The sequence below is a fragment of the Prionailurus bengalensis genome, chromosome D1 (genome assembly GCF_016509475.1).
Source record: "Prionailurus bengalensis isolate Pbe53 chromosome D1, Fcat_Pben_1.1_paternal_pri, whole genome shotgun sequence".
In the NCBI taxonomy this organism is placed as follows: Eukaryota; Metazoa; Chordata; class Mammalia; order Carnivora; family Felidae; genus Prionailurus; species Prionailurus bengalensis.
Window position 1 is genome coordinate 30,472,801 of NC_057346.1, and position 135,432 is coordinate 30,608,232.

General features: G+C 45.7%; 2 protein-coding genes across 4 annotated transcripts in view; both read right to left on the minus strand.

The window, feature by feature from the left end:
* Nucleotides 1–3,440, minus strand: part of SPATA19 (spermatogenesis associated 19) — a 5,557-nt gene extending 2,117 nt beyond the window's left edge. Inside the window, exons 1-4 of one of the 2 annotated variants that reach the window (XM_043578850.1) lie at nt 3,270–3,440; nt 3,042–3,098; nt 2,487–2,579; nt 2,219–2,310 (exon numbers count right to left, since the gene is read on the minus strand). In XM_043578850.1, the coding sequence (XP_043434785.1) occupies nt 2,219–2,310; nt 2,487–2,579; nt 3,042–3,098; nt 3,270–3,347 (320 nt within the window). In that variant the 5' untranslated portion in view covers nt 3,348–3,440. The remainder of the gene's footprint in view (nt 1–2,218; nt 2,311–2,486; nt 2,580–3,041; nt 3,099–3,269) is intronic. The other variant, XM_043578849.1, reaches the window with a different exon arrangement.
* A 45,927-nt stretch (nt 3,441–49,367) lies between these two features.
* Nucleotides 49,368–99,794, minus strand: IGSF9B (immunoglobulin superfamily member 9B). Of its 2 annotated transcripts, none has more exons than XM_043579854.1 (20): nt 99,565–99,794; nt 88,525–88,722; nt 86,623–86,769; nt 81,009–81,160; nt 80,621–80,738; nt 79,148–79,289; nt 78,697–78,842; nt 75,855–75,997; nt 75,399–75,539; nt 75,198–75,314; nt 74,765–74,915; nt 73,570–73,681; nt 71,014–71,189; nt 69,705–69,931; nt 68,681–68,765; nt 66,318–66,479; nt 65,898–65,943; nt 63,675–65,324; nt 55,881–56,002; nt 49,368–53,280 (listed from the first exon to the last, which is right to left on the minus strand). In XM_043579854.1, the coding sequence occupies exons 1-20, from the start codon at nt 99,626–99,628 to the stop codon at nt 53,072–53,074; spliced, it is 4,308 nt and encodes a 1,435-aa protein (XP_043435789.1). In that variant the 5' UTR covers nt 99,629–99,794; the 3' UTR covers nt 49,368–53,071. The 2 variants fall into 2 exon arrangements, with proteins under 2 accessions (XP_043435789.1, XP_043435790.1); XM_043579855.1 differs by lacking the exon at nt 49,368–53,280 and adding an exon at nt 62,122–62,167 and having other exon boundaries at nt 55,896–56,002.
* Between the last annotated feature and the right edge of the window lie 35,638 nt (nt 99,795–135,432).

The following is a 135,432-nucleotide window of genomic DNA, read 5'->3' on the forward strand; positions in this document are numbered from 1 at the left end:
GTAGGGAAAGTTGAAGAAACAGAAAGTTTAAGTGCCTTTACTAGAGTTGCACAGCAGGTGAGTAACCTTGTAAGACATGGAATTCACTCATTCTGAATTCCTCTCCAACTTTCTTATCAGCTCTTTACGACCTACATTGTGCCATATTCACTATGGTTTAGAGATAATTGTAGAAAATTCTGTCACAAAGAAGCTGCAGACCCTTCATTGCTGCTGTTGTTTTATTTCACCATGCTGACTTGCCTTCCTCTCTGTGGTGCAATTCATATTCATGCCCCCCTCAACTCTATTCTTCCCCCACAAGTCCTTCACTCCAGCAAAACCAGTGTGTCCACTATATCCTCCATTTTTGCATCTATTAAAATTGCCTTGTTCTAGGTGCTCTGGGGCTTTCAATGTGAAGACTTGAAGTCTGGGAGAGATAAATGTGCTCATTTACCACTCACACAAGGTAGAGCTGGGTCAGTGTCCAAAGAGAGGCAAGAGAGGATAAAGGAATTCCATAGAAGGGAGAGATTACTCCCAGCCCAAGGCAGAAAGCAGGAAACCTCAGAGAAGGGGCCACAGCACTGGGCACTGGAGGCCAGATGGAATTGGCTAAGTTGCCAAGGCTTTCGTGATCTCTTGAAACACCCCTCATTCTTGCTCCTGTTTATCCTGTCCCTGCCCAGCTTATGGGTCAGTCCAAGCAAATGTCCTGCTAGAAACCTCTTCTGGCTACTCCAGGCAGCAATGCCTAGAGCTTGTGCAAGCTGGGTCTCCCATGCTATGCTCTTATAGATCCTTTTCATGGCTTTTCTGACATTTTCTCTAACATTCGCATACCTTATCCACCTAGCTCACTTTTATCCCTTGGAAACGGGGAACTCCATCTTATTTTCTCTCTCTTTAGAGGTCCTAGCAAACATCTGGTGGTCATCTACCAAATAAATGAGTATCCACTGATGCTTAATGAAGGGATATGTATTCCCTGACTACATATTTACTGAACCTAATAAAATAATACCAAAACTAGTGGATTGTAGGGGAACCAGTCACAGTTTATGGATTTAAAAAATCCACAGAAAGTCCAGAGTGGAAAAATTACACACGGATAATTGATTGTAGGTTGTCTCCAAAGCTTTAATCTAGTTATGCCATACAGCTAATGTTTAAAAAATATCTGAAGATGATGTTCATATTATCCAGACCAAGGAATTGCAACATTTACAATTCCATATAGTGCAGCTATGTCAGGCAGGGACAGTCTCCCACATGCACGGCAGTGATTGTATACAGTCCCCAACATTTATGATTTTAGAATATGTTTCCCATCCAAAAAGTTTTTCCCAAGGAGGTCTCAAATTCCATTATTTGCTACCCTTTCCTATTACATAATTACTGAGCATTTGAATACTGTTTTAAAATGCTAATGGCACTGTAAGGGGTAAACAGAGAAAACTGGATATTCCTCAGCAAAAATACATTTCTTGAGAAATATGTCCTCCTTAGTAGAAGTGAACAAAGCTGATGATGGAGGCAGGGGAAGGAAGAAAAGAGTACAGAAATGAGAGGGGAGCTGTTCCACAGTTTCCAGGAGTACCTGTTTAATCCCACATTTCTTTGGCTGGGAAAAGAGACCCTGAGTGAACCCTAGTCCTGAAGGAAATAGGGACGCTCATGCCAGAGAGAATGAGCTGGCTTCCAGGCCCATCTCCCTCCACCTCAGGTCTCAGCCCTTCAGAGCCAAGAGAGGCAGATGCAGGTGGTCTGTGCTCCAGCAGGCATAGCGGGAGGCTGGCAAAGCCACCATAATGTGAAGCACAGAATTCTAGCCTTGGGCACTGAGAAACCTCCTCTCACCTCAGCTGCAGATGAGGGCTCAGGCTTTTGCATTTTAAGAGCTTATTTTCTTTTTGCTCTTTAAAGTACAGCCACTTCTGAACAAATCAAGTGCAAAAGTAACAGAAGTCTAAAATTTATTCAGAAGCATTTAAGAAACGGTGAGCAAGCCCAGTTTTGCAACCCCTCAAGTCATGTTAAAACTTAGGAATGAGCTGGGCTTTCAAGATAGCAAAAATATTCCCTTAAGACCCCAAAGACTGAAAAATTTCTCAGCCAAAAAGTCAACATCTCTGGAGAAGAATAGCTGTGAATTTGTGTTGGCCAGGTATACTGAAGGTGGGGCCCTTGTGCCTCCCTCCCCACAACTCGGCTCAGGGCAAATGAGATGTTTTACCTCCATCTTATGAACTGGATTCTCGTTCTTTCCTCCAGGACCTCTTGACTCTGGTTTGCCAACAAATCAGACTTTGAGAGATGGTGCTTCACCTAGGAAACCCAGGTAGGGTGCATGTGACTACTGTCCAGCAAGGACTCCCTGGGAGGGGTGGAACCCAGCCTGGACAAGCTCCACCCACTTGCCCAAGACCCTTTTCAATTGGACATTGTGCATGTCCACCTATCTGCCCACTCCCCTAGGATGATTGCCTCAAACTCTCAATTACCACATCTCTGGTCACATGTACATCTTGGCCATGCGTGGGAGGGCAGTTGGTCGACATCTTCTCCTTTATGTCCTGGGAAGCCTCTTCTTCAGTCTGAAAGGTGAGTAATTTCCCCTGAAAGTGTTGCTCTGTATCTCTTCTTCCTTCTCCCTGTTTTCCCTACACATGCTGTGTGTCTTTTCGTACACACTCTATCTCTCAAAGTTCCATAGCAAGCTTATCTGTAGAATTCCAGGGGACTCATTAAATCCTTGGCCCTATCCCAAGATACTGCTGAGATGCCCAGTAGCTGGAGGTGACACATCTGAAACTTCTCATCCAGTATCCTTGAGAAGCAGGGTGGGGATAGTGATGATTCCAACACATCTCTGATGAAGACACAAGCCCCAGCATCTTCTAGGAAATTTGGTGAATTAGACACAGCTCTGGGTAAGGTGTTTGGCAATGAATTTGAGTTTCCCAGGTTTAGGAGGAAAGGAGTCCAGATTCCTGCACCCGCTGAGGCCAGCGCTCTAGAATTTGGGGTACCCTGAGTCATAGAGAAATCTTACTCACCTTTTTCAGCCAGTGCTGTACTACAGATACAGCCTCACTTTCTACAACTTCAACGTCCTGTAACAAATTGTTAAGTTAATGCCCTCAGAATACCTAGAGAACCAGCCCTCCTCCTCCATTCATATTCAAAGTTATGTTATACGATCTCTTTGGAAGTGCAGTAAGGGGCTCAGAAGGGAGGAGATGGATGAGAAACAATTCCAGGTAGCTATCCCAAGCTCCACCTACCGAACTGATTTTTGGTGGGAAGGGGAACCCTGCACCTTTCCGGGCAAGAATGTACACAATCCATGTTGTAATTATCATCTTTGGACTTATGCCAGGCCTCCTTCTTGGCTCCCTCCTTCCATTGAAACTGCTGAAGAACTCCTCTGGAACAAGGAGGTCATTGACGGGAGGTACTCACCTGATTGGCTGACCAATGATGATGTGACAATGGCCTCCTTTAATCTCCTGGGTCAAAGTGGAGATGGAAAAAAGAGGTCAGTAAGTATCTGCCTGAGTGATGGCTCAGAAATGGAGAGATGGGAGGATGGAAAGAAAAACAAGATATAACCAATATAAACCTGAAGAAGACACATGGGGGAAATTATCAAAATCATAGAGATTTGATTGGGGCAGGGGGATTATGTCTGGTCACCCTGTTTTGAGCAATGCTGAAGCATAAAGAGATTTTTATAAATCAAAAGAATAAATTTGTAACAAAATGATCTGAGCCCTCTAGATATTTATGCAAACAATACCACAGGTACTTCTTATTCTTACATGTAAGGAAAGAATCTGTCCACCCCAAAAAAATCAAAGATGGAAGAACAAAATTCTCAACAAGGATATTTTCTTGTTTTTTTTTTACTTTGTTTACACCAGTGATTCAAATCATAAAAAAATAACCCAAACGATAAGAGTGAAAGCGCCATTTCTTATTTAAAATGTATATATATATATATATATATATATATATATATATTTCCTGATGATTTCAAGTGGACTGCCTAGGGAAGGACAGTAAAATAGAAATGAAAAGGAGATTGTGCTATGACTTCAGAGTTGGGGCTGAAGTCTGAAGCCTGATAGAGGCTCAGGTGGCTGCTATTCCCATCTAGAACCTTCACCAAGAAATTGGAAGTTCAGTATACCCAAAGGATCCTGAGCAAATGTTCAGCTGCTCTCAAAAGTAATTGTAGCCTAACCCTGAGACTATTCTCAAGATCCTAAAAACCAGGGTTGTAATCCTGTCTTTACCATTAACTTGTTGTGTGATCTTGACTCAATCAAGATTGTCTCTCTGGTTAAATTTTTTTGTCTTCAAAATGAAAAGAACTGAATAAAGTCTGCAGTTTTCTTCTAGCTCTAATATTCTATAAAAGTTTTCATTCTTATTTTTTGAAGAATATAAAGAATATTTATTTCACTCTCCTCAATTCCCCTCATATAGCCACTGTGTCTCCTCCTTCTCCACAAATCATCTCAATTTTACATCTTCTCTATTAATCAGAATACTCTAGGCTATGTTGAGCTAACAGGCTAGTTCCGAAATTAGAAAGGTTTACTTCTCAGGGCACCTGGCTGGATCAGTCAGTTAAGTATCCAACTCTTCATTTCAGCTCAGGTCATGATCTCGCAGTTCATGAGTTCAAGCCCCATGTCGGGCTCTAATGCTGACAGTGCAGAGCCTGCTTGAGATTCTCTCTCTCTCCCTCTCTCTCTACCCCTCCCCTGCTCACACTCTCTCAATAAATAAATAAATAAGTAAATAAATAACTTTAAAGAGGTTTACTTCTTATACAGGGTGATGTAGGAAACTGTTGAATCACTATATTGTGCACCTGAAACTAATATCGCACTGTATGTTAACTGGAATTAAAATAAAAACTTTCACACACAAAAAAAAGTTTACTTCTCACTCTCAAAAACTTTAATAGAAGTTGAGCAACTCTTCTGGGTTCATGTGGTGATTTAGAGATCTGGGAAGAATTCCATCCTGTGGCTCCAAGGTCTCATCATGTACCCTTCAGTCGCAGAAACAAGGTGAGAGAACACATGGAGGAATAAAATCAGCTCTTCTGGTTCAGCCCAAAGGCTGAAAGCTTTCATCCATTCTTAAAGCTTTTTGGCCAGTACTACTCATATGACCCCAACCTAACTCCCAGGAAGACTGGAAATTGTAAAATAGAAGATGAAATTACTAGTGAAAGATCCTGTGGGGAATCTGTGAGGGCAATGCTCTCATTGGTAGAATCTCTGTTTCTGCCACTGTCCCCTAAAAGTTATGTTTCTACTCTGATTGATGTAATTTTTTAATATAAAAACATTAATGTGATTCAAAAGTTAAAACTACATGAAAAGATATACTCAGTGGGTTCCATCTCCTCTCCTATCTGTTTAACCTTGTTCTTACTTCAGAAGTAAGATTTTCATAAGTTTTTTAAGATATACATCCTGTGTTTATGTTTCCAAAATAAAACAGACACATAAATCTATTCTCACTTTTTTATTACTATGTTATAAAATGTGCACAGTAGAACATACAAATACATGCACAGTTCAGAAAAATTAGACACATACACACACACACACACACGTGCACCCTAAACAACTTCCAGTACCCCAGGAGGCTCAAGTAACACTCTCCCACAAAGTGACCAGGATTTTGACCTCTATCAGCACAGGTTAAGTTTTGCATAGTATTCCTTTGTATTAGCAGAACACAAATTATTTATCAGATTTGCTATTGATGGACATTGTGCTATATCTATTTTGATGCTTTTTTAGACTAATGCTGCTATGAACACTCTTATACCTATCTTTTGGTTGAAATAGGCACTAAATCTCTTGAGTATATACATACCAGAAAGTGGAATTGCTAGGTTATAGGCTTTACATATGTTTGGTATTAGTATATACCAAAGAGTATTGCAAAGTGGTTGTACCAACTTTTGTCCATAAGCAATATATGAAAGTAACATTTGCTTCATGTTCTTACCAATACTCAGTATGTCATTCTTTATTGAATATTTAATCCATATGAAAGAATATTTATAGTATACTTTATGTACAGTTTAAAGAATAACAATACAAGAATACACATTTAAGAAAGAGAACATTATTGTTACTCTTGAAATCCCTTGTGTAAGCCTCCCTGATTCTACCTTTTTCTTTTTCTTTTTTTTTTATTAAGTTTACTTAAGTTATTTTTATAGTTTAGCCAGATGAATGGAGATATATTGGTAACCAAGAATAGTTTAATTTGTAATTAATTAATTAATTAATTAATTAATGGTGGTAAACATCTGAGTTACATGGTAACTCTATTTTTGAGGAACTTTCAAAATGCTTTCTAAAAGGCAGCACCATTTTACATTTCCACCACAAATGTGTAAGAGTTCCAATTTCTCCGCATCCTTGCCAGCAGTGTTGTCTGTCATTCTAATTTTAGCCATTCTAGAAGTGTGGAGTGACATCCCATTGTGGTTTTGACTTGTATCTCCCTAATCATAAATGATGCTGAGCATCTTTTCATGTGCTTATTGGCCATTTGTATATTTTCTTTGGTGAAATATCTAATTAGATCCTTTCAACTTTATAATTGAATTATTTGGGGGTTTTTTGTTGAGTTTTAAGTTCTTTATATATTCTGTGTACAAGTGTATTCTCAGATAAATGATTAGCAAATATTTACTCCTATTCTGTGAGTTGTCTTTTCACTTTCTAGATGGTATCATTTGAAGAAAAAAAATGATGAATTAACATTCATCACACAAAATGGTGAATTGGACTTTCTGGTGAAGTGCAATTTACCTATTTTTACTTTTGTTGATTGTGCTTTTGGTGCCATTTCTAAAACATGCCTATTACCTTGTCATGAAGATTTATTCCTGTCTTTTTCTAAAATTTTAACAATTGTTGCTTTTACATTTGTGTCTATGATCCATTTTTAGTTAATTTTTGGATATGGTGTGAGGTAGGGAATCCAACCTCTTTTTACATTTCTGATTGAATTGTCGCAGCCCCATTTGTTGAAAGCAATTTATTTCTCTATTAAACTGTGTTAGCTCCCTTGTCAAAACTCAATTAGCCATAAATGTAAGAATTTATTTCTGGACTGTAAGTTCCTTTCCATTGATATATATACCTATCCTTGGGCAGGAAAGAGAGGTAAGGGGACAAGAAAGGTCTTTCTTACACAGACAGTTGCATCAGGATTTGGTGGCATCTGGGCATGGCAGACGTCCAGACTTGGCTCTTGCTCTCATTGGTAGTCATGCATTGCCCTCACAGATTCCCCACAGGATCTTTCACTAGAGATTCATTTAATCATCCATGCCTCTGCATTACCTGGCTGCTTCTGGCTCCCCACTCAGTCTCCTGGACTTTGGTTGTCCACCTCACTATTGAGTCCAGGTAGGCATTTTGGAGGAGTCCCATTTTACAATTTTATCTGATCCCCCAGGATTACCTGTATTGTCCTGTCATTGGTGGGTGTGTAGCTTGCTCCCAATGCAACCATTGCTCTCTCTCCTGCCCACTCAAACCAGACATGAAAGATAGTTGTCTCAAGTGGGTGTGACACTAAGCCTGATGTTCTCTAAACGTCCAAGGACATATGACAAGGACTTATTTTCTGGTGACTTTCCCTCTCAGCCCTCCACATAAATATCCCAGACCTTATCAACCTCAACCCTCAGTGGATATTTGCTGAGGTGAACTGAAGCATGGTTTGTGCAAAGTTTAACTCCACTACCTCTCTGCACAAGCAGGATCAGTTCCTAGGACCGGTTACTTTCTGACAAATCTGGTCTGCAGAGTTGACATATGTCATCCTTGCTGAGGTATAACACAGAGATGGCATACAGGAAGAAGACAGCAAAGGGAAAAAAAAAACATTTTCTAGAAAGTAGCAGCTTTTATCATCTTGATTTGCAATGGAAATTATTTTAGAGAGGCATATATTACCACCTTGTTACCCCACTCTCTTGATTACTGTAGCTCTGTAGTATGTTTTGACATTGAGAATTTTGATTCTCCAACTTTGTTCTTTTTGTAAGATTGTTTTAGCTACTGTGAGCTTCACAAATTTCCATTGGAATTTTAAGATCAGCTTGTCAATTTCTACAAAAATAATTTAAAAGGGAGGAGCTCGAGGGAAGATGGCGGCGTAGGAGGACGCTGGGCTCACCGCGCCTACTGCTGATCACTTAGATTCCACCTACACCTGCCTAAATAACCCAGAAAACAGCCAGAGGATTAGCAGAACGGAGATGCCAGAGCCAAGCGCAGACGAGAGGCCCACAGAAGAGGGGCCCCTCCTGAAGTGGATCACCTAAGGAGAAGCGAGCTAAGCCTGCCCCCCCTGCCGCCGTGCACCTTGCCTACCCATCCCAGCTAATACGCCAGATCCCCAGCATCACAAGCCTGGCAGGGTGCAAGTAGCCCAGATGGGCCACGCCACCCCACAGTGAATCCAGGCCCTAGGAGAGGGGAAGAGAAGGCACACACCAGTCTGACTGTGGCCCCAGCAGTGGGCTGGGGGCAGACATCAGGTCTGACTGCGGCCCCGCCCACCAACTCCAGTTATTCACCACAGCACAGGGGAAGTGCCCTGCAGGTCCTCACCACACCAGGGACTATCCAAAATGACCAAGCGGAAGAATTCCCCTCAGAAGAATCTCCAGGAAATAACAACAGCTAATGAGCTGATCAAAAAGGATTTAAATAATATAACAGAAAGTGAATTTAGAATAATAGTCATAAAATTAATCGCTGGGCTTGAAAACAGTATACAGGACAGCAGAGAATCTCTTGCTACAGAGATCAAGGGACTAAGGAACAGTCATGAGGAGCTGAAAAACGCTTTAAATGAAATGCAAAACAAAATGGAAACCACCATGGCTCAGATGGAAGAGGCAGAGGAGAGAATAGGTGAACTAGAAGATAAAGTTATGGAAAAAGAGGAAGCTGAGAAAAAGAGAGATAAAAAAAATCCAGGAGTATGAGGGGAAAATTAGAGAACTAAGTGATACACTAAGAAATAATATACGCATAATTGGTATCCCAGAGGAGGAAGAGAGAGGGAAAGGTGCTGAAGGGGTACTTGAAGAAATCATAGCTGAGAACTTCCCTGAACTGGGGAAGGAAAAAAGCATTGAAATCCAAGAGGCACAGAGAACTCCCTTCAGACGTAACTTGAATCGATCTTCTGCACGACATATCATAGTGAAACTGGCAAAATACAAAGATAAAGAGAAAATTCTGAAAGCAGCAAGGGGTAAACGTGCCCTCACATATAAAGGGAGACCTATAAGACTCGTGACTGATCTCTCTTTTGAAACTTGGCAGGCCAGAAAGAATTGGCAAGAGATTTTCAGGGTGCTAGACAGAAAAAATATGCAGCCAAGAATCCTTTATCCAGCAAGTCTGTCATTTAGAATAGAAGGAGAGATAAAGGTCTTCCCAAACAAACAAAAACTGAAGGAATTTGTCACCACTAAACCAGCCCTACAAGAGATCCTAAGGGGGACCCTGTGAGACAAAGTCCCAGAGACATCACTACAAGCATAAAACCTACAGACATCACAATGACTCTAAACCCGTATCTTTCTATAATAACACTGAATGTAAATGGATTAAATGTGCCAACTAAAAGACATAGGGTATCAGAATGGATAAAAAAAAAACAAGACCCATCTATTTGCTGTCTACAAGAGACTCATTTTAGACCTGAGGACACCTTTAGATTGAGAGTGAGGGGATGGAGAACTATTTATCATGTTACTGGAAGCCAAAAGAAAGCTGGAGTAGCCATACTTATATCAGACAAACTAGACTTTAAATTAAAGGCTGTAACAAGAGATGAAGAAGGACATTATATAATAGTTACAGGGTCTATCCATCAGGAAGAGCTAACAATTATAAATGTCTATGCGCCCAACACTGGAGCCCCCAAATATATAAAACAATTACTCATAAACATAAGCAACCTTATTGATAAGAATGTGGTAATTGCAGGGGACTTTAACACCCCACTTACAGAAATGGATAGATCATCTAGACACACGGTCAATAAAGAAACAAGGGCCCTGAATGAGACATTGGATCAGATGGACTTGATAGATATATTTAGAACTCTGCATCCCAAAGCAACAGAATATACTTTCTTCTCGAGTGCACATGGAACATTCTCCAAGATAGATCATATACTGGGTCACAAAACAGCCCCTCATGAGTATACAAGAATTGAGATCATACCATGCATCCTTTCAGACCACAATGCTATGAAGCTTGAAATCAACCACAGGAAAAAGTCTGGAAAACCTCCAAAAGCATGGAGGTTAAAGAACACCCTACTAGCGAATGAGTGGGTCAACCAGGCAATTAGAGAAGAAATTAAAAATATATGGAAACAAACGAAAATGAAAATACAACAATCCAAACGCTTTGGGATGCAGCGAAGGCAGTCCTGAGAGGAAAATACATTGCAATCCAGGCCTATCTCAAGAAACAAGAAAAATCCCAAATACAAAATCTAACAGCACACCTAAGGGAAATAGAAGCAGAACAGCAAAGGCAACCTAAACCCAGCAGAAGAAGAGAAATAATAAAGATCAGAGCAGAAATAAACAATATAGAATCTAAAAAAACTGTAGAGCAGATCAACGAAACCAAGAGTTGGTTTTTTGAAAAAATAAACAAAATTGACAAACCTCTAGCCAGGCTTCTCAAAAAGAAAAGGGAGATGACCCAAATAGATAAAATCATGAATGAAAATGGAATTATTACAACCAATCCCTCAGAGATACAAACAATTATCAGGGAATACTATGAAAAATTATATGCCAACAAATTGGACAACCTGGAAGAAATGGACAAATTCCTGAACACCCACACTCTTCCAAAACTCAATCAGGAGGAAATAGAAAGCTTGAACAGACACATAACCAGCGAAGAAAGTGAATCGGTTATCAAAAATCTCCCAACAAAAAAGAGTCCAGGACCAAATGGCTTCCCAGGGGAGTTCTACCAGACATTTAAAGCAGAGATAATACCTATCCTTCTCAAGCTATTCCAAGAAATAGAAAGGGAAGGAAAACTTCCAGACTCATTCTATGAAGCCAGTATTACTTTGATTCCTAAACCAGACAGAGACCCAGTAAAAAAAGAGAACTACAGGCCAATATCCCTGATGAATACGGATGCAAAAATTCTCAATAAGATACTAGCAAATCGAATTCAACAGCATATAAAAAGAATTATTCACCATGATCAAGTGGGATTCATTCCTGGGATGCAGGGCTGGTTCAACATTCGCAAATCAATCAACATGATACATCACATTAACAAAAAAAAAAAAAGGGAAGAACCATATGATCCTGTCAATCGATGCAGAAAAGGCCTTTGACAAAATTCAGCACCCTTTCTTAATAAAAACCCTTGAGAAAGTCGGGATAGAAGGAACATACTTAAAGATCATAAAAGCCATTTATGAAAAGCCCACAGCTAACATCATCCTCAATGGGGAAAAACTGAGAGCTTTTTCCCTGAGATCAGGAACACGACAGGGATGCCCACTCTCACCGCTGTTGTTTAACATAGTGCTGGAAGTTCTAGCATCAGCAATCAGACAACAAAAGGAAATCAAAGGCATCAAAATTGGCAAAGATGAAGTCAAGCTTTCGCTTTTTGCAGATGACATGATATTATACATGGAAAATCCGATAGACTCCACCAAAAGTCTGCTAGAACTGATACATGAATTCAGCAAAGTTGCAGGATACAAAATCAATGTACAGAAATCAGTTGCATTCTTATACACTAACAATGAAGCAACAGAAAGACAAATAAAGAAACTGATCCCATTCACAATTGCACCAAGAAGCATAAAATACCTAGGAATAAATCTAACCAAAGATGTAAAGGATCTGTATGCTGAAAACTATAGAAAGCTTATGAAGGTAATTGAAGAAGATTTCAAGAAATGGAAAGACATTCCCTGCTCATGGACTGGAAAAATAAATATTGTCAAAATGTCAATACTACCCAAAGCTATCTACACATTCAATGCAATCCCAATCAAAATTGCACCAGCATTCTTCTCGAAACTAGAACAAGCAATCCTAAAATTCATATGGAACCACAAAAGGCCCTGAATAGCCAAAGGAATTTTGAAGAAGAAGACCAAAGCAGGAGGCATCACAATCCCAGACTTTAGCCTCTACTACAAAGCTGTCATCATCAAGACAGCATGGTATTGGCACAAAAACAGACACACAGACCAATGGAATAGAATAGAAACCCCAGAACTAGACCCACAAACGTATGGCCAACTCATCTTTGACAAAGCAGGAAAGAACATCCAATGGAAAAAAGACAGCCTCTTTAACAAATGGTGCTGGGAGAACTGGACAGCAACATGCAGAAGGTTGAAACTAGACCACTTTCTCACACCATTCACAAAAATAAACTCAAAATGGATAAAGGACCTAAATGTGAGACAGGAAACCATCAAAACCTTAGAGGAGAAATCAGGAAAAGACCTCTCTGACCTCAGCCGTAGCAATCTCTTACTCGACACATCCCCAAAGGCAAGGGAATTAAAAGCAAAAGTGAATTACTGGGACCTTATGAAGATAAAAAGCTTCTGCACAGCAAAGGAAACAACCAACAAAACTAAAAGGCAACCAACGGAATGGGAAAAGATATTTGCAAATGACATATCGGACAAAGGGCTAGTAACTAAAATCTATAAAGAGCTCACCAAACTCCACACCCGAAAAACAAATAACCCAGTGAAGAAATGGGCAGAAAACATGAATAGACACTTCTCTAAAGAAGACATCCGGATGGCCAACAGGCACATGAAAAGATGTTCAGCGTCGCTCCTTATCAGGGAAATACAAATCAAAACCACACTCAGGTATCACCTCATGCCAGTCAGAGTGGCCAAAATGAACAAATCAGGAGACTATAGATGCTGGAGAGGATGTGGAGAAACGGGAACCCTCTTGCACTGTTGGTGGGAATGCAAATTGGTGCAGCCGCTCTGGAAAGCAGTGTGGAGGTTCCTCAGAAAATTAAAAATAGACCTACCCTATGACCCAGCAATAGCACTGCTAGGAATTTATCCAAGGGATACAGGAGTACTGATGCATAGGGCCACTTGTACGCCAATGTTCATAGCAGCACTCTCAACAATAGCCAAATTATGGAAAGAGCCTAAATGTCCATCAACTGATGAATGGATAAAGAAATTGTGGTTTATATACACAATGGAATACTACGTGGCAATGAGAAAAAATGAAATATGGCCTTTTGTAGCAACGTGGATGGAACTGGAGAGTGTGATGCTAAGTGAAATAAGCCATACAGAGAAAGACAGATACCATATGGTTTCACTCTTATGTGGATCCTGAGAAACTTAACAGGAACCCATGGGGGAGGGGAAGGAAAAAAAAAAAAAAGAGGTTAGAGTGGGAGAGAGCCAAAGCATAAGAGACTGTTAAAAACTGAGAACAAACTGAGGTTTGATGGGGGGTGGGAGTGAGGGGAGGGTGGGTGATGGGTATTGAGGAGGGCACCTTTTGGGATGAGCACTGGGTGTTGTATGGAAACCAATTTGTCAATAAATTTCATATATATTAAAAAAAAAGAAAAAATATTTTAAAAAAAAATTTTTTTAATAGAATAATAAATCTGTGTTGTTGCTTTAAAAAAAATAATTTAAAAGTCTGCGATAGGGATTGCACTGAATATGTTGATCTATTTGGAGAATATTGTCATCTTTACAACATTAAATCTGCTGTTCCATAAACATGGGGTGTTTTCCATTTATTTCCTCCTCTTTAAATGTTTGTTTATTTATTTTGAGAGAGAGTGCAAGAGGGGAGGGGTGGAAAGAGAGAATTCTAAGCAGGGTCTATGCTGTCAGTGCAGAGCCTAATGTGGGGCTCAATCTCATGAACCATGACATCATGAGCCTGAGCTGAAATCAAGAGTCAGACACTCAACCAACTGAGCCACCCGGAAGCCCTTATTTACATCTTCTTTAATTTCTTTCAACAAAGTTTTACAGGTTTTAATGTGCAAGTCTTGCACCTCATTTGTTAAGTTTATTCCTAAGGAGTTTATTCTTTTTGATGATATTGTAAATAAAATTATGTTCTTATTTGTATTTTTGGATTTCTCATTTATAGCATATAAAAATAAATTAGATTTTTTCAATATTAATGTGTATCCTGCAACTTTGGTGAATTCATTTATTATAATAGTTTTTGTGGTTTCCTCAGAATGTTCTATATATAAGATCATGTCTGCTGCTGTCAAAGTGAAGATCTTAATTGAAAAATAATGGAATCCTGAAAATTGGTATGGAGACATATGGAAAAATCCTAATAAGCCTGGAAACATTTGACTCTTAAATAGTTTTTACTCTTCTTTGCCAGTGGAAGCAGTCCTTCTGTCTCATCTGAAGAGATTGATCCTGCTTTGCTTGAGGTACTTGCCTTGAAAGACATTGCTGATTCTGCTCAGGACCCATCCTTATTACCCTGTTTCGCTCTTATATTTATAACTACACTCAAATCCCAGCCGTCTGCAACAGGTGAGGTACAAAGTATGACTGATGAGGAGTTGCACTACACTCCAAAAGAACAACATGATTTTTCCAATTTATGCAGACATAAATTTGGGGAACATGTTTGTGGATAAATATGAAGAATAGAAGATAATGGTGGAAGGAATATAAAGTTTGGTCTGGCCACATTTATCGATATGGGCCTGCTATTCAGAGATTCTGCATTTAATATTGGAGCTCAGGGAGTTAGAAAGGGCTCTAATGGTTTGCTTGACCGTTAGGATGAAACATGGATCAGAAGATGACCTACACAAAATGAATCTGAAATGCCAGAATTGCCTTGGTATATTATAGAGGAAGGCATCTAAAGGTTGTGGGAGATTGGAATGCTAGAGTGTATTGATCATGTAAGACATGCTCACCCACCCCTGGAGGGTCTGGAGAACACAACTTTTACTATGATTATGAGAAATAAATTTGTGAGAGGAGCCCCAACATCCTTGAATAGCTCTTGGGTCACTCTTCTCTGTGGGTCAGATATTAAAGTGGGAATTGCTACCACTTATTTGAAGAATCTAAATGCAATAGGGATATTTGGATCCCAGGTAGCAGGGGCCATGTGGCAATAATCATCAAAAGCAAGATGGCATGGTTAGTATAATGGACGGTGGAGTCAAAGCAGTAGTAAGAAGAGTCTGACTTCCAGAGACCTTTAGTGTTGGCTAGTTGCTCATGGTGTCCTTAGAAGTGAAACAGATGACTAGTGTACTAAATACTTGCCTGATATATATAAGTAGGAGAATTATAGGTCAAATGAACAGAAGTCTAACTTGAATCATAAAAACAATCCCCCTTTGACCAATTCTGAATTGAGCCAGTTACAGACTCAGAAATCCTTGAATGAAGGAGAGTCCAGATCCCCTTGAGGAAGGACCCTCCTACACTACCAAAAGCACATACTGTTAATCTTTCTTCCAGCCTTCTCAAAGGGACTTACAACCTTTTACTGGGTTGACCTACATACTCAGCAATGAGAGAATCACCACACTGCTTCCCTAACCTGTGGACTGAAGACTATTATGGTAGGAATGGTGAAGTGGAAGCCAGTAGAACTTCCTTTACCTGGGAAGAGTAAACCAAAAGCAATACCACATTCCTAAGAATACAGAGATTTGTGCCACCATTAAAGACCCAAAAGATGCAGGGATGGTGATTTCCACCAAATCTTGACACAACTTGCCTATTTGGTCTGTGCAGAAGACAGAAGGGTATTGGGGAATGGCAGTGGATTATTGTGAACTTAGCCACGTGGTGATTCCAACTACAGTTGCTGTTCCAGATGTGGTTTCATTACTTGAGCAAATTAAAACAATCCCTTTTACATGATATATGGTATATAGAAACTTACGTAGCTAATGCTTTTTTTCAATACCTGATAGTAAGAGCCACCAGAAGTAGTTCTGCCACTTGGGCCATATGATCCAGTAGATTCAATAGTGCCTGAAGTGTCAGTAGCAGATAGGGATGCTATTTGACACCTTTAGCAGACATCTATTGGTAAATCACAGTGGGAGCCATTAGGATTTGGAGCAAAGTTTTGCCATACTCTATGAATAACTACTCTGTTTTTGATAAATACAGCTTTTCATTTGCTACAGGACCCTAGTAGAGAATGAATGTTTAACCGTGGGCCACCAAGTTACCATGCAGCCTGAGCTGCCCTTCATGAACTGGGTGATGTCTGAACCATCAAGCCATAATGTTGTGTGAGCACAGTAGCACTCCATCATCAAATGGAAGTGGTATAGTTGAAATCAGGCACAAACTACTCCTGAAGGCAAAAAGAGTTATTTGAGGAGGTGGACCAAATATCCAAGTTCCCTCATCTGGCTACACTACTTTCTTTCTGCCAGCACATACCTATGGCCTCATGGGGAGCTCTTTATGATCAGCTGACAGAGAGGGAAAGACCCAGGTCTGATTTACAGATGATTATGCATAATCAGTCATCAAAACCTGAAAGTATACTGCTATAGCACTATGACCACTTTCTGGGATGTCCCTAAAGGACGGTAGTGAAAGGAAATCCTCCCAGAGGGCAGAACTTCAAGTAGTGCACCTGGTTGTTCATTTTGCTTGGAAGAAGTGGCCAGACTTGTGATTATATACTAATTCATGGGCTGTGGCCAAATGGTTTGTCTGGAGAGTCAGGGACTTAGAAGGAATATGATTGGAAAATTGGTAACAAAGAGGTATGGGGAAGAGGTATGTGGTTAGACCTCTCTGGATGGGAAAAAAAATGAAGATATTTATGTCCCAAATGAATGTTCACCAGAGGTGATCTCAGCAGAGGAGCATTTTATTACTAAGTGGATAAGATGAGCCATTCTGTCGATACTAGTCAGTCTCTTTCCCCAGATACCCTTGTCATCACCCAATGGTGGTAGGGACAGAGGCTATGCATGGGTTCAGCGACATGGACTTCCACTCACAAAGGCTGACCTGGCTACAGCCACAAATAACTAACTGCCTAATCTGCCAGCAGCAGAAACCAATATTGAGACCCAGATATGGTGCCATTCCCTCAGGTGATCAGCCAGCTAGCAGACAGCAGGTTGATTATACTGGCCTATGTCCATTATGTAAGAGACAATGTTTTGTTCTTACTGGCATAGATATTTACTCTGCATATGGATTTGCCTTCTCTGCACACAATGCTTCTGCCAAAACTACCATGCATGGACTTACAGAATGCCTTATCTACAATCATGGTATTCTATACAGCATTGCTTCTGATCAAGGGAACTTACAGCAAATTAGGTGAAGCAACAGGCCTATTTTCATTGTATTCACTCATCTTACTATGTTCCCTACCATCCTGTAGCAACTGGTTTGATAGAACAGTGGAATGGCCTTTTGAAGACTCATTTAGATTGCCAGATAGATGGCAATACCTTGTGGGCCTGACGCATTATTCTACAGGAAGTGGTACATGTTCTAAATCAGTGTCCAATGTATTGTGCTATTTCTCTCGTAACCAGGATTCATAGGTCCAGGAATCAAGGGATGGAATTGGCAGTGGCACTACTCACTGTTACTTCAAGTTATCCACTAGCAAAATAGTGCTTTCTATCCCCATAACCTTGTGCTCTATTGTTCCAAAGGAAGGAATGCTTCCACCAGAGGACACAACAATGATTCCAATGAACTGGTAGTTAGTATTGCCACCTGGCCACTTTGGGTTCCTCATGCCTTTGAATCAAGAAGCACAGAAGGTAGTTACTGTATTGGCTGGGATGATTGATCTTGATTTCCAAGAGGAAATTGGACCTTACAGCAAATTATGTGCAGCTGTAAGTGAAGGTAAGGAAGAGTATGTCTGGAATATAGGAGACCCACTAGGATATATCTTATTACTGTCATGGCCTATGGTTAAAGTCAATGGAAAACTAAAACGGCCTAATTCAGGCAGGATTACTAATGTCCCTGATCCTTTTATCAGTTTATCATTTTTTCTTTATATTATGCTTTTGTTTCATGTTTCAGGAAATATCCTTACCCCCAAATCATGAAGACATTCTCTTATGTTTTTTTCTAGAAATATTTATCATTTTAGAAGTTTTTATACTTAGATCTATGATCCATGTCAAATTAATTCTGTGTATTGGGTGATGAGTTATACATCCAGATTCATTTATATTTTCCCTTCCAATAATCATTAACCTGCTGAATAAGAGTGGTGTCTTCATTATAAACAGATGGCAGTGTACGTGTAGAGCTATTTCTAGGTTCTTTTTTTCTATTCTCCCTCCCTCCTTCTCCTCCTCCTTCTCCCCTTCTTCTTCTTCTTCATCATCATCACCAATAGCACTCTTCCTTAATTTTAATTTTATCATTGGTAGTGTAAGTCCTCCTGCTTTTTCATTATTATTCATGTTTATGTTGTCTTTCTAGGTCTTTTGCATTTCTATATATATTTAAAATCAAATTGTCAATTACCACAAAAAACTTCTGGAATTTTTATTAGTATTTTATTAAATCTATAGCTCAAAATGGAAAGAAATGACATTTTATCTAAAGTGAGATTTCCAGGGGTGCCTGGGTGGCTCAGTTGGCTAAGGGTATGACTTTGGCTCAGATCATGATCTCACAGTTCATGAGTTTGAGTCTTGCATCAGTCTCTGTGCTGACAGCTCAGAGTCTGGATCCAGCTTCAGATTCTGTGTCTCCCTCTCGCTCTCTGCCCCTCCCTCGCTCATGCTCTGTCTTTCTCTCTCAAGAATAAACATTTTAAAATTTTTAATAAAAATAAAGTGAGATTTCCATCCTTAAACATGCTATATTCTTCCATTTATTTAAGTCTTTAATTTTATCAACATGTTTTACAGTTTTCAGTATAGAGGATTTGCATATCTCTCATTAGATTTATCTCTAGATATTTGATATCTTAGTGCTACTTTTATTTGTATTTCTTTTTTCATTTCATTTCTATTTCAACTGGTTTTTGGTTGTAAAGAGAAATTTTTCTATTGTCCCTGTATCCAGTAAATTTGTAAAATTCGCTTATTAATAATAATTACATACAGATATTTTTGGATTTTCTGCATATGAAATCATGTTGTTTGTCATTGTTGCTGCGCTGTTGTTGTTTGCTTGCCCTTTTTCTCTAGCTAGTATCTTCAGTAAAATACTGAATAAAAATGGTAAAAACAATCTTTGCCTTGTTTCTAATCTTACAAAAAAAAGTGTTCACTATTTCATCATTAACGCTGGTGCTAGCCTTGGTAGATTCTCTTCACCCAGTTAAATATTTTTCCTCCTACTCCTAGTTTGCTGAGTTTTTGTCATGAAAGTGTGTTGAATTTTTACCAATTTGTTTTCCTGTTTGTTAAGATGATCATATGGGCTTTCTTTTATTCTATTATTATAGCGCATTCTATTGACTGATTTTTAAATGTTAATTTTTTTAACGTTTATTTATTATTGAGAGACCAAGAAAGACACAGCCTGAGCATGGGAGGGGCAGAGAGAGAGGGGGAGACACAGAATCTGAAGCAAGCTCCAGGCTCTGAGCTGTCAGCACAGAGCCCAATGCGGGGCTTGAACTCACAAACCCTGAGATCATGACCTGAGCCAAAGTCAGACACTTAACTGACTGAGCCACCCAGGCACCACGATTTTCAGATGTTAAAGCAATATTGAAATTCTATGACAAGTCCCACTTGTTCACGATATATATACATATATACACATACAACCTTATACACTATATACCTTAAATATAAATATATAGTTTTATTAGAACTTTTCCATCTATGATAATAACAGATATTGGCCTGTATTTTCTTTTTTGTATTCTTTGCCAGATATTGATATTAACGTTGAACTGAAATCATAAAATGGATTTAAAAGCATTCACTATTTCTATTCTCTAGAAGAATTCATTTGAGATTTATTTCTTCTGTATGTGTTTGGAGGAATTTATCTGTTATCCATCTATCTGGACCTGGAGTTTTCTTTTTGGATAGTTTTTAATTATAGAATTAACTTCTTTAATATATACAAGAATATTCAGATTTGTTTTACTGCTTGTGTAAATTCTAATGTTGTATTTCTCAAGGAATGTATCCATTTTATGTAAGTTGTCAGAATGATTGGCATAAAGATGTTCACAATATTCTTTTGTCATCTTCCTAATATTTGTAGAATTTGATGTGAATTCTTCTTTTTTATTTCTGATAATGTTAATATATGATTTTTGTCTTTTTATCTTTACTAGAGGTTTGTCTTTGCTTATCTTTGCTAGAGGTTTGGCAGTCTTATTAATCTTTTCAAATAACTATCCTTTGTCAATTTTCATGTGTGTATCTGTGTTAAATTTCAATAACACACTCCTTTATTACTTCATTTTTTCTGCATTCTTTAGGTTTAGCTAATGGCTATTGTTTCAGCTTCTAGAGATGGTGCCTTAGATCATTGATTTTCATTTTTTTTTCTTTTCTGATGTCTGCATTTAGAACTGAAAATTGCCCTCAGAACATTTCTTTAGTTGTGTCTCACAAGCATTTTTTATTAGTATCTAACTAAAATGTTTTCTGGTTTATATTATATGGTAATTTCTTATTTGAATTTTGGGTTACTTAGAATTGATCCTTAACTGAGAAACTTTCAGAAATATTATGATGACTAATTTATAATTTAATTCCACTCTAGCCAAAGCACTAGTCTGATTTCAGGCTTTTGATTAGTGTTCTGGCCCAGTATATAGTCTATTTTGGTAACTAATCCAAGAGCACTTAAAAAGAATATGTACACTACAGTTGTTGAGTGTAGAGGTCTACATTTGTCAATTAGTTCAAGTTAGTTGATTATTTGTTATATTTTCTAAATCTTTACTAATTTTTCCTTCCTTGTTCTATAAATCCATGAGAAAAATGTATTAAAATCTCCAACTATGATTTTGTTTGTCTATTGTTTCTTTTAGTTCCATCAGTTTTGACTTCATACATTTTGAAAGTATGCTATTAGACACAAATTTAACATTTATTTGTCTTCCTATTAAATTGTCCACTTTATTACCATTAAACCAGCCTTAATGACCAAAAATATTCTTACTTTATTTGGTGAAGGCAATGGAAACAAAAACAAACTTGAACTACTGGGACTTCATCAACATAAAAAGCTTCTGTCCAGCAAAAGAAACACTCAACAGAGCTAAAAGGCAGCCTACATAATGGGACAAGATATTTGCAAATGACATATCTGATAAAGGGTTAGTATTCAAAATCTATAAAAAAAAAACTTATCAAACTCAACACCCAATAAACAAAGAACCCAGTTATGAAATGGGCAGAAGACACGAATAGACAATTTTCCAAAGAAGACATCCAAATGGCTAACAGACACATGAAAAAGATGCTCAACATCATTCATCATTATGGAAATACAAATCAAAACCACAATGAGATATCACCTCACACCTGTCTGAATAGCCAAAATTAACAATACAAGAAACAACAGGTGTTGGTGAGGATGCAAAGAAATGGGAACCCTCTGGCACTGTTGATAGAAATGCAAACTGGTGCAGCCACTCTGAAGAATAGTATGGAGGCCCCTCAAAAAACTAAAAATAGAACTACCCTACAATCCAGCAATTGCACTATTAGTTATTTACCCAAAGGATACAAAAATACACCTTCAAAGAGGTGCATGCACTCCAAGGTTTGTAGCAGCATTATCAACAATAGCCAAACTATGGAGAAAGCCCAAATGTCCATTGACTGATGAATGGATAAAGAAGATGTGATACACACACACACACACACACACACACAGAGTGGAATATTCCTCAGCCATCAAAAAGAATGAAATCTTGCCATTTGCAATGATGGGTGGGAGTGGGAGAAGAGAAGAGAGGGAAACAAACCACAAGAGACTCTTAATGATAGAGAACAAATAGAGGTTTGATGGAGGGAGGTGGTGGGAGATGGGCCGCATGGGTAATGGGTATTAAGTAGGGCACTTGTGATGAGCACTGGGATTGTATGTAACTGATGAATCACTGAATTCTACTCCTGAAATCAATATTGCACTGTATATTAACTAAGTAAAATTTAAGAAAAAAATAATAAAATAAAATAAAATAAAATAGACTTTATCTACATCTGTGCTACTGGAACAACAAGGTCATTGGGGTCTTGTGGCATTATTTGATTAAATGGAGTCAGAATGATGCAGAAGATAGTAAAATTAAATTTTCAAAAGGAAAACCCCCAAATTTAAAAAGCCCTCATAAAAAATTTTAAGAGAAAGTCATTAGATTTAGGCCAATGAAAATTTCCAGGGGGAGAAAAAAGCAAAAGATTAATCTAGATAGTAAGCCAATAAAACTCATTCCTATTAGAAAAAAAATTGGCTTTGTCTGATTTAATAAGGCTTTAATAACCCTCTTTTTGTTAGTAATTCTATGATATATATTTTTAAATTTTATTGTTTCCTACCCACATTTCCATTTATTTATATAATATGCTCCTATAAATATCAATGATTGTGGTTTTTAAATCCAGTTTGACAATGTTTGCCTTACTAATTGTATTTCTTAGTCCATTTAAAGTCAATGTATTTACCAATATATTTTAGATAGCTTTAAGATTAATATATTTTTATTTGTATCATCTAGTTTTATTCTTTCTTTATTTTATTTTAAATCTTTTTTTTTTTTCTGAAATTTATTGACAAATTGGTTTCCATACAACACCCATTGCTCATCCCAAAAGGTGCCCTCTTCAATACCCATCACCCACCCTCCCCTCCCTCCCACCCCCCATCAACCCTCAGTTTGTTCTCAGTTTTTAACAGTCTCTTATGCTTTGGCTCTCTCCCATTCTAACCTCTTTTTTTTTTTTTTCCTTCCCCTCCCCCATGGGTTCCTGTTAAGTTTCTCAGGATCCACATAAGAGTGAGACCATATGGTATCTGTCTTTCTCTGTATGGCTTATTTCACTTAGCATCACACTCTCCAGTTCCATCCACGTTGCTACAAAAGGCCATATTTCATTTTTTCTCATTGCCATGTAATATTCCATTGTGTATATAAACCACAATTTCTTTATCCATTCATCAGTTGATGGACATTTAGGCTCTTTCCATAATTTGGCTATTGTTGAGAGTGCTGCTATGAACATTGGGGTACAAGTGGCCCTATGCATCAGTGCTCCTGTATCCCTTGGATAAATTCCTAGCAGTGCTATTGCTGGGTCATAGGGTAGGTCTATTTTTAATTTTCTGAGGAACCTCCACACTGCTTTCCAGAGCGCCTGCACCAATTTGCATTCCCACCAACAGTGCAAGAGGGTTCCCGTTTCTCCACATCCTCTCCAGCATCTATAGTCTCCTGATTTGTTCATTTTGGCCACTCTGACTGGCGTGAGGTGATACCTGAGTGTGGTTTTGATTTGTATTTCCCTGATCAGGAGCGACGCTGAACATCTTTTCATGTGCCTGTTGGCCATCCGGATGTCTTCTTTAGAGAAGTGTCTATTCATGTTTTCTGCCCATTTCTTCACTGGGTTATTTGTTTTTCGGGTGTGGAGTTTGGTGAGCTCTTTATAGATTTTGGATACTAGCCCTTTGTCCGATATGTCATTTGCGAATATCTTTTCCCATTCCGTTGGTTGCCTTTTAGTTTTGTTGGTTGTTTCCTTTGCTGTGCAGAAGCTTTTTATCTTCATAAGGTCCCAGGAATTCACTTTTGCTTTTAATTCCCTTGCCTTTGGGGATGTGTCGAGTATCAAATATTTTAAATTATTATATTGTTTACTGAGTTATAGTTTGGCTGTTCCTTTCAGCACTTTAAAGATATTCCATTGTCTATGTTGAAAAGGCTGTCACTAATCTTATTGTTGCTCCTTTAAAGATAATGGGGTTTTTTTTTTCTGAACCTTTTAAGATTTTTCTTTTTATCTTTGGTTTTTAGCAGATTAACTATGATGTGCCTGGTGTGTTTTCCTTATAATTCATTGAGCATCTTGAATCTGTGGAATATCTTCTACCAGTTTAGAAAATTTCTCTGACATTATCTCTTCCAATGTTGCTTCTGCCCATTCATTGTCTCTGCCCTGTTTGGGGCTCCAATTATATGTTCTGTTAGACCTTTTTGTTTGTGTTCCACATGTCTCTCTTGTTCCATTCCTTTCTTTTCCCCTTTCTTTTTTGATTCTGCACTTCAGCTTTGGATATTTATTATCCTGGCTTCTGGTTCCCTAGCTCTGTCTTCTGCCATGTCCAGTGTGCTCTTCAATATATTTTTCTGCTAGAAATGTAGTTGTGCTCTTTGAAGGTTGTAAGTTTAGCTCTTCAGGCTCCTTGCCCCGTATAGTTTCAAAATCTGGCAAATGCCTTGAGGAAAAGGAAGGTTGTGTATTTGAGGAGGCCCCAATCTCCTTAAAGATTATGGGGTATTTCCCTCTGCCTCTTGGTATTTTCCAAGTAAATGCCTACCTTCCCAGCCTCATGTGCACAGCCCCAAACTCAGAAAAATACCCTATGGCAAGAACTTATCATTTATTTGGGGCTCCTTGAGTTTCCAACCCGTCACACCAGCTCTGTGTGATCCCTAAAGCTTCCTGACTTCTGTTTCCCAGTATTGTCCATCTGAGGGGGCCAGGATTAAACATAGGACTGGTCTTAGAATTAATAAATGCCTCCAGAGTAGAAAACCACTGGCAGTGACCAGTTTTCCTCAGAAGGGCTCCATTCTCTCTGGAATCCAAATTATTTTATTCTTTATTGCTAACATGATCTCCAAAGTATTTTAAAATACACTTTTATAATGTGTCTGACTTTTTAAAGTTGGATTGCTATCATCTAATCCAGAAGTAGATTCAAAAATCTATTCTTATTTCCCCTTTTTTCTTACTTAAAAAGTGTACACACACGTGTGCACACATATTAACCTTAAAAATGCCTCCACCCACAAGACCCCTGCTCCTTGATATTCATGTTTTTGTACAGTTTCTTTGTCCTTTGAATATGGCTGGACTGTATGAACGCAATGCTAGTTTATAAAAGACATCACAGCCTCTGCTTTGGTCTTTCAGATTGCTTGATCTTGAGGAAGTCGGAGAACATCCAAGCAGTCCTGTAGAGAAGTATATATAAACAGTAACAGGCCTTCCACCAACAGCCAGTATCAACCTGCCAGCCATGTTGAAAGCAGATCTTCCTGCCCCAGAAAAGACTACATGAATGTAGTACCAGTTAACATTGTGGCTGCAACTCCATGACAGACCCTAAGCCAGAACCAACCAATTAAGCTTCTCCCAAATTTCTGACTCACATAAAAGCAGAGAATAGAACAGTAGTTACCAGGAGCTGGAGGAAGGGGAAAATGGGGAACTGTTGTTCCAATGGATGGAGTTTCAGTTATGTAGGATAGGATCTCCTGTACAACAAAAGGCCTATTGTCAATACTGTATTGTGCATTACAAATTGTGTTAATAGGGTATATCTCACGTTAAGTTTTTACCACAAAAACAAACAAGAAACAAAGGGACACAAGGAAGTTTTTGGAGGTGATGGACTTACAAGGCTATGCTTATGTCCAGACTCATCAACTGTACACATGAAGTATGAGCAGTTTTATGTATATATATATATATATATATATATATATCTCAATAAGGTTGTTTTAAAAAAAGAGCCAAGACGGGGTGCCTGGGTGGCTCAATTGGTTAAACATTTGACTTCGGCTCAGGTCATGACCTCATAGCTCGTGGGTCTGAGCCCTGCATCAGGCTCTGTGCTGACAGCTCAGAGCCTGAAGCCTGCCTCAGATTCTATGTCTCCCTCTCCCATTGTCGGCCCCTCCCCCATAAAATAAATAAACATTAAATTTTTTTTTAAAAAAGAGCCAAGACAATAAATATTTATTGTTGCTTCAAGCCACTAAGTTTAGGAATAATTTGTTATGAGGCAATAGATAAATTATATTATGTGTATGTATACACATTATTTGCACTTTTAAAAAATTTAATGATACATCCTAGAAATTATTCCATATGATTTCAAGATCTTCTTCATTTTTAACAGCTTACAGTGTTATATTGTGTAGTTTATTGAACCATCTCTTGTGAGTGTGCAAATCCCAATATTTTGCTATCAGAATACCAAAATTAATAACATTGTGCATGTTTGTGTTGTCAGAGGCGTAGCTTCATGGTAAATCCATAGAGAAGATTGCAGCTTCAATGTGTAATGTATTCTAGTTTTGTTAGATGTTACTGGATTTCACTCTATAGGGTTGCACCATTTTTACTCCCACTGGGAATATATGAGCGTGCCTATTTCCCCATGGTCTTACCAACAGTGTTTTATCAAGTTTTAGAACTTTTGCCAATCAGATAAATGAGAAACAGTATCCCTGTGTAGTTTAATTTTCCTTTCTGTAACTATGAGAAAAATAAAGCATCTATTCATTTGTCAAGAGCTATTAATATTTTTGTGAACTGTTCACATGCCTTACCCATTTACCTTTTGAATGTTTAATTCTTTTACTTGATTCTTGAGTTCTTTGTACATTACATATATTAGCTCTCTGTCTATGAGGGAAAATACTTCCTCCCAGTTTATCATTTTTCATTTTGGTCTTGCTTATGCACTTTTTATTTCATTTTTATTTTGATTTACATGATCTTTTAGCCATGTAAAAATTTTGTAATTTTATGTAGTCAAATTTATTAATTTTTAAGTGCATCTGGATTTTGAGTCATAGTAAAAAATAGTTTTTCTTACACTCCAAATTATGTAGGAATCTATCCATAGTTTTCCTAGCACTTGTGAGGATAATTTTTTCACATTTAGGCCTCCAATCTTTTAAGAGTTTATTATCAGTTTACCCTGTGTATCAGTTATAAATACATTACAAATAATAAATACATTATAATAAATACATTAAAAGTCAACCATAGAATGTCAGTGCATAAAACAATAAGTGTTTGTTCCTTATCTATCTGCAATCGGTTAGGTGTCAACTACATACCTCTCCTGACTCACCCAAATAGCTGGGGACGAGTTGATCTGCTCTGGCTTATAACATTGGCTGGATTCAACTAGAGCAATTAGAGCAATGGGGCAATTATGTCTCATAATCTCATAAAGGCTACCAAGGGCATGTTCTCATGGCAATGGCAGAAACACAATAGAGAAGCCCTAAAGCAGGATCATTCAAGTTTTTGTGCATTATCTGCTGATATCCATCTCATTGGCCAAAGCAAGATACCTGATCAGTTCCAGAGTTCAAGAAGGAAGGCACTAGAAAACTATATGGCAAAGGGTCTGAACACAAGAAGGGATAAAGAATGGAGGACATCTACTACATCCTGGAGTCTCCTAGATTCAGTTCATTCTAGACCTCCTCTTATCATATCGGGCTTCTTGAAAGTCTTTATGAGTCTTTCCATTTCCTCATCTCCCAGTTAACCTAATCCACCGCAATTTGGATTCTTCTTCCAATCTTTCCATTAGACCTGTTTCAACAAGGTTGTCAATAGACTGTAATTGCCAAATCAATGTGCATTTTTTGGTTCCTATCTTACATAACAGAATCTGTTAGTTGAGCATAAATCTAAGTCCTACATTTTGTAGGCAGATCATGTTAGTACCAGATATCTTCTGATTGCCCTCAAGATCCATTATTCACCCCTCTCCTCACTCCTCTCTTCTACTATATGGATTCCTGTATCCTGTGACTTCTAATTGGCTCCAGCCTGTGGAAATCCTTGTCAGGATATTGGAGGAAGAAAGGAAAATGAGATCATGGTATTTATTCCCTTGGTTCCATACCTGTGAGGACATCTGGAGGTTGCTGTCTCCCTTTTCATTGCTCTCTCAAGGTGGCCTGCTCCATACGACACCTTCTCTTCCCAATTATGGTGACCTCTCCTTCTCTTCTTGCCTTCAGGCATAGGATGGTGTCAGTCAGCCACTAATTGCCCCCTGTGCCTGAACTACCTCACTGTGGTCTTCCTACATCCCTCCCACACTTATAAAAATAACCGCTGTATAAGTAAACCTTCCTGTAATTATCTGTTTCTTGTTAGAACTCTAATTGATACAGTGTAGCATCATTCATTGCTTCCCTCTCCATCTCAGTATATGCTTTTACATTTAGGACTCAGAGGCCGCTCCTTCTACTCATCTAATCACATCCAATAATTAATATTGAGGCAAAGAGGGAGAAAATGGAGAGTCCCTGATCCTTACACTTTGAAATTTTAGGAATTGAGGCATCCTCATGGGAAACAAAAACTCCTAAAACAGAAAGAACTAGCACTCCATGTATGCAATATGTGGCTCTCTCTAGACTATGGACCACAGCACTCATGTTTGCCTCCTTCCTGCTTATTTGGCAAATGAGACATGGATGATTTCAATGGGAAGTTAATGTGATTTCACCCCATCTTGTGAAGACATATTATATTTTGACTCTATTGACTATTTCCTCCTTGAGACTCTCTACTCCCTGGTTCTCTTCCCCTTTATGATCTGTCATCTTAGGTCCACTTTTCTCTGCCTTCCCTTACAGGTTGATGTTTCCCAATATTCTATTCTTGGACCCCTGATCATCCCCTTTGCCACGTTCTCACAAACAATCTTGACCACTTTCAAGATTTAACATTAGACTCCATTTCTTCCTCTGCAAAATGTTGACTTAGGTACAAGTGTTGGGAAAATCCCAGGAGCAGGAGAGGAACTTGGTGGGCCCTGGAGTACTCTTGGTGTACAAAGATACCTGAGCCCCAGGGAGGGGAAGTGATAATAGCCCATGAGTCTGTTCCTGTTCTCTCAGTCCTGCAAGGAGCAGAGGAAGAGCTGAACAATTGAGCTGAGTCTTCTCTCTCCCCAAGCCCAGAAGAATAAGAGATGATCAGGGAGCTGAGTGGCTTCATTTGGTGTCTTGAAAGAGGGTTGAAAACTCCCTGCTGCTATGTTGCTGTCAAAAGGAGTCAAAAATTGGATTTGCAGATAGGCATGGTCTAGACACTATATCACCTATGAACCCATATAAGAAAAACACTTGAGGAAAGTCTTTACTGTCAAAAAAAATTTTTTTAAGTCAAAGACTTCAATGTAGAATAATGTAGTGAGTAATAAATACACACAAATTCCTATATATGTACATGTGTGCATTCCAAGATATCATTTTGGCTAAAAATGCACATATAGTCAAATGTGCATTGAAAATGAGCATCTGAGAATATATAATCTAAGAAATAAGGATTCTTAAAACAGAGGAGACCTATTGCAGGATAAAGTCTAATAATAGCTTAGAGTAAATGTATTAAACTCTCTTAGCAAAACCTAAGTATCAGGATGGGAAAATAGAAGTAAAAATATTTGGAGCTATCATTTCAGGTTGGGGAAAAGGAAAGTAGGGAAGCAAAAATGTTCTAAAGTCTCATCTTAAGCAGGAGTAGGAAGCAGCCAGATAATAATCTTGGGGGGGGGGGCGGGAAATTGGCATTTACCACCATTTAATAGTGGTGAAGGAAAGATAGACCCAGTTGAGTACTAGGGAAAGGAACATAATCATTAATAGAAAAAGATGTGATGCACACACACACACACACACACACTGGAATATTACTCAGCCATCAAAAAGAATGAAATCTTGCCATTTGCAATCATGTGGATGGAGCTAGAGTGCATTATGCTAAGTGAAATAAGTCAGGGGGTGCCTGGTGGCTCAGTCAGTTAAGCATCCAACTCTTGATTTCAGCTCAGGTCATGATCTCACGGTTGTGAAATCGAGCCCCATGTCAGTCTCTGCACTGAGCATGGAGCCTGTTTGGGATTCTCTCTCTCCCCCTCTTTCTGCCCCTCCCTCATGTTCTCTCTCTCTCAAAATAAATAAACATTTTTTAAAAATTTAAAGAAAATAAGTCAGCCAGCGAAAGACAAATATCATATTATTTCACTCATGTGTGGAATTTAAGAAACAAAACAGATGAACACATGGGAAGGAAAAAAGAGAGAGAGGGAAGCAAACCATAAGAGACACTTAACGATAGAGAACAAACTGAGGGTTGATGTATGGAGGTGGGTGGGGGATGGGCTAGATGATTGATGGGTATTAAGGAGGGCACTTGTTATGATGAGCACTGGGTGCTATATATAAGTGATGAATCACTAAATTCTACTCCTGAAACCAATATTACACTATATGTTAACTAACTAGAATTTAAATAAAAGCTTGAAAAAAATAATAAACTCCCAAATTTAATAAAAGGGCAAAATAACAATAAATAGCAACTGAAAAATACATAGCAAACAAGCAAAAATAAAGAAAAAGAAAAAGAAAACCCAGCAGACCACAAAATAAAATTAATAAAAAAATACAAAATAAGATAGAATCCTATAAAAAGTGTAACAGTTGTTATTCAATGTGAATGAAATGAATGTTCCTTGGAAAAACAGACACCATTAGATTGAGTTAAGTAACATAGTTATAGGGGTGCCTGGGTGGCTCATTCGATTGGATGTCAGACTCTTGACTTCAGCTCAGGTCACAATCTCATGATGTGTGGGTTCTAACATGCATCAGGCTCTGCACTGACAGCATGGAGCCTGCTTGGGATTCTCCCTTTCCCTCTCTGTCCCTCCCAGGCTTGCACAGGCACCTGCTTGTTCTCTCTCTTTCTCAAAAACAAATTTTAAAAAACATTAAAAGAAAATAAAAATATATATAAACAGGCTCTTTAGAAGAAAAGAAACAGCATAGTTTAAACAAAAACTAAGAAAAATTGGAGACTGTCAGTGTTGGTACAAAGGCTGACTAGATGACCTAGAAAGCTTCCTGCCTCAAAAAATCTAGAATGCTGGATGAAATAAAGAACGTATACTTCTGAAAGCAGAGCTGCGTTCATAAGAAAAAGTACTGGTAATTGCCAGTAGCCAAAAACTAAAGGGAATTGGAAACTAGAATCCTAAGCCTAAACTGATTCTATGGTTGACCTGAGTGGGGCTGGGTGGGATGGGGGTGATGTGGAGGGAAAGGCCCAATCCTGTAAGTAAAGAGCTGAGGTTTTAACACCTGGGGACAAGATCTGAGCCATAATTCTGCAGAAGGCAAAGTGTTGGTCCTGACATACCACATAGAGCCAGAACCCCTGCAGGACCACATCCTCAGTGAAAAGAACAATCAGAAAAATCCAGCCACCAACACCAGGAGACAGAGATACTTGTCTGTCTCAGTCTGTGGTTCACATTTATTTAAGCTTTCTCTCAAGTCTTCAATTAAATTTTACCATTTCATCTATAAAGGTTAGATTTATTCCTGTGTATATTATTTTGTTGTTGTCATCACTCTTATAAAAGTAACTTTAAAATTACATTTTCTGTTGCTAGTATAAAGAAACAGCTCTCATCTTAAATCCAGCAAACTATTTCTAATAGTTTGTCCATAGATGTGCACAGATTTTTTTATGTAGCTATTCATATTATTTGAAAACAATGAAAATACTGTTTTACTTTCTAATTTTTAAATCTCTTCTTTTTTACTTTTTTCAATTATAACTGGTTGGATTTCCAGTACAATATTTCATAATATAATGGATGTGTTATTTCTTTTCTTATTCTAGGCTTTAAAGGGATGCTTCTAATGTTTCACCATTGATAATAATACCTTCTACGGGTTTTTGGTAAACATTCTGTTCTCAAAATGCATGATCAATCACCAGCCCTAGCCTGGAGAAGACAGCCACTGGTGAGCCTCTCACCCATGCTGCTGTGCTTTTCACCAACACATCCTTCTCTCCTAGGTAAATGGAGGGAGAGTCCTCCAACCCTCACAGTCAGCTGGTGGGTTTCCTGGTTCTATACAGTGGTCCATAGTAGCATGCCTACTTCTCCAAACCTTTTGACCCCTTCTTCCACAGAGGTTCTGACATATGTATTTCACTTCATGGGGCCATCACATTCATCTAGTTTTCAAGATTATTCCATAAGCTACTAGAATCACTTTTCAGGGCTCTTGCAGGATTGTGAAGTCCTATGTCATAGGAGAGTGCTCCCATGCCAACAAATTCTCCTGCAAAGAGTTTTATGTTCTAGCTCACAGGATCTACTTGCAGGCACACTCTCCCAGCCCCTGCCCAGGGCACATTAGCCAGGTCCCAGTGAAATCCCTATCTTCTCAGCAGACGCAACAGTTGCCCAGTGGGGTCACATGGAGGTTTGACTCTCATTCTTTTTCTAATGGTAAGAAGGGAAGAATAAGGTACCTACTAAGGAAGTCAAGAATTTCTACTTGTAAGACATCTGCCTCGTTTGAGACATCTGCACATTCTTCAAGCAAGGAGGGGCTTCTATCTTCCAGCAAGAGGAAATAGCCATTTCTGTTTCAGAGGAAAGTGGAGGTTTAGGGTTTTCCATTGTATTCATCTATATATTCCCATTCTGGATCTCAGGGGCTCAAATCTGTGACTTTGGCACAGGAGACTCATCAAGCTGAAATTCAGCCTTCTCCAAAATTCTTCCTATCTCACAATTAAGTCCTGGGTCTTGTCTTCAGTTTTGTTTGCCCTTCTGTTGCAGGAGATGAAGTCTCTTTCTAGGTGCAAAGGAAGCACTTTGACTCATACTTTGCTTTAAACTGGTGATTGGTGGCCCTGATCCTGAATTTTCTCTCTTTAAGGCATCAATAGCATTCTGCAACAGCCACTCAATTTCACATTCTTATAAGTATTAGCTTCCCAGTATCTCTCAAATAGAAGATATTCTATGAACCAGTTTATCCTCTTCACCTGAACCCTGCCTCTGTTCAGCATAGGTGATATCTTAGCAATTTACACTGTTGGCACATGCCTGGGGTTGAGGAGGCTCTTAGCACTGTATCCAGCACCATGATGGGGTCCTATTGCCAGCAAGATGGTAAGTGACCCAACGCCAGAATGTCATCCTTAGATTCTCCAGGCAGCAGGTCTTAGAATGGGTTCCCTATGTTCAGAGTCTAAGGCAAGCAATTGGGTGTATGTGATATGTGATATAAATACTCTTAGGGAAACACACACACACACACACACACATAAGGGGTTAAGAAAAGCTAGACAGATTTGACAAAAGAGGAATGTAGTCTCAGCTGAATTCTAGTCTTGCACCGATCCATGGAGATCACCAAAGAGGTCCCCCCTCTTAAGGAAAGTGGGTGGTCTTTTGTATCCCTGTGTCAGTCACTATTAGTCATTGGCTGTGAGTCACCTCACAGGGAGGGGAATATAACCTCTTGGCAATAAGTCTTGTGTCAGTCAAGAGCACTTCTCCGGCAACAGGGAACTTGAGCCATTAGCTGCCACCACCAGTGAAGCTGGAGGATGGATACACCTGTCCAGTACAGAGGATCCAGGGAGAACATTATAGCACCCACTGTGCTCCTAAACCTTTAAACAATGTCCTGGGAAACTTCCACTTAGTGGTCAGCAAATTATCCCATGTTATCAGAACTTTCCCTCTGCCTCCTAGCCCTATTTTAGTCAATAGCCCACTTCAGCTTGGACTGCTGTCCCCACCGTTCCACTGAGGCTGCCCTTGTTAACACTATCAATTACATGTCTCTATGCTGCCCAAACCTGTAGTCACTTCTCTGTATTTACCTTACTGTTCTTCACTCAGTGGCTTTTAGTACATCTCTTACATACCTCTTCTATCACCCTACTTCCTAGGATTTAAACACCATCTGTCTGAGAATGATCGCCCAATCCAGATCTCTGGTCCTTGTCTCCCTCTGGAATTCCAGACTCATATATCCAGTTGCTTACTGACATGTCCAGTTGAATGTTTAATAATCATGAGATATTACACACTCTTGATTTCCCTCCTCTTCATATCTCCTCTTCCTCTGTCTTCTCATTCTCACTCAGGTAAAAAAAAAAAAAAAAAAAAGAGGAGTCATCCTCAACTCTTCTATTTCCCTCACCTTCCACATTAGATCTTTCAACAAGCCTGTCAGCCCACCCTACAAACATATCCCAAATTGGCCTTATTTCTTTCCATCTGTACTATGACTGCCATAATCTAAAACACCGTCTTCTCAACTTTGGACTACATGCGTGGACTTTTCCCTGCTTCTGCCCTTGCCCTTCTACAACCCACTCTCCACCAGCAGTGGAGGGATCTTTTTAAGGCACAAATCAGATCATGCCTTTTCCCAGCCTAAAACTCTCCAATGAGTTTCCATCACCAAAAGACAAAATCTAATTCTTTATTCGGGTTTGCAAAGCCATGGAATATCTCTCCAGCCTTATCTTCTGCCTCTCTGCCACTCTTTCCTGCACACTCACATCTCATTTCTCTTTGTTCCACAGATATACCAAACTCATTCCCGCCTTAGGGTCTTTGCATGAACTGCATCTTCTACCCACAATGCTCTTTTCTGGCTGGTCCCTTCTTATCACCAATGAGACAAGACTCAATTGTTACTTTGGAGAGGTCTTCCCTAACCACCCAGTCTAAAGCAGCCAATGAGTCATTCTCTTTGCATAATGCCCACTACAATTCAACGTTGATGGATTAAGTGATTGGCTGATTGGCTGACTCCCTACCCCAGAATGTAATTTGTGGCAAAGCAGAGACTCTATCTATTGGTTCCAGACCATTTCTCTCCTTTAAACCTAATCATTTGAGATGTGTGCCTTGCAAATCTACCACTACTTCCCTCTTGTTGTTGCTCACATCTCTCATCCTGAAGACCCTTCCATTCACTGAAACTTTCAGTACCTGCCCCAGTTTTCCTCTCCTCCCAACTTCCACCATCATTCTCAGTGATGACTTGTCCAGGTGAGCCATCTATTACCCTGACTTCTTGTCCCTTTGAGCTCCTCACCTTTAGTGAATTTTCTCTCACTCTACCTGAGCCATCCATCTACAGTGACACCATAGACCTGATCAGCACCAGAATTATTCCTCCTTTAAATTATGAATACAGTCTTACCAAGACCAGACCACAAGCTCCTATTCTTCAAGCACTGTGGCTCAACACTGCCCTCCCCCCCAAAAAACAAGTAGCAATCAAGACTCCAAACCATTGGACCCATCACTTAATATTTATCAATCCTGTTCTATCTTATTTACTTATTGACCTTGGATTCTATGATTTATTATAACTATTATCTTATAATCTCCCTCAACTATATTGTCCCTCTCCCTCCATATCATTCTTTCCTAGAAAATCCACAAGTCTGGATAAAACACAATATATTGTCATGAACCTCAAATTCATACACAAAATAGCCCAGAAATTCTTGGCATTTTTCAAGGAAGTTAACTTATTCTTCACATTTTTTCCACCACCACCACAACCCCTCTGATATTTCATCTGATAACCTGGTTTTTTCACTTCATAAGAAAACACAAGTCATCAAATGAGAGCTTTCTCTTCCATTCCTATCACATCCTGGCATCTTCTTCCTTCCCATCCCAAGGGATAACATATCCCACCTTTTCTCAAAAGGCCTGTTCATTCATGTGTAGTCTGGATCCCCTTTTACTGTTATTTAATCAAGAATCATGTTACTTTTGTTACCACCATTCTCTCTGGTATCATGAGTCTCTCCTCCACTGGCTCATTCCAGCAGCATAAAACACACTTTGACATCCCCTGACTTAAAAATGAAACTTTCCCTTGTGACATCATGCCCTCACTACCATCCCATTTTGCTGTTACCCTTTGCTATGAGGTGTAGTAACTCTGTCTTTGTTTCCTGTACTCTGATGCATTGACATTGGGGGCCTTGTCAAGCCTGAAAGGACTACTCCTTCCAGAGCTAGCCAATACCTAGAGATAATAGATAATTTACCCACAAGTGCAGTTTTCAAATACAAACCAACCAATCCAGTGTGTACACCTCAACCAGCTCCTTTATCGGGCTCTCACACTCTAAGCCATTATCCCCCTGCCCTAATGACCCCAGGGCCAGGGACCAGACAATTAGGAACAGTCCCTGTGCCCTGGAGCCTGCTGAAATTATTCAAACTAGCCAACCCTAAACCTGATTCCCCTGTTTTGCTCATTCCTTCCTGTGGAAACTACAGTAAAGATTCTTGCCTCAACTCCCCTCTCCTTCTGCCTCCTGACCAACTCTGGTGCATCCCTGTGGGGCCCCTAATAGCATGATAACGAACAGACTATCTTTTCAGTGACAATTGTCTGCTGATCTGTTGGCCTTACTATACCTCAGATTTTCTATTTTTTGAAACACTAGGCTTCTTGAAAGTATGGCTCATAGACTTGTCTCTCATGCTTATCCCCCATGCCTCAACTGTCCAGTCTGGTTTCTGCTCCCATCAGGACACTGAAGCTACTCTTACCAAGGTTACCTATGACCAGAAAATTCAATGCTGCCAAACAAAATAGGCATTTTCTGACCAGCCATTAATTCTTTCAATAAGTATTTACTGAATCTCTCTTTTGTGACAGGCGCTCGGACTCCAGCAGTAAACAGGTCAGATAGGACCCAATCCCCAAGGAGCTTACACATAAGAAAGGCAAACACACAATGAGCTAGTGTAACAGAGTGTTAAGGGGCACTTAACAGACAATACTCCTGCTGTCTTCAAATGGGCAACTAAGACCCCAAACTGAGGATAAAGGGGAGCAAAGTACCTTTCCTTCTCAAGGTAGTTGCAGTCATCAAGAGGATCAGTTACTTCACCACAACCTACGAAAAGGAAGTGGCAGCACCCCAACCCCCGAACCATGCCTCTGCACTGGTGAGATACAGGCATGGAGAGGGGGGAGAAGGGGAAGACTCAAGCCCAGAGTGACTGCCTAATGGAGAGCATCTGTAGATTCTAAGAGCTTATCTATCTCCTCCCTATGTGGGCAGAAAGGGTGTGCTTTCCAATTAAAGCCAAATGAAATAAGGGCTCTAAAATAACCTGTCATAGAGATTGGGATTGCCAGCAAGGAGAGAATGTCCTCTCACCTTGGAATGCCATCTGGATGAGCTGCAGAACCTTGTGGCTCAATCTGGTGTTGCTAAGGGAGTTCCCCAGGAGAGAATGACCAGTGTGTTTGAGACTAAGCGCCAACACAGAGAATGCACACGTCACACCCAGTGTTTCTTGAAGGAGGGAGGTTGACAAGAGTAGCTCCTTCAGCAAAGTCAACTGATTTTCCCAAATTCATCAGATACTCAATGGCAGAACCAAGACAGGATTTCTTCCAAGGGGCAGGGGGACCATGAGGGATGGGGAGTAAACCATTGTAAATGTGGACAGTTTATAGACTGGGACTGAGGACATAAAGGAAAAAGTTTCTCAAGAGCAGAGTGAGCTACAATCTGAGATTTCAGGGTCCTAGGGAAAGACCTTGCCCACCTGCCTTGACCGATGAAGAAACTAAAGCATCCTGAGATCCTTCCTTAACACCATGTTCACAGATAGAAGGGTGCAGGGCCCCTGTCTGTAGAGGTAAAGGATTCAATGGAAATCAAGGAAAGGACCCAAAAAGAGAACGCTGGGGATACAAAAGGAAACTTCCACAAGTTTACAAGTCTAACTTGGGTGGCGCCTGGGTGGCTCAGTCAGCTAAGCATCCAACTTCAGCTCAGGTCATGATCTCACGGTCTGTGAGTTCAAGCCCTGCATCAGGCTCTGTGCTGATATAATAATAATATTATTATTATAATAATTATTATTAATAAATTAATAATTTAAAATAAAATTAAAATTTTTTAATAAAAAAAACAAGTCTAACTTGGGCTTACCATGCACCATGCTGTCAGTATGAGGACAGAGGTTCCTTTACCACCCAGGAACAGCCTGGTTTCTTCCTAAAACTTAAACACAAAGGGTCTTGACCCAAGAAATCAGTAGTTTCTTCAGGTTTATGAAGCTTATAGTTTGCTTACCACATGGTCTTTCCCCACCTTTCTTTGTCACTGTAATTTAGCTGAATCTCCACTAACAAATGTATTGGTTTTGCTCAGTAGGGTTCCAGAGTCTCATCTGCCAGACTTGGGTCTATATAACCTCACAGGGAGAATACAGGTATCCGGGGACTGGGTCATGTCCATCTGAAAGGAGCTTAAGGGAAAAAGTATGGGACAAGGACTAATGTCTGAGGCCTCTTATTTTCTAAGCAATATCTTGCTGCCTTAAAGCCTTTGTGGAATGAGGAATGGTATGGAAGGGTGGGAGGAAATGAGGGAATAGGGGAGGAAGTGGCAGGGTTCGGGAGGTGGAAGGAGGGATGGAGGGGAAGGGGAAGAGAAAAAAAGGGACATTGATTGGTTGGCTCATTTGTTAGTCCTCACCCTCTCATTCCTGTCTCTGAAAGATAGAGAGAAACACCTATTTTACTTAAGCCATAAAGTTACCATGAGCACCAAATGTGAAAGACTTGTTTAAAGCATGGAGCACTGGGTCAACATGAAGTTAGGGCCAATTTTAAAAACATATTGAAGTCCCTAAAATAACAGAATATAACACAAAGAAGGGCCTCCTGACCTAAGCTATTTATTTTTTCCTCACTACTTAATTCTTTTTTAAACTGAGCTTTGCCACAGAGCCGACAAATGTAACAGAAATGTTTGTTTCAGCCTGCAAGCTCCTCCTGTCACATTCACAGGGCTAGGAGAGGATTAAGGGGACTGTTGTGATTTATAGACTAACCTGGAGAAATTGAGCAACTGGCCTTTGCCAGGGTGGGTTTGGGCAATGTTGCCACACTCATGTAAATAAGAGGCTGCAAAGTGACCATCTATTGCTTTTTTTTTAAGTTTCTTTATCTTTATTTATTTTGGGAGGGGAGAGGGGAGCGGCACAGAGAGCCCAATATGGGGCTCGAACTCACAAACCGTGAGATCATGATCTGAGCCAAAGTCAGACACTTAACCGACTAAGCCACCAAGGTGCCCCTCATCTATTGCTTTTGAAAATTAAGACCAGAGTCTGTAAGAAGTATCAAAAAGATTTTCATGATGGCCTGCTAAGAAAAAGGGAGGGCAGAGGAAACCAAATGGAAACTAGGTAGGAATGCAAAACTGTGACCAGTAACTGAGGCCAAAGCAAGTTACATAGATACTAGATTCTCTAGCATCACAGTCCCGTCCCATGACGCCCAGGGAATCTTATATGGAGACTTTTACACCATGGCAAATGTGTTTAAATTTGTAGATGGCCCTGTTTTTGTTTTTGCTTGGGTGGTGGGTTGTTTTCTTCACTTAGGACTCTGAGCATAAATAGGGATATCATGGTATTGCCTCCAACCTAAAGACCCAGTGAAATTAAAAATAAGCATCCTAAGAGTTATAGATGCTAAGAGTTGATAGATAACCAGAGAGTACTGCAGAGATAGAATACACGGAAGGATACCAAGAAACAGGAAAGATGGTGGGTCAATGCAGGGAAAGCATGCTGATTTAGGCAGTCAAATCCACCAAATCACCCCTAGGGATGATGAAATGAGATGTGGAAGCCTGCTAATCCTTTCAAATGAAAGGAAAGACATAATTCCGGTACAGAGGAGTCATGGCACCATCGACTCCTCTATGTGACATTTTGCCCAGGGCCAGCCTCCATCAGAGAGAGGGCTCAGTTAGACAAAGATGGAATGAAACGAACAAAAAAATGATCTTCACATAACTGAAAAGTCACATATTTTCTCCTAGTTTATACAGCTCTTGGGCATTGTAAAAACAAAATCTACCAAATTAAAGAACTTTATAGGTTATTAGACCCTGAGCTAGCTACCCCTTTTAGTTTTTGCTCAAATGTTATCTTTCCAGGAAGGCCTCTCAGGATGATCTATTTTAACTGCAACCAACAGCCTCCCTCTGCACTCCACCTGCCCCTTATCCTGCCCTTTTTTTTTCCAAACCACTTATCACCTTATTATATTCTACACAATATTCTTTAGTATGTTTTTAATTTTTTTGATGTTTATTTATTTTTGAGAGAGACAGGCAGAGTGTGAGCAGGAGAGGGGCAGAGAGAGAGGGAGACACAGAATCTGAAGCAGGCTCCAGGCTCTGAGCTGTCAGCACAGAGCCTGACGTGGGGCTTGAACTCACAAACTGTGATATTATGATCTGAGCTGAAGACACACGCTGAACTGACTGAGCCACCCAGATGCCCCTATTCTATGTAATATTCTTATTGCAATAATTGCTTATTCTCAGTCTCCCCACCACTAGAATAAAAGCCCTAGAAGAATAGAAACCTTATCTATTTTGCTCACTGACAGATTCCTATTGAATGGAACAGAGACTCACATGTAATATACCCTCAGTACATATTTGCTCAATGAATGAAGTCGGTCCTTAATCTCCAAGCCTCAAATCCTTCTAAAATCAGGTTGAGCCATGAGTTTAAAAATTTAGGATTAATTAGGGAGATCTAAAGCCAGAGGTGAGATTAGAAAAGATAAGAAAATACTTCCTAAGTATAAATAAAAATTAGAAAATAAACTTTTTTAGCAAATGTTTATTTATATCAAAATACAAAACATTTCTGAAGCAGAGTAATGTTACATGAGGAGCAATTAAATACTAAACTTCTTTTAATTACTTTAACTTGCAACACTCCCAGGATACCTTCACTGGCTACACATCTTGTCGTTCGATGTGCACTTTTTCCTCTTTTTGTTTGTTTGCTTATGTACGTGTTTGCTTGTTTCGATTTTAACTCACTATATGAACATGCAGTGTTACTGGCGATGAGTTGGTTTAGTATCCAGCAAGCCTGAAAATACCAGCGAGTGGAGCCTGGCATGGCAGCCTGAGCCAACACAGGCTGCAGACCTTCTCCCTAATCGAGTTTGGGGTGTCACTCGGTTTTTTAACTGGCAAGAGTCTAAGGCCAAAGGGTCCTTGGTAGCCAGGGTGGGCATTATTGCTTAGGGCCACAGAGTGGGCGTGGCTTAGGGGTCCTCTCAAGCAGGTCTTCCTTGTGGATTGGGAAGAAGGAGTAGGACAGCCAATCGGAGCCCACCTGGAGGGTGGCAGCTAGAACAGGCCCAGGTCTAGGAATGGAGGACAAGGAGGAGCCCCCTTCCCCAAGAAAGCAAACAAGAGCTAGAGAGAAGAAAAGCTCCTCCCCATCTTGGCAGTCTGTGATTTTGTAGTTAGAGGTACCTGCCCCTGGGATGGGCTTTTTATAGATGCTTAGTGTCTGGAGATTTTGAGGGAAAAGCACCTGGTTAAGAGTGTAGCTGTTTCCATACACCTCCATTCCCTGACAGAGAGGAAAGGGAAGGAGACAGGAAATAAGGGAGAGGACACACTCCCCCTTTCATTCATTACAACCAGCCCACTCCCAGAGCCAACCTGGGTCTCCCTTTCAGACCCCCAGTTAGTGCATTCACTTTGGCATTGTGCACCCATAAGCACTCCCACACACACAAACACACATGCGCACACACACACACACACACACACACACACACACACAAATGCCTGGTTTCCCCTCACAGTCTACTCAGGAAGCAGAACGGTGTCCCATCTTCATCATTATCCTCTGCTCCAAGGTGTCCCCTTGGCTCACAGGTCCCCAAGACCCAGCCCCAGGCTTGGCACACGCTGGCATTCCCAGGCTTTTGAGAAGAGGGTGAGAGAGCAGGAAGTTCACCAGAGACAGGATATACAGAGTGTAAATATGTTCATATAAGGCTTTGGTACAGCACCGATTTAATGTTCTTATAGTCTGATTTCTAAGTTGTCTCTTAGAAGAAAAAAAAAAAGCTTACTGAAAAAATAGTGTTTTTATTTACTTTTGAGTTACATACCTGAAGTTCAAAAAGTAAGCCTCTAGTTGCCATTCAATTTCACACTTAAAGGTGTTCTGTGTGCAGCTATACAATTTGTTGGTTTGTCTTTAATAATTAACCAAAGTCAGCCAACCAATACCATGAAGTCAGCTGCCCATGATAACTGACTTTAACCAGTCCATACATAAAGAAAAGAGAGGGAGAGAACACAAAAGCTACCCCCATGTCTCCCACCCCAAACCCCTAGGGAAAAAAAATAAAATAGAAGACAAAATACAGCAAGATTTAAGGAACCAGTGGGACGAAGGAGGTTCAGTCCAGCTGGCCTCTTCAAGAACAGCACCATAAAGCACCCTAGCGCAGTTATGTTGTAATACTTGACATTCAAGAAATGGAAACGAGGTTTGAATGGTCTTCACAAGAAGACCTGGCATGGGTGGGGAGTAACTCCCAAAGAAAGCTGAAGAAGGAAAAAAAAGAGTTTGAAATGAGAGCAAGAACTCCCATGACGAAACTGATAGTCACATCCAGATTCATCAGAAAATAACTATACAAGAGGCTACTGGGCTTCTGGAGGTATGGAGTTTCTAAGAGGTCTTGGGGGGGCTGCACTGGGACCCCTCCCCCTCCCACTGCCTAGCCACCCCACCCTCTGTGTGTCCACAGACCACTGGGTGAAACAGGGAAAAGAAACTCATACAAAATGGCCTCCAGGTGTGCGATGGAAGAAGTATATCCAGGATGACAGAATCTCTCCTGGTGGAAGAGAAAAAGTTGAAGGTGAAGGGAACCAAGCATCCCTGACAGGAAGCAGGATGGTTCCTTCAAGTCAATGGCTGTGGAAAAGGAGCAACTGGGGAAAGCACATGCCATCCATGCCCTCAGTCTCTGGCCCCACAGATGGTAGTGTGGAAATTAAATATGAATGAGACATTAAGACCTTTTGCGATTGATGCATACGACTTGGTAAATGGAGCTTTGAACTGCTATTCTTCCCTAAACCAATGATTTCATCTAAAGTTCCAGCAATCAAGATCATTCTATGAAGTGTCCCCTTCCAGTGCCTGGACACTGCACTGTGGTTTACTAAACAACAGCAGAGACCCCCACAGTCTGGCATTGTGGATAATCCCTTACCTTATGGACAGGAAGAGCACTGTGTAGTTCTCCTGTTCCCCCACCTCCCACTTTTCATATTGTACAAAGTGGAGCAGCATGGTCACCTACAGCAAAGAGGAGAAGAAGGGCCTAACAAAAAGCCAAAGAGCAACAGACAAATTCCTCTTCCCCAAGCTACTGGTTGATAATAAAGGGGGAAAGGATATGACCCACCCCAATCTGTGGGTGAGCAATTCTCAATGACTTGGTCTACTCCAAGCTCTTGTTCCATGTAGCAGAGGTAGCAGAAGAAAAACAACTCCACAGGTTCCGCCACCAGCTACCAAAAGGGAAAAGCCAAAATTCAATATCCCTTCCACCATATGGGAACCAAGGATCATGGCACAAGCATATGGAACAGCTCAAGTTCCCAGCAGGGGCTATGAGCTTCACAGGCTTAATCAGAGCACCCATCCCACCAACTTGTCCCATGAACTGAGAGGTTCAAAGACAGGAAATTTTTATTCCATATATAATCAGATCTCAACCCATTTTGCTCCATGTGCCTTTGTGAAAGGCTCGTTCTTCAGAGAAATTGGAGATCTACACTGGGCTATCTATCCTTTCCCCCTATAAGGTCTACCTACCTTTTCACCATCTTTCTGAGGGCTTATGGCCAGAATTGTGGAAAAGGTAGAGGTAAGCATTACATCCTCTCCTAAGCTCTAAAATTTCAAGGTAGGGTCTATGTCCCTTGTCGTCATTTTTCCTTCCATAAATGAAGAGTCCAACTGGAGGTTAAAGAATGAAATGGAAATGTGCAGGTGACTTTTGACCTTGTGTACTTTGATGCTGCTGAGGATTCTAAGGATCAAGACTTGAGTATAATGTGAGAAGAAGTAGAGTTTTAGAGTAACTGCAGATCTAGTGATGGTACTAACCCTCTGAAGGGCCTGGGATGTTAAAGTGACATATTCTGCTGGTTGCATGAGTACCAGAAATGGGACAGGATCTATGTAGAAAGAAAGGATGACTGATTTAAGAGCCAAAAAATAAATAAATAAATAAATAAAAAGAAAAAAAGAAAGAAAGAAAAAACCAACAATGCCAACAGTGGAAAGCACTCTGTGTGAAGGCTTGGGTAGGTTAGAAGGTGGAGGGTGTGAGTGGGAAAGGACAGAGAATGTGCTGCTTTGTCTCTTGCTCAACCTCCCTGAAAAATCTTACTAAGAAACATCCAGCTGTATCCTTGGCCTCCCTGGAAGACTGCAGAAAAAGTTAGTTAAGGGTGGACACATTACCAATTGGACTCGGTATTGGAGCACTTCCATTACCGCAGACAGAGCCCATTTTCCTTCAGTGTCCTTGGAACATGAGAAGTGTTTTGAACAAGTAATCTCAGGGACTCTATGACAGTGCCTGAGTGAATGGCAGAGCCCTATAAGGTCCACATTATAGGGCCAGGAGTCAGACTCAAACTCCATCCCAACCTACTCTTCCCACAATACCCCAAAAATGTAAGAGAGCCATTCCAGAGGCTGAGGCATCTGAGTCCCTCTAATGACAAAAGCTCTTAGATAACACGACACTTTGGTTGGGGAGGAGGGGTTAGTATTGCCTTTTTTTAGTTGATGAGCAGGATGAGAGCAGGGAGATTTCAGCCACAGTCTCTCCTGGCTGCCTGTACCATCTGGCCCTTTACCAGCTTCAAACACATAACTCTGAGCTCTTGGCAAGTCAGAAGAAAAAGCTAGCACCCAAGAGACAATTGTTGAGGCTGCAAGGTGCAGAGCCCTTGCAGCATATGTGAGGTCTTCAATTCTCAAAGAGGTATACTTCAGGCCACACAAAGTGTCCTGCTCCAATGCAAGTGAGCTCCCACTCTCCAAAATCTCCAATTGTGAGTGAAATTCTTCTAATATACTGTTCAGCTCTGTAAGTCCCAGGCCAGGTGGAGGAGGTTCCACCCAGCCCCATCCTCCCCATCATGCCCAGAGTTCTTCTCTCACACCTTATCCTCCCCTCAGTGTCACAGGATTGGACCATTCCATTTTCAATGACACCTTATTTTCCAATTAAAATAATAACTGAAAAAGCATATATGATGTATTTATACTAGATATCACATTCACACTAGTTCCAAGAATCTGCAGCAAGAATGACCAGGGTATTGTTCTCTACGACTGAGCCCATACAGTCAGTCTGGCAAAGCTCTCTCAAGATGCCTCCCTCTCACTGCCACATCTTCCAGGAGTGCTTGAATCAAGGTGCTACAACCAGAACAAGTACTGCTGTAAGCCTGCAGGTAATCACAACCTTCTCTTTTCTAAGGCTGCTGAGCCAGATTCCTTCAGAGGAACTGAGTACCAACCCCAGCAGTAAGAGGAGAGATTCACAGTCTTCAGCTCCCCATCTTCACTGCATTAAGCACCTGTGCCAAAGCGTTCAAGCCTCAGTGTCCTTTACCAGTGACAAGAGACACTGGGTCCTGATTCTTTGGGGCTATCAGATCCAACAGCTTCCTGACAACCTTCAGTTCACTTGTCCTTTCTGCAAGTGGATTATTTGTTTTGTTATTTTAAAAAATTTTCATATACACACATTTCCATCAGAAAGACCCAAGCTACTCTGAACAGTGTTTCAAAGGAAAAGAAGCATAGAGGAAGGATAGGGAAGGTGGGGGCATCAAGGCATGAGCTAGTATTCCAGACCACCTGGGGAAGGCGGTCCTGCTCAAAACATCTCTAAGCACAGGTACAAAAATAAAGCAAACTATGACTTCATATAGATATATAGATATATAGATAAGCTAGCTAGATAGACTTTATATAGGTTTTCTGTATATTTATATATGTGTGCCGAGGGCATGAGCCCCACTCCTCCTGCCCAGCTTGAGTCTCCTGTCCTACCACTTCCCACTCCCCAGATGCCCCACTTGCCTGAAGCCTCCCACACTCAACTATTACATCTGATCCTTGTACCCACCCTCCCCTTACATAAGTTTCCCTCTCCTTAAAATAGAACAAATTTTATGTACTTATATAATTTTATATACAATCTCCATAAAAAATACACTAAAGATGGTATATTACTAATTTCGCCCTCCTACCTAAACAGAAGTTGCCTATCAAAGAGTCAACCAAAAAGAGGGTCATCTAGGCCTGATACTACTCAGGCAAATTAGTGTGTCCTTACAAACCTATACATACACACACACATACCACACACCACACACATGTACCCCAAACCACCAACACATCCCACACCACACACACCACATACCATACCACACACACACACACACACACACACACACACACCACAAACACACCTAACAAAAACATCCATATTGCATCACAAACACACACCACACACCCACACACCACCAAAACACACCACACCCATTCACACCCACACACATACTGCACACACACTCTCACACCCACACATACACTTACTTCCTGAGCCCAGGAAAGGAACACAGACTAGATAGCTGGTTGGGGCTGGCGACCAAGGGGATGGTCTGGCAACTGCAGAGGGACAGGTGAGACAGCCCCATTTCTCTGACCCAGCCAGGACACTGTCTACTCATGACAGACCTCTCATTGTTCATAGTAGGCAATATAAATATTCATTGATAGAATGATTGACAATTGCCTTCGAAGGATTGTAGATAACCATGAGGGGGTTTACTCCCCTCCATCAGAAATGAATTTTTATAGGTGTCCTAGGACCAAAGGAAGCAAAAAGCCCCTAAGCCCTCATCACCCCTGAGGAGGGTCAACATTTGCCCCTTTCATCTACTACGTGAAAACCTCACACATCGCCCAAAAGCATGCTTTCAGTATTTCTAAGGCTGAAAATGTAACCACGCCTCCCAGCCCAAACTGTCTCCCCTCCCAGATTCCCTTCCCTACCCAACCACCTCCCCATCATAAACCATGCACAAGGTCAGGATCCCTGGAGCCATAAAGAAGTGGGGAAGGAAAGACCTAACTGGTATGTATATGGGATGGAGGTGGAAAGCTTGCCCTAGTTCCTAAAATGAATCCAGGAAATCCAGGAAGAGGTGGGAATGGCAGAGCACACTTCTTCAAGACCAAAAAGAACATTAGGCCCAGACAGCCATTCACGTCCCCATCTAGTGGAAAGGCAAACAGCCAAGGGACCAGGGATAGGAACTGAGAATTTGTACCACTCTAACTCCCCAATCTAGCTCTCCCAGCCAGTGCTCCAAAACTGGCAATTATTCTATCAGCCCTATACAGGAGCCCTAACTGCTATTACATACCCACCACAGAAGGGAATACCTACATGATTTCAACTGCTGGCTGTGGTCCGACCCAAGTATTTATTAATCAAGATACTCTGACTCTTCCTTCTATAAGGTGTGGTGCACTAATGATATGTGCACTAATGCTTATTTTTTCCTTATCCTACCCAGAAACCCTTGGGTTTAGGTCTGTCTTTGGATCAGACTTAATCTATTGGGAAGTATTTGATCAGCTTAAAATGAGGTTAGAAAACACTTCTACCCTCTCAGCACCCCCAAACACAGAACATCTGGTGGGGATGTTATATTTGTTCATGAAAGACTTATTTGAAAGTACAGATGGTGGGGGGAGCCAGAAATAAAGGATTGGACCAGTGTAGTTTCACAACTAGTCTGAGGGAGGGATGGCAATGGATACCCCTCCCTAACCAAACATCAAGGTGCTAAGAGGGCTGAAGTCCAACCTGAGCTTTGGTCCCTATTGACTTCTTCTAAAGAAGAGATTTTTAATTCTGCCTCTTGATCTGAAAGGAGGAAGACATCAAAGAGGACAAAGGAATAGCTGGTCTCACTTCAGGGTGAAACTCTCTCATCCTTCTATGGCAATCAGACTGGTGGCCTCACCTTGTCAAAGGAGGAGAAAGTGAGGAGGACAAAACCTCTAGGTATGAAGCCACTGGGTGGCTTCATGGTCTGAAGGCAGTCTCTGTGCCCCAAGAAGAAAAGATGACAAATGCAAAAGCAACCCTAATCCCTCCTCTCCACCACTAGCAACAATGTCTTATAAGCAATTTAAGATCATGGGAGAGAAGGAAAAGGCCACCTGCCACTGCTGCTTATGAACACAAACACATGAAGCTCATGAGAATGAGTCTTCCTCTTTCTCTACTGACACAGAGCTAGCAACATGATGGGGATCTCAAGACAAGTCTCCCAGCTTTGGGCCTGAGGAACCCCTGAAAACAAACAGATGAAGTTGAAATACATCACAGAGAATATGTCCATGTTTGGTTTGGGCACTTAGTGTTATAGGCTAATTCTAGAAGAAGTAAGGAAGTCCAGCTATGAAGAAGATCTTTTCCAAGATCCAGTCTGGGCCTATGCGCTAAGGTCCTACTCCACAGTCTTTTTTCAATGACTATAACAGTCTTCCACACCTATCCCACAAATGATCTTCAAAGCTACCACTCCCCAGCCTGCCCCATCCCAGGCAATTGCTCCTCTTTCTTTTCTTGGGATGACCCCCGACTTGTATACTGCACCCTTAGGAGTAACTAAGTTATCACATGCTCCATAGAGAAAGGTAAGATTTGATGTCCCCTGGCTCTGGCCTTACTGTCCTATCCCAGGATCCCCACCTTCTACTCCATGATCAACCTAGCTCTCTATTCCCCTTCCAGCCTTATAGACACTTGGCTAAAGAATTTGACCTCCTTTCTATGCTCCAACTCTCTAAATCCCCTTCCTGAAAACACCCCACCTGATCAATTCCCTCATTCAGTTTAGATCTAGACCCTCTCCCTAAAGCAATAAGCATAGCCCCATGGGGCTCCATGCCTATAGCCTGCTGGAGCCTGCCTCCTTTTTATTTTGGAGAAGGTAAGAAGGCAGAGCTGGCCTAGAATGGCTGGTGAAAATGTGCACTCTTCCCCAGGGGAGAAGTAGGGATGCACTCAGGGGAGCTGCCCCTCACTCCCACCCATCTCTACCCTTTGACTCTTTCCTGCTGCTCCCCAGAAATCCCTGTGATGGCGCCCAAAGCTCCTTTACATGCAAGCAAAGCAAGCCCAAGATTAACCATTAGCTTCTCTTTCCTTATGTTTCTATGTAGTAATAAAATGTACTTTATGTACAATTCTCCCCCCACCCCCCAGCCCACCCCAACCCCACAGAAGGCTTTTCTAACAAAACTGGAAGAAACAGCTCCAGCCACGCACACCTCAGCCCTGGATTTTAATCCTGGGAAGTGGCAAAGTCACCCTGACTTGGTGAAGTCTGTTTCTCCCTTGAAGCTACTGTTTTGTCAACTCAGCAAAAACTCAAATGAGCTAAAACAAAAACCAAACTCATCAGGAAATTCCACATCTGAACCCTACCCAGTGTCTTCTGCATAAAAAGGACACAGGGAAACAACTGGAATCAGTTTAATCCTAAATATTTTATATCCCAAATCAAAATAAAGACAGAGAGCACTGAAAAATATTAATAATTACTCACCCCAGTCTACCCCTGCTTGAGATGCCCCCTAGAGCATGATCATGGGACATAGGCCCCTCTTCTAAATGGGGCACAGACCTCACCAGCCCTGTGGGATGAAGCAGACTGCCTGTAGAGAAAGTGGAAACTCCCAAGGCCTCTCATACCCCCCATCTCTCAAGGAAAGTCACAAGGGAGATATGGCGGCAGGGCTCACCAGCATGTGCTGAGCTGGGCCACAAACAATGATACACACACAAGGCCCCACACAAGCCATGAAACCCACTCAGTGTGGTCAGCCAGCAATCAAGAAACAGGATTCACCTTCTCCTTATTGCTCATTTATTCCCCCTCAAACAATTGTAGTCTCAGATCCCCCTAAGTGCTTTCAGCCTCAGGCTCCTCTGAGAATCATTTAATCCTTTCCCTGGTCTGAGAATCACCTAACCCTGAAACAATCAGTTTCCAGTCAAGGTGTGGAATGAGTGGATAGGCAAAAGTCTGAGACACAAGAATAGGTTTTTATCTGAGTTTCTTCTTCTGCAAAGCTACCAGACCATAAAAGAGGAAGTCTGGAGGACATTTGATCACCCACAGAGTGGAGCACGTAAGTCCTAGGAAGCTCAAAAGTGCACATCGCCATTGTTCAAGTGCAGAGTACAAAGGACATTTGGTCCCAAGAAAAGGCTATACCCCCATCATGCACATGTCCACAACCACGCCCTCACACGCATGCGCACACACCCAGCCCGGAAGCATGTGCCTGTGACATCTTTACCCTCCATCAGAGGGACAAAGGGGACTGTATTCTGCCAATTTCCACCACAGCCCTTAAAGGAAGGACTGAAATCGCTCCCAGGGCTGCAGGGAGGCTGCTGGCCTTCAAGGACACTGTCACAAGAAGGAAGCCCTCTTAGGAGGAGAAATGAGTGTGAGGCTGTCAAAAGGTTAAGTTGGCTATGTGTCCTTTCCCTAGCCTTAGGGATGTCCCAGCATAGTTGCCACTCAGTGGCCAGCAAAAAAGCACAGCTCCAACCATTTGGTCTGATGCGCTGAGGTAAGGTGCACTGCCAGAGGAAGAAGAGAAGACAGGAGTCAGCACCTTTGTTAGCCCTGGATATGGCTCACTGGGGGTCCCTGGAGATGGCTCGCTTGGGAAAGCACAGCTGTAGTCTGAGGCACCTCAGCCCAGAGATAGGCTCTCAGTCTTGTAGGACACCCTAAAATGGCAAAGCCTTCCACCCCATCTTCTCCTCTTCTGTAAGCTCAGGACCTAGAATTCCAAGCGCAGGGCTCAGAAAGATTGGCCCAATTCACCCTGAAGTCCTTCAGCCCCGGCATCCCACATTCACATTTCATCCAGGATCCACCCTGGTTGGCAAACAACATGCCCAGAGAGGGTTCAAACTGACTTGGTATGAGACCCATGTCCATTCCCTGCACGCCCTAGGAGAGGTACTCAGTGAGTCACTTATCGGGCACAGTGGCAGAGGTAGTGCTGCCTCTGAAAAGCAGACAGTCACCCGACCTCTGCTTTTCTTTTTGCTGGAACTGCCACCTGGTGGTAAAGTGGTCTTGGATGCCAGGAGAAGTGCATTGGCCAGAAGGTCGAGGCTCCACCCCAAGGGTGCAAGGCCCAGTCCAGAGCAGCGGGGCAGTCAACAAGATGAGGGCCAGAAACTGCCCTCTCCCACCTCTGTCACCATGACTCACTGCCCTTAGAAAGGAACCATGGTTATGTGGCATGTAGCCAGACCCCAAAAGTGGAGTTGGTCCCCACTCTCTAGGCAAGAGAAAGGAAGCACCAGGGCTTGTGTGGCAGAGAAGAATCCATTCCCTAAGATGGAAGTTCCCAGCAGAGAGAAGCTCCCCAGCTCTCAGAGCCCCCCTTGCTGAGGTCATGTGGGCTAAACCAGTAGCAACTGCAGTGAGACCAGCAGAAGCCTCTAGAGCTTTGACCTGGCCAACATCCAAGCAGGTAACTGGGGAGAGGTAGATGTCCCCAAACCCACCAAGACAACAGCACCAAGAAGGAAATACTTCAAGGAACCTGACAGCCACCTTTATTCCCAGGTAGTCAGAACACAGGCTCCTGCATAAGAAGAAGGGAAAGAGCAGATGCACCCCTATCCATCTTCAGGACCTTCTGTCCTGCTCTTGGGCAGCACCATTATCTTACTGGAGATGCATCTTTAGTCACTGTAAGATGACTGCACAGAAGCTTCTGGGTGCTAATAGTTTGAACTAGGACAAGATTTTGGCAGAAAAAGAACCAGAACCCAGGCCCCTACCTATCACCCTTCTACCTTCATCCCTTTGCCTCAGCCAGTTCCACAGAAATAAAACTGAGGGAAGAGAGGGGATCCAGAGTTCCCCCAGAATCTGGAAATCTGAGGCACCCTAGCTTCATGTGATCCCATCCTGTTGGAGCTTGGGTCCACGGAATGCAGGAGGGCCCAGGGCAAAGAAGAGTCTGCAGGCAGCATGTGGAGAGATGGAAAGGAGACGCAGGCGGGCTCCCCACAAGTGGCAATTAATCAATCTGGGGAATTAGCTCCCACAAAAGGAAAGGAGGAATCCAATCAGTGCCTTTGGAGCAGCGCTCCAGAGGGTGCCGAGCCAGAGGCAGGATATAAATAGAGCTGCGGCAGCTTGGTGTTCAGAACAGATGGCTCCAGAGCGGGAAGTCCTTTGGCCACAGGGCTTCTGGCCCTGGCTGGACCAAAGGGGACTGACGAATCAGCTCAAGTTTGTGCATCAGGACCTGCTTCTTGGCCCCACTGCTAAGCAGCTTCTACTTCCGCAGCATGGGACAAACTGTGGAAGGAAGAAAGATGCCAGTCTGGCCCTTTGCTGGCTACCCTTTCTTCACCCAGGAACCAAGAAATAAAGGCTCGTGTTTAGTTCTGTGGTAACTCATTGCTGAACCCCCAAAGCAGGCAGCTAGAAAGCATTGGAAGACCCATTTCTGCTCTGGACAGGAGAAGGTAGAGTTCAGCTGAGAAGCCATGAATCCTGTTTCAGAAGGAAGAATACCCAGGACGGATATCAGATGCCCAGCTGGCTCTCAGCCAGTCCTACTCACAAACCCCAGCAGTCTGCTGCCCTCTACCTCCTTCCTTCACTGACCACAGAAATAAACAGCACTTTGCTTCAATGTACATATATATACATAGAGAAGCCCACAAACTACATACATATGCATTTGTATCTATATCTATATATATGTAGATTTGGAAGATGGGATGGAAGTCCAGCCCTCTTCAAGGATTTGAGAAACTGAAACACAAGCAGAGAGCAGTAAAAGCCATTGCTTTCCCCTTCTTCACTTCCAAAGATATTTGAAGAGGTGAGAAAAATCAAGCCAGGGAAGAGGGGAGAGGTGGGAAGGAGGCAGATCTCTCCCTGTCCCTGGTTCACTTTCTGATCTCTACCTACAGGTCTGCCCCTGGCCTTCTGTCCCGAAAGTGAGACTGGATGGCCAGGATTCAGAGGTTCCACTCTGGTCAGAGGCAGAATGAACAGAACAAAGGTCAGAGCAGCCCCAGAAACTGCCCGCCTGCTGACACACCCTCATCCTCCCTTGCCCCTCAGCCCAGCACTGCCACTCAGGGAACACTTAGAGTTGTGTTGTGTCACAGCAGGGTGGCATGGCCAGGGTCATCATGATCCACGCTGTTGAGAATCGCCGTCTGGTCTTCTGGAAGCTGGCGGTGGCACAGGTCTGAGAGGCGGGCAAAAGGGTCAGGCCGAGAGTGTCTCTTCTTCTTTCGGAGGCAGACGGCTTCATCGGGCCACAGAACCTGGGAGTCTGGAAGCTGCTGAGCCTGGGAGGCAGAACCGTCTAGAGAGAAGGGAACAGGTGCACCAAACAAATGGGAAGAAAATAAAGTGGGTGAAAAGGAAGATTGTCACGTCACACACTCACCTTTTTCATCTGCTGGGACATCTATCCTGGCTTTCTAGTATGACAGCGAGAATCGCTGAGTGTAGCAGGGCCTGGAGGCCACTACAGCAGAGATCCCCATGTTGGTTATATGGGTAACCAACCACATACACTTGCTCCCTGCTTGTACTGAGCTGAGAAAGTAGGATAGTAGGATAGGTCTAGTCAATTGGCATTTTTTAATCTTTTATTTAATATTTAGTATATTTGTTTAAATCTGTTATCTAGTAGTTACTAGAAATACTTTTATTTTTATTACAGTAATATCAGTATTTCTTTTTTAGTGCCACTTAGGTACCAAGCATCATTCTAGGTGTTGGGGATCAAGGTATCTAAGAATGGGTTGGGACTCATTTTTTCACCCCTCCCCTGCCCCCCCCACCCCAGAAATGGTGGACTTTGCCCAAGATTTCAATCCCTGCAATAGAACCAGGCCTGGCGCTTCCAAGACTTCTAGGGCCACTCCTGTGCCTCATGGGCCTTCTGCAGAAAGGGCAGTAAAGTGCTGGGTTTCTAGAAGATTATACTTAAATGTGGGGTGAGGAGGAAGAAACAAACATTACAGACTTAAAAAATACAGAAATGAAATTTTCAGATACTGATAGCAGCACAAAGAAAGCTGAAAACAGGGCCATGTGAGAGCCAATGACTGATGCACACTTCTACTCTTGGAAGGAGTCATGCCTGAGTCTTAAATGGAGCCTTCTGAAGCTCCGAGGGAGAAGTGTTACCAACAGAAGGAAGGGCAAATGTGAAACCCCTGGGTTAAGAGCCAATGTGCCACATTTCAAAGACAGAAGGCTATTGCAGATGAAGCAGAATGAACAGAGGACAGAGACAGGAAAGACAGAGAAGAGTATCGTAAGCAGTTTGAAATCTGCTCTGGTTGCAGCAGGAAATTTCTGGAAGGTTTTAATCAGGTGTGTGTTCATGTGTTCATGTGTGCATGTGTGTGTGCACACTGCCATGGCTGAAAGAGGATGCTATTACATTTTCTAAAGATCACTTCAGTTTCTGGGTGTAGAATATATTATAGAAGGAGCGAGGATGGAGCAGGATAACCAGTGAGGCAGTCACTGGAATAATCAGGGTGGGGATGAGAGTAACTCAGAATTTAGTTTTAGCAGTTAAGGTGGAGTTAGGATATACTGTAAAAGTTGGGCCCGCAGACCTTACCAAGTAGATTGCACAGGACACGTGAGAGCAAGAAAAGCAAGGCTGAAGGAGCCCGAGCAGTGAGGTAGGCAGCAGTGCCATTTGTGAGGTTGGGGGAGAAGTGAAGAGATGCAGATTTGGAAAGGATAATCAAAAACTTTATTTTGGACATTTCAAAGGCTTATAAAACATCTAAGCACATGTTCAACAGACAACTGGAAATATGAGACTTGTGCTTATGGAAGAGACTGGGGCTAAAAACATTTGGGAGCCATCAACATATTATGGGGCACAGGACACTGTAACAGAACAAGAGGGAAAAAAACTGATGTGGCTCTTTTTGTTAAAAAAAAAAAAATAGATATGTACGTAGGTGGGTACATGTGTCTTCAACTGCAATGAGCTTAAATAGGTTGAACATTCAGCTTTGGGCTCAATTTCTCACCCAAACCCTAAAAAAAAGCTTCTTCCTCTTCTCTGCCTCAGGACTCCCATCTATAAACTAATAGGATAATAGCACCACCCAAAGGCTAACTGAGAGACAAGTGCTCACTGTCTTCCAGAGAGTCCAGGGGCCTCTGCAGGACACTTTCCCAGTCTCCAAAGAAAGTTACTCTCCAGTGGTTATTAAAGATCTGCAAGGAAACTGTGCAGCTGTCTTTTTTTGACAGCCTATCATAAGATTCCTAAAACTATTGGTAAAAAGTACATGATAAATATTAAAGAGTTTTCTAAGTGTAAAAAAGGGCTGAATTATTTTTGCACAATCTTAGAAGCCATCTATCACTGGTGGATAAACAGACATATTTCAATGGAAATGTCCTTTATACGAGGTAAGGAGATTTCATTTTATCTCACTGAGAAAAGTTTGGTCATCCAGCAGAGGCTGGGCCCATGCCACAATGTCCCTTAAGCACTGAGTAGGACCCCATAATTCCTATGTCCAACTAAAAGGTCTGAAATAATAGAGAAGAAATATATAAGGAGATAGGGATATTTCCAAAAGGCATATTACAAAAAAGAAAAGAAAATATGCTATTTATGGTATTTATGCTAAAAAAAAAATATGCTATTTAGGTCATGATCTATAGTTCATGAGTTTGAGCCCCACATCGGGCTCTGTGCTGAAAGCTTGGAGCCTGGAGCCTGCTTCGGATTCTGTGTCTCCCTCCTCTGCCCCTCCCCTGCTTGCACTCTGTGTCATTCTCTCTTTCTCTCTCTCTCAAAAATAAACATTAAAAAAAATTTTTTTAATTCTAGAGAAAACCCAAGGTTGGGATCCTGAGCCAAACAATCCCATAATAAAGGCAGAGAGAACTGGAAAGAGAGAATCCGCCGTTTACCGGATCGTTTCTTTGACTTCGAAGAGCCCTTGGATGACTTTTTGGGCTTCTTTATCCGTTGGTATTTCAGAGCCTCCAGCCTCTCAGGTGCAGCAGCATGCCCAGGTGCAGGTGGATGTGTTCTGGAAGGGACAATTAGAGAGGCACAGGTCAGCTCCCAGAAAAGGAAGCTTTTGAAGAGGGGCTGGAAGAAAACCACATAGCCGACCCACAGGAGGACAGAGTACAGTTCTATGGAGTCCCAGGTATCCACAATGTTTCCTTGACATCAGCCTCTTTATTGCTCCTGGAAGGGAGAAAACCCAGTAGAAAGCTCCAGCAGTGGGAGGCCTACCTCAGATGGAAACCAGAAGACCTAAGAGAGGGAGAGAGAAACTTTAATAGTGAGCCCCAGCCCATATCACTCAAACATGGAGGAGGAAGGTCAGAGAAGAAAGCAGCTTCAGTGTCCAAAGCTCTCAGAAATCCTCACAAGCAAGACCTTTAAGTGAAAAGTAAAAAAGGCAGATTAAAGCAGTAGGTGAGTAATCCCACCCCAATTAATTGTCCTCCTCCAAAAAGAGAAGGCCAGGTCTAAATAAGAAACCCAATATCAAGTGAGATGGAGGTACATAAAACCCAGCTTCTTTGGGCTTCTTCCTCTCCATCTATAAAAGGCAGGTGGAGCCCCAGCAGCTAAAAGTAACAGATACTTGCCATCTACCAACATTTCAGCAGGAGTGTCTCCCTGACCTTCTGCAATCTAGGCTCAGATGCCATCAGCCATGTAAGCAAATAAAAGGTAAAAATAGATTATGATGGTTAGTGTCCAAATTCCTTGCCATCAGTAGCAAGTGTCTAGTGAATGTCTACATTTTAAGATTCAGTAGAGAAACCAGGGCTCGGAGAGACACCATGTATATCAGTCTCTCCTTCTCCCCCAGCTGCAGAATGGATGCTGTCATTTGCCTGATGGATCAACTACGAGGTTAGAACAAAGTCCACAATTTGACTGGAGCCTGTGCAGCCCATGTGAAAGGGAACCAAAGGTAGCTGGGAGGATGGACTGTCTGTGACAATCTGTGCATACTGGAGAGAATTTTTCAAAAGTCATAAAAGCAAATCTAGAAGACTTGTATGTTATAAATGTCATTTCTTCTCAAAGTAAGCCAAACTCGGAGCCTGAGGAATAAAGGGAGAGAGAGAGGAGTCGCTCTTTCTTTCCCGCCGGTGCTGGCTTTAGCACACCATCAGGGAAGTAGGGACATTCTAGGACCATGGTGGACTGAGGTGAATCACACTCTTCCTCAATCCCCACATCTCCTTTTTCCATCTCCGTCACAACTGGTTTTGGGTAAATTCTGATTAAAGGGAGTAGGACAGCCAACCCTGTGAGGGGAAAAGAAGTCCCCAGTGGTGAGCAACAAGCAATTTGAGATCGAACAACAAATGACAGCAGGATGGGAGGTCTGCAGCCCCATCTCCCCAGTATTGGCCACATTTGTGGGGATGAAGGAAGAAAAAACTTACAGACTAATTGTTGATAAGACTCTGGTCTCTGGGGTTTCCTGAATTAACTGGCAATGAAGCAACCTCCATCTTCTTTGATGGATATCATCAGTCCACAGTCTTTTAGTAAATAAAGTATCAAGACTCTCCTCCAAATTTCAGGTCAGAAACAACTTGTAGATTCCCCCCTGATAGCACAGGGCTAGGGGGCCCCACCTACATGCACACACAGGCAACACATGGTCTCATCTCGTAGAGAAGTCCAACTCACCAATAGAAGTCAGTCTTCCATCCCCAAAGCCCCAACCCACCAATTCCCCATCCCCTCCTCTTTTAAACTCTACCCACAGAGATCCTATATAGCAGGTGCTGCTGCCAGGGAATCTGAAAGGCAGGCAAAGGGTAGAGATGGCCAGGGTATGAGGGAGCATGACTTTGCACTGCTGGTAGAATGTCCTCACCCCCTTCTCATCCTTGACTAGAACTTCTTCAGCTGCCTAAAAGGAAAATCAAAGGTATGAATCTGCCCATTCAGTTTACCTCTCCCCTGGTCTTGGCCAGCCTTTTCAGAAAGACCACACAAGGTGAATGATGCATGGTCTGAAGAGGCATATGACAAGCAAGTGGACCCAGAGAGCAGTGTTTAAATGACATAATCCAGGGTGACCTATGACCTAGGGCATAAGAGAAACTGGTTCAGGGTGCCCCGAAAATTCCTAGGGATTCTCCAAGCCAGGTAAAACATCCAGAGATATATGAAAATTAACATATCATTACTTTTATCATTTCCCTTATATAGCATTTATTTACCACTTACCATGTCAAGTACTGATCTATGTTTTTTACAATAGTTCTCTTTAATCCTTGCAACAACCTTAAAATGTATATTCTATACTGATCCTATTTTTTTTCATAGGGAGAAACTGAATGTGGAGGGTTAAGCAGCTTGTCTGATAATCCAGTTATTATGTGATAGAGCCAAGATTCTCAACATTAGGCTAAACTGCTCTTCTAACTTCTTCCTAAAGAAAACAGGTACAGAATCTATCTAGAAGAAAAACAGTGCTTCCGTACCTCACCTGAGAAATCAGTGTGCCCTGCTGTTATAGTCATTGACAATCACTGTTTCAGTGGCACAGTCAGGGTAAGACAGACCAGGGATTGGAAAAAGCTGACTGATGTTATATCTTCAAGCAAAAATTCCCAAACGGTAATGATCCATTGAGAAGGATAAGCCAAATTTCCCTTGTGAAACAGCCAAGCTCCAGCCCTTCCAGGACACCTGCTGTCCACCTGTTTTTGCTTTGGGCTCAGGGCTCAAACACAGAAACATGACAGAAGGCTCCTCGAGGTACCAAGACACTCTATGGATGCAGGAGAAAAAAATAAAATAAAAGCAAGTGTGTCTGGAAGGGGTGGGGTGTAAAATGGATCTTTATTTTAAGCAAATAATACAGAAAAGACACATGGAATGTGGTCCAACAAACTTTACCTGCATCATGTAAAGCCTTTTGAAATCAAACTGCCTCTCTTTTCTAGGAAGGGTGACCTTATCCCCAGTCAAGCTCACAGCAGGAACTATCAGATAATGACATTTGGGTGATGGTGTCTCTCAAGACAGTGGGAAGCTTGGGTTAAGCAACTTCATCCTATCCCTGGAATAAAGTTGGTACGTGAATTTGAGGTTGACCAGTAGGTTACCCTGTTAGAACAGCATCCAACCCTGGGCTCTCCAAGAAATGGAGGTCACAGTTCTCTTCCCAAACTCAATTCTTCTAAAATCCAGCAAATTCTGGGGCTCCCCTTCTCCCAGGAAGTAAGAATATGAGGTCTAAAAGCCTAAGGGATTTTCTGGATCTTCCTTGTCATATGGGGTTTCCCCTAATCTCCAGTGCTCTGTCCCAGTGATGTCTCTCTGCAGTTCAGAACCACCAAAGAATGCCTGGAATTTACTTTCTCACTTTCTCTCTCTCTCTCTTTTCATAAAATCCATATGAAACCCAAATCACAATCATTTAGCCCAGGGGCCTTGGTTGCTTAGCTCTGTGCTTACCCAGAATAGTGAAGAAAAGACACAGTCAAAAAGGTTCAAAAAGCAGGCAGAGCCACAGGACAGAAAAGTTAAAATCCATGGGACATTTCCCACTCTTACTGCCCTGAGGGCTGACCATTCCAACACAGTTTGCAGCTGCCCGTCCCAGTCAGCAGAGGCAGTGATTTAAGGAGCGTTTTCATCCTCTTCATGATTGCCTGACAGCAGACTCTGCTTGTCTGACCTTAGACTAGAGCAGAGGCTGAGGAAATCCACTCACATATGAGGCATAGCCAGGAAAAAGGTCACTTCATTCTCCATATACAAAGCAGAAAGCCAGGATTGTGGAGGTCAGCGTCCACCCAGCATCCACCCCACTTTCTAGTGGGGTCAGAACTCAGTGTTTGGCCTCAGAACTCAGGAGAGATTTGTTTCCAAATGGGAGCTCCTTCCTGCAGTTCACCCAGGAAAAGGGGGCCCATCCATCCTCCCAGACCCACCTGATTAGAGGCCAAAGTCGGCACTAACAGGACAGGGGATTCAAGGGTGGTGTGAGAAGAGGGTTGCTACTGGTATGAGAGAGGGAGCCGAGAGAAGCACCAGCCTCCCAGACGGCCACAGAAGGGGCAGGTCCACTCAATACAACTCCCCTCTCTGAGGTGGGAGTTGGGAAGAGGAGAAAAAGGGGAGAGAGAGAGGAGGAGGAGAGGCGGGAAGACAACTGCAGGTTTGGGGAAAAGGAACAGGAGAGAGACTGAAGGAAACAGGAACAGAGCGAGAACGAACGTAGACAAGACGTGTCACATCTTCTCCAAGCAAGACCGAGTGGAGACACATGCAAAGGCGCAGCATGAAGACAGCGTCTGAAGAGGAGCCTGACGCTTCCCAATGGCCCCAGCAGCTACCGCGCCCAGGGAGCTCTCAGCAAGCAGGAGTGAGCGGTGGCTCTTGCTGCCCAGCACCATCAAGGTCTAACTCCGAGGCTGCGGGAAGCACTTTATTCTCCTAGGCTGGGGATACTGGCCAGGCCCCAAGGAACCAAATCTCCCTCATCGCTGCCCTTGGTTTCTGGGTTTGCCACAGCAGTGAGAGTATGATAGCTCAGCTCTCAGACCTGGCGCAGTGGGGACATTGTGGAGACAGGGATCAACAGCTGGGTGAGGGGAGTGGCAGTAACAATGGGGAATGAGGTCCAGGCATTTTCCAAGAGTGGAGTGAGAACTGGTCTTGGTGCTATCACCTCTCTGGGCATGACAGAGGGGTCATAACTAGGGTTCAGGGAGAGAGAGTAATGAAGGTGGAGGATGGTCCAGTCACCATCCCCTGGAGCACCCACCCAGTAGGCCACAGGAGGCTCCTCACGAAGGAAGGCTCATAACTACTTCCTGACACCCTCCCTGCTCTCTCCAGTACTAATGGCTGCACTGTGGCACCCAACCAGCAGCAGACACAATCCCAGGGCCTCTTGGCTGCTACAATTTTATAGCTACAGATCATAAAGAAATGGCACAGCATCCCAGTCCTCCTTATGGGAGGCCACTCTTATGACTGAAGATTTATAGTTCTGAGTTTGGGTAATCAGCCTCCCTTGACATCACTAGGTGGGCAAGGGATGCAGATGCTTCTCACCTAGAGAAACCAGGAGGCTCTCCTGACTCCACACTGCTTGTTCCCAGAAGTACAGCCAATGGCGTCCATGGAAAAAAGAAGTATCTTAGTCACCATGAGAGACAGTGAGTCTCAGGTGACCCTAAGCCTCTGTAAGGGACTCAATACCCCTCTAAAATGCCTAAGTTCCTAGATTTCCACCTGGGAGAATGCCAGAAGAGGACCAACCTCAGTGGAGAGCAGAGCGCAGTGCTTTACTGCTCAATTTCTTCCTGCCCAGGGGAAGCCTGTCCTCTCTCCCTGGGAAGATCCTCCCAAGACCCTAGAGCTGTGACCCAAGGAGATCAGGAGTGACTAGTACAGGGACCTTGGAAGCTATGTAAGCCTGAGGGCAAGGTCCACATCTCAGTCCTGTAACAACCAAGAATGAGCTATAGAGGGCAAGGAACATGGGAAGTAGTGATATTTCCCTGCCCTTGCCCTCACAGGACTACAGGTGACCTGGTCCTAAGGAAGACCCAGCTATTGAGGGAAGGAACTGGGCCACACCCCAACCCTGTGCTCCTTGAGAATATTAGTAAGATCCCAAGAAGACTGTGAGGGACCAGCAACCCGAGGGGAAGATCTGAGTCTCTGCGGGGTCTAGGAAGGAAGGGGGTGGTGCTATGCCTGAGGGCAGAAAGGGGTCTGTTTCTGGATATGAGTGTGGCCCTGACGTTTCCAGAGGTGCAGAGATGCAAAGCAGATTTAGGCATTCTAGGCCCCTTGGGATACATGCAGGGTCTCAGGGGGCTTCTGTGGGAGGCCCTGGGTGTGTTGGCAGCAGGGATCTGAGTGAGGAAAACTGCAGAGAGGCTCTGGGACAGGCTTGGCATGTGGGGTGGGAATCAGAAGCTGCAGCTAGGCGGTGCCCGAGCGTGGCCTGGTGAGGCTGTTGGAGCAGCATGATGTGGGGAACCCAGAAGCCGTGGGAACAGAGCAGCAGAGGCTGCCGCCCACAGAGGGGGTGAGGGGACATGGTTTGGATTCCCCTGTAAAGGAAGCGATGGCCCTGCCGAAGCCCCGTCCGCCTGTCCACCCCCCCGCCCCACCCCAGCCGCGGAGCTCCCTTACCTATTGAGCTGAGGAGAGGCTTGTCTCGACAACACTGCCCAGATAGCTGAGATCAATCAGAAACAAAGCAGTTATCAACACGGGCCGTGGGGGAACCACCCACGCACACCCAGAGGGGAGGAGGGGAGGAGCACAGGGGCCAGAGAACCACAAGCGAGGCCAGAGAATGGGGTGAGGGGAAGGAGAGGAGAGAGACAGAGAACCAGACGGCACGATGGACGAGGCAGATGGGCGCTGCACAAAGCACAGACAGGGCTGCGGCGCACAGCATCTCCTGCACAGACAGAGGCACGGGGTCCCGTGGGCGCGCCACGCCTGGCGTCCTAGCTAGAACTCTCCTCCACCTTCTCCACCTGCCAGGAGCAGGGGGGAGTGGGAGGGGAGGCTGTACTTCCAGGTACCAGAGAGGGTGGGAGTGCATGGGGCAGGGGAAGGGCGCTGGGCTCCCTCCTCTCCAACCGCCTCCCATCCTGCCTACCACCAGACCAGCCTCCTCTGGAACACTCTGCTCCCCTGCACAGGCGGCCACATCAAGAAAAGAGACCAAAGGACGGAACCAGAGAGAAAGAGAGAGTGGGAGGGAGGGCAGGAGGGACCGGGGGCACCACAGAGATGTGGTAAGCCCTTTGGAGCAAGTCGGGCCAACCCAAAGAAGATGGAGAAGGAAGAAAGACAGACAGAAAACCAGACTTGAGGAGGAAGGAAGGGGGAGGGGGAGGAGGAGGAGGAAGAGGAGGGCCAGGGAAGAAAGATGAGAGAAAGAGAGGCACAGACGGGCATCCAGGCTGACTCTGGTACCTGGAATACCAGCTGCTACAGTTTAGTGTGTGCCTTCTCAGGCAGGCTGGTCGCAGGAGTTTGTCTGTTTGTCTGTCTGTCTGTCTGTCTGCAGCTTCCTGCGAGGCACACAGGTTGGGGTAGGGTATGTGGCTCCGGGCACACAGTTCACAGGCCTGAGATTTTGCTCCCAGCCTCCAGGATGCGCCCCCTGGAGAGTCTGTGGGAGGGGCCCAGCGCTCTCTAAGCTGCTATGGGCAGGAGATTGGGAAGAGGAGCCCCAGGCCTGGTGGTCCAGGGAAATGAGGCTTCAGGGTCCTGCTTAGCAGGGAGGACAGCCCAGGGAAGGGAAGGAGGCTGGATACAAGGTCTCTGGGTAAACCCTGGAACCACCCCCAAAGCCAGGATCACGGGGATATGGAGAGCTCTCCACTCTAAGAGTAACTGAGGTGACCCCTCACTCGGACACACCACACCCTCCTCTCCTTGCCCACGTGTGTCCATTCCGCATCACCCTGGGGGCCTCCTGAGATCTCTGGGCTGGGTAGAGGAGATCCCTCATGCTCCTGGCAGGGTACCTGGGCAGGTAAGCCCCACCTTCAACCCCATGACCACACCCTGTCGATGCCAAGACCAGAACTCTCCCGAAGGGATGCTGCACCATGTCCAGACAAGCCCTGTCATTTGGGTTGATGGAAGGGGTGGAGGGCAGGTAAGGAATGGGGGGTGGAAGATGACCAGGTGGAGGTGGGCGGGAGAAACCAGCTCACACTCACCCTGAAGTAGGTAATGGCGGTGGGGGGGGCTCTGGTCTGAGCAGCTCCTCCCCCATCCTTCGAGGGGAAGGTGTCTGTCCAAACACATCCAGGTTGTCCGCAGGCCCTGCAGGGCCTGGCGGAGGGGAGGGGTAGCCTGTGGCCAGAGTGGTGAAGCCCATGGTGGGCCGGTAGCTGGGGCTCCCGCTGCGGCTGCTCTGGGAAGGGGAGCCGGTGGATGGCGTGGACTTGCGAGAGAAGCTGACAGCGGCCGGTGGCTGCAGGGTGATCTCCGACATTTCTGCCTGCTGCAGGAGGCCCGGACGGGGCCGGGCCCGGGCGGCAAGCTCAGGGGAGCCGGTGCGGGAGCTCAGGGGACTTTGGGTCAGAGGCGAGAGCCGGGAGGGCTGTAGCACCACTTGATGTAAACTGGGCTCGGCGCGCCTGGCCTGCCGGGGGCTGGGCCGGGGCCGGGGCTGGGGCTCGTACCACCGGGTGTCCAGGCCAAATGTGCTGGGGCCGCTGTGCTCCCCCGGCTCAGCCGGCTCGGGGTAAGGCAACACGGGTATGCCCATACCTTGGCTGGTATGTCTTAGCTGCCCTTGGCTCACCAGAGGTTGCATAGGTCTGTCCTGCCACTTAGCAGAGGCCGGTGCTGGGACGGGGCCTCTGCCCGGCGACTTGCCTGCCCAGCCCTTGGGCGCCTCCAGAGACAGGATGCCCGGGTAGGCCGCGGGCACCTGCAGGGAGGTGGGGGGCAGTCCTCGAGGGAGGCAAGCCTTGGGCTGCAGACTCTCGGCTACGTCACAGGGGTGCAGCTGGTGGGGAAACATCATGGCCGGGGTTTCCAGTCCCCCAAAGGGGAATTCTGGCCGACCCCAGGGCTCAGGGGAGCGCCCTCCCGTGGGTGTCTGAGTCAAGGGCAGCGTGCTGTTGGAAGCGTTCTCTCCGTTTTCCTCAGGAATGGTGGGGTGGCCAAAAGGCCCCTCAGTATGCAGGGGTGGGGAGGACATGACAGAGCTCAAGGGGCTGCCCACTTCTGGCATGTAGAAGGGCGGTGGCTCCACCTCCCCAGGGCTGCTGCTGCTGAGGTACCCATAATACTGGCCATGGTGGAAGGGCCGGGGGGCGGGAGGTCTGGCTTGGCCTGTGGCCTGGAGCCGACCTTCCAGGCCGCCGGGGCCCTCCAGCCCACGGGGCTGGAACCGAGGGCTGTATGCTGGTGGTGGCAGGTAGGACTCCTGGCTGGATGACAGAGGGGTCAGCTGGGACTTCAAGGCAGCCACAGATGTGGGCACCAGCGGGTCCTCGTTCTCCTCATCTGACTGGCGGAACTCAGGGTACATGTCCGTCTCCTCGGCAAAGGGAAAGCCCTCAATGCGCCTGCTCTTCATCGAGGGCTCCATCTCAGAGGGATCCATCACAAAGCGACCATCAGGGCCTCTGCTGATGAGCTCAATGGGTGTCGTGGCCTCAGCCTCAGCCTCAGCCTTGGCCACGCTGTACTTCTTGCTGCTGATGGCCCTCTTGGTCTTCTTGTACAATGACAGCTCTTTCTCCCGGGTGGGACTCAGCATCCTCTTGGCTGCTGGCTGGCCTTGGTCATCAGAGGACTCCGATGGGGCCCGGAGAGTGCGGATGCTCTCAGGGCTCACCTTGCCAGATGACAGGCTGTGGGGGTGAGTAAAGGAGCCGGAGTGTGAGGCAGGGCACACCTGCTCCTGTACTTCTTTTTCTTCTCTTAACAAACAACCACAAACACCTAAGATAATACTAAGGAAAAGGGGTGCAGATGGGCTGCATATTTTGGCATGAAATACCTTGGCCAACTCTCCACTGTCTAAATGTGTGCTGGCCATTTTTTGAATGAACACCCACATTTCTACTTTCATTCTGCCCTGCCCTTACTGTCTGTCACACTCTGTCTAGTCACCTTCATTTCCAAGGTGTTCAAGCAATGCAAGCCCATCTTAATATTAACTTAAGCAAAACACACTATGAACGCAAATCTATTAGGATGAAAAAAAATAACAAACACGTTCCAAAGCTAAGGAGATTATCTGCTAATTTGGACTGTCCACTCTACTGCTCCCTCTGTTAATGTGGACAAGTTAAAATTACCGTGCAGATCAGTTAACAGCAAACAATTTGGAAACACTTGTCTTGGGGCTGAGTGAGACAAACCACCTGCCTGTCTCCACCCTCAACCCTCTGCCCATACACCACAACAGCAGGGGCACTTACGGAGACTCCAAGCTCTTTCTGCAGTGAGTGATGGAGAGTGGAGGATCTGGAAGGAAAAAGAAGGGGAAGAGACCCTACTGAGGCCAGGGATACAAAATTTATCTCAGGTGTCCTCAGGGGCTGGAGCAAAGCCACATAGGACAGCAAGCCCTTCCAATGTTAGGCATCTTTGGGTCCAGTCCAGAGTCCTGTGCCCACCACTACACCTGCCTTCTCTCTCATTCTGGCCCCAGCACACCCTCCCCAGCATCCTTCTTCCTTACTCCCTCTTCCAGATCAAGTCCTGCTGGTAGTTCTACCCATAAGATTCCAATTTCCCTTTTTTTCGAGGGAGACCATGCTAAAAGTGGACCTTCTCTCCCAATGGGGAGCATTTGAAACTGAGCCAGGTAGAGCAGGGTGGTGGGGGCAAACACCCACCTTTTTTGCGCTTGAGCTTACGCTTGCGCTGCTTGTTGACAAAGCAGGCGGCCAGGGTGCTGAACAGGATGGCAGCTGCCAAGAAGCAGATGGTAGCTACGATTCCAGCCAACACAGGCCGAGCTAGCCCGTCATCGGTCAGGTCCGGCTGTGGGAAGATGTCTGCAGGGAGGGGCGAGGAACACACATGACTCCCTACCTCCCTCCCATAACAGCCCCCACCTACACTGACAACTAGCTCCCAAGTATTTTTCCCTACCTCTGTAGAACAGACAATGTTAAAGCTCAGGCTCCATGTTCAACTCTAGCACTTGAAGAGGTTTGTATAGATGGGGAAGAGACAGAAAAGACTAGTTTATGGAAGTCAAGTGATACCTACAGAGCTTGTAAAGAAGAAATCACATCTATACCTTACCCCATAAGGGTAATAATTTCAATAATAATCTATAGTTGGCTATTGCTGTTTGCAAAGGGCTCTCATGCATATTACCTGATTCCCTCAAATGAGACAGAGCACATGCTATTGCTCTCATTTTCTAAGGTAAAGAAACTGTCATGGCAGAGTTTGAGCAACTTGCTTACATAGATACTACAGATCAGTGCCCAAACCACAACACTGCTACTCTGACCTCCTGTTGGTATTTTCTGCCTTCTGCTATGTCATCTTAACAAAATGAGAGTGTAGATGTGAAGGTACCTTGAGGGAAAAATGCTATAGCAGGGAGAAGAGGTTGTGACCACAGAATTCAGATCTGTCTATTTCTAAGTCATTATAGCACAACTAAGCAACTTCTACAGGGAAGGTTAGCACGTCCTGGTCATCTCAAGTTCAGAATACTGGAGCTAGCACAGACATTCAACACAGGTCCCACTTCATTTTACAGGTAAAGAAGTGAGTTTCACTTTGTGCCCAAATCCACACAGCTTGTTAGTGGGGCCAGGACTAGACCCCATCTATTGTACCCTACTTCAAAGTCAGTTATAACAGTAAGTACCACTTTTTAGGTTCTGTGCAGTCTGATATATTTGGCTGGAACCCATTGTTATGGTGATACAACGATGGATGAAAATAACCCAAATCACACTGATGAGTTGAGTTGGCAAATGAATGCTACAGCTTTTGGGAACAGGGGGCTTAAAGATGGGGGGAGGGGGGCTGAGGTTGCTGCACCTTCATTCACTCATGGGGAATCTTCCCTGTACACAGAATAGTTCACTGATGAAAACCTTCACATCTTCTATCCTGCAAACTCTGTTCCCTGTTCCTCTGGGTCTCTTCTCTAGAGGGAAGCCACGACAGAGGTATGTGTCTATAGCAGGACTTTTGTAAGAAAGAAAGCAAGAGAGAAAGAGAAAGAAGGAAGGAAGGAAGGAAGGAAGGAAGGAAGGAAGGAAGGAAGGAAGGAAGAAAGAAAGAAAGAAAGAAAGAAAGAAAGAAAGAAAGAAAGAAAGAAAGAAAGAAGGAAAGGAGGAAAGAAAGAAAGGTCCATGGTGCCTAGCATGATGCAGAAGTCACACCCCACTGCCCCAGGGCTCTGGTGCCACTTCAGTCTTTCCTTCTCCTCCCCCAAGTCTGCCTACTCTGGTGCTTCTATAGCTCTGTGAGTACTACTGCATGAGCTTCTTGGCCAAGCTCTGAGCCAACTGGTCCCAGAGGTCTTTGTGTGAGCAGTGCCCATGGAAATGGTACCATTGCTTGATCACTAAGCAAAAGCCTCTTCCCAGACCTAGGGAGCCACTTCACTGGGCAAGGGAGGGGTTCTTCTGTGTTCAGGCAGGAACTGTAGCAGAGAAAGATGTGTATAAATGGGACCAGGGCCAAGAGAAAGAAAGATAAATGGGGAAAATGCTAGGGAGTTGGCTGTATTTAGCCTGAAAAAAATCTAGGGAGACGAAGGGGTAGAGGGAAACAACACCAAACAGTAATTTTCCAAATAAAACCACCATAATTATAAAGCAGTCTTATAATAGGCACTCAATAAATACGTGCTGACCTGTTGTCTCTCCAGTTCACTGCCCCAGCCCATTACAGAGGACAACACTGGAGGAAACAGGGATTTTATAGCAAAAGAACTTAAGTCAAGTTATTTTTGACAACTATAATGAGATTAGCGACATTTCTTTCTGCAGCTATCTTTTAGAAAGTGTCATAAACGCAGCTCTTTAGTTGGAGAAATCCTGTCCATCATGGATGCAGAAGAATGGGTCGGAGGGCCTTAAGAAACACTACAATTCACAGCTTCAACCAGAGCTCTCCGTTGTTTCCAATTCAGCCTTCTTTCCTCATTTTAGCTATCTCACTGGGGGATTCCCACGTGGCTTTTACCCCCCACAGTTGTAAGAGAACCCCCCAGCCCAAGTACCTGTGCTGGAGACACCGGCAATGTTGCTGGGCTCACTGATCAGATCCTGCATGACGGCCAGAACCCGGAACTCGTACCAGGTGTCCTACAGTCCCAGGGATAATAGCCTGTCAGCCCAGAAATCTGAGACAGCCACTGACCCACCACTACACCCACCCTGCAATGACCTTTCATGGAATGGGGTACCCAAAGCAGTGGCATACTGCAAGTGTTGAACAACCAGCTCTCAGGTTAAAAGAAAAAAGTCTTGATTTGAAAAACGCACTTGCCAATTTCCATGATAAAAATACTCCTACCATGGCAGATTTCAATCTACAAAAGTGAGGGCACTGAAAGCAGAGTTGGAAAGAGATGCTCACACAGGCTCTCAGGAGCCCCAATGCTATCATTAAATGAGTGTCCAGGGAAGGAAGACAGAAAGATAGATGAGGCTATCTATATCCATGTAATAATAAGCTGTTTCCTCTCTCCAGCTAGAGAGACATCAAAGTTTAAAGCGGAGGGTCAGCTGGAATATATATATATATGTATATATACACACATATATATATATATGTATGTATATTCCTCTAGGGACTCTAAATTGTTAAAGCAGGGGTCCTTCCCTGGGCAAAGCTAGAAGACAATCTTTCTGGGAAATCCTTCACCCAGCCCAAGTTAGACCCCTAGCAGGGAGCTGAGGTCACTGTCTATTTACACAATCTGGGCTCCTAACCTGCTCTGCCTGGCTCCAGCTTATGTCTGTATGTGGAAAAAGCCCTCAAGGCAATAAAAGTCACCACTGCCAAACACTGGTCCTGAGTCTGTAGGACCCCAGTTGCCATGATCTATGGATCCCAGACCTCGGTAGCAGATCTGAGAATAAAGGAATCACGGTGTGGGGCAGTACATGGCTCAGCCTTGTACATCTTGTACACCTTGTACACCTGACTTGTACACCTCACTCAAAGCGTTCAGTGACTCCAGAGAGTCATGACACTTCCAGAATTTGGGAACAGCAGCAAGGAAAGGCTAGACACCTCACCTGTGACAGATCCTTGGCAAAGAAGTCTCCATCAGTGCCCGGGATGGCACCATCTAACGTCTCCCAGTGTTCCCCGACACGAAATTCCATGATGTAGCGGTCAATGGGAAAGCTGTGATTGGCAGGGGGTAACCAAGACAGGAGCACACCCTGCTGGGTCCGATTGGCTGTGAGGCACCTCGGTGGGGTAACCAGCACCAGGGGTTCTGGAGTTGTGATAGGGAATGCTGTGGCACAGAGGGGAGAGAGGGAAAGTATGTGGCGATGCCGAGATCATTGTACCCTCACCTCTCTAAAGTGCCTTCTGGCTCAGCATGTGTCTCTAGGGCACTGTGGCCCCAAGGCAATGGTCACTTTGCCATGCAGGAGTCATTTCAGGGACAAGAGTGTCACACAAAAGAGCCCTCCTCACCCAAGGGAAGTGGCCCACAGCCACAAGAACCTATTTTCTCAGCATTTCTAAAAACATAGATGAGGGAATGAAGTGTCTCAAATGGAAAAAAAAAACAAAAACAAAACAGAAATCACCGGGGCGGGGCGGGGGGAGGGGGGGTGGTTGTCGTGTAGAGAGTTAGGAGATGGAAGAATTAAATGTAATCTTTTAAATAAGATAATATCTTTAAAAAGATACTACAAAATGTATTTTATGTTCTCTTCCAAGGAGCTAGAATTGTCTTCTCATAGCACATTGTCTGCTCTCAATTGCCTTCTTGGCACAGGTGGAGAATAAAAAGGCCAAGGAGGAAAGCTCCAGAGCAGGGGTAAGCATCCCATCACTGCTGCACCCCCTAGTGGCAGTAAAGGATCCAGGAACAGGCTGGAGGGGTGCCACCTGTTCACGGCGCTCTCCAGGTGGAATGGAGTGAGCCACTGGGTCTAGGAAGGAAGAGTCAGCATGACTAAGATTTGACAGGGAGAACTGGCCACACACCAGCCACCAAATGAGGCCAAGGGCCAGAGGAAAGAATAGGCAAGGGTGCAGAAGGAGGAAGAAGGATTCCTAGCCTGCCCTGTGAAGCCACAGGAAGATGCAAACATGTGGCTTACCAAGGAAGGATAAATGTTGAAAGGAACCTGGCCCAAAGTGCTCTGATGTGGGTCAAGGCACTATGGTCCAGGCAAAACTCAAAGAATGGGATGAGAAGTCCTTCTTGGGAGATCAAATGACATGATTACCTGAAGCATGTAGCAAGGTGCCTGGCACATAGTAAGAAGTAAATGTTATCTGCTAGGATCATCACCACCATTACCGTCTTTACCCAGATCCTCCAGGAAATATCCTCAAGACATCCCAGCCCGGGGTCCTCACCTAAAGTGTTCACAGTGACCACCTCACTGAAGGCGCTCGTTCCCAGCTTGTTCTGGGCCAGGACGCTGAACTGGTATGCTGTCTCAGGCTCCAGGGCATCCACTAGCAACCAGCTGGGTCCCGGTGGCACTGGCAAAGATAGCCAGTCATGGGGCCCAAACTGTGCCCGCTTCATCCTGGCCAAAAGAAAGAGAGAGGATCGGGGACAAGGAGGTGGGGTGGGTTACACTGGAGACACGAGAATGCATGCAAGGTCCTCAAGGAGGTGGCACTGGGCAGACCTGGCCTTCCCTGGCTTTAGGATAGAAAGAGGAAATGACCAAGGTGGGATGACCTTCCCAACTCTGGCTGTGCCAGTCTTTAACACCGGTCGCCAGCCACCACTGGCACCACCTCTACTAAAAGGAACCCTTAGATATAAGTGATGCTTACAATACTGGTCAAACTACCAATTGCACTGGGGGGCGGGGGATCTTTACCCTGGTCACAGCCCTAAGAGTACATCTGCCTTGGGAGAGTAAGGACAGTAGGAACAAGGCAGGTACCATCGTGGGGAAGTGAGGATGAGCAATTCAGCAATGGCAGGACTAGGGAAGAAATCCAGGTGACCTCAGCTGCCCACCCTCCCAGGGACAGTGAAAAGTAGGGAGTAAAGTAACCCAGAGGGCTCACTCAGTCCAACAAGGTTTGAGTCACCTGAAGAAGCCTAGGGTATAAGACAAAAATGAGCAGGGATTTCCCCACAGTGAGGACCAGGATCCTTAAGGCCTTAACAGAACTCATAATCAAGGGCAAGGTCACACTGTGCGTGGAGGACCCTGGAACTAGGGATGAAGGTTAGCGTTTGTTCTACACCGCCCACCTAACTCTCCATCCCTGCTATTTCCAGGTGCAGTGCCCTGGGATCACCACAGGGAGGAGACATCATCCTATGGGACTGAGACCCTGGGCAGCTTTCTTCCTGCAGCCCTGAGCTACAACTTAGTGGATGCCCGCTCACAGGGTTCCCTCTAGGTTTAAATGCTCACTACCATGAATGTTTAGGAGTTTGAGCTGAGGCAGCAAAAAGCACAGCAAAAAGAAGCCAGTGCCAAATGTCTGAGTCAATATGTGGAGAGTCAGAGGCAATTAGAACAACAGGAGGGAAGAAGACCTCCCCAAACTTTGCAACTACCCTTCCCACCCGCCCCCACCCCACCGCCCCGGGCACCAAAGCAAGTGAGCAAAGTGTGATAAAGCGGTGCAGATGAGCAGCAGCATGGAGCAGGACCGCAAGCAGTGAGGGAAACCCCAATCTACACCCAGACCTGCCACTTGGACATCCCCAAAGATGGCCTGGCCTTGCCAAAGGCCCTTCCCTGGACACACAGCTGCCCAGCAGCACCATGATTCTTGCAGCAGTCACCTGGCAGGGTTGTCAGGAGCCCTCCCCTGCCCAGCCCCCCACCTTGCCTTGGGAGGAACAGAGATTAAGGGGTGGAGGATGTTCTGGTTGCAACTCAGAGAGTTCCCCACACTCATCATCTAGGTTGTTTGCCTAGTCAGAACTCAAAACATCCAGAATATTCAGGATGTACCCACCAAAACATCATGATGGGAAAGAGGGCAGCTTCCTCTTAACCCCCCTTGATGTTGACTAGTGTATCAAGGGCTCTCCCTGAATCTCCATGAGTTGCCCTCTGCAGGAATATTTCCTCCTTCCTAGGCCCTGATCGAGCCGGTCTGGGAATACATAGCCAGATGAGGCAGGTCTGAAAAGGAGGAAGTGAGAGGGCTCATCCTTCCCACTCAAGGATGTCCCATATTGCAGGTGGCCAGTTCTTGGCTCAGGATAGGAATGTGGGGGAGAAAAACCCTTGCATGATGGGAAGGAGGTCCACTACGGCCCCTCTCTCCACCTTTTCTGTGGCTCCTGACCTCAGCCTGATTTATGTATGCATCTTTAAGATCCCTTACCTACCCCAAGGTTTAAGCAAAGATCTCAAATCACTACATCTGGCCAAATTAATAGCAGAGATATAAACACAATAGAAACACAGGGTCCTAGATAAAATGAAGATGCTGAAGACAAGGCCAGAAGGCAAGCACCACTTCACATCAGTTTCTGGAACCACTGGGAAAGCGAGAGAATAAAAATTAGATTCTACGCTTCCAGCTGGGCTGTTTCTCAATGCCACTGAAGATTGGGAGTCTCTTCCAGACTCCAGAGGACAGAGGAACCTAAAAGAAGCATGAACCAAGGACACAAAAAGGGGTAGTGAGATAAGCTGAAGAGAGAGCAGCAGAGGGTGATGGTCAATTCAGGCAACAGCCTAAATTGGCATCCAAATCTTTCAGGCTGGGAATGCAGAATGCCCCGAATCCCTCACAGACGTGCCCATTCCCCACAAGACCTAGTCACTATGTCAACACACCTCACTGACTGGAGGTCTAGCAGGCAAAGAACTGTATCCTTCTCATAACGTCCACCCGCCCCAGGGACTGACTGAAGTCAGGGGTTGGGGGAGGGAGAAGCAGAGAGCAAAGCATGCGGGGGTGACTCACAGAGGTCCGTACCAAACTGAGAATGTCTGCTCGAATCCTCCATCATAGCCTGGCTCCCAGGACACGTTGGCAGTTGTCATGGAGACCTGGACCCGGACACTGCCCGGGGCATGGGGGCTGGTGCCTGGAGACCAAGTGGAGTGCTCTCAGACTGAAATGAACTGGGCCCAGTGAGCTGGGCACCCACAGTGACACTGCGTAGTAGCAAAATGCAGTGCCTCAAGTGGAGCGCGGAATGGCGAGGGATGCTGAGGAGCTGATGCCCTGAGCAGTAGGACTGCAGAAGAAAAGCCATCCCACTGTGCCATAGAGTCCTTCTAGCAAGATATGGCACGAACATCAGGAACATGGCCAAAGGGAAACCAGAACCTTCGTCATCCCAGGCCAAAATCCTGTGCTCACCTGGCAAATACAGAAACACTCTCCCTCAAGGTCACAGTCGAAGCTAAAAAGTCCCTCTCCTATAAAGTTCTCTGGCCTCATGAGAGATAGCCATATTCCACCCGAACATCAAAGTGAGAGGCAGCACAACACAACTATTAAGAACTTCTACTTGTGTTTGAGTCCGGGACCCAGCAGTTATTAGTGATGTGATGTTCGGCAAGGTGTGTGATCCATGCCAGCCTTGGTTTCAATGTATGTACAATGGGGAAATATCAGCTCTCACCTCATAGGTTAAAAATGATAGGGCACCAACTGGGACAGAGCCTAAAACTGGTGGTAAATGCTCGAAGTGTTGGCCACTGTTACAACTAGCTATCAGTCCCCAGAGGGGCAGGCTACAAGCTGAGGTCTTAGGGACACACACCTCAGGCAAAAGAAGTGGGAACATAACCCCTGGCACCCCGGAAATGGGAATGCCAGTAACCTCCAGGCCAGGCCCAGCTGCTGGAGCTCAGCACACTGGTCTCCTCCCAGATCCCCCTCATTTCATTCTTCCAGCTCCCCTTCTAGGCCTAAACACAGTCGCTACTGCCCACACACATGCCTCATTTCTATGGGGGGTGTTGCTGGGTACATTTTGCCAGAAAAAGATCTCCCCAGGACAGGCCCCATGTCACCTTCCCTTGTATAGAGTCCACAGAGGGCTAGGGTTACACGTGGCAGGCTCCTGATTCAGGGGTGGGCCGACTCAAGAAAGATGCCCAGAAAGGGTAGACAGTGTCCGGTGCCCAGACCACAGCCCTCCTGCCCACAGCCCCCGTACCGATGACGGTCAGGTGGGTACTGGCAGTGATGCTGGTGACCACGTTGGTGGCGATGCACTCCCACTCCCCGTGGTCCTCCTTACTCAGGGCTCGAAACTGGAGACTCCCGCTGGGCAGGGCATTGTGCTTGCTTCTGCTGGGCTTCCCTACCTTGGCCAAACAAGGAGGCAAAGAGGAAGGCAGGAGCGGGTCGGCAGGGGAGGAGCCGGGTCAGCAGGGAAGAAGAGAAGCCACCAACACATCAGAGGCCCAAGAACAGGAGGAGCAAGTGGTACTCGAACATTCAGCCCGCACCCCCACTGCCCCTCCTCCAGAGCACCCATCACTCTAGAAGTCAGCCCCACTGCTCAGCACCTGGCCCGGTCACAACAGAGCACTACCAGATCTTGCCCCACCAGCACACTTCCCAAGAGCTCCAGAACCTGAAGGTACCTTTCTCCAAGTGATGACAGGGAAAGGGTCCCCTGCAGCAGCACAGGGGATAAGCAGCTCCCGGCCAGCCTCCTGCCTATACTCCCAGCCTGGTAGCACCGTAAAATACGGGGGGTCCTAGGGAGAGCACAGCAAGGCCATGAAGTCAATCATTTCAGCTTGCCCACTCCCATGGAGGCCACTCTCAGCCCTGGGCCTCACCTTCAGGACAAGCCGTGCAGGAGCAGACTGGCCCATGGTCCCCAAGGTGTTGTAAGGCACACAGGTGTAAGTGCCAAGAGCCTCCTCTGTGGCCTCCTCAATCCGAATAGAGCCATCCTCCATCAAGGTCCAACCCAGGTTCTGTCAGAGCACAGACAGCAGAACAGAGAGCAATGGTCAGGGGACAGAAGCTCGGTCCCAGCCCCCACCAGGCCAGACCTAACTTCGCAGACCTGGACACAGCACCAGCTAGTGTGGGGTAAGGGGTTGTCTAAGTGCCCTGGGAGAATGGCAAAAGCTCTACCAGAGTGTAGACCCGCCACAGGAAGCAGCTCGTTGCTTTCTCAGAGTTTTTTGGTAGGGACTAGAGGAGTCCTGCAGGGAACCAGACCCTCAGAGGCAGCAGCTCAGCATCAGGAGAGTCTCACTGTGACCCCACATGCATCTTTTCAGCACCTTCTCAACCTGCAGGGGGCGGCCATCTTTGTTCCACTTGACCACGGTGGCTGGTGGCTCTGCATCCACAGGGCATCGGATATAGCCGTGAATTCCCACGGGCACGTAGATGACAGGGGGCATGTTGAGGACACGGGCTGGATCTGTAGAGGGGTAGCATGGGGTGGGAGAGAAGAAAGGCAGGAGGGCAGTCAAGGAGTGAGAGATCTGGGCAGGGGGCCAAACCACCACATAAACCCCCGGGGTCTCATACAGACATTCCTACTCCAAGGAACTGCCATTCATACCCATCCACCCATTCAGTAAACACTGCCTATGTCCTCAGTGCTCACAACAGTGCCAGGTACCTGGACCACCATGGGGAACAAGACGGACAAAACGCGGAGGCCACATCAGGCTGCCCTAGTGCAGTGTGGGCTGCCAGCGGCTTTTCATCTGCCCAGCCTACTGTATTCTTAAGAACTTCTGTTTCAAATGTCTGGAGGCACCCAAAGGCATGTTTTCACCTGCCTAAATCCCTAACACCCCACAAATGCTCCTATACATGGACTGAACTGCAGACTAAGGACCCTGGATGTCCATTTCCCCAGCCCCTAGACTCCAAACTCAAAGTCAACATTTGACCCTATCCTCCACCGACCATTCTTCATCCCAAGTGTCTCTTGGACACCAAGCAGCTCTCTCTCGCTCCACATCCTAAACCAAAAGTGGAACGTCAGTTCTACATTCTGTGTTCAGAGACATGACCACCAGTGGTTCTTTCCTCTCCTCTCCATTCTGCTAGCTGTCCAGCCCCTCTTGGCCTCAGTTTCCCCTCTGTGCAGCTGGAATACGGAATCAGCTTTGGCCACAGAATGGATGAAAGTTTCCCACGAGAGCAGCAAGAGGAGCACATCCTGTGATGTGGGTGACTCATCACCTTCCCATTCTCCCCAATTTCCCCTGAGGGCGACCAGGAGAAAGATCCAGAACTTCCAGTGAGGCAGTGAGGATGAATGAGCTGGTATGTTTTAAGCATTTGGAGCTCTTCAGAGAACAGCATTACATAAATATCAGGCCGAGTTATATATTTAGACATAGCTTCCTTCTTTTGTATGTAGAGTTGTTTTTTTTTTTTTTTTTTTTTTGCCTCCAAGATTTTTCAAAGGGTTTATGAATGGGAAATACTCTGAACGCTGCTTTTTAGCAGAAATAAAGATCCTTGTCTCACCCACCTGAAAATCTCACCCCCCGGATTCCCTCTGAAGGCAAAAAGGAGGTAAAAAGGGACAAGCTGCAGTGGGTGATGGCACTGGGGAAAGACGCAGAAACCGCATACCCCTCTCGGCACAGAATGGCCCATGGCTTCATGGATGGGGGCCTTACTTTTGGTTATATTCCTCATCCTTCTGAAGACTACCCCTGATGGTTCTCTCTCTCTCTGCCCCCGCCACCTTCTAGCCCAAGTGACATAGCTAGACAAGATGCTACTCCAAGTGGACTCTTCCCTGCCCTTAGCTCCTCCACATCTAGCACAGCTTGGGGCACATGGTAAGTCATGTTTAAATAGCTTCTTGACTTGCTTTTTCCTACTGCAGGTCAGGGTGGGAAGTGCTTGATGTCCTGGGTCACACCACATAGCTTTCCTAGGGCCTCATAGCCCTTAAAAACTTAGACTCATCATACAGCATGCTAAAAGCCCTTTTTAAGTTGATGACAATGGAAGTGGAAAAATGATGCCTTTGTCCCCATAAGCAAAATCACTGCATGGAGAAGGAAACAATAAGCATGTGAGGTGAAAAGCTGGACAGGGCTCAAAGGTCCAGCTTGGCTCCACCACCACAGCGCCCACTCAGCAGTAGACAAGTGCAAACACCCAGCTGTGTGGAGTGGCTTTGGAGACCAGCCCCACTTCCTGGGGTCATCAACTGTCCTTCTGCTTGTTCTCAGCTCACATGCTGACCAGGGCATCTCTAGGCTATTGAACTTCTCACCCAGCCACGGCATGCCCTTGCGGGTGAGCAGTCTTCCCACACTAGCCCTCAAGTGATAAAAAGCCTGTCACCTACAGTAACCAGGCAGGGCCTTTGTTATCTGAGTGACAGGGCCATCCACAAATCAAAAGAAAGAAATTAATCCTCATTACTCATCCTTCTGTCTCTTTCTCACAATGATCAGCTTGCCAGGGGGTGGGAAAGCATCGACTACACCACCGGATTCAAGATTAGCAAACAATTATTGCACTTGCACAAAAGCCCTCAATTGTTCTGGCATGAGGAGCAGCTCATCCATTTGGATCTCTGGTCGCCCTAGAGAAGAGCTAGAAGAAAGCCAAGAGGGAGCCAGATGCTGGCAGAACTAGATCAAGTCACCCCAGAAGAGGGTTCTGTCCCCTTCACTCCAAACAGCTGTCCACAGTGGGGAAGGCATAGAGCTAGCAGGAAATCTAACTCTACTTCAGCTTCACCTACACTCCCTCATATACCTGAGAAAAAAAGGACCAGAGACCATCTCATTCAACATCCAGAGAGAGGAGTTGGCTAGCATTCAATACAAAGACAACTGCTCAAAAGGTCTACCGATCCTTGAATCCAACCTAAGCTTGTTGACTGATGGAATGAATCAGTTAACACTTGTAGTGATGCCTGGCCCATAGAGGACACCCAGCAAGAACTGTTTCACCTCAATTGACCAGCCCAAGTCTTGGCCTCATGTTGGGCTATCCCTGCTTCCTGTCATTCCTCTGCCCACATTCCCTCAAATGACACTCGGTCTCTTACTATCCTCCAGCCTCCAGTCTGGCTAATGTGACTTGGATCTTCTGGAACCCCCACCACGTGTTGCTCTCCCTATCCCTACTCACACTGCACAGTTAAGTATGCTGAGGCAGAAGGGGAGCGCCCCAGGCTGTTGCTAGGAACACAGGTGTATTTCCCTGCATCCTCAGGTTTCACCCGGAAGATGATCAGGGTCCCATCGATCAGGATCCGCACTCTCAACTTCAGGTCACTACAAACACACAAAGAGACAAGGAGAGGTGGGGGAAGAGGGTCTTCCATGAGACAGTGGAGCAAGGCAGCAAGGAGTCCCCTCTCTGTGAACGAGGCAAGGAGAGCCAGAGCCTCCTCATATTCCTGGCCCATCTCAAGGCCACTCTGTGCAGACACTGGCCTTGCATGAGGGACAGATTAGACCTCCCCTCTGCAAGCTCCTAGAGCCCAAGAGCAGCCTGCAGCAGCCCCTGCTCAGAGGCCTTTCCCCTTGGAGGCCTGGTGTCTGGGGACCCCACTGAGAGGGCAGGGCAGCATGCTCACTTCTGGAAGTAGACGTTCTCGTCCTGCCAATACCAGGTGTAGGTAAGGTTGCCGGGATATGCCTCTGCCCGGCAGGTGAGCAGAGCATCCTGGGATATGTTGACAGTGATGTTCTCAGGAGGGGAAACGATGAAGGGAGGCCCTAGGGAATAGGAAATAAACATAACCTTACCTGGTATGGGAGGGGAGCACAGCAGTGCTGGGACCTCCCAGGAAGCTCTGAGAGGTCTCAGCAAGCAGTGCCTAAACTCCAGGAGGGAGCTGGAGGGTAGCACTGGTTCAAGAGGCAACAGCACAACCCTGGGCAGTCGCCACAGAGATGCTTCTAGCTATTGCTAGCACTCACATTCTTACTCTCCTTACAGGTCCCAGAGATGCAAAAAGTCCTGGGGTGTGACCACAGTGAGCCCCAGCCCCCTGAGCCAGCTGCAGGACACCCTTATTGGTATATACCTGCACCCTGCCTCCATGCACAAGCTCCCCAAACCAGCCATCTCACCCCTAGACACATAGACATACATACCCCTTCCTGCTCATCCTTCTCTCCAGCAGAACCTGAGCAGGGGACATGCATGAGGGACAAAGGCCACTCTTTTCAATCCAGAGCAAGGAATAATCTTGCTTCTAAAGGAGTTAAAAGGCTTATGCTGCTTATCATCCAGAGGTCAAGAGGGCAGATTTGGGAAGAGGAGGCAGGGGGATAGCAGAGTAAACAGAGAGTGAAATCCCAGAACTCCCTGGTGCTCGCTTTCCAGATAGGCCACAGCTGCCACTTGGCTCTCTCCTGAGAGTGGGCAGCTCTACTCCAGTCTACAGAGGGACCTCTGGCCCATGCTGCAACACTCCAAGTCAGAAGAAGGCAGAAAGAACATGTGTCTCAGCAGCCCTGGCAGCCCAGACAGCCACCACTAGCTCTCACCCGCTCCTTCAGCAGGCAGCAGGTGGGAGGCAAAGAGGGTGGTTGGGCTCAGGACAAAGAGATTCTGCCATCCTGATGCTAGTCCTTCTGGGGCACACTGGGGCCCCAGGCAGGGAAAACTGGCATTTCCCAGTGCTGACCATGCAGACCCCAGCTTTGCCAAATGCCCTCAGTGTTATTTTAAATCTCTGAGGCTTGGATTGAATTCCTATCTTTATTTATTGAAGCCATCACTAATGGGGTGGAAACCTAAGGGAGGTCTTCTCCCTTGGGGAAGATGGAGGTACAGCAGGACACTACTCAGACAGAGTACCCATCAACATGGTGCCTCCTGTCATCCCGTGTGATGGCCACAACAGGCCACCATGGGCACTCGGGCTATGAACTACACAATGCTCAGGGGGAGCCCAACCCCACTCCTCATGAGCTTCCCATCTCTCTACCTACCTCAGCTGTCCCAGTCGTGCCCTGGGCAAACCCCTCTGCAGCTCAGATGGGATGGAAGTCCCTGTAAAAGGTCTGAGGCATGAAGAAGCCAGAGAAATCTCTCTTACCTTGGACAAGCAGGTGAGTGGTATGAACAGCCTCCCCCTGGATGCTGTATGCGCGACAGGTGTAGGCACCTCTGTCCTCCCTACTGACCGATGTCACCGTCAGGCTGCCATCACTCACCTGGGGCCAAAGAGAGATGGAGCTCAGCACCCACACTGGGGGCCCACCAGGGGCTATCTCCTCAGGCAGAGATAGCCTCGGGGCTCATGCACTAGGGGGATATGGAGCCAGGCACTCCTTTCATCTCCCTTCAACCACAGACACCAACAAGGCTGCCTGCTGTGCAATGTTACTGGTCACATGAAGCAGGAGACCACCGTGGAGAGGGAGGAGGCAAAGGAAGGGCAAGCAAGGCGAAGTGCAGCAGCCCCAATGGAGAACCACACTTACCTGGTATTTCCCACTAGCACCTAGGAGTGTCCCCTCCTTCAGCCAGGTGACAATGGGCTTGGGGTTCCCAAAAGCTGTGCAGGTCATGGTAACACTGCCGCCCTCCTTGGCCTCGATGTACTGGGGGGGTGTTTCCGTAAAGGTGGGAGGAGCTGCAGAGAGATGCAGGGTGGGATTAGCCAGGCTGCCGCCCCGCATGCAGTGCCCACCCACACCAGGCACCATGGCCATTGTGTTCATACTTAACCTTCCGCGAGGTGCTAGGATAAAGGAAGGAAGTGGGACACAAGTAAAATCCTCTGCGCCTGAGTCTTACAGGAGAAGAGGAGACCTGAAATTCAAAGTCAGTCTGGCTGGGTGCAAATTCTAATATTCTCCCATTGTGCTTGGCTAATTCCCAATAAACAAATATTTGCTGAGCACCTACCAGGAGGCCACCATGCTCAGCACTAAGGACAAAGCGATAAACAGCACAGCTCCCATGACTTGCAGAGCACACACTTGCTACTAGCTCCAGACTGTTCCATCACTCCCCACTCCGGTCTTTCACCTAAAGATCATCCCTGATACTCCAACTTCCTTAACCCCAGCCCAGTTAGGCCCCATATTTCCAGGATGTCTCCCACCTGAGCTCCATCTAGGCCTACTACAGACCACAGGCCATGGTGACAAGGAATCTTCCTCTTCCAGATTAGGCAGAGAAAATTTTCCACCTTCTTCCTTTTCTGGCATCCAGACAGAAAGACAGCCCACTCTGCAGGCTACTCCTTTTTTAATTTTCTTCTGATTATGCCAGGTTATCCCCACACTACCACCTGATTTGATTGTAGTTTTGACCAATATCCATCCTGTTTGGATAATCAACTGTTCAGAGACTCAGTCTCATCAGTCTGAGCTGCTTGTAGAGGCAATCAGATCACTCTTAACCTCTTGGACTTTCATTGCTTTTGAAGTGACAAGGAGGGGCCCCACTTTTAACCTTGAGTCCTAGGGTTCACAATGCCTGGCTGAGGCAGGACATTTTTAGCTCATCTCAAGGTACCCAAAGACCAAGTTACAGTGCAGCCTGCCACTAGTTGGGTAACCCTGGACAAGTTACTCAGCCTCTCTGGGCTTTACCCAAATCTGGCCCCCTCCAGTATTGAGGTGAGGAATAAGTGAGATACAGTTTGTGAAAGGGATCTTGTGAATGTAGATACGTGTGAAATGTTGGTTATTTTGCCATGACTATCATCATTCTCATCTCCCCAGAGACATCTGAGGCATCAGTGAGAAGCTTTGAGGGGCGCCTGGGTGGCTCACACAGTTGAGTGTCCAACTTCAGCTCAGGTCATGATCTCACAGTTTGTGAGTTCAAGCCCTACGTTGGGCTCACTGCTGTCAGCCTGGAGACTGCTTCAGATCCTCTGTCCACCTCTCTCCCTGCCCCTCTCTGGCTCACACTCTCTCTCAAAACTAAAATAAACATTTTAAAAAGAGAGAGAGAAGCTTTGAGATAGGTGTCACCTCTCCAGACAGCGTTGCCCCGAGAACCAGTCAGAGTGCTTTGAGGTTTGGTACTGTCTGCCCCCTCTTCTGCCAACCTTGTCTGCTACCATATACCCCTTCACTGTGCTCTAGCCACCCTGGCCATCTTTGTCTTTCTCAAATGTGCTAAGAATGTCCGATCTCAGGGCCTTTGCATTTGCTGCCCTCTCTGTACCCAGACCTCACTCCTTTGGTTCATGCAAATCTTTGCTAAAATGCTATCTCTGCCTTAAGTGGTCAGCCCATCTAAGATAGCACTTCTAACATTCTCTACCCCCTTAGACTATTTTATTTTCTTTAAAGTACTTATCACTGACTCTCCCTGAGAACAAAGATCTTTTCAGTAAATCACACTGCATGCCTGGCTTTTAGCACAGTTCCTAGCTTGTAACAGAGCACTCAACGAATGTCTGCTGAATGGATGAATGAATTAAATGTACATACATACACACACCTACAGACCAACACAAATTCAAACACATAAAACTTCCTAGGAACAAGACCATGGCAATACCACTTTCTTCAATCATTTCCAAAGCCCTTAACTCAGTGTGGGCACACAGAGGGCACTTGGAGAATGAATACTGAGTGAATTAAGAAGCATAGTTCATCACACACAAAACACACACAATGGACAACTTCAAGCACATCAATACTCATCCAGCATCTAATATAATAAAAATGATGGCAAAAACCATCCCAAATCCTTATAAAGGGATTCTGGAATCCTAGCTTCCAGGCCTCTCATGCTGCCCTGGAATGTGTGCTCATCTCCAACAGAGCCCCTCTTGCCAAGCCTGTCCCTGGAAATATAGCCACAGCCTCATTACCTCTGGTGTCAAGCTTAAAAGAAAAGATAATAAATTAAATTACATCCTGAAGTGACAAATTAATTACTAATTACATAATTACTTTATTATTTAGGTGCTAATCAGGAAAGTACTTTGAACAATCTCGAGTTTTCAGGAAAACAATGGTTTGACTCTCAATTATTTACAGAATTAGGTGTTAGCTTGCCAGCTGCATTTCTAGGCTTAATTCTTTTTTACAAGTGCTCTATAATTAATAGTGCAGGTTAGAAATAGACTGGCCTCTCCTCCAAGTAATTCACCAATGTAAAGCAAGACTTGGCTTGGGCTTTTTGGGTATTTTATGTGATAAAGGAATAATTGGGTTTGTTTCCACCCAACTGGTCTTTAAGAAAACACAGAAGGAGATTGAGACCATTTATAATTCTAATTTTTCACTGGCCTTTCATTTTCCAAAGGTGATCTCTGTCAGAAAATGCCTGACAGTAAACATTCTAGTTTGGAAGCAATGGAATGCTGGCACTCCAGACTCTTTCCTTCCATAATGGAAATATTTATGCTGGAAGGAACCTCAGAACTGGGGGTGAAAGGAGGAGGGAATAAAGGGAGACAGCTGTCTCACCTTCAAATGTGTCTGCTCTAATCTACCCACTTGGGAGGCAGGCTCCTTGGTAAGGGCAAAGCCCCAGTTTAAACCCTGGAGCAGATGAGGGAACATTCTTAGCTTTTCTGGCCAACACTTTCTATAAACAACCTCTATGAATGCACTGACTCTCCATCTGGGCATCTGGGCATGCTGTTTCCTCTGCATGGAATACCCCTGCACCCGGCTAACTCCTCCTCCCTAGTTGGGTCTCTGCACAGGAGTCCTTCCCTCAAAGAAGTTCTCCCTCCTTTGTTCTCCCAAAGCCCATATTACAATTTTCTCTGGACTTACTGCCTCTGGAAGTTTCCTTAAAGCTGAGTCTGGATTGGGCCCATTGCTGTGTCCCCAGAGCCTGCCACAGAGCAAACATCCAAGATGTGTGTGTGTGTGTGTGTGTGTGTGTGTGTGTGTGTGTGTGTTACTTCCCTTTATTTACAAAATCTACAAAAAGCACTCCAGCCTGATCTTCAGGCCCAGGATATACAGGTTACTCATGTAAATACTAAAAGCCAAGACTCAAGATGTGTTATGAATGGATAATTATTGGTGAGTTTACAAGAACTTTCAAACTACTACAGTCCTCTGCATCTTCCAGTCTGAGGACCTTCCTATATACCACCTCCCTGCCACTACTATTTCATTTGATTTCATCTTTTTTTCTCTCTTGAGAAAGAGAATGGCCAGCATCTGACCCACATGTAATTAATGTCACAGACACTATGCAGGACACTTTCTTACACAGCATTTCATCTGATCTTCACAACAGCTCTGCAAACAGGCATTGGTTTTGGTAACTGAGGGAGTTGATGCCCAGAGAGTTGCCTGGGATCTTACAGCTACTGAATGCATGAAATAAACCAAACCTTTTCAAGGCCTTCTCCCATGCTTATTCCACTCTAAGTCATTGTGAATTCTCACAGAACCAATTCCCGCTCATGCAAACTAATATAGAGATGTAATACAACACACAATCTCCAATTAAATTCTACCTTCCTGTCACGTGAGTGCCTACTGAACACCTGATGTCTCAGGTCACTGAGGTGGGCGCTGCCAGGAGGACATGAAGGGAAAACAAGGTGGTTCTTGGAGATTACAGCCCAGTTTAGAAAGGGCATAAGAGAGAAAGAAAGCAACGTGGGGACTCTTGGCTCGGTGTTCAATCAGCGAAGCTTTTTGCGGCAGATTTACCTTCCTAGTTATGTTTTGCTTGGGCTAATATTAAGATGAGTTTTCATTCTCGGCACACACAACAGCTGGCATCAAAAGGAGGTGACTCAAAAGCTTGCTATGTGGTGGGGACAGCCCACCCAAGACTTAAAGTAAGCCTCCAATCAGTCTCTTGGGACTGACTGACAGGAGCCAACTATATCTAATGGGTTGGGCAGCCTAGACCAACACTGTTCTAGGACCACCATCGCTAAGTCTGCTCTTCTCAGATAACAGTGCCCTGGCTAAAATACTCTGTTCTTTCAGGACCCTGGAGAGGTTCTCAAGCCAAGGAACATGGCCTGCCCCCCTTGGGAGGAATGACCCAACCCCACAAGGTAGGGCAGAGAGAGCCATCCTTCAGAGCAGATCAATACTATGAGAAACTTCCAAGCCAGGAACAACATCAATTTCTCTCTCCCAACCACAGCATCTATAGTCACAGATATCAAAACCACAAGGACCCAAGCTCTGTGTGGCACATCCAAAGCATATATGCCGCTTCTCCAGATTTTTCTCCACAGTTCCAGCTTCTCCTGGCTCCTCTAGAGTATCTCCTCCCAAGTAAGGACTCCCAGGGACATAAGAGAGACTCTCTTGTGGAATGCACGCAGAGGGCCCAACCCCTGGTGTGGTCACAGCCTTAGAATCAGGCCCCCAGCCTGCACCAGCACTGGGAACTCAACTAAGTCACTTGGGCCTCTGCAAAGGGCTTTGTTGCCTTTTCCCAAACACTTGAAAAGCATCAACACATAGCAGTTAACTTAACTGAACTATAATAACTGATAGCCATTAAAACGGTTACTCTTCACAGGATTCTTACATTTTTTTAGACAGTAAACCCAGCACAAGAAGGGACCATGTCTGGGTTGGCTCACCATCATTTCTCTTCCCCTAGTGCAAGGCTAGGCACACAACAGACACTCATTACATATCACTCAAATGAACATATTTAACAAGGAACCAAGATATTAACCTAAAAAGGAAAATGGTTATGGTGGGGCTCCAGAAATCCCACTAGAGCAAGAAGGCATTATTTGGACTAGCAGGGTCTTCCCAAGGCTGGGAAATGGTGCCAGAGGCTATAAACTGGGCTTCGACAAAGCCTTAAACCTCCTGGTTCCAAGAACCAGCTACCTACCTCCCTCTGAGGAACTCTGACTCCACCACCCACAGCAAACCCCACTTCGTGCTCAGGGAGCTGCTCCTCCTATGCACCTCTGTTAACCCAAGGCTCTAGGAAGACAACTGAAGGGGCGTAGGAGGTGAGAGCTACTAATGCAATGGGGCCCGGCCCTGATGAGGCTCCTCTTTGTGGCAGAGATTTGGGGCAGGAATAGTGGCTTTGCCTAAAGCAGGTCCTCAGAGAGCAGTCTTCTGGGTCATCCCCCACCCGCCCAGCCCCAGGAATGAGGCCCATACACACCGTTGATGGTAAGGTGGACCCAGCTACCATTGTGAAAGGTGTCATATTGTTGGTCCAGCATGAGCACTTTGCACTCGTACCAGCCCTGGTCCTCAGAGCGAACCTGCTCCAGTCGCAGGGATGCTTTATCATGAAGACTTGCCCGGCCTGCAGGAAGAAAGTGGACAAAAGCCCAGGAGGCCATCAGGGTGAGGCTAGCGGTGTGACACCTGCCAAAGGCAGAGGACCCATTGTAACCTTCAAACCATTTCCCATGATAGGACCCCAAAATAACACCTCGCACCAATCCCAGGCAGTAGGCTGAAAGGAAAAGGCACGCAGCCTTGCCATGGAGCCACTTTCCTGGTCTCGGCTGGCCCAGCCCCGCTGCAACTGTAACTCTGGGTTTGGCCCTGGGAAGAACCTCAGTCCCTCAGAATACTCTTATTCTTTTGGAGATCTCTTGGGATAAAGGAAAGGCATGGGGGATGCAGAGCTGAAGAAAGAGAGTGGGAGGGAGCGAGGGAGGGAAGCAAAGGTGCAAATAGAAGAAGGTGAGGTATGGGACTCTAGAGCAGGCCCTAAACCTCAATTCAGGCTGAGTGACATCCTTCTCCCACCTGGGTCCCCACCACCAGCATCTCTCTGCCTGTCTTCCCTATGGTAAAGCAGAGGAAAGGCAGGCCAGGGACCAGGGTGGAGAGGTCCCCTCCAGGTGCTGCTGCCCATGCCTGAGACACTGCACATCTAGCCAGAACCCAGTGTCCCCAAGAGCTAAGACACCAGAGCCCATAAGCCCAAGAATGAGGACAGGGCTGGCAAGCAGAGCAAAGGCCCCCCAGCTACCCTCCTTAACTCCATCCTCCTCCCCATTAGGAGGCCATCTTTGTCTCACTCATGGTGATGAGATGGTAAGAACTGTGGCAGGAGCAAGCAGAATGGGAGTCTAAAATGAGGATACAAAGCAGCCTTCAGGGTCCACCTTCCCCTCACCCATCACCTCAGCCCAGCCCTCAATGCCATGTCACCACCTTCTCAGTTTTCATCCTGTCTCAACACTGGCAATCTGCCTAAAAACCAGAGCATCAAATGGCCAAAAACAGAGTGAGAGAGAGAGATAAATGGAAGCTTTCTGAGAGATGCAAATCAGACCTCAGAAGTCTGACCTCAAAGTCCTGCCAGCTTCCTGTCTTCCATTAAAATTCCAGCACACATATGCACACGTGTGTGCACACACTCCTACACGCATGCATGTCCCATGCTCTCCTCCCTGGCAGGCCGGCAGACAGGCACTGGTAGTGACTCAGTGAGGCCCCTTCTGGCAGGTGGAACCACAGAGCAAGACACCGAGGGGACCAGGAGGAGAGAGGCTGGAGCAGCAGAGGAGGCAGACAGCAGGTGCAAGCCACAGCCACAGCACTGCCCGGACCAGCCTCAGACATTTACTTCCACTGCTCATGGATGAGATGAGGCCCCAACTTCAGAGCTAGAGGGAGGGAGTGGGCAAAGGCAGACAGAACAAAGTCTACAGTGCCACCAGCACACCTGGCCAAGGGCAGCAGGGCTCTGACTCAGCTTCTTTCTGCACAGAGCTCCCCTTCTGCCCAGCTCTCCTCCCCTGCATGGTGGGCTCTCTAGGCTTCCCTGTCCTTACTCCTGCCTCTGCCCCTACACATCCATAGCTGTGCAGTGATGCTTTGTGTCTGCACCACCTCCTCTTCCCTCTCCTCCCCACCACTGAATTAAAACCTACCAAAGTGCAAACGATGGGAGGAAAGAGGCAGAGACTATGGAGAAAAGATAACAGACCAGTCAGAAAGATAAGAAGCAATAGAAAGGCAGGAGGAAGAGTGCCATGACCATAACCACTGAGAGCAAAAACCAGGAGAGGAAACAAGCAGCCCCATGCAGCCCAGAACTTACCTGCATACTCAGGGTCCACATGAGGGGGATAGTAGCCAAACTTGATGAAGATAGGGATGGGCACCCCAAACTTGAACCACTCCACGACATAGGGTGGGGGCTGTCCCGTCACTGGGTGAATCACATCGCATCGCAGGACCACGCCCTCACCGGCTCTCGCAGTAACAAACTCAGGCTCCTCTCGAAGGCCGTGGGCAGCTAATGGGTCAGCAAAGTTGGGATGCACAAAGGGAAATGACAAGGAGATCCTGCCCCAGCAGCCCAAGAGGCAGCCCCTTGCCCATGTCTAGGGACCTCTGCATTCCCACTTCCTCCCCAAGGCAAGCGGCCCACCCCAGCCCTCCTCCTGAAAAGTAGTCCAGTCACTTCCCAGAAGGTCCCCAATACATTTTTAACCCCCTTAATCCCCTCTCTGCTCATACCTCCCACAGCTCTGGGGGCCCCAGCTATCCATGAACCTGAGACAGGTAGGAAGGGGAGCAGAAGAGAGAGAAGCACTTCTTTCCAGTCCTGCATGCCAAACCTTCCCTCCCCAATCCCAAAGAGCAGATCCATGACCATATCCTCCTCCTTTGAACTCCCAACAGTCCTAAGGAGTCTGGCTACTGAGAAAGTAAAGGGGCCTCAGCCTCTCTGTGGAGACCTGCAGCCTGGATTACAGAAGCCTGCTGTAGCAGAGGGTAAACATGGAATCTCTTCCTGTGCAGGATGCTTCCCACCAGAGCCTGGTAGGAGCTGCAGAGCCAGCCTCCTCCTACGCCCCACCCCCAGCTCAGCCTGATGTTCACAGCACAAAACAAGAGTACTCCATACAGGAGCAGGGGAATCCCTAACAAGCTGAGCAGAGGCTGCTCATGGCAACACCAGAGGGAAAACCCCACAGGCCTGACTAGCCTCTCCAGGCTCCTCCCTCCCACGCCCCACCACACCTGCTACAAAGAGGGGAACAGAAGGGTCCTCCAGCCCTCCAAATTCCAAGCCCAAGACATCACCATTAGGATAGCAGTATGCTGGGGGCAGAGCAGGGATCCTGGGGCTGCTAAGTTCAGCCAGCTAAGGAGAAATCACCCCACCTTTAGTAGATGATAAAACATATGGCTGGATAGGGTGCGCCTATCCTGTTGGCAGCAGGAGGGCAAAGTGGAGAGAGACCCATCCCCACCCACAAGCTGGAGGACACAGAGGACAGGCTAACTCAGGCACTGCTTCTCTCACTGGTCAGCCTGTTCATGAGCCCCTACAGGAGGCATGCCACCCCCACCTCCAGCCTGAAACTGCTCCCTCCCGCATGAAGCCTCCGTGCCCACAAAGTCACCTTGTCGAGCTTGCTTCCCAGTGAAAGGGACAGCCTGGAGAAGCCTCTTCTTCCTGGCTTCCCTCACACTACCCAACACAATTACAGAGGAGACCTCCCCGGCTCTCCCCATCCAAACTCACCTCCCCTCCCAGTCCCTGCTGGGCCGCTCCAGGCAGCACCAAGGACAGCAGCTGCTCTACTAGCAGTGCAAAGCCAAGAGCTGATGGACCCTCCCAACACAGAAAGGATGCCCAAAAGAACAGCGTGTCTATTTGTCTGTCTGTCTGCCTGTCATGGTGCTTCTGTATCTGACTCTTACTGCATCTCTGACCCCTGTGTGCTACTGTCTGTCTCCTTATCTCATCTCTCTCTTTGCTTCATGTCTCTGTGTCTTTGGCTCTTTCTATGTGTCTGTCTCTCTGATTTTGTCTTCTGGTTCTGAGACAGAAGTCTCTCTCCTACTCCTTCTTCATGTGTCTCTGTGCTGTTCCATCTCAAATCTTCAAGTCTCTCTGTCTCTGTCTCTTCCTCTTTAGCTCTCCCTCTATGAGGATGCTTCTACTTGTCTTTCTTGGTTTGTCTGTGTGTGTGTGTGTGTATTGGGGAAAATATGTGGATTTCTTTTCACCTATGCACTGAGAAGGGATTCTGCCTGCTTTTCTGTGTGGAGGTACCTCTATGTGCTTATGTTTCTGTGTTTGCGTCTTTCTGTGTCTGTCTGCATGTTCGCTGTTCATCTGTGTCTCTCCTTCTCTCCCTCCCCATCCCCCTCTCCCTCTCCTCCCTAAGTTGCGGAAGGAGGAGGAGGCAAGCCCTTCTAGAAGCTGATTGGCTACTGGTGACATCACTGTTTTCTAGAGAAAGAGCTAAGATCACAGAGTATTTTTGGAGCAAAGCGGAGTGTTGCACTCACCTGCCAGAGGCCCCAGCAGGTTTCCCAATACCCCCACCCCCAACCTTGCTTCAGGCTAGGTTTGAATTCCAACCCCTCAGGGAAAGCTCCAAGAAGGCCCAGCTGCAGCAGGCACCTCCCCCACAGCCCCAGAGGCACCTGGATAAGGACAGAGCCTGCCTCCTAGCCTCCAGGAGCACAAAGGCTGATCCTGGACCCAGAAAGAATGGGCAAACAGTGGGCACCATGTGTGAACAGGGGGAGCAATGTGTGTGTGCATATGTGAATGTGTGTATATGAGGCTGCTCTTGGCAAAAGGATGTATGTGTGGATACATGCCTGTGTGCATGTGACTAGCTCTTAGCAAACGGACAAGGATGAGTGGGGGGGGGGGGATGCTGCATGTGTGAGTGTGTATACGTTTGTGACTGTGTGTGTATAGCACAGACTTTCCAGGAGGTTAAAGGAGGAAATACAGGAGCCTGGGAGAAGAGGAAGGAGGTATTCCAGGGCCTAGTTACCTGGTGTGCAGGACAGAGGCTGTCCACAGAAGGGGGCCCCTTCCCAGGGCTTTGGCCCCTAGAGCCTAAGGCAAGAAGCAGAGGGGCAAAGAAAATGACCAGCTCTGCTGAGCAGGTGGTTGCCCACTTTTAGCAGTGAAGCTGGCTCTGTAGCACCCTGGCTACTGGGGTTGAGGGCTCTGGAGAGCAATGCCAGGAGGTAGGTTGGCTCCAAAATGGGTTCCCACAGTGCCTCCTGCTCAGTGCTGCCTCATTCTCACCTCCTGGCAATGAGGCAGCCTCATTCACACCTCCCCCAGCACTGGGGCTGGCTCCAGGTTTCCACTTCCACCCCCAGCCAGCCCCTGGGCTCAGGACTGAGCACCCAACCCAAGGCCCACCCCCAAGCCAGTCAGCCCCATCCCTCATCTCTGCACAAGGACCCTTTCAACCAGGGACAAGCAGCTGGAGAGAGGACTCAGTGAGATAATCATCCCAAATATGATAAGCAAGGCAGAAAGAGATGGAGTTTCCCAAGAAGAAAGCAGAGGCGTGGGAGCTCCTGGCCCAGCCTCTGCACTTGGTTCAACCCATTTGGTTTTCTGAACCCTGAAGTACTTATCACCTTCCTCAACTCCTCAACACACACACACACACACACACACACAACCCTCTCACTCCATCACCTACAAGCACTTCTTCCTAAGCCTGATCCTTCCTGAGCCAAAGCATGTCTAATAAGACACTTTCTCTAGAAAAGCTCAAAGCATGAAACAAAAGTAAACAGGGTGGCAGTAAATAGGGAAGGGGTGCTTGATGGAGGAGAAACTCTCACCTAGGACACCAAACCCAAATTGAAGACTTTGAAAGAGACTCAAGAAACCAGGAAGGAGAGAGACACAGAGACAGACACAGTGCAAACCTGACACAGGAAGAGCTCAGCCCACAGCAAGAAAGAGAACTCTGGGGCACAGAGGACCCAAAGACATAGGCCTTCATAGGAGCCCAGAATCAGGAAGACAGAGCAGAGGCTATTCGTTCAAGAAGCAAGTGGGCTTCTCCCCAGCAGATTGACTGGAGCAACTGCCAGTGGGCAGGGGGCAAGAGGAGGAGAAGGAAAGGATCGAGAGTGACCTGAAGTGAGGAGGGGCTGCAAGAGGCAGAGACACCCCCAGGCCCCTTCCCCACCAAAGAAGCCTACAGCAGCCCAAAGAGGTGTGGCAACAACCTCAGAGGGGAAACTGGCATCTGCAGGAGTGAGGGTGGTAGGAGCCCATGAGGTGCCCTGGATTCCACATACCTGTTTTAGAGAAGGCAGGAAACAGCAATACCCTAAGCTGAGCAAATCTGCATCTTGGGGCTCTGCCCAGCCCACTTTGGAGTTGTTTTCCCAGGATAGGGTAGAGAAAGCAGGAGAACAAAGGAAGATGAGGTAGCCCCTGCAGTCTGGCTGACCTTTCAGGAAGCCCATAGGGTACAGGTCTCCTGCTCTCTAGGCCAGGTGGTGCCCAGCAGGCAGCCAAGTCCAGGTTGCCATTGGATCCCCTGTAGACATAGAACCATGAGGAGCCAGGCTCTGGCACAGCCCTTGTGCCCCACACTTACAGCCTGGGGCTCTTCCACCAGAGCAGGGCTGGGGGAGGAAGGGTACCTGAGAATGAGAAACACTAAATGCCTAAGAAGTTCTAGGATCCAGGGCAGGGAGAGCTTCAGCTGTCAAGCAACCAAACTTCCTCTAAATACCTACCACATACCAGGCTCTGTGCCTGGCGTGTAACACAAATTTCACTTAATGCTCACAATGCCCACCTGATAGAAATACTACCAGCTCATTTTCACAAATGAGCAAACTGGGAGGCTACCTGGCTCAGCCAAGTCACTCAGGTACAAGTAGGGGAGTCAAGCTCCAGCTGCTATGTCTCCTCCTCCTCTTTGCCCACACTCATTGACAATATCCTGACCAACCACAGGCCCAGGCACCACAGCCTCTCCCACATTGCATCCCAGACATCCCAGACACTTTCCTCCCTGAGTCAGAGGGCAGACCTTCTCCACTACACATTCTGCTTAGGTTCCAACAGCCAGACCCATGCAGCCCAAGACCAGAAAAGGATGACAAGGTGGGTCTGTTTCAGAATGCAGCTGGTGCTCTCTGGCTGGCTCTGGGCTCAGCACTACTCAGCACCTCTGGCTACGTCCGGCAGTGGCTACCATAAGGGAAGACCACCGGGTGAGGACCAGCCTCCTTCATTCATGAGTACAAATCCTTACTGAAGCCGCTGCTGCTGCCTCCTCCTCCTCTTCCTCCTCCTCCTCCCCTTCCTCCTCCTGCTCCTCCACCCCCTCCTCCCCCCCCCCCGCCTCTTTGTCCCCAGCCCCCTCATCCTCTGGGCACCAGACTCCCAAACCACAGGCCTGTTGTCTAATAATACCAGCGACAGCCACCGCCACCTCCATCTGCCAGCCTAAAAATAATCCCTGCTAGTCCAAAAAAGGCACAGCCCCCAATAGTCCCCCAATCGCTCCTCCCCAACAAGCCAGAAGGCTCCAGGAGATTCCAGGAAGCCGGGGACTCAGGCTCCCAAGGAGCCTCCCACAGAGGTACACACCCAGAGGGATGGCATGAGGAAAGCAGAGAACAGAATCCCTATTGCCCAAAGCAAAGAACACTCTACAAATATGAGATAGACAAGAGGCCTGTGTCCAAAACATCGGGTCATGTCCTTGTTCTTTCCAGAAGGCAGGTGGGCTAGAAGTCATCTGGCCATCATTCTGCCTCCATCAAGAGCCCCCACACCCAGCCTAAGCAGGTTCTCAGAAATGTCCCTACCTTCCATGGTCTCCATCAGTGTCCTCCCAGCCCTTCTGGCCCCCACTCCCCATTAAACCTCTCAGGGTGGGAAGTCAGAGGTCAGGTGAGCCCAGACCAGCCCTAGCCAGCAAACCCTCCCATCTTCCATACAGCAAGGCATGGAGGAGGGAGGGGCAGGAACTGCAGGCCTCCTTCCTCCTGTAGGTGACTCCTTCCTAACCCTCTTGGCTGGGCTCCCCTTGAAGCCCATGAGGCAGTGATGCTATTAGCAACTTTAATTTGCTCTCAGCTAGATTGTATTTCCAAGAGCCTTTTCCCCATGAGCCACTGACAGGAAGCAGTCAGTAATTCAACCTCCACTCTGCTCCTTTAATGGCTCCTCAGCAGAAAGCCAAAGCCACACCCCACCCCTGCCACCTGGGTGGAGGCCTGCACCCTGCACACTCACACATGGCCATGTGCACACATGTGTTCCAGAGCAAACAGGCAGGCCAGCCCAGCCAGGTGAGGGCACCACGAGCTCTGCCTGCCACTAGGCCACCCTCCTCTCCTCAAGGAAGACAAGATAAGAAAGAAAGGGGGAAATTGAAGCTCCATATTTACTTACAGTAAGGTGTCAGCATTCCCTACTCTGAAGCCAGAAAATAAGGACAATAGCTCACCTTATACAATTTGTGAAGGCAGGTCTGTGTGCAAGCTGTCTGCCACAGACCTTCCTGGTGGGTGCCAGTGACCAGGAGGGAGGTAAGGGGAAATGTGGAGGGGAGGGGGGGCTGGAGATACAATGACAGGCAGAGGGGACTATCCCAGTCCCTTCTCTTCTCAGAAGGACAGTTAAGCTGGTTGGCACTTCCCTCAAAGCTTTGGCTCACATGGAACTGTTCTCCAAAACCCTTACAGAGGCCCTGTCTCTGCTCACCAGTCTCCTGCTTATTCACGCAAGAGAGAACAGAAAAGCAGGAAGATTCCTAAGAAAAATAGGTCAGCTGCCTCGGGCAGATCGCGCTGGCACCCGTGGGCAGTGCCCCTGAGGGGGCCAGGCTACAAGCTGCCTCTGCAGTCCCAGCACCCTCTCCCATCTCCCCAGGGACCCAGCCCCTTCTCTACTCTATCTAGAGTGCACTGGGTTAACAGGCAACTGATGCCAGAGCCCACTGTAGCAAGACAGGCCCATTTTTTGTCCCCTGGAGCTCTGTCTGGGTTTGTCCCCCATTTAGGCTTTCTCTCAGGGACATCAGACATCCTTCAATCCAGTCCCTGGGCTAAGCCTCCAACTTTGGAAACTTCTGGGCTGTCTAGACTCAGGTACAGAGCAGGGGGATAAGGAAAGTAAGGCATCTGCTCTGAGTACAGTCTGGCTGCCAACTATAGCACTTGGAGGGGAGTGACTCCCCACCTCGTGCCTGGAGCCTAACTGTCCCCCTGTCATCCTGCATTCTATACACATGCATGCAAACACTCAAGTGCACACACACACACAGGTGTGTGCACACACATGCACACACATAAAAGCACAGGCATGTATACATACACACACATGTAAACATGCACACACATAGAGGCATGTGCACACATCTCCAGACAGCTCACACCAATTACAGCTATTTTCATAATTCAGATCCACTCTTCACACAAGCTGCTTAACCAATGCCAGGGAGCAGACAGAAGAAAACTGCCCCCCTGAAACCCTGGGCCCCAGCCTGAGAAGGTCACAGGATGTGTCTAGGAAGAGAGGAGACTTTCAAGGGGAAGAAAAGTGCGTTAAATCTCAGGCCTAGCCCTGTATAGAACATATCTCCCGGCCTTCACTTCCCTCCTCCTGCCAGCACACAGGAAGGCTGGGAGAGAGAAGAAAGCAGCCAGCAGGCCTGAGAAAGACAGGGCCAAGGGAGAAGAGAGAGCAGCAGGCCAGGCTCTGAGAGCCGCGCCCTGGCTGGGGTGGGCAGAGGGGAGAGAAAACGCAGGCATCAGAAGAGCAGTGCCAGGAGCCAGGAAAGAGGGAGGAGCAGAGAGATGCTGAGTTTCAGCATCTCCCCAGCTAGGCAGCCTCTGCTCCTTGGGTAACCAGATCCCAGCTTTCTGTCTCAGAGCCACAAACATGAAACCACTGAGCTCTGGGACCTGCCTACTCCAAGTCTGGCATATGTTGGGCCTCAGGTCAAGAGCTGAAAGCTGATTCTTCCCACTGCCCCTTTGCCATGCCCTTTCCAACACATCCCTTCCTCAGCTTCTCCCAGGGTGTATGCTGCCAGACACACCCCTGTCTCTGGCGAGTGTGTGAGGGATGCACACACACAGGCGCGCGCGCACACACACACACACACACACACACCCCACTTGGCTACTTGCTGAGCAGAGTCCTTTGCTGATGGACTGCCCATGGGGTCTTGCTAGCAGCCTCCTGGTCTAAATCTCCTCCCTCTCATCTTCATCAGCAAAAGGAAGAAGGGAGAGTTAAGGCCAGGCACTCTACCAGTAGGATCTGAGTCAGAACCCCACTTTATTTGGGGACGCTGTAGTCAGGGATAGTCCAACCACAGAATCTGTGGTTGACAGGAGGAGGCAGCCTTGGGAATAAAGGTCCAGACTTCTTCTCCCCTATGGGAGGTCCAGAGTCATCTAGGCATGGCCCAAGGTCCTGCCCCAAGTTTCCTCAGTCCAGGATGTTGAGGCTTCAATTGCCATCTTCCAGATTCCAGATGCCTATCTTCTCCCTACCCTCCCCAACCTCTCCACTGACCTCAATCACCTCCCAGACACAAATGATCAAAGTCAGATGGGAAGCCCATCCCTAACTGTCCTAACCCGACACTGGCTTAGGGGCCCATTCCCTTTTACCCCTCTACTAAAGCAGCCCCTACTTCGGCCAAACCCTAAAGGTGGCATCTGAAAGTCCCTCCCTGTCAGAAATCTCCTCAGAAGTCACCTCTGCCAGTCAGACAAGAGCTGAGCTGTCACACAGAGCCAGCTTTTGAACAGTGACTGGTATTTCCCATATGAGCCAAAACCCTGCCACACAGATCCCCTCCCCCTCCCCCCAGAGTCTGTGATGCTAGGACCTGCTTGGCTCCTGGGCTCCCTGCATCCTTCCCACAAGCCTCTCTGGCCACTGACAAACTCTGAGTTTTGCAGATCTTTCAAAGAATTTCCAAGTAGTCCTGAGGTCTGCACACCCTCTGCATACCTCCCTGGGATTCAAAGGAAAAAGGGGTTCTGCCCAGGCAAGGTCAGCCTGTGAAAGGGTACTTGATTCCTACAGAGGCAGTCTTCTGAACTTCCCTCAACACACTTCCAGCTCCCAATGCCCTGAATGGTCCAAGGGAAAGAAACTGAGAAGGGGCCTGGAACTCCAGAGATACTGAATGTAATAATAATAATAATATTCACATTTATTGAGCAATTACTATATAACAGGTAGTCATTCATTTCTTTACAGCACTAATGTTCACCAAAAAACCCTGCAAGCTCATACTGTTAATCCAATTTTTCCATTGAGGCAAGAGACATTTAAAAGGTTGAGCAACTTATCCAAGGTCACAAGGCCAGCAAGTGGCAGAGCCAAGATATGAAACCAGATCATGTGACTCTATACCTAGGTCCTCAACTACCATATATATTGGCTTTTTAAGCTAAAAGGACTCCAAGACCAACAGAGGTGGCAGGCTCAAGGGTGCATGTCAAGCCATCCCAGACAGAAGGACCTCTCCACACCCAGAAAGAGGGTATAACCTTCATGCCCAATAACCTTCAATGTTGTTTGGAAGTCCTTCCTTCTGTCTAGCCATTCTGTGTGTTGCTGCCATTTGCCTTTATTCTGTGCTTAAACTTGCACAAAGTCCATTCCCCTCACCCTGACTTCTCCAGTTTAGAAGCTATTTCAGAGCCTCCTTTCAGTGTCTCTTTTTTATTCAAAGATCCCAGCAGCTCCTTTTGGTGCTTTCAGCGACAGTCCCATAGCAGGAACGTACCAAAAAATGGAGGGGAGGAGGACGAGGGCATTGGAAGACTACAAGGAAATAGGGGAAAGGAGGAGGCTGAAGCTAAGAACAATTTCCACACACAACTCGACCGATCTCACACCTACCCCCATTTCATAAGCTTCTGAATTTCCCTGGCCTCAGTTTTCCCACCTGACAAATGGAGTTTTTAAGCCATCCAAGGCAACGTACCATTTCACAAAATTACCCTCCCTTCACCTTCCTCTGGTTCGGTTTTCAGACTCACTCCCCTCCTCCAATAGCATGGAAGACATTCCATTCTAGAAACTTTCTCAAATCATTCCTTTCTCCCCCTACACACCCTCAGACAAGAGAGGACCCTGTCTGTAAAAGGTGCCTCCAGCGAACCCCCTCTACCCTAGCGCGGCTGGGAGCGGGTTCTCTCTTTGCCAGGTCCTCCCTGCTGACTTCCACCCACCGACGGGTTTTCTCCCCGCTCTCCTCTCCTCCCAGCTTTGTGAACTTGCCCGCAGCTGGGTCGTGTCTGCGTGGTGAAAACGGTGAGCTCAGAGTCCTCGCACCCTCCGGGCTCCGCTCCTACTTCCATACAAGGGCCGAGAGCCTGGGGTGCCACCCAGAGGCTTGTAGGTCGCTTTGCCCGTCTCCAAAGCAAAAGCGCGCGCGCTCACGCACGCATTAACCAAGTCGCTGGCTTCCCTCTTGTCTCTTCCCCAGCTCAGACAGGGAAACCAGAAAAAGAGAAACCTCCCTCCGCTCCGAGATGAGGCAGTGGGGACCCCTACCCCGCCACCCTCACACCCAGCCAGCTCTGCCTCACAGCCGGTGAGGGCGACGTGGAGTCCGCACGCCTGGGGCCCGCTCTTAGGGAACTTTTGCCTGGCCAGGGCCCAGGTGAGGCTAAGACAGGCGCGGGCGCCTGGCAGGGCTAGGCAAAAGCGGACACTCCCCTGAGCCGGCCAAGAGACTCCCTCGTTTAACCTGCTCTTCTCTTTCGGGGCTGCCTGCGCCCCCAGCCCCGCAAGGGGAATCCAACCCCTAGCTGCCAGGATGTGTGATCAGAAGGGATGCGAGTTGGAGTTGGGGCGCCCGCAGGGTAGAAAAACCAGTCCCTTTAGCTAGCTAGCCGTGGGTGCCGAGAGTCCCAAGGCTGGACTGTGAAGCGGTGGCGCTGCGCGGGGCTCGTGCGTGCTGCAGCCTACCCAAACACCCACAAACTACCCGGCAGCCAGAGTTAGGAAAGCCGCCGACTCCCAGCGCTAGAGAAGGCGGTTGCTCCAGCAAAGAGCACCTGGCTCGGCATGCCGGTATGAAACCCTGAGGCCGAAGGTGGACAAAGTCACCCGGATCCCAAGATCTTTTCCCGAGTGCCAGGTAGCCCTTGGATTCCAGCCCCTTCCCACCCGGCCCCTCCGGCCCGCGGCCCACAGCGCTTCCCCGCAGTGCTCCGGAGCGCTCCTCAACCGAACCAGAGCCTCGCCCGCGGAAAGGCGCAACGCTCAGCGGGGCCGGGGAGCCCGAAACGAAGAAGAAAGGGCTGACGCCGCGGAGGGCCAGAGGAGGGGCGCTGCACTTCAACTCACCTTGAGCCGCAAGACCTCGGGTGCTGATCACACTTGCTATCAAAGTGGCCACATACCAAATCATAGTACTACCGCGCGCCAGCCAAGAGCCTCATCCTATCGCAAAGTGCTCCTGCGCCCGCACACTTCTCGCGCCCGAGCGCCTGCTCACGCCCGCTCGCGCCCGCCTACGCCCCACGCCGGTGCTCCTGCAGCCCCGCCGGCCCGCTCTCCATCCCTCCCCGGCTACGCTCGGCTCGGCGCGCAGCCTCCCCGGCCCCCGGCGCAGCGGCACCTGCACTACTAGCCCCGGCAGAGCGCAGCCAGCTCCACGGTGAAGCCTACCAGGGCCGGGCCTCCGGGACCGCCCCCGCCGCCCTCCCATTGGACACTGCTCGCAAGCCTGGGGGCCGATTGGCTCGAAAGTCTGTCCGTCGTGGCGCGAAGGAGGCGAGCCCATTTCAAGGTGCGTTGAAGTGTGGCGAGCACAGAGCCGCAGAATCATGCGCATTGCCAGGGAGAAGGCGTTGTAGCGTCTCTGCCCTGTTCTGTTCTCTGCTCACACTGCATGGCAAGTTCCTGGTGAAGGGAATGGTAGCTTCTTGGGCTTGCTAACGGGACCCTGGGAATCTCAATTACCCCAGAAATGTCAGAAGGGACGTCGCCCCCGCCCACCCAGGGAACCCAACATCCGGTTTCCAACCAGCAAAAAGCAGTTCCCTAGAGGACCATGCTGATTCAATGATGGGGAAACCCAGGAACGGGCAGGGCAGCCTGGGAAAGCTAGGGAACGTCCTTCACTGGAGATCTTTTCAAAGAGGTCACACAATATCCCCCGCCCCGCGCCACTCCTTTCCACACACGGACATTCTTCCCTCAGCAACGCACCCCCTTCCACCCAAACATGATATTGTTAAGTTAAGCTCCATCCGGCCTGAAGGCAGGGGGATGACTAAAATGACCTCCAAAAGTCACTCCAATTTAGAATGAGTCATTGGCTCAGCTGAAGGAGTGTCAGAGAATCTTCTCCCCCCCCCCCCCTCGCCACACGTACACACACTACCACCCCCAGTGCAGGTCATTGTTGCTCATCATTAGTAAATCTCTACTTTGAGCAATAAAAGTGGTTTTTTTTTCCTTGTCTTAAAAAAGGCTGCCTCTTCATGCATAAAATTCCTCCCCTCCTCACCTATCTGAGAATTTAGTCCCATCTCAGCATTATGAAGCCAGGATGGATTTGTAGAGCAGTTTAGGGGGTTGGGATGGAGGGACCCAGGGAAAGGGGCTGATGGACTTCTTACTCCTACAGAGGAAGACAGATGAGGCAATTGCAAGGTCTCCATATTTCTTAGTCTCTCTACTCTAACCTCTCATCCCCTCCCCCAACACAGTTGTATCTGCAGAAGAAATAAATGAGTGTCATGGAAACATCTACTATAAACAATCACCTCACACCAGTGTTCTGAGGCTGCAGTGAAGATGTTTGTTCTTTCAAGGAGTGAAAGCAATGTGAGAGTGGCACAGTTCCCTAGGATGGGCTGTGGGCCAAGGAAGGAAGACATAGGGGCAGCAAAGGGGAGTTAAGGAATTTCACCCTCTCAAAGCATTCATTGGACACAAAGCACTGGCTTTGAGACATGAAGCTCCTAAAAGGACATGAAGCTCATAAAAGAGCAAGAAGGATACTTGCTTCTGGGAAAACACATCCACACAACATGCATCAAAACTGGCCTTGAGTGCTAGAGGAACAGCTTTCTCTGAAACCTGAGCCCTTTTAGCTCATAGTCAGCCAGGAGGTGGAAAATTGGGATCCCCCCTCCCCACGGCAGAGTATCAAATCCATGGTAAAGGTTTATCATCTGGATATAATCTGGAGAACCAGAACATCCTACCACTACCCACCCACTCCGGTCATGTAAACACACTCAAGGTGCATAACACTGAGGCCATCTCTCCTTGGGCGTTTGCTTTAGTTTCTCTTTCTCTGCCTAGATGCCTTTCTTGGGAATATGAAGTGAATTGGAAGCTCTGGGCCCCCATTGATGGGCTAATTCCAGCCAGTATGCCAAAGAATAACAACTTCACTCTCAGCATATACATACACACACACACACACACACACACACACACACACACACACACACTTTCCCAGCGTTCTCGGGCTGTAAAGCCTTACTGAGATCCATTTGCAGAAATAGTGATAAGAGAATTCTTCCCTTTCCAAAACCTCCAAACAGCTAACTGGTGTAGAGAGAAATGCTGAATTCCCAAGGGCAAGCCCCAATTCCATAAGGAAGGAAGAGGGGTGAAAAGCATCTGTGCTCAGGTAAACATTCTTCCAGTGGCATGCAGGGTAAGGAAAAAGATGGAGCCACTCTCATCATCCATCTTGATTGTATCTGCTTGGCAATCTTCTTTGTCCTACTCACTGTAGTGGTTTCTGCTAGGGAATTAAAACTGTCAGGTTGGCAGGAGGGGAAAAAAAACCATAAAGAGCTTGATAGCATGAGTTGGGTTTGGAATGTGTACAAAAGAACTATCTAAAAAAGAGGCTAAATTTCTTCTGAATAAGACTATTGGAGATGGAGTGGAACAGGGAGTGAAGACAGAGAGCAAAGGAAATAAAATTGAGATACAAAGGGAAAAGTTAATAGCATCACCACCATCATCATCATCATCATCATCATCAGATATGTCTCAGTTTGGTTTCATCTCAGCTCAAAAGAGATATACTGTTCCAAGTCGCAGTGAGGAATAGGTCCCAGTAAACCTTCACCTCTTGGCATATGGCTAATTTCTGGACCCAGGAAGGATGGCAGACCCTCTCTGGCATGGACACATCCAGTAGAGTATTTGAGATAAGCATGGACCCCAGCTGTCCAAGAGGGATGTTAGGGAAGAATGAAGCCTCTCTCATGAGCAGCTTCTAGGTACATGATTAATAATCAATGACAGTAATAAATGCAGTGTATGTATATCAGGTATAGGAGTATATGGCATCCCTTCTTTTTGGAAATACAAAATGCTAGTGTTATCAGTTACTCTATGAAAAAAAATACATCTAGCTGCCTACCTATATATATCCATAGGCCCTTGAAGCTGACAGAAGCTTCATATCTAGGAGAAGAGGACACCATCCGCACTTCTTCCTCATATCCACTGAGCAAGTGGGACTCAAAAACAATAGTCCACTCACCTGTCATCACTTAGCTTCCTCAGCAGTTGCAGACATCTCTGTAGAATCTAGGTTAGAACAGTTGTTAGGACAGCTGCCTGTGAGGAAGAGAGGCAGCTCTAAGTCAAAGCAATTTACCCAAAATAAGCACCAAAAAGCATGTTTAGTGTTTATATAGTTAGGGAACTGTATCAGTTATCTTGTCGTATAGAAAACCATACCAAAATGTAGTAACTTAAAAAACAAGAGTCACTTATTTCCAAAAAAAAAAAAATCTGCAATTTGGAAGAGCTTGGTGGGGGCAGCTCTTGCCTACTTTGTATGGTATCTGACCAACTGGAGGATGGAGGCCGTGTTTCAAGATGGCTCACTCTCATAGCTGCCAAGTTGATGCTGGCTAGTTAGCCAAAGCTATAGGCAAAGCTGTAGTTCTTCTCCATGAGGGCTTTTCTACAGGCTGCTTGGACTTCCTCACAGCATGGAGGTTGGGTTCCAAGAGCTGCCAATCTAACAAAACCAAATGGAAGATGTTTTCCATACTGTTTGCCGGAGTGGCTGCACCAGTTTGCATTCCCACCACAGTGCAAAAGAGATCCTCTTTCTCCACATTCTCGCCAACATCTGTTGTTGTGTGAGCTGTTAATGTTAACCATTCTGACAGGTGTGAGGTGGTATTTCATTGTGGTTTTGACTTGTATTTCCCTGATGATGAGTGATGTGGAGCATTTTTTCATGTGTGTGTTCACCATCTGGATGTATTCTTTGGAGAAGTGTCTATTCATGTCTTTTGCCCATTTCTTCACTGGATTATTTGTTTTTTGGGTGTTGAGCTTGATAAGTTCTTTATAGATTTTGGATACTAACCCTTTATCTGATGTATCATTTGCAAATATCTTCTCCCATTCCATCTGTTGTCATTTAGTTTTGCTGATTGTTTTCTTCTCTGTGCAGAAGCTTTTTATTTTGATAAGGTCCCAATAGTTCACTTTTGCTTTTGTTCCCCTTGCCTCTGGAGACGTGTTGAGTAAAAAGTTGCTGCAGCAGAGGTCCAAGAGGTTTTTGCCTGCTTTCTCCTCTAGGATTTTGATGGCTTCCTGTCTTACATTTAGGTATTTCATCCATTTTTTAAATTTTTTGAATGTTTATTTATTTTTGAGAGAGAGGAAGAGAGACAGAGCATAAGTGGGGGAGGAGCAGAGAGAGAAGGAGCCACAGGATCCAGAGCAGGCTCCAGGCTCTGACCTGTCAGCACAGAGCCCAATGTGGGGCCTGAACCCACAAACTGTGAGATTATGACCTGAGCTGAAGTCAGACGCTTAACCGACTGAGCCACCCAGGCACCCCATTTTCATCCATTTTAAGTTTATTTTTGTGCATGGTGTAAGAAAGTGATCCAGGTTCATTTTTCTGCATGTCACTGTCCAGTTTTCCCAGCACCATTTGCTGAAGAGACTGTCTTATTCCATTGGATATTCTTTCCTGCGTTGTCAAAGATTAGTTGGCCATATGTTTATGGATCTATTTCTGGGTTCTCTGTTGTGTTCCATTGATCTCAGTGTCTGTTTTTGTGCCAGTATCATACTGTCTTGATGATTACAGCTTTGTAATACGTCTTGAAGTCTGGGAGTGTGATGCCTCCAGCTTCGGTTTTCTTTTTCAAGATTGCTTTGGCTATTCAGGGTCTTTTCTGGCTCCATACAAATTTTAAGATTGCTTGTTCTAGCTCTGAGAAGAATGCTTGTGTTATTTTGATAGGGATTGCAAGACAAAAATGAACTTTAGAGAAAATTCCTACAAAGAAAGGGTTTGCAAACACTATCTAGATCTTAGAATTTTCTCACTTCAATTCAAGCTGCTGCCACTAGTCCCAGGCACACAGGAATGTAAACTTCACCCTTATAAAAGTCTAGCCCATGTTTGAAGCAAATCTTTTCACCTTGTTTTCTCTTAATACTCCCGGGACCAGTCAGCATGTTTTAAAAGAACTTGGAAGGAGAGAAGAAAACAAACAAAAGGAAATTAGATTTCGAAAATATAAATATCTAATCTTAAAATCTGATATAGGAGAAGTGGATTAAACTTTACGGGATTCTCAAAACTTCTTATCATAAGAATTTTCCATCTCAGCTCAAAATGCTTGCAAAACTTTGTAGGCACCTTGCTTGGCTTACTTCTCTCCCAGATCCCTCTTGGGCAGATGGCCCCTGGTCATAAATTGTTTTTCTGGACACAAGTAGTTCTTCTAACAATCCACTTTGCCCTCTCCAAAAATAAATTCCTGAAGACTATGTCTTAATAAAATTCAAACTGAATTATGATTCAAACTTTTCAGAGGTTCAAAATTTTCCCTAGTCTGTTCCCACTTTCCCTAAAGGCTACATCTTGGTTAGGTGGTAATGATTGGCCCAGAGACAGATCCAGCCCTTCATGGCTTAAGACACTTGTTCTGATCACCATAGGATCCTTTTATGATATTTCACCCAGATGAGTCCCCAAGCATGGGAAGAGAAACTATCTATTATAGAAGGGCAGTAGGACATTGCTTAACTATACACTAGTCATCAGTCATGTGCATATGTTAGATACAGCACACCAGTGAATGGGAAGGAGATGACATTCTCCCACAACCTGCCCTGATCATATATGTATGCACAGGTGCCAGTTCCTGGAACTGTAGCCATACTATATTCATTTCTTGTCTGACTGACAAGGGAACAAGTTCTTGTCCAAGGAAGAAAGTAGATCCACTATTTAAGATAAGTTTATCTGAAAACCAGATACATAGCCCCCTCAGCCATACCAAATTCCTCTCCTCTTTCTTCTTGGTTTTCCAGACCAGCTATGAACAATCTCAAAGAAAGCATGTTTCATGTTTCTCTGGCTTAATCTAAGAATTCAGAAAGGAGGTTCTCTGTTTAATATCAAATTTGTCCACAGAACTCAGGTGCCCCCATGACACCCCTCCTTATAAGGTGCCCCACAAGAATATGCTGCCATCAGTCTTCAGCAGCCTCTCACCTTGCCAAGGACTGCATCATATAAAATGTTATTTCCAGGACTCCTAGGCAACTCTGGCCCACCTGAGTATACTCTTGCCTACACAAAGCTAAAGGCCCAGCCGTGAGATGCTGAAACTGCAGTGACCCCACTTACACAGAAGTCTAAAAGACAGCTAGGAATCAGGACTCTGCCAAACAATCCCAGCTCTGGCCTTAGGAAGTTGGTGTTCTGAGTCATTCTTTTGTCTGAGTTATGGTTTCCCAATTTGCAGAAAGGACAGTAAACCGAAGGTAGAAATGAAGGTCTGCAGAAAAAGAATCTAAAGATTCTTATGTGCTGTTGCTCTGTCTCAGTCCCAAACAGTCTCAAGCCATAGCCCAACTCCACGCCCCTGTTATACTATATAGGAGGAAATTTGGACCTAGCTTTACCCCAAGACTTTTGAATTCTCAGGGATTCTAGTACAGTATAGAAGCTTCCACAGAGGTAAATGGAGTCATGGACTAGAGCAGCTGGCATCATTGAAATTGGCAAAATGTTGACATGAGCAGAATATCAGAAAGATGTGGGGAATCAGCCAAGAAACAGGTCATGCTAGAATGCAAGAAGGGAGAGATCAAGGACCTAGGTCAAGAAACACCAGAAGAAGGAATTCTCCAGTTAACAAGTAGCTGCTGAAGAGCAATTCACAGTCAGCACTGTGCTAAGTATTGAGGACGACACAACAGTGACAGACCAGGATCCCTATCACTCAGGAGCTTAGTATCTAGTTGGAAAGATAAACATGACCACCTGAGCAATACTTAATAAACTCTGTCAACATGGAACCTAGAGAGAGATGGTGGCCCAGACTTGAATTGCTGTAGAACCTCAAGAAAGTGGAGATGGTAGAAACAGGTGAGAGCTAAGTAGAGGAAGTGAGATGTGAGCCAAATCTCAGAAAAAGGAGAACAAGAGACAGGATGGATGAAACAAGACACTGCAGTCAAGGGTAACTACTGGTCTGTCACCCCCTGAGGGCAAAGAGTTTACTAGTTTACTGCTCTCTAGTGTCCTAGTACCAGCACGTAGTGGATGTTCAATAGAGTTTCGTGGGAAATGAGTGTACAGAAGTGGTAATAAAATGACATGGCTGGCATGTCTGTGGCATTAGGCAGAAGCTTCCATGTTTAGAGCAGAGACTATGTTAAGGGGGAATGAGAAAATAGGTCAGCTAAGAAAGGTGAGAAGGAGGAGTAGGCAAATAGGAGTAACACAAGTGCATATAGGGTTAATTAGAAAGGTAAGGAGGGAGGTGGTGAGAAACAAGTCTGGGCCCAAGAAAAAGCTGAGGAGAAAGCATGTCTCTTGGCTCAAATAAAACCAATGGGCAAGGAGTTGGGGGGATGGGGAGTGACAAGTAGTCCAAGAAATAGTGTGGGAAGGGTCTGTGCTTCTGCTTTGGACCCACAGATGGATGGGCTGGGGATGGGGGAGGAGAACAGATTCTGGAGCCACAGCTGGAGGGCTTTACGGGGTCTATTTCTGGCACACATTCGACCCTCAGACCTCTCATTCTTGGACCCCTCCACATTTAGTTCTCAACCCCCACACAAAAGGGTCTTGTGTGGGAGAGCTAAGAGATGCCAAATGCATCTTTATTCCATTGCCTCCCCCTCCACCCCTTCCCCAGAGCCTTGGCTCCAGTATTGCTCTGCCAGGTGCAGGAAACAGGAAGAGAGGGGCTGGGGACCAGATGTGAGCCAGAGGTCGGCTGGAAATGTCAGCTCCATCCTCCCTGCCTCCAGTCCCCTTACTCTCTGCTGCCTCCTCTCTAACGCCCCATCAGCGACGCCCTATCCTTACCCCTTCCCCTTTTGTCCCTGTCCCCATCCTTCTTTCACTGCCCCCTGTATCACAAGACCTCACTTCTCAATCCTCTCTCCTTCTTTTCCTCTCTATTCCTCCCTTTGTTGGGCTTTAGAGTGGTGTGGAGAGCCTGGAGACAGAACTGGATTTATTCTTGGAAAAAACACCCATGGCAGAGGGTACCACAGCAACAAGTTTCCATGGTGCTTGGCCACAAGGTAAATATGCTATGAAGGAGCAATTACTGGACTCAGAGTTAGAAGACCCGAGTTCCATCCCTGACTTACTTCACCAACAACATATCCTGAAGCGACTTATGTAACTTCCCTAAGCCTCATTGGGAATTCCACCAATGTCCAAACATTTAATCAATAGCTGGCATTCACAAGTATGTATTGAGTACCTGTTATGAGCCAAGAACTCTGCTAAGTACAGGAAGAGCAATGTAGACATGGTTCTTGCCTTCATATAACTTACAGTTAATAACTAGTAGGGTTGTTCAGAAAACTAGAGTGAGCTAAAGGGTTAACACAATGGCCAGTCCATAGTAGGTATTCAAGAGGCACTGTGCACAGAAAATATTTCAGAATCCCAGTAAGGAGAGCAGTCTGGCCTCATATCCCCCATGATATGAGCTGCTACATACATGTAGCAGCTGCTACAACACTGGTTTAAAATTAGAAGATGCTGCTGAACTTCTAACCTTGCTTGCAGCCCAGTGTCTGTTTCTAGGTGGTTAGAAACTAGGGAACAATGTGAGATACTAAAGATTTATCTGCATAGGAGACAAGATTGCCCAATCTAGGAAGGTTCAGATATGTGGGAGATTCTGGTGGATGTGCTTGATAAGGGTGTATTCCTGGGGGTGGGATGGGAGAAATATATAAATGGTGATAGGAATTATTTGGGAAAGGAGAAGAATTCATCCAGAACCCTGACTTCTGAGGGTTTAAAAGCTAAGCTCCTTCCCCAATCCCTTTCTAGGAAACCAACTTGGAAAATCTTGTGGACTTGGGGGTAGTCACAGATCCCAGGGAAGCCCATGACAGGAGTATCTTGTGAAAGAAGGCCAGTTGGGGCACTGAAAAGAGAGTCTCATAGGGAATCCCAGACAATGAGTTGATAGAAAGAGGAATGTGGAGAGAAGGGGGATAAAGGGGCAGGCTGCCATGACGGCTGCTTTCCTGGCAACTTCCCAAGGTTAATGGAGGGGCACCAAGAAGCCTCTGCAACATTCCAACAAGAGGGAGGCTGGTTTGAAAAGAGCATTTGCTGTGGGGAAAAGGGGCCTTTCTCTGCCCTAGGCTGCTGTTCTTTTGTGGAGGTTCTTTGAGGCATGAGCCCTGAGAAAACACACTGGGCAGGGGCGGAATGGATGATTTGCCATTCATCATCCAGGCAAATGATGTACACCTAGAAGACAAGAAGAGGTCAGAGGCTAGGTCAGCTGAGATGATGGTAGCTGAGAAACTTCTATATAAGGAATTCCAGAGCCTAACTGTACCCCATGAACTATGGGTATTTAGAGAAGGGCGGAAAGAGAGAGAAGGGGAGAAAACTGAGTATTAACTGAAAACTGAGGAGTACTTTTAGAGAGAAGGGGGTATCAGGAGTTTACACTGTAGGAGAAGATGTTGACCCTTCCCAAGCTCAGGGCCCTGTGTCTAGTTTGAAGAATTTGACTTAAGAATGCCCAAGCTTTTACCATATGGTAAGTTAAGACAACTAAAACTCCCATCTACACACACACACACACACACACACACACACATCATTGCACACATACCCACTGTCAGGACTCACATACACATATGCAAAATCACACACACAAATGCAGGATGCTCTTATTAACAATTCAAGGCAGAATCTCTTCATATAACCACACATATGTCATATCTACATCTGTACATATTTACAAAGTCCACATCCTCTTTTTTTGATGTTTATTTATTTTTGACAGAGAGAGAGAGAGACAGAGCATGAGCGAGGGAGGGGTAGAGAGAGAGGGAGACACAGAATCCAAAGCAGGCTACAGGCTTTGAGCTGTCAGCACAGAGCCCAACACGGGGCTCAAATTCACAGACTGCGAGATCATGACCTGAGCTGAAGTCGGACGCTCAACCGACTGAGCCACCTAGATGCCCCCAAAGTCCACATCCTCTTAAGCTGCTCATAAGTGCAAGTGGATGCCATATCCTCACGCATCACAAGGCTGACACACATTGACCTATAGTTTATATGTATGTGAAATCTCCTGCTTTCCCATACCAGAACTCTCAGCATAGATGTCCCTAAAATGTTCTCTTCCTACTGGCCAATTCATGTCCCAAGGAGACTTGTCCACATGAAACCCACCTTCCTAAAACTCCTCCTGAGCCCAGTATCCAGGTTGCCCTAGGCTTCACCCTAAATTCTGTCTCCAGGGTGCCCAGCTCCCCACCCCCAACTTGTTATGACGCTGGGTAGCAGCTACCAGCAGGTGGCGCCAGCAGGAGCCTCAAGTAACCAGGATTTGTATTAATGAGAACAAATCCACATTTCTGAGAGGAAAAGTGGTCATGCCAGTGTGTAACCCTCCTTACTGTATCCAGGGATGAGGCCAGTGAATGGATATACTAAGAGCACCAGGTCAAGGAAAGCCACTCCCAAGGAAGAGGGGAAAGAGGGCAAAAGATGCTGAGTTCAAGAGAAGATGGGAAGCTAAAGATTAGGGATAGAATGGAAGAAGGAGGGAACTGAGAGCATTTCTGTGCAATTTGTCAGAGGTTTGGACATGTGTGTGCTCCTGTTTTGTGTGCACATGTGTGTTTTCATGCACATTTGAGTGCCGTATTATATTGCTGATAGGTTACTTGTGTGTCAGTGGATACAGAAGAAGTAGGTGTGAATAGGCTTGAGAGTGCAGGTGTGTGTATGCATCTGTGGGTGCTGCTGTGTGTGGTATGGCTCATGGAGACAAAAAGATGAAGCCAAGCAGACTAGACTCCTCACAACTACAGTGCCATCAGCACCACACACACCACAGTTGTTAGCCCCCTCCCACACACTTTCCACACACACACACTCCAGGGACACACACACACTCTTACACCACCCACACAGACAGGTGCTATGCCGCCACGTACAGACCTGCCCACCCACACACTTTCACACATATATACAGGCCCTGTACAGAACCACAGGGATACATATAGATGCGGCCAAGATGCACACAGAAGGGTGTATTCCTGGGGGTAGGATGGGAGGCACACATTGACCCTGCATGCACCTGCACATGTTTGCACACTTGCACATTCTGCGCTGTATGTCCAAACTCTCAGTGCTCCACACCACTCACAGGAAAAGGGGAGAGAGGTTAATAGATAGTAGATAACTCTTCTAGTCTGTAAAGCATCCTAATTTCTGTTCCTATGGGGATTAAAGAGAAAAATATGAAATCTGACAACTCCTTTGTCTGAGGATTGTGGGAACACATGAAACAACCACTCTACACACCCCTCTGCCAGAGTCAGGAGCAGCAGTGGTAACTCCCTGGCCCACAGGTCCTGCAGAGATCCCTCAGCACTGTGGACAGCACCTCAGCTAGCAGGAACCTGTCAACCCAGAGCAGTTCTCAGAGGTTCAGGGCACTGGAGCTCCCTTATCTGCATCCAGAAGGGCAACTGAAGTCAGACACATCCAAGTTCCAACTCCTTTGACTAGAGTTGGAACTCCCCAGCACTGTTCCTGGCACACATCAGAGGAAACTATAAAAATAATACCTGCTCTGGGGTCCATACCCATGAATTCCAGACCAGACAGTGAACAGTCTGTGCAAAGAGTATTGATGGGCTTGGTAATATGGCATTGCTGTGTTGTGCCAGTCGATTTGGGTTCAACCCCAACCTTTTCAAAATTTAGCTCTGAAACCTAGGCATATCACTTACCCCATCTAAGTCATGGTTTCTTCTTCGGTTGGCCTGGAATAATAACAATAATGAAAATAATGCTAATTTTGATTCCCACACCCCAGGCCCTGTTATAACTACCTCACAAAGATTAAATCAATGGGGCACCTGTGTGACTCAATTGGTTGAGTGTATCAATCTTGGTTTCAGCTCAGGTCGTGATCTCTCAGTTCATGAGATTGAGCCCTGCATCGGGCTCCACACTGATGGTGCGGAGCCTGCTTGGGATTCTGTCTCTCTCCCTCTCTCTCTTCCCCTACCACTACACTCTCTATCCATCTCAAAATAAATAAACTTTAAAAAATAGTAAATCATTAAATCCTCATGACATTAAAAATTGGTTATTGTCCCCATTTTATAGAAGAAATGAAAGCACTTGCTTAAGATCATACCAATAGTAGAGACAGAGACAGGATTGGAACCCAGATAGTCTGCCTCCAGAATCCGTGTTCTTAACCATGACACTGCATTACCCCCTTCACAGTGAGTGGTGTGCATCAAATGACATCACGGGTATAAAAGTAGTTAGAAGATGGCAAAGCATTATACAAATCTGAAGGTATACTGTTATACATCTCAGCCAGGCTCAGCCTATGAGTAATTGCACAAGGAGTGAGAAGCAAGATGAATACAGGAAACAGGATGGGGATGGGTGCCATCTGGGACTGGCACATCACATGAAGAAGAGAGAAATGGATAGAGGATAGACCAAAGGAACAAGCAGCCATGAGTATCTTTGCATGGCTTTTCACTCTTAACCCATTACTAGCCTGGAGGTCAAACTACATTATAAAACATTAAGAAGGTCATTTTCAAGTCATCCTGAAATGTTCCTCTTAATTTTAACCATGGTCTCACCAGCTCCTTTCCCCCTCTACACCTTCCATTACCACTCCTCGGCCACAGTCCCTAGTGTAAAACATGTCACCAACTCTGTGATATATTTGAGGATCGTGGTTATGGGGAACTGCTGTTATTGCAAGAGCATCCTAGGAAAGTGTAGTCAAGCCAAGTGGCCCCTATGGATCAGAGCACGTCTCTCTGCTATCTGAAAGAGGAGGATGTGGAGACCAGGAACTTTGTTAGCAACTTATTTCAGGAAAGAGAGACCTCTGGACACTCTCCCTGATCCCCCCTCCCCCGGCTCATCCTGATATGACCTACTGCTTTCTGGAGAAGACTCTCTAGTTCTCAAAAAAGAACTCTTCCATGTACATGAGGAAAACTCCATCTTTTTGGAAGTTCCACATCTCTCATCCTGGCTGGCTACATTTAAGACTGAATAGTCACTGGCCAGGGAGGGAGAGTCCTTCAAACCTCTTACATTATGCCACCTCTTACTTTTTCCCCAATTCTCCTGTTCTTTCCAGAATATCCTCCAGCCTAGTTATTCCTCTCTTCTCCTGGCTGATGAATCCATTAGAGCAGAGTTCTTTTCTTTTGACGCTCAAGCTGGCAAAGTGAACCCAGGCATTTAATAGGAATGACTGTGAGTCTGACACCAATAATAGTGCAGTGAAGGCACACAAGCACTCCTGGATCTCTATATGATTCTTGTTCCCTTTCCATTTCCTAACATAATTTCTCTACAACTAAAGCTGGACCACCCCCTACCACTGCCTATGAAGGCTATGCTAGCTCCTTCTCTAAGTCCAGTTGAAACACTGTGAGGGAGTCCCAGTAAACCTCAGAAGAGCCTGGGTTTTAAAGAATTGTCATTCCACCCTTCCCTCTTTATTCATGGCTTAGAGAGTCCACTCTCTCCAGCAGCTTCCCTTCCTTCTTCCACCTGCCACAGGCAGACAAGATGTCCCACCATTTATGTTTCCTCTTAGCTGTTCCTTGACCTGAGCTGGAACTCGCTGTTTTCTAACATCCTCCCTCCTCTTCCCACTCCTTAAAGTCGTGTTTCTCCAAACATGGCTCCTGGACTACCTGCCCTAGGATCACGTAGAGCATATAATTAAAAATCTCAGATTCCAGGGGCGCCTGGGTGGCGCAGTCGGTTAAGCGTCCGACTTCAGCCAGGTCATGATCTCGCGGTCCGTGAGTTCGAGCCCCGCGTCAGGCTCTGGGCTGATGGCTCGGAGCCTGAAGCCTGTTTCCGATTCTGTGTCTCCCTCTCTCTCTGCCCCTCCCCTGTTCATGCTCTGTCTCTCTCTGTCCCAAAAATAAATAAAAACGTGGAAAAAAAAAAAGAAAAAAGAAAGAAAAAAAAAATCTCAGATTCTGGGCATCTCAGCTCCACCTCAGACCCACTGAATCAGAACCTCTGGGGGTAGGACCTGAGAACCTGCAGCCTGCAATGCTTCCTGTGGCTCAGGCATACTACAATTTGAGGAACTACTGCCCTAATAGAGTAGAAACCATCCTCCAAAGCTTCCGGGTTACTTTTTTTCTCATTAACCTTCACCTCAGATGAGTAAAAGTCATACACATGCATATCTGTGCCTTATTTGAGAATCACTGAAATGGGAAAGCCCCTATTACAGCCTAGAGCTGGTTCTGAGCTATGATCCCACCTCTACACCTAAATCCTTATGGGAGATTAGGCAAGTCACTCTGCACATGTGCCTCTGTTTCCTTATCAAAAAATGGGGGCATGATACTTATGTTTTCACCTCATAATTATGTTGTAAGATTCAAATGAGTAAAGAAGAGTGAAAGGTTGTTGAAAAGCTAGAAGCCTTAAATAAATGACATATGTTTTTATTATGCAAGAGATGCGTGGGAGTGAAAGATATAGTATTCATCAAGAGATACTGTTCCCACACTGCAGATAAGCAAGGGCAGAAAGGTGAGAAGTTTCCTCCAGTCTCCATTACTCCATGGGTGATCCTTTCAGAACCTGTCCTGAGCCTGGTAGAAAAAGGAAAGCAGAGTTGGCATAATAGGTACAAGGGAGAATGCTCTGGATCCACTTAAATAAGTCTCTTCTCCACCATACTCTACCAGTCTGCCCCTAGGCCAGAAGCCCCATCAAGGACAGTGGGCCCAGCCCTTGGCATCAGCTCCTCTCCCTCTAATTACTTTTCACACGCTCTGGCTCCAGGCCTTCTAACCAAATAACAATTGATTCTTCACTCCTCCTGGATCAATGCCATCGACCCAGAACAAGGAGGATGAATCCAAACTCACCCTCTAGGAAACCAATGGCCCAAGGCAAAACCCAGCAGAGAGATCTACCTACCCAAACTTTGGCACATACATGCACACACACACATGGCCACACACACATGCATGCACAGAAGGCACATGAATGAGTATGTGCATGAAATGCACTGGGTCACGAATAGATATTCTTATGTATACACATATATACCTAGATATTCTCATAAATGTCTACACATGTGTACACAAACACATACATATATTCATACATGGGGGCACATACATATGCCATTGACTAGGAGAAGGCCCTTTTGGAACCACAGAAAGCATCCTTTGGCCAAGTGTTGAACAGAATTCTAGCTCCTTGCCAGCCCCCTTTCCACCTGCCCTCTGAGCTGCACACTCAGGAGCACGCACTGCCTGTGAGTCATGGTATGATGAGCCCAACACGCTTATGACACACACCTCCAGCAGAAGCTCTTCTGCCAGTTGTGTGGGACTCTGGCTCCCACTCCTCTGGGACGTGCCCTGCCTGCTAATCTCTTCAGGGGTGTTGGAGAAATGCCCAGCCACTTCTATACAAGACAGAGCCCATTATAACTCAGCTGGACTTTCTCTACACCTCCATCCTCAGAGGAGCCTGGAGTACATCTGCACCTGAGGCCCCAAACAACAGGAAATGAGGTGCCAAGCCTTACAGAAGCCAATGCAGAATGACAGCCACCAGCCTAATACCATCAGGTGTAGATATGGGGACACAAATAGAATGTCAAATACAGAGTAGAGAGAATACAGAATGGTACCACCCATTCAAAATAGTGCAAGCACATGACCAAGGCCTCAGACTATACTACCCCCTGCCCTTGAGGTCAAGCTTGTCTACTCTCCCTTACACATATACTCAGGCCACTGGCACATCCACCTCTGGGTCAAATCACAGAAATGCAGAACATCAGAAGTATAAAAGGCCTTAGAGATTTTTAGATCATTGCCTCTTCATTCTCTCAATGCCCAAATTTCCTTAATGACTTTCTCAACAAGTGACTGTCCATCATACTGAACATGTTCACTGGGACACCTTGGGGAATGGAGGACTCTTATTAAGCAGCTTGTTTTCTGGCTGAACAACTATAAAATTCTCTCAACATAGAGTCACAATCTTCCTTCCCATAATGTCCACCAATTGGCATGAAGAAGAAGGAAATTAATTGTAAATGTTTGGTTGTCTTACTGAAACTGCTTACAGGAAGGAACACTGTCTTATACTTCTACTGACATTCCTCAATATGAGACTTTTTGCAGATGTTGAAAACCCAGACACCGGATGCTATCTGACCCTTGGAAGGATGTGCAGGTGATCTTAACCTCCCATATGTAAGAAGAAGACCTTGAAAATTCTAAGATAGTTTTCAACCTATTGAAGAAGCCCAATTGAGCTTTTGTTTCTAAGTTTATCTACTAATTTTCCTATGTGACAATAAGGAAATTCTTTCTTGGGACCCTCTGGGCTCAGCCTTCCCCAAAATAAAATGAATTAATGGGATTAAAACAGATGATGATGTGTCTAAGGTCTGAGAACATTTTCAGCGTTTTGTGTGCCTGTACACTGACACCAAAGCCTTGGCTCCAGCACTAGAATCAGAAACTTCCCACATGAGGAAGTCTCTGAATTTGTGTTCTCCAAGTGCATGGTTTAAAAATTCTCTGTGTAATCTATTGCCATTCCTCACTCACAGAGAGCGTTTCCAACCCCTCCCATAAGGGCCTGAGGACCATCAGTTATGCCCCCGCTGCCTCCACACCCCCCACTACCTCTAACCGGTTGGACTGAGGAGCATTTCTTGCCATTAACTGTCACTTGCAAGCCAGTAGAGGGTCATCTGGTGCAGAATCACCCACCATGTGAATTAGATCCCACACACTACATGTAGTTGCATAAGATTTGAAAGACAAACAAGAGATGGAGGTGATCTTTGTGGAGCTTCTGATGGTTATCAAGGCCATAGTAGTCATACAGGAGTTTTCAGTGTTCATTCTTCATTTTCCACGTTTCAAAAACAGTAGCAACAGCTTCTTTATATGACTGCTTAATCCCTGGATTCTACTGTCTATTCTCCCATCTCCAGATCTCCAGAGGCTTCTGGAGCATGGTAGTTCCAATGGTAGTTTCAACCTTGATGTGCTTAGTCCCAGTGACACCTCAGAGGTGCAGCATCCCTAATTTTGCATTGCTGTAGGAGTCGTTTTAATAAGCTCAATACTGTATCTGCTTCTTCTGCCTTTATAACAATTGTGTAAGATCCTACATTTCTGTATTAAACCACTTTCTGCTTTAAATATCTAGAGTGGAAATTTTTCATTCACTCAATCTTGACAGACAAGGTGAAGCAGGGTTAAAAACAGTTTTGTTGTAGAGCTCAGTTCAACAAATATTTAATAAGCACAAACCATCTTGGCACTCTACCCATAGAGACACATAAGGCACAGTTAAGCAAGGTCCTGACATGGTGGGATAGGAAGGACATAGGAGAGCAGAAGTTTTAGTATCCACCCAGGCAGCCAAGCTGAAGGGAGAGAGGCATGAAGAAGAAAGGCAGCCTCTGGAGGCAGACAGATGGGGTTGGATCCTGGCTCTGGAGCTTACCACTGAATGAACTTGGGCAAGTTGCCTACTCTAAGTTTCAGTTTCTGTGCTTTACTCTTGCTATTCCTTCTCTCCTTTGTGCTTGTTATTCATTCTTCAAGATACAGGACAGGGGCGCCTGGGTGGCGCAGTTGGTTAAGCGTCCGACTTCAGCCAGGTCATGATCTCGCGGTCCGTGAGTTCGAGCCCCACATCGGGCTCTGGGCTGATGGCTCGGAGCCTGGAGCCTGTTTCCGATTCTGTGTCTCCCTCTCTCTCTGCCCCTCCCCCGTTCATGCTCTGTCTCTCTCTGTCCCAAAAAAAAATAAATAAATAAAACGTTGAAAAAAAAAGATGATACAGGACAGATGTCCTCTCCCTGAGGTCTTCCTGGATCTCCTCCCTCAATGCCTCTGTTCTATGCTAACCTATCTCCTGACCCTTTCCATGTGGTTCACGGAAAGTGTTCAGTAGATTGAATTAATCTGATTCATTCTTGCCATACTCTCTCTCTCTCTCTCTCTCTCTCTCTCATACACACACACACATACACACACACACACCCCTCACTGGAGTAAACTATGTCTAAGGTCGGGTTTCCTAGGTGTAGGACTTGAGATGTCAATTCTTGTGCAAGGGATTTATTTATGGAGGGCTCTCAGAATATACCTAAGAGAAGCAAGGCAAGCAGTATGTGTAGGAGAAGAAACCAAGGAAGAGTGGAGTTTCAGCTAAAGTTCTGGAGTTCTGAAGCATGAACTCCATGGGCACCGCAGAGCTGTCCCACCTTGAGGAAAGGAGGATTGCCCTCTGTAATCTGTATTGTAATCTGTAATCTGTATTGGTCACACTACATTGTCCCAGGTTGGGGGCATAACCTCCCAAAAATTTTCTTGCAGGGAAGGGTACAGTTATAAACCAATAATGCCCAACACTCACGGAGCAACTACGGTGGGTATTCCATCCCAATAAAGGGATCTAGGAAAACACCAACTGCAAGAGATATAAAATAGCAAATGCATTGCAGTATCCTAAAGAATAAGAATTGGGCAGGTGGGGTCAAGGGAAAGATAGCAGGTTCCTAATCAAGTTGCCTTCCTCCTCCCATCAGCTGAGCCAGAACTTGGGCAAAGCAGATTCCCACCAAGACAACAACATGGACATAACAATGAATTGGCTATGTTTGCAGATGTTTAGGGATTAATAGCAAGCTTATTAATTAAGCAACATAAAGCTGCAGGATGTGTTTTTTATTATTTACCACAAACAGAGCTGTTGTTTTGGTTACAATGAATTCTAAACTGCGTGGTCAGACCTGGGGGCCCCCAAAGGGCACAGTGGGTGGAAGGTACCTGGAGCTGTGCTTTGGCAGAGAGCATGACACTCTGCCTGAAGTGCTTTCCAAAGCCACACTGTCTCAGTTTTTCCCAGGAGACAATGGAGTGTCTGGCCCACCCTCTTTTTGACTAGCCCGTAGGGAGGCCTCCTTCCTCCCCAGCTGGGAGTCAGTGTTGTTCTATCCAGAAGCCAGAAATGGACAAGAAAAGTTTTGTGTCCAGAATGCAGTGGCAGCCTTGTAAAGACACACATAGCAAATAGGGAATGTATTGCCTGAACCAGTCGTTAGCCCAGAAAGAGAAAAAGCAGAGCTGGCCAAAGTTGGCTTTCCCCCAGAGAAGAGACACAGTCCAGCAGCCTGTAGGGTGACCTGTATCCTTGCACTTTGGCAAGGAGGGACAATGCCACAATGACCTGATGCCTAGGATTCTGTGCCCTGGAGCCTTACATAAGGACCATATAATACCTACCTTCAAGTGAAACTCTAATCTTAGTTCATTAGATTTTTTCTCACCTCTAAGCCAGAAATCTTTTGTCCTACAACCCCTACGACAGACTTCTTTGGGAAGCCAGACTCACCAAACCAAGAAAAGAAGTGCTCTGGGAAATTCTGCAGAGTGTTTTCTAATCTGATCTTCTTCCTCTACCTTCAGTATTACTGCCTTCTCATCTCTGCCTTTTCTTGCCCTAATGGAGTAGGTGGCGATTCTTCTCAGAACAGAATTGGCCCAGGGGAGAAACTCCTCTAGCCAAGAAGAGAAAGTGACAGCAACAGGTCCCAGAGAATATGTCTGTCTGGAGACGTTGAATGCCAGAGCAGTGAAACCTGACCTGGCCCCTGCCAGCCCCAGGTCTCTGGCAGGATGCCCCCACTCTGTTCCCAAAGAGACAAGACAACTGGTGACTTCCTGCTCACTAGCCTGGCATTGTGTGAGCCATAGTCAGATTGACTCTTACTTATAGCATTGAGCCAGAACATTGGAGAAAGGGTCATTTTTGCAATAGGATCATTCCTCATAAGGCAATAAACTTCTAGAAATGGAGCTTTAAGCCAAGAAGATGAGACTTGGGCTCCAAGGAATTAAGATAGATGGTGATGATGGGCCTGGGGTGGGAAGGAGGGAGTACCAGGGAGCAGAGCACATACAAGCGTATAGTCTGCCTGGATCAAATGGTGGGCCCTGGTCAATCTCCCACACTAAAATCTACCCTTATTACCTTTCACATCCCTCATGTCCCCCATTCAGCATCACCCACTTACCTCTTCAACCTCTGCAATGCTGCTTCCTCTGTGGCAATCACAGCATTGGCTCCACTCCAAAGACTGTTCCTTCTTAAGTCATTTTCTTAAGCAATTTCTGAAAACTAGAAAGGTAAGGCTTAGTGAATCTGGGGTCATACAGAGAGGCCAAGCCACTCAACCCCCTACCTCTAGAAATTTACACCTCCTAGAATGTAAGGTATTCTCCTATTACTATGTATAAGTCATGTTAATACAGAAGATTATGCTTGGCCAGGGACCCAGAGCTGGCTTGCCTACATCTTGCCCTGCCACAGCCACTGTTAACTTCATGGCACCCCTGTAGTGTTCCCGCAGAAAGAGATGCCTATGTGAAGGGCAAAGCCAAGCCAAAGCATGCTCTTGAAGTTTGTGCTGCAAACCCTAAAACAACCCCTGGGGAGCAGTCTATACACATAGAGGTCTCCTTTGGCCAAGAATGAAGGCAGGTGTTCTTCCTTTTCTCTCTAGGTCTACACCCTCTTGACCAGAGAAGAAAGAGGACTCCAGAGCAAAGCACAAAATGAAAACAGAGCATTTTTCTTTAGGCCCCTGCCAGGAATCCACAAGTCAGGACACTTCACCAGTAGGAGAGGAAGAAAGTCGTAGGCTTCACAGTCCTAAGGAAAAGAGACAATACTTGTAGCACCTTGGCCCCAAACCATCCTTTCCCTTGGCCCATGGAAATAAATCTTTTTTTTTCCACTTGTACATGAAATAAGGGACGGTATAAGGGGGTAGAGGAATCCTGAAGCTTCCCCTGCTGTCCCAGGTAAGCTGAGTCCCTAGGTCAGTCATCACTTCCCTGCATAAACCTGTTAGGAATCTGACTGTATCTCCAGTGTCTTCAGGGTCCTCTTACTCTCACCTGAGCTAACATGATGAAAAGCCAAATTACTGATGCTGTGGGAGGCTTCAAATGGTGTTTCCTGTGGGTATTATTTCCAGCCTAATGTTGTATTAACATAGCTCTGCTTGGTGATTACTATATTATTATATATTAATATATATTAATCATAGGATAATGATGCATACTCACCTTGCTTCTCTCCTCAGTCAGTTAGATCCTACCTAAAGCCCAAGGCACAACACCTACTCTCCCTGAATCTGCACCCCCATCCCACCCTCAGGGGTCAACCTTGGGCTTAGCACCCCTTCTTACAGGTAAAGTCAGAGGAAGATAATTTTGTGTGTGTGTGTCTATGTGCCAAGCTAACAGTGTCCAAAGCTGGAGTTTGGAGCCCACAAGTCTGGACTACCAATTAGCCCTCTTTCTTACCCTTAATTGGGGAAAGGTCTTGAAGGCAAAATAAGGTCCAGAAGAAATGAAAGATGGCTTTGATGGCTTTCTGGGTCCAGAAGAAGGAGAAAAAGACTGGAGCTATGGCAATTTGAGCCTTGTTAACTCATCCAAGTACTGATTTAGCATTACTTTGTGCCATCATTCATTCATTCATTTAGTAATATATGTTCAGCCTTTATTTGGCAAGTATTTTTTGAGTCAAAGAAAGAGATCCTGCCCTCATGGAACTTTATTTCTAAAATAGTTTCCATGACAGGCCTCAGAGATACAACAGTGAAAGGTTGTTGTTCTTTACCACTTACTGGAGACAGTCAAACCAGTCATTTAAGGGTGTGGTCCAGGTCCTCACTGGGACACTGACTTAGAAGGAGAGAAAGATACCCCAAAGGGAGAAGACTAACTCCCTGACATCAAGGAATATATAATCTAGTAAAAAAGAAGTACAAATGAACATATTACAACTGATGAGGCACCAAAGAACCAAGGGAATGTGCCACTGAAATGAGCCTGCTGGAGCTATCAGGGAAGATGTCATAAGAGTATCTGCTCCAAGGGGTCAAAGCCTATGCTTGTGATTTATACTTTTCCCCTGAAGGCCTGTGCCTTTCTTCAGGAGTCTTTGTATATCATTAAGGCCATTTATACATGCACACCCACAATATGACCAGGGCACAGACATAGGGTATAACGTCCAGACATAGGGTATAATGTCCAGACATAGGGTATAACGTCCTGTGCTTAATGGCTATTAACCATGGTAGAATGAAAAGAAGGAAGCTAGTGGTGGTGATGATACCAGAGATAAGAGGATTTCCTAGGCAGGAGAATTGGTAACCTGGAGATAATATAAGCATATGCAAAGATCAACCCACACCAATTTATTCACAAGACATGTGCACTACAGGGAATTTGTTCATCTTACTCATCTTTGTATCCTCAAGTAAGCACTCTACAAGATGGCTCTCAATGCTCTTGGACTTCTTGTATCCCTGTTTTTATACAGTTCCCTTCCTTAGGGCTGACCAGTGTTTCCAACAGAGCTCTATGGATGTGATGGTATGCAACTTCCAGTGTTGGATCATAAAGGTATTGTGGCTTCTGCCTTTGTCTCCTGAATTACTCACTTGGAGGAAGTCCTTGCCATGGAGAGGAAATGAACACTCCCACCAGGAGCCAGAGCCATCTTGGCAACATGTGAGTAAGCCACTTTGGAAACTGGTCCTCCAGCCCCAGTCAAGGTTTCAGATGATGACAGCCCAGGCTGACACCTGATTATAATCTCATGTGAGACTCCAGGCTAGGACCACCTAGCCAAGCCACTCCTGAATTCCTGATCCACAGATACTATGAGAGATAATAAATGTGTGTGGTTGTTTTAAAGTTTGGGGATGATATGTTATGCAGCAGAAATAACCAATACATACCCCTAGTGTTAGCACAATTCCCAGGACACAGCAGGTGCTCAGGAAATATTTGATAATTGAATGAGTGAATGAATGAATGAAGCCTGTTAGCAGAGGAACTACATGTCAAACATTGTGACCATTGGTGGGAAAGGGGGAGTGGTCATAACCAGGAGAACAAATATTCAAAACTTGGAAAGATAATAAAACTTAACCCATAAATGTGCATGCTCAAGAAATGTCCTAGTGCTTCATTTTCTTTAACTCAAAGTAAATTGACTCAAAGCCACTATTGTTACCCAAGATCCCTTTCTACCCCTACTTCAGCTTCATTCAAGAATCTGAGAAAAGACCCCATATGGGGGAAGTGCCTCTACTCCCCAAGTCTATTAATAGTCACCTCTGACGCCTTCAAAGCCCACACACCCTGGCTCCTTAAAGCCATACTACTCTATAACTATAGGGACTTTCCTGGAAGTCTCAATGTCCAGAATATAGTCTCTTAGAAATACAATAAAGTCAATCTCTTCTGGAATCCTACACTTCATTTAGTCATTCATTCAACAGATATTTATTGGGTACTATATTAGGGGTCACCAGACAAAAAAGATCAATACAATATATAGAGAGATACACATATAGGGTTACATACAGTTAGGTAGATGGATAGATGGAAGGATATATAGATAGATAATAGATAATACATAGATACATAGGTAGACACATATAGATGATAGATAAATAGATACACATAGATAATAGAAGATAAATAATAGCTACATAGATAAATGATAGATGATAGGTAGGTAAGTAGATAGATGATAGATAGATAGATAGATAGATAGATTTAAAGGAACTGGCTCACATGATTGGAGCTGCAAAATCCAAAATCCCTAAGGCAGGCTATCAAATTGGAGACCTGGGGAAGAGCTGATTTTATAGCTCAAGCCAAAGGTAGTCTGCTGGCAGAATTCCCTCTTTCTGGGGTGACCTCATTTTTTTTTTCTCCTAAAAAGAGAAGGCCTTCAACTGATTGGAAGACCCACACACTTTATGGACTGTTATCTGCTTTACTTAAAATCTACCAATTTAGGGGCGCCTGGGTGGCGCAGTCGGTTAAGCGTCCAACTTCAGCCAGGTCACGATCTCGCGGTCCGTGAGTTCGAGCCCCGCGTCAGGCTGTGGGCTGATGGCTAGGAGCCTGGAGCCTGTTTCCGATTCTGTGTCTCCCTCTCTCTCTGCCCCTCCCCCGTTCATGCTCTGTCTCTCTCTGTCCCAAAAATAAATAAAAAACGTTGAAAAAAATTTAAAAAAAATCTACCAATTTAAATGTTGATCCCATCTAAAAAGTACCTTGATAGCAACTTCCCGATTGTATTTGACCAAATATCTGGGTACCATGGCCTAGCCAAACTGACACGTAAAATTAAACATCATAGCTGCCATTAACTGAACTAGGCATGAGGCTATAGTAGTAAACCAAAACAGACAAAATCTTTGGCCTGCTGGAGCTTTTACATTCCAGGGGTGGGAAAATAAACAAATAGTCACATACATATATGCCAAGTAGTTCTGATGTTAAGAAGGAATATAAATCGGGCATAGTGAAAGAAACCACTGAAGGTTGCCATTCCTGAAAGGCTGGTTAAGGAAGGTCACCATGGGAATATAACGCTTGGGCAGAGACCTAAATGAAGTGAAAAAACAAGTCATATGAGTATCTAGGCAGAAGAACCCTCTAGACTGAGCAAACAGCAAGTGCAAAGGCCCCACTTATCAGGAAGGTTGGGCATGTTTCACTCACTGCTGACACAAGAAGGACCCCTGCCCCAGCCCCACCCCTCTGATGTTCTCTTCCCACCTCTTCCATTCCCAGCAGAATTCCTCCAAGGAGCCCAGACTTTCAGGAGACAAAAGCTGGGAAGGAAATTTGTGAGCATGTTCTCTTTTGGCAATACAATCTGTTTAAGCAAGGGAACAGAATGTAAAAGACCTGGCTGCTTTCTTGGAAAGGAGTGGGGTGGGGAAAATATAACAAATAAGAAATTAATTTCTCAGAAAATCAAACAACCACAGGAACAGCTGCTCCCCACCCCACCCCCACTACCAGCTGGGGTCTTCAGGCAGATTTGGGTGTGAGGAAAGGGGAACCAGGGTAGGAGAAGCAAGAACTTTCTCAATTTTAAAACTTTCTGATTCAGAAGAATTCACAAATTTCCTGACAAAAATTAAACTGTAAACTAAACCAAACTGTAGGCTTCTCCTTCCCCAAGAAATCCAACATAGATTGGTGGGCTGAGCACTGTAAAAGGCAAAGGGGTAACTCTCCTTTCACACAACCTAAGAGACAGGAACCAAGAGCTCCCTGGAGAGAAAGCCACATGGCACCTGCTATACCTGACTCCAGCCTGGGGTCAGGCCCTGGGGGCTTAGAAGAAGCCTTCTGGAAGTCATCCCCAGACAGATTTGAAACCATAGTGACCACTCCCCAAGGGACAGGGAGTCAGTAATGGGCAGTGGCCTCCATGATTAAGCTGTTATGGACTTAAGGTGGAAAGACTGGAGGAGAGGTTAACTGACATCCAATATCTTCTGTAAGAATACTGAGCCTAGGGGCGCCTGGGTGGCACAGTCGGTTAGGCGTCCAACTTCAGCCAGGTCACGATCTCGCGGTCCGTGAGTTCAAGCCCCGCGTCAGGCTCTGGGCTGATGGCTCAGAGCCTGGAGCCTGTTTCCGATTCTGTGTCTCCCTCTCTCTCTCTGCCCCTCCCCCGTTCATGCTCTGTCTCTCTCTGTCCCAAAAATAAATAAACGTTGAAAAAAAATTAAAAAAAAAAAAAAAAAGAATACTGAGCCTAAAGCCAAAGACCTGGAGGGAGGCAGGAGAGAAAAAGGGGTCAGGATGGCTTAAGGCCAAATGGTCATGAAAAGATAGTATGGCTCCCCTGAACCTTTTCTCTCCCTCACCCTCTTACACTCCAGCTCCGACACCCACCCACACCCACACATGCACATGCACATGCACATGCACATGCACATGCACATGTACTCACACACACAGCCCCCAGGAAAGGTGGTATCCAGGAAATTGAAATCAGTTCCATTCAACAAATCTGTATCCATTAATTCTCTTCTCCATGCTAGGTACCCCACCAGTGCTGGGAACGCCAAGAGAAACAAAAGTCACCTCCTGCCCTCTAGAAGCTTACCCAAGGTTGTGGCATGAGAACTGGTGTGTCATTGTTATGAATAAAGTTTGATAAGAGAACAGAGGAGGAAAAAATTAATTCTACCTAGGGGCTTGTGCAGGAGGAGCAGATTCCTCCCAGGAGGTGACATGTGACCCTTGGAGACTGAGTTGGGGTGTGCAAAGATAGCAGCTTTGTCAAGGGTGAATGGCAGTGCCCTTCCCAGAGTGGTCTCAAATGAGGCTGGGGAGGGGCCTGTAGTCCCATTATGAAAGAAATTGACCTTAAGGCAATTCCTTAAATTAAATATTACTTAACAGGGAAATGCTCCTAGGAACCCTCAGCTGTATCATCAGCATGGGGTGAGGGTGCAGTAGAGGGGAAACGTTATCAAGGAGAACATGAAAGAAACTGGCAGTCCAGGTCAGTGGTCCTGCAAGAAGATTTGCCAGCCCCTGTGAGGATGGAGAAGAGAGGCATATCTAAGCAAGATTTCAGTTGGAATACCTAGGGTTGGGGAACAGCCAAATAGGGCAGATGGGGGCATAGAGCACCCAAAGATCATTCTCAGGTTTCTGATTTGGTTGGAAGAAAATGGGCTAAAACATGAGCCCCATGAGGGCAGGGCTAGATCTATCTCATTCACTGTCATCCCCTAGCCCTAGCACAGTGACCGGTAATAGAAGGCCCCAGTAATGTTTATGGACCAAATGAGCAGAGGAATAAAGGCAGAGTGGTGAAAAGGAACAGTCAACTTGCCTGGCACTTTTGGAACTGCTATGCAATCCCTCCTAGGAACAGCTGTGTTTCACAAAAAGGGCACTTAACACACAGGAAGGGCCTACTGCTGACAGAATTCTGAGCATCACTGTAGAAAACATTTCTAGTTGGTGGGATCTGCCACTTGCTCCTGCTCTGCCTAGCTTTCAGACTAGGGTCCAGTGGTGAGTGAGAGCAGCAGACTCTGTAGTGAAATGAAAGCTGTCAGGAGGCAGAAGGTACAGTGACCACAGCAGAACAGGCAAGAAGAGAAAAGCAAAAGAACTCAAATCTATTAACAGCAGGAAATCCTTAACTGGGTCTGAGGCCAAGAAAGGGATTTGCAAAGAAAATTCTATTCACGGCGTATTTCCTTCTTATCACAGTAAATGGTCTGCCAAAGTGGTATTGCTCTGTATTAAAAACGTGCTATCCTTTCAAAATTGCACACAGACACCCATGCATTGTATCTGCTGTGTGTACATAGAGAAACATATCCATAGCTCCCATTCATAAATGCAGGGCCTGAGGCGTTCTGATTGAGGTGGGGTGGGAGAGCAATTTCTGTAGTAGAAACACTTGTCCCTGATGCAGGGTTCATACTACAATTGTGGATTATCCTAGAACTTGTACTTCTGGATAAGTTCCATTCCTTCCCTTTTTAAAGATATTTTAATTTATTTAAAAAGTATTGACTCCCTTTTCCATCGGTGTATAATTATGTGAGTTTTTACATATGTATAGATTCATGAGACCACTACCATGACCAGGACACCTAAGCTGGTCACCCCCCAAAAAACTCCTTCAACCCTCACCTATTCCCTCATCCCTACTCCTCACAACCATTGATTTGTCTTCCATTACTATCATTTTGCCTTTCCCAGCATTTCAAAAGCATACAGTATGTAGCCTTTGAGACTGGCTTTCTTACTCAGCACAAGGGTTTGGATATTCTCGGAGCTGTTACCTGCACCAGCAGCCCATGCTTTCTGTCTAGTTGTGTTCCACAGAATGGAGGGACTACAGTGTGCTCCCCTGCTCTTCTAGTCCACTTCATAAACCCTTAGTACATTTCTCACAGAGTGGACTGAGAAAGAAAGAAGGAATGACCCACTGACTTTTCATCTTCCTTCACTCAGTAAGTACTGTCTGGGCCTCCAAAATGTGCCTGCCACTGTTCTATGCCTGGAGATGCACAGTGGAACAAAGCAGGCAGCACTCCCTGCCTTTGTGGGACTATAGTTCAAGAGCACCATGAACATATAAGCTAACGGTATGGGATGGTAAGAGGTGATAAGTGCAATGGGGAAAAGCAGAGAGGAGCAAGAGGAGTCAGAAGTGTGGGGAAGAACCTGGGTTTAGAAATGGAGGAGACATTCAAGGACTTGAAGAAGACAGACAGTGCTTCTCTGGTTCCTGAAGACCAGCCTGGCAGAGGAAGACACCTTTGTGAGGGAAAGGTCTGGAGGGTTCTGTGGATGCAAACTAAACAATGTGGCAGGATTTGGGAGAAAAGCTCAACCACCACCATGCCCCTACAGCTCCCTGTCACTGCAACATCTCAGAACATCCAGGATAGCTAGTGTGTCTCAATCATCTCTTAATAGCCAAGTTCAGAAGAGGTTCTTAAAGTAGACTCAAGCATGTGCTCATGGTGGGGAGCCTTTGGCAAGCTTCCCTGAGCCCCATCATGACAGCCAAACCTGAAAACAACTCACAAACTGAAAGACTCCTGGGTCCTGACCCAAGAAACTTTTCTCTGCTCCCAGGAAACTGGTATTTTTGTCACACTCTGCCAGCACTGCCTTAAGCCAAGGAGCCAATAGGGTACATCGGGGGTCAGAAACAACCTGAATCCTGGGGGCACAGGTCCCATGAAGCTGAGGTCATAGGGACAGTTGAGTCTAGCAGGCATCCCTCAAGAAAGCTCTTATTAAACTCTTCTCCTAGAAGCAGTCAGAAGAGCACTGATCCATGCCTGAACTATTGGCTAGGGTTCCAGATCTCATTAGCATTTACAAAAATTGAATTAATCCTCCCCTGAAAATCTGGTGGTTATTGATTTTTATTTTTAACTCTTGTTTTACGAAGATAAATAAAGTGCTTTCAGCAGCACAGATGTTCCCAGAGGTGCAGAAAAACAGGAGAGAGGGGAACCAGGTGTTCAGACAGATCAAAGGATTTCTTGTGACCTGGACAATCGGTCCTGGGAACAAGATAGTATGCCAGAATGTGGCCAGTCAATTCAACTGATCAGGAGCACAGAAGATGCCCAAAGAGGACACAGAGACCCAAAACTCTAGTGCCCCAGTTAGGACCATCTGCAGCTGGTAGAGACAGCTCTGATTCATCTTAATCACATGCAAGTTAAAAATAAACACCAATAACCAGTGCCTGGAGAAAGGGGGTGAAATTTTGAGGTGCAAATGAAGTGGGAAGTCCCAAAGCTAGGCAATAAGAGTGCCCAATCTTTGATCTCCTCAGCATACCTGGCCTGAGAACAATGTGGAGGCCGCCCACCAGCCCCCATACCTCTGAGGAACCAGCACAAACAGCAGCTACCAATTTTCCAGCGCTGGAAGCGTGATGTCCTATTGCATCCAGCACCTTCAGTCAGCAAAGGTATGCTGGAAAAACTTGGATCCCGGTGGTAGAAGCTCAGCCATGTCCCAGCTCACATAGCTGAGTCATAGACCTATAACACCTCAGTTAAAAGACATGATACAGGTACAACGCCCAGAAAAGTCATGGTGCATAATAGGTGTCAATAAGAACTTCTCTTTCATTCACGTTCTGCTTCTCTCAGAACACAAAATTTACCACTTAAAAAGTTGGTTTAAATTATAGAAAATAAAAATCTTAATTAAACATCTCATACTAAATCAGGTGCCAAGGACTGTACAGGAATATGTGAGATCCTTGGAATACATATTAAATAATAAATTCCCAACCCCTACCCACACAGAGCTTAAGAAATCAAAGAGGGGGGGAGCCTGGGTGGCGCAGTCGGTTAAGCGTCCGACTTCAACCAGGTCACGATCTCGCAGTCCGTGAGTTCGAGCCCCGCGTCAGGCTCTGGGCTGATGGCTCAGAGCCTGGAGCCTGTTTCTGATTCTGTGTCTCCCTCTCTCTCTGCCCCTTCCCCATTCATGCTCTGTCTCTCTCTGTCCCAAAAATAAATAAACGTTGAAAAAAAAATTAAAAAAAAAAAAAGAAATCAAAGAGGGGTGTCATGGCCACTGAGCATGAGAGAAACTAGTTGATAAAGGCTGTGTTATCCACTTCCATGTAGATATTGCTGTTTGACTCAGATTCTGTCCTGCCTAGAAGTAATGGTGAGATGGGAGGAGAAAAGCAGTTGCCTTTCTGTATTTTCTGCCTATGTGCCAGGCATTTCCACCTACAATATCATATTTGATTGTCACAGGTTTGCACACGAGGAAATCGGAATTCAGATGAGCAGTGGGACTTGCTCAAGCCTGGGAATCAGCCTATCATCCTAGACCCTTGGTTGCTGCTCATCCCACCCAGACATGCAGTTAAGAGAACCTCAGTCCAGAAAAGAGATGAACTAACTCACTGTGATTGACTCACTATGGCAGCCTGGCAGCAGAGCCCTTTCCTGACAGGGCTCCTTCAGGGCTCCAGCCCCTCAGAGCACACCCACGATTCTCTAACTTGCCCTCATTACCACAAACTCCCTGAGCCCCTTTCCTCATGTGGTTCCGCTCAGCTTCCAGCGGAATTTTCTCCACTCAGCTCCAGAGCCCACGGGTCTGACAGTCTCCCAAACCACCACCACAGCCCCTGGGGGGCAGCGAGGGCCTGAGGGAGGGCTCAACCCACTGTCCCTCTGCTGTGGAGCCAGCTCACCTCTGGGGATAGGAGAGACCTACATCTGTAGAGAAAACTTCAGTATCTCGTCCTGGTATGGGGGATCAGATGCAGCAATTGGCTGATTAGGAAAACTGCATTAACACCCAGTCAAAACAGCTCCTTAAAACAAGCTTTGACAAAATTGTCACATTAGATGTTTCTGAATAAAGTCAGCCGGGTGGCTGGCAGAGCACAATTCTATATCATTTTGACAGCCTGCGTTAAGAAGCTGCAGGAACCACCGGGAAATTACCTCCAAGCGAAGTCCAAATTATAGCCAATGCAGCATATTCAATCTTTGGTGGGTGAGGGGCTGCCAGGGAAGGGGCTTGGAGAGCAGAGGATGGACATTTTTCTCCCCTCTCTTCCCACAGTCAGGAGTGGAGAGGCTCCACTGCCTGCTGGGGAAGCAAAATGGATTTTAGTGCAGCTAGGGAAGACTCTTCTTCCTTCCATCTGAGTAGGAGTCCTCGTGCCTGCACTTCTGTCTGGGCTCCCAAGTTCGGGACCTGGGAAATCCTGGATGTGGAGGTTGTAAGTCCAAGTCTACCTCCCTCCTTCTGTTCCTAATGAGCTGTTTGATCCTGGCAACTTACCTTTCCTCCCTGGCCTTCCATTTTTCTTTCCTGGAAAAAAAAAAAAAAAAAAAAAGAATGAAATCAATGTTTTGTACACTGTGCTCCTTAGATCTCCAGAAAGTGTCCCAGAGTGATCTGATGGGAGGATACGTGGAGAAGGCAGAATTCTTTCCATCCTCAACTATGCATTAACTGAACTGCTGCTGTTTTTATCTGTTTTATATGCTGTGCATCTAGGGAAGATGCCATTGAAGGGAAGTTTCTGTTGCTAATTTAAAAAAAAGGAAAAAGGAAGGAAGGAAAGAAGAAGGGAGGGAGGGAACTAAGGAAAGAAGGAAGGAAGGGAGGGAGGGAGGGAGGAAGGAAGGAAGGGAGAGAGGAAGGAAGAGGGGAAGGAAGGAAAGAGGGAAAGAAGGAAGGAAGGAAGGAAGGAAGGAAGGAAGGAAGGAGGAAACCACCAGCAATCAGGAATAACCAGACTTCAAATTGCTCTAATAGTCTGTGCTTAAAGGACCACATATTCTAGTGCTCATGGTATGTCTTTTCTAGAAGTAATCATCCTCATAGGCTTTGGGCAAGTAAGGCAACCTGTGCATTTTGCATTTTTCCAAATAGGGAGATCTGATGGCCTGAGCTTTGTGGCCCCTAGAAGAGGGGAGGTAGTGAGAGCTAGGACCTCAGCCCTCCTGCATTCTCCCATCCTTGCAGCTCAGGAAGGAAGCCTGAGCTCTGTGGGCCTCCGCCCCACCCCCATCTGCAGATGTGAGAATACAATCTGATGGAGCAGGCTGGGTTGGAAGACACTTGAGGGAGGAAGATGCAAAAGGGCGTGAGGGCTCTGAATATTCATGTTGCTAATTAAGCAACAGCTAATTGGAAAATGTTGGATTTTATTAAGACCTCAGACTTATATCTTTGCAACAGTCACCAACACAATAACAATTATCTAATGGGCACTTTGGGTTCTTTCCAGAGTTGCTTTCCTCTCTCCCTGGCTATTAATGTGCAGGAGAGAGCAAGCCAGTGAGCAGATGAGGCCAAGGGAGCTAGATTTAGAGCTTGGTTTGTGCAACCTAGAAGCAAAACAGTGGACTGGATGATGGCCTATGGAGACTCCTTCCACATCATCATGAGTGGAGCTGCGAAAGGAAGGATGGAGGGATGTTCTGTCTTCTCTGCACCCAGGAGTCCTGAGATTGGAGGGGCAGAGAAACATGTGCAACGAATATATTTGCTAACCTCAAAGGTGGAAGGAAGATTCCACACTGAGCATGACGCCTTTCACTCAGCAGAGAGTCAATAAAAATTAGTGGCGCTGATAGGAGCAAATGGGCTTTAGGATGAAGTTCCTAGAGGGAGGTCTGCAGTCTCACTGACTTGCTCTCTCATGGAGCTAGGTACCAGTTATTCCTCAAATCCTGGGAAAACATTTCTCACGGTCTATGCCAACTGGAAGCATCAAAAGTAGCTCAGAAGTGAGGGAAACTCAAGTCTACTAATTTAATTTCCCTTCCCTGTAGAAAGGAAGAAACACTGCCTTAAAAGGAAAAAGTATAAAAAGTAAAGAATACCCTGGATCCTTTGAAAAATGTCCAATATGACACTGATATTACATTTGAGGGCAAAATGCGATCATACCTTCTCTACCTTCAGATTTGCTAAAACAAGGTAGGATATGAAGTAGAACAGGGAGGGGCTGTCCTGGAAGCCCCCTTCTTGTGTGTGACAGTATCAGAGCTCAATCCTACCACAAGCACACAGTTCCACCTGTATTGTAGAAATGACAGAGAAGGAGGAGTAATAAACGCTGAGTTAGAAAATAAGAACTGCACATTGGAATCAGGGAAGGGAAGTGGCCATACATACCTCCTGATGAGTCATGTATTTGATTAATCCACCGCTTTGCAGAATAGCCATCATCACCAGTAACAGGTGGCTACTTCTCTGGCTCCTAAGACACAGTGGGAGAAAACAGGGGCCCCTGAATTAGGAGCAGGATGCAGAGTTGTTCTTGCGTCCCATCCAAATGAGAGGTGATTCCCTTCCCCCACATTCCACTGCAGACCACCACCACCCTCTCTCTATCACCACTACTTTTCCCAGCCCAGGCCACAGGCCTTTCTAACGTGGCCTTCAGGTAGGTCCTTTCAGGGATGGTCTTCCTCAGGCAAATGGGGCATGCCTGAAATCTCACACAAGCACCAGGTGAGGAGGAACTGGAACACAGGTTCAGGCATGGCCAGGAGACACTGGATCCCTGCAGCAGGTAAGAGTGCTTCTGGCCAGGAAACAGAAGCAGTCAAGACAGGAGCATCTTGAGGAATGATTCACTATTTGAGGGACTTTTTCATGAGGAAAGGATCAGCAGAGGCCTAAACTCTCAAAATATCTCATTAGTTTCCTTTTTTTTTTTTTTCAACTGTGGCAAAGATTTATTTTTATTGGCAAGGAAAAATGTTTGTTATATTAAATCAAAAAGCAAGTTGGAGGGGAGCCTGGATGGCTCAGTCAGTTAAGCATCTGACTTCAATCCAGGTCATGATCTTGCAGTCCATGAGTTCAAGCCCCACTTCGGGTTCTGTGCTGACAGCTCAGAGCCTGGAGCCTGCTTTGGATTCTGTGTCTCTCTCACTCTCTGCCCCTCCCCTGCTCACACTCTGTGTGTGTGTATCTCTCTCTCCCTCAAAAATAAATGAACATTAAAAAAAATTATAAAAAAGCAAGTCGGAGAGCAGCAATTTCTATGCAGATTAAAAGCAAACAATATTTTTCTTTAAGGTTTTTTTCCTCATTGGTTTGCTATCTGGAGGATAGGCCAGATTGCTATCTGGGAAAGGCCTTATGTCCCTCCTGTAGAATCTAGTTTGAGATGTAGTGTTACTTCTGCCCATGGTTCTCTTACCTCTATCATCAAAAGCTTATCGAGAAAAACACGTTGATGAGGAGACCGGGAACCCTCATGCACTGTTGGTGAGAATGGCAGTTGGTGCCACCACTATGGAACACAATATGGAAGCTCCTCAAAAAATTAAAAACAGAACTACCATATGATCCAGCAATCACATTTCTGGGTATGTATCTGAAAGAAACAAAAACATTAAATTTGAAAAGGCATGTTTGTTGTGACATTATTGACAATAACCAAAATATAGAAGCAACCCAAATGTCCATCCATAAATAAATGGACAAAACACATGTGGTATATATATAGTAGAATATTATTCAGCTGTAATAAAGAAGAAAATCTTGCCATTTGTGACAGTATGAGTGGACCTTGAAGGCATTATGCTAAGTGAGATGAGTCAGACAGAGAAAGATAAGTACTATATGATCTCACTTATATGTGGAATCTAGAAACACAAATAAAAACAAAACAAGCTCATAGATACAAAGAGCAGATTGATGGTTATGGAGGCAGGGGAGGCAGGGAGTAACATGGGTGAAGGGGGTCAAGGGATACAAACTTTCAGTATAAAATAAATAAGTCAAAAGGATGTAATATACAGTTAATAATACACCATAACATATTTGAAAGTTGCTAAGAGAGTAAATATTACTTACAAGTTCTCATCATAAGAAAAAAGAAGTTTCCTAATTTGTATGGTGAAAGATGTTAACTAGATTTTTTTGTAGTGATCATTTCTCAACATATACAAATATCAAATCATTATGTTGTACACTTGAACCTAATACAATGCTATATGTCAATTATATCTCAATAAAAATTAGTTAATTAATTTCTAAAAAAGAAAAAAGATGATGGATAGATGGGTTGATGATAGATAATAGATGATGATAGATGTAGATACAGTTGTGACAAGAGATGATAGATACAGATATACAAAACAGTGCAAAAGCTCAATGCTTAACAATATTTAAAGCACTTTCCCAGAATATTTTTAAGGCACTTCTCTGTCTTTCCTTAGAGGCTGTAAAGGTTGCAGGGCAAATGCTCTTATGCCTATTCCCACAGATGAGGAGCATAACACCCAGAGAGGAATGTCATTTGCTCCAGATGGCACAGTCCAGAGTTTTTTGTCTTCTGATTGACTTCTCTCTTAATTCAAGAGAGCAATTAGTTATTAGCATTTCTTTTTTTAAATGCTTATTTATTTTTGAGAGAGAGAGAGAGAGAGATTGAGAGAGAGAGCTCACAAGTAGGGAAGAGGCAGAGAGAGAGAAGGGGACAGAGGATCTGAAGCGGGCTCTCTGCTAACAGCAGAGAGACAGATGCGGGGCTCAAACTCACGAACGGTGAGATCATGACCTGACCAGAAGTCAGACGCTTAACTGACTGAGCCACCCAGATGCCCCAGTCAATAGCATTCCTGAGTCCCAGCTAAGGACTGGGAGCAGAATACAACAAATTCCATCAAGGACGGAAGCATAGCTACAACATCTGTGGGGATAATGCTGTATCTAAAGCCAAGAGGAGTCACAGATGTGAAGTTTTGCTAAGTT

Bases quoted from the DNA above. Each gene is read 5' to 3' on its own strand.
- IGSF9B (XM_043579854.1), bottom strand. From the start codon at position 99,628: ATGATTTGGTATGTGGCCACTTTGATAGCAAGTGTGATCAGCACCCGA. The intron at 86,770-88,524 runs GTAAGTTCTGGG...TTCTTCCTGCAG, and splicing joins TGTGGACCCTGAGTATGCAG to GCCGGGCAAGTCTTCATGAT. The intron at 74,916-75,197 runs GTACCTTCAGGT...TGTTTGGCCAAG, and splicing joins CTGTCATCACTTGGAGAAAG to GTAGGGAAGCCCAGCAGAAG.